Consider the following 144,179-nt stretch of genomic DNA (forward strand, 5'->3'; position numbering starts at 1 on the left):
TAAGAGATTAATGCTGCCTGAAGAAATTTATAGAGTTGGAGTTGTCTGTCTGAAATTATGCCCTTTGTATGCTTTTTCTCCTCTAACTTGGCTTCTCTGAGGGATTTGTGAGGGCAACGGCTGGTATTTTTAATTCTGTGGACATTTACGAAGGACAAATTTAAATAGCACTTAAAAAAGTTTAAGAGACTGTCATGGGACAGACTTACCACCACAGCGCCTCCTACTGGGCATTCTGGGAATTAGCTGCCACTCAACAGTGCACCCACTTCAGGTGGTGTCTCACCACCATCATTTTTGCACTGGACCCGTGTTGCTCCGTGGACCACGGCATCTTCTTGTGCACACAGCCCTTCAGATGTGCCCTCCTCCATTATCTTCTCTCTTCCAGGGGACCAGCGGTCCTTAGTCCTGCCATTTGTCTCAGTGGCCAACTACAGTCCAAGGTCCAGCCACTCTCCTCAGGGGAAAACTGCATCTGGATACCCGCTACTCTCCTCCGTGGCAAGTGGAGTGAGGCAGGGTGGGGAGGGGAGAACCAGGCTCTCCCACTACCCTGGGTCCTTATGCAGGGACCCTACAGCCAGCAGCTACCTACTGCCCCTGCTCCAAACTCCTGCCAATTTTTCCTTGGCCACTTCCCCATAGGCCTGGCATCCTCTCAGCAGTCATGGTCAGCCAGAAGCTCTCTTTCTCACATCACTGCCTCCTGCTCAGCAATGCTCTGTCTACGGCACTTCCTTCTCTCTTGCCTCCCAAGGTGAGGCTCCTCTGTTAGCTGTGTAGGGGCAAACATCCCACAGGCACATATTTTTTTTAAAAGGGGATTTTTCTACAAATAGGGCTCACAAATTTGTTGCAAAGTTTATTCCCCCCCCCCCCAATATTAAATGCCATCATCACTTCCGGGGAAGCAATTATCTGGTGCTTTTTTGTGTCATCTATTAGGGAACAATGGTCATTTCCATGATTCAGTTGACTGTAGCCTGCAGTGAAACCGCTAATTTGGATTCGTTACCTGACAGTGACGATTCTAAACACAGCTGCTTCAAATTTCAAAGGAACCTTACAGCCGTGGCCTCAGCAAACCAAGTCAGAGGCGGGGGCTAGGCGACAGAACAGCAGCCACATGCTTTTTAGAGGCAGGACCAAGAGTGGGAAGATGGGTGAAGAAGGTGCTAATCTCCGGTGCAGGGGGCTGCCGTGGTCAAGGCATGAAGAGGCTGGAAATTGCTCTTCTTTGCCACTCCAGAGTTTAGTTGGTGGGGCAGAAATCTTCCCTGTGTCAGAACTGTGTGGGATGTCTCACAGCAGGGCTCGGCTCCTCCTGGCTAGTGCTCGGTGTCAGAGGGACACTGCAGCTAGGTCTGCTAGAGGCAGTGGGGGAAGAAAGTAACCTGCCTACCAAGCTGTTTGTGAGCTGAGTGCTCCGACCAAGGGCTGGTTCTCCGCACCGGCCTGGGAGAGGGAAACGCCTGCATCCTGTTGGGGGGGAGGCTATGAAGGAGCAGAGGGGCTAGAAAGGGGTGAAAATGCAAAGCAAGGAAAGGACAACAGGATGGGGAACAAGTTAAGGGCCAATGGGTAGGGAGCAGAGGTGACCCATAACCAGGTAGCACCTGCCCACACTCACCAGCACTGCACTGAGTAGTGAGCAGCCAGGGACAGCTGGAAATGGGATGGGAAGGAGGGATAGGGCCCACTTGGCTGACAGCCAGCACGATGTGGAGGCGTCACTGATAGACCAGCATGGAGCAAACATACTCTCATGTTGCAGCTTTCCCCCACCACCAGCTTTCCATATCCACCGCCACTGTCGGCCTGTACCCTCCCCTACACTCACTGCTGGTGGATGGGCTGCTGGTGGGTGGGGAGACAGTACGGATGTGGGGAGAGATAAAATATGTGATAATTTGCCCATTTTTAAGAAAAAGTCGAGATACCAGCCGGAGGGCTTAAACATGGAACCATACCCTTCAATACAGGACATCCGCTCACCCTAGACATTTTCTGGGAAGTTTGCTGGAAAATGGCCACGGGAAATGGGAGTGTTCAATGAGTGTGATGCTCTTGTTTCTTAAAGAGGTTCCCAATTTTCATTTTTATCTCATGGAATCACTCGAGTGGCTCGAGGTCCACATTTGATTTCACCATCTCAGTGGAGAAAGGGCAGGTGTTTGCAGATGGGCAGAGTTATCCGAAGCAGCCTCCCCCATCATATGAACTACCTACATCTGCATGGCTCTGTGAGGAGCAGTGACAGGCAGGGCACCTGGAGAAAGGGGGCAAGAGACTCACACACTGGTGGCTTGAAGCAGAGGGAGGGGGCATGCCATGGGACAGAAAAGGCTGATCTGGCAAAGAAAGAGGGACCCAGCTAGAATTCCAGTGCCACCCACATCCCTTTTACATGTTCCCCATCCCTGTGATGTTCTCTCTGTGAATAGAAAGAGGACACTACATTAAGAGGCAGGTGCTCTTAGCTGGGGATCAGAAAGGAAGATGATGGAAGTGTGACTTTTCTGGGATGCATCAAGGGTTTCTACTGACACAAATTTCCAGCTCAACTAGACTCCCTTCATACCTTGGAAGATGTGCTATCACGACAGAAAACTAAGGAAATTCCTGCAGGAATGGAAATTATTAAAGAGGCAAAAAGTCTGCAAAAAAAGTCATTTTCTTATAGGAAAACTCCTTCAAGAGAATGGGGTATTCACATGTATGATTCTGTTTTCGGAGAACACACAGTGGGGGGAGTGGAGATACTACGAAACATAGAAAGAAGAACTGAAAGGCTGAACCGCGGAGGTGCATTGTGGAATTCTTGCAACCACATCCTGGGAGACATAGTCTAGCCAAGAAAGGTGTCCTGGGGAGGAGAATGGTGGCATGATGTACCTGCACTACAAGCCCTCTGAGCTGTTGTGGTGACCACGGTTCAAAGTCACACTAAAATGGAATGCCGTCTCGCTTTTAATTCAACACTTTATCTGAAAAATGTCAGGATGTGAACAACTGTCAAAATATTGGCATTTCCCCCCAGACAGAAATTCTGGGGTGTTTGACTTGCTTTTCCTCCTCTCATCTTTGCTCATTCTTAGGCTGTGTCCAGACTCAGGGGTTTTTTCGGGAAAAGTAGCCTTTTTCCGAAAAAACTTCACCTGCGTCTAGACTGCAGCCGCGTTCTTTCGAAATTAAATCGAAAGAACGCGGCTTTTCTTTCGACGGCGGTAAACCTCATTTCACGAGGAAGAACGCCTTCTTTCGAAAGTGCTTCTTTCGAAAGAAGGCGTTCTTGAATGTAAATAGGGCTTCTTTGAAAGAGAGCATCCAGACTCACTGGGTGCTTTCTTTCAAAAAAGCGGCTTGCTCTTTCGAAAGTTCTGCGTGCAGTCTAGATGCTCTCTTTCGAAAGAGGCTCTTTTGAAAGTATCTTTCGAAAGAGCCTCTTTCGAAAGAGGCTTGCAGTCTAGACATAGCCTTAGAGACTTGTACATTCTGGTTCCTACACATCCCAGCCAAGGCCCAACCTTCTCTTCCTACTTCCTTGGGTAGTCCCTGCCTGTGGCCGCGACTGACATGTAGACATGCCCAAGTTAGTTTTATTTTAGCGAGTTCAGATCACAGAACAGTGAAGCTAGAAAAGCATGAACTTGTGGGGAATGTGCAAGTCCACCCCGAACAGCAGGTAATTATTTGGGTGGCTAGTCCATTCTGAACCCTGTTCTGCCACAGCAGTCCTGTTCCAGTTCCGGAGCGAACTAGATTAAAGGTAGCTCAAGTATATCACACCCCTTCATGACAGTGTAGACAGACATAGCAAGCGGGCACCTCTACTCCCATGGGGGCTGTCTCGACCATCCCCTGACAGCCTGAAAAATTGGGCTTTGTATGGCTGAGTAACAACCCCTGTTGGATAAATCACACAGAAAGAGAAACCAATCCAGTCCTTGCACTGAATGGTGTATCATGCCTTGCCTATTTTCCAATCTCACCATAATATAGGACTGTATTACCAAGTCACATAGTTCCATGGAAGCGGGGGGGAGGAGGGGGGATAAGCAAGAGACACGGTACCACCCCATTTTGTAAACTGGAATGACTTCAGCTAATGCTCCATAAAAACTGGCTTAATATACCGTTATTACAAAACTTCACATTTTTGACAGGTTAAGTGCTATTAAATCACTTTGCTCTGAAGGCACTAAAAGGTCACAAGATGAATTTGTTCAGGCCCTCTTAGCCTAGTCCTCAGAGCAGGGCTCCACTTAGAAAAGATGGGAAGAAAAAAGAGAAAACTGAACTGGAAATTATGGCCCTCTAAATGTCTACAGGATGTGAAGCTGTGAGGAATGTCAGCGCCATGTCAAAAGCAGGTAGATGGGCTTTTATCAGCTTGCAGGGTTTTCTTTCTTTCTTTCTTTCTTTCTTTCTTTCTTTCTTTCTTTCTTTCTTTCTTTCTTTCTTTCTTTCTTTCTTTCTTTCTTTCTTTCTTTCTTTCTTTCTTTCTTTCTTTCTTTCTTTCTTTCTTTCTTTCTTTCTTTCTTTCTTCATAGACTTTGATCCAAAATGTTGCATTGTGCCTGTAGGAAGAATTTTCTGGTTGAAAGGATCAGCATCCCTAACCTTACCAACTGCTTAGAACAGGTACTTGAGTTGCATGCGATAATTCCTTTTCACAAAGCAGTGGACATATTTCTTTGAAGAAAGCAGCTGCTGTGGAAACTGTAAAACCACCACTTACATAGGAGATTTCATGTGCATTTTAGGGCAGAATGTGTCTCATATACTGTAGTGTTTTATTTCTGTGCCATTGTTCAAAATAGAGAGTGACTCCACCCACTTCACTAATTTTACTCTGGACTATCAACAGTGGTGTAAATGAAATCAAAAATGAATTCCCTGTCTTGGTCCCAATGAAACCAATAACATGACATCAGTGGGAGAAGGAGTGAGCCTTATTAGTGCTAAGCACCATCAATGTTTGTTTAGCCTATTTAAGGGTCTTATTTCTACCGAGAGGGCAAAGACATTCAGTACCCAGGACCACCCTGTCCTTAACTCAGCCCACTGGTTTCTAAAAGTTGCAGACACTGTGCTGGTCTATCCAGAAGTTTTACAGCAGCAGGTGACCTTTACCTTTAATAGAACACGAGCCACATTACTTAAGCACAACTGACTGAATAAAGAATGAAGCAGTGATCTTAGCTTTTTGATTACTTTGCATTTCTGGATTTGTGTCAGACCTTTAACCCCATTTTAATGCTGTTTTTTCCCTGTTTATTATGTTCTGCTTCTTTTATTTTCTATTGTGTGCATGCATGTAAGTGGCTGGGGTTTTATCAAGGCTAGTTTGCAGCTGCTCGCTGAAGAATCATGTATCCCAGCAGCTTAACTTAAGCATGTGAGCAGAGAATAAATGAATTCTCATGTGCTTAAAGTGTGGTGCATGCTTAAATGTAGACACCCTTTTAAGAACTTTATTTAATTATACCTTATTGTGTTTTCTTAATCTGTTAGGCTGTGTCTACACAGCACCCTTACCCTGGAATAAGCTAAACAATTTGCACCAATTGTGTAGCTTATTTCAATGTGATTTTGAAATAATATATTTCAATAAGTCCCTTAGGCCTTGTGGAAAGAGTGTTACAGGGACACCAGAATAGCATGCCCATTATTTTTAAATATATTTTGAAATAATGGGTGCGTTTAAAGACATGGAATTGCTATTTGGGGATACTTCCAGTATCCTGAAATAGCCCCGCTGTCTAGATGTAGCCTGGAACACCAGGAGTTCAGATTCCATGTCCCATTGCTATTTGTTCTGCTTTCCTGAAGTCTCCCAGTGCCCTTGTATTTTCAACTACATACAGTCCTCATTTTTGATCCTGCTCTGTTGTGTGGTGATGATGTGCGCTGTTAAACCTATTACATTCACTTCAGATGCACCCATTCCTAGCTAGTCTATAAGTCAGTTGTAACGAGTCAAGAGATCTGATCAAATTTTTCTGTAATAAATTTTCTTGCTCCAAAACATAGCTCTGTCACAAATAAAAGGGTTTTTTTCAACCAGGGAAAAAAATGATTCCAACATCAATTTTTGGGTTCCCCATGAAATTTTGAAACAAAAACATGCTTCCAACTGACATTTTGAAGCAAACAACATCAAACCTGTGGCCAGGTTTTTTTGTTTCTAAAACCAAGCCAATATTTTAAAGGAAAATAATGAATGAAAATTAAAAACAAAGTTCCATATCTACTTAAAAGTTTATTTAAGAAGGTATTGTTGGGGGAGGAGAAGAGTGTGGTGGATTTATATTATGATGGGAAGAAGCAATTAGAAAGGACCTTCAAGATGCAAGCAAAGTACACTGCTTAAACAAGGCCATATGGTTTAGTTCCCCCACTGAAATATCGTATTTTTTAAAAAAGACTGAAATATCCATTTGTGTGAATTAACCCTTTACAAAAAAGGCTTAGGAGCCATGTACAAAGTCATCAAAATCCCACCTCAAAAACATCTGCATGAGTTTAGCAGCTTTCTTTCAAACCCAACAGGAGGAGATCTAAACCCTACCACAGTGTTATGTTAGTGATTAAGTATGACCCGGATCTGGCCAGCTTGACGTTCATGTATGGCCTGCAGGGGTGGCCCGTGCGTATAGGCCGACTTGGCTGTCACCTTGGGTGCTGCCTTCAACAGGGCACCCAATGATGATGTCACGCCATTGAGGGCCGTGCAGGCGGGGGCGCTGATTGCGCATTCTGCCTGGGGTGCCAGCTGCCGGCAGCCCGCCTCATGCCACCCCCGGTGGCCTGCATAACAACCATATTGTGCAGAACCTCAAGTTTCATTAAGCAAACACATCCATTTTAACAAAATACATTTCTAATCCTCGCGATCATGAAGGCAACATTCAAAATGCAAACTGTGGCGAGCACAAGCTTTGCCTTCCTGAATCTCTAGACAGCCTGAAGGACTGACTCTGAGAGCTATGAACTCCCCTGTTCACTCAGGGGGGCGACAAGTAAACTGATATTTGCAAGTCAACATTAACTATTTCATTACTGATCATTTTAGTGGATGACCTGGAGGCAGAGGTGAGACTGGGAGATTGCTAAGGAGGAACTCTACAAAAGGAAGAAAGAAGGAGAGATACAAAAACAAGGAAGAGGCAGCGAAACTGAAAAATGGTGTAGGGAAAAAAGCAGTAGCCTACCAAGAGGAACATTTTTCCACTGATTGATACAGAATATGAGAAAAATATAACAAACAACAGTTATTCAAATTTAGTAACAATGGACAGGTCAGATTTTAAACTTAATCTCTACTGTGGATAGAGCAGAGTATGGTGTCCACAATTTAGACTCCAAACCACACACCATTCTTGAAAGTGAAATACACTCCTCTTCTCCCAATGAGTTTGACATACTTCTCCTGTCTTGTTCTCATATGCTAGGATAGTTATCAGGGGACAATTTCACCTTCCATTTCTAAAGAGACTGGTCTAGTTTAATTACCTGGCTATAGTGAAAAATGCAGACAAACTACAAACTATAAAGATTACAGAGTGTTTCTGGTCTTTTATTTTACTCACAGAAAAAGGGAAAAAATAGATGAAGTTAGGGTCAAATTTATCCCTGGAGTGATGCAACTGCAATTAAAACACACAAAAGAAGCATCAGTCATGGGTGTCCTATAATAAAGTACTCACAGCGGGTAGAGAAAATAAATGCAATCAATAGGGCTTAAACTACTAAGTGTTGCATCTGATCTCTATACTGAGTGCTAAAGAGGATAAAAAGCAGGACAAAGAAACCTGTTTTTAATTTAAAGTTATTTATCTCTTGACAGTGTCCCTTTAAATGTCTGTGCATTTATTCTGATTAGCCCTAACTCCATTTGTATAATTACTGATGCAGAAATTTTGCATGTTGACAAATATGCAGAAGGTGCTTTAATCTGCCTTAAAAATAAAGATTTTAGCAAGTAAAATGAATCTTCTTTAAACATTTTTGCTCTTTGAATGATTTTAACTTTGTAAAAATGGACAGAAGTTCACTGATTCCCAGAGCGTGGGATTTTCTCATTAGCACTGTGAATATTTAACATAGGTTGTTTGAGCACAGACCTCTTATCCAGGTAAATGTTAGTCAATATAAAAGCTTTTGGAAAGATTACTCACAAAGCCTGAGCTTTAGTTGCCCTTAGAACAGATCTATGAAATGCCCCAGGAAAAATGATAGCCCTTGAGGGAAATGAATGACATTCTATGTGTGATGATTACTCTCTTGAACCTGCCCAGACATTGAAACTGTGGCTTCCAGACAACTGGAATGGGGTGTGGCATTGACACCACTGAAGCTTTAGCTAACTGACTTAAGGTCTTGTCTTCACTACATGGTGGATCAACGCTGCAGTAATCAAAGCACTGTCAGTCGATTTATCATGTCTGCTTAGACACAATAAATTGATCCTCCGAGCACTCTGCTGTCGACTTGGATACACTACCCAGGACGAGATGACTAGCCAGAGTCAAAAGGAGAGCAGCCCTTGCTCATCTTACTGCCCAGACTAACACCACGGTAAGTATATCAGTTTCAGCTACTCTATTTGTAGTTGAAGTTGCGCAGAAGTTAGATCAATGAGGGGAGGGGATGTCAGTGTAGATGAGGCCTCAATTCCACAGGAAAATTCTGTATGTTATGTCTACACTGCACACTAGGATCTAGTTGTCATTTGAACCCAAATCTTCCTTGTGTCCACCTGCCTGACTCAGATCAGCATGCACTCAGGACCTGGGTCCGAGGATTCTGCTGGCATGAGTCAGATTCCAAGTCCCACGTTCATTTCATAGAACACTAGAACTGGAAGGGACCTCGAGAGATCAAGCCTAGTCCCCTGCCCTCATGGCAGGACCCAGTACCATCTAGACCTGATAGATGTCTGTCCAACCTGCTCTTAAATATCTCCAGAGATGGAGATTCCACAACCTCCCTTGGCAATTTATTCCCATACCACCCTGGGTATGTCTACACTACCACCCTAGTTTGAACTAGGGTGGCTAATGTAGGCATCCGAAATTGCAAATGAAGCCCGGGATTTAAATATCCTGGGCTTCATTTGCATCTTGCCAGGCGCCGCCATTTTTAAATCCCCGTTAGTGCAGACTCCGTGCCCGTGGCTACATGCGGCATGGAGTAGGTAGTTCGGATTAGGCTCTCTAATCCGAACTACCGGTACACCTCGTTTCACGAGGAGTAACGGTAGTTCGTATTAGAGAGCCTAATCCGAACTACCTACTCCGTGCCGCGTGTAGGGCACGGAGTCCGCACTAACGGGGATTTAAAAATGGCGGCGCCCAGCAAATTGCAAATGAAGCCCGGGATATTTAAATCCCGGGCTTCATTTGCAACTTCGGATGCCTACATTAACCACTCTAGTTCGAACTAGGGTGGTAGTGTAGACATACCCCCTGACAGTTAGGAAGTTTTTCCTAATGTCCAACCTAACCCTTCCTTGCTGCCCTATTGCCTCCTCTCCTATCATCAGAGGACAAGGAGAACGAATTTTCTCCCTCCTCTTTGTAACACCCTTTTAGTTTCTTGGAAACTGCTATCAATCATCTCCTTTCTAAACTAATCAAGCTCAGTTCTTTCAGTCTTCCCACATAGTTCATGTTTTCTAGACATTTCATAATTTTTGTTGCTCTTTTCTGGATCTTCTCTAATTTCTCCATGTCTTTCCTTAAATGCAGTGCCCAGAACGGGACACAATACTCCAGCTGAGGCCTAATGAGCACAGAGTAGAGCTGAAGAATGAACTCTCATGTCTTGCTCACAACCCACCTGTTAATGCATCCCAGAATCAGGTTTGCTGTTTTTGCAACAGTGTCAGACTGTTGACTCATATTTAGCTTGTGGTCCTAGATAATTTTCTGCAGTATTCCTCTCTAGGTAATCACTTCCCATTCTGTATGTGTGAAACTGGTTGTTCCTTCCTAAGTGAAGTTCTTTGCATTCGTAATTATTAAACTTTAGTCCAAACTGTTATTTTACAGTATGGAAGCAGGTCAGGCTATGGACTCAGGTCAGTAAGGATACATTTACACTGCCATAAAAAACCTGTGCCATGAATCCCAGAGCCTGGGTCAAATGACTTGGGCTAACACCCCTCCCCCCCTCAGACTCCATCCCCTAGGCACTGTTCCCTGCTGAGCCCCTTTGGCCTCCTTTGCTGAAACTCTCACAGTCAGGGTCTCTGGCCATGGTGCTCATTGCATCCTTAGGGCTTACAAACTTCCTGTCCGTGCTGTAGCTGGAGGGACAGGAGGCGGCTGGGTTATCAGGGTGGCCAGCAGCAGCCTGTAGGTGTTAGCTGCTTTTCCACATTGTGTGGCCAAGAGGGAACAAGCTGCTTCCAGCTGAGTGGGGGAGAAAAAGAGAGGAGCTCTGCAAAGACACTGGCCACGCCATCCCCTCCTCCTCCTGGCTGCTGGAAGTAGCTCCTGTCCCTTCCCTCCCACACAGTTCTGAAAGACTGTGGCTGGCCTCATTCGGGTGTGAACGGCACAAATTGGGGAAGGGGAGGTGTGATCCTGCATGCCACCCCTCAGATTTTGCCTCAGGAAAGCACCAGTTCTGGGAAGACACAGGTCTGTCCCATGGGCCCAGCCAGGCAGGAAGAGAACATACAGGGTGTGTGTGTGTGTGTGTGTGTGTGTGTGTGTGTGTGTGTGTGTGTGCATGCATGTGCGTGTGTGCGCACACATCATATGTGAGGGAGTAGTGGAGTGTGTGTCACCCCTCCCTGTGTGTACCTAAAGCCTTAAAAATAAGATAAATAAAAAGAATCCAACTATGCAGTGTTTCTTTTTAATGGGAGCTACATCAATCTGATGTTTATTTGAATGTCAGATAGATAGATACATAGACAGATAGATAGCAATGTAACCCTTCTGCAAGGTAGAGCTGGCAGCAGCCAGGCACTAGCTCTCTTCTTTTAAGTGTAGGTGTGTGTGAGTCAGGGGAACCAGTCAAACTAGTCTAAGCAGGGGAAGCCATATAGTCTCCAGACCAGAATAATCTTCCCTCATCCCTTACCTGCATCTGTAAAGTTGAGCCCCTGTATTTGCAAGATTCTTCCTACTAACTGAGCCCTTACATTTGGAACAATGTAGCACAGTCCTAGTTTTCTGTATTTCCACAAAACCACACACATTAATGGCCATATTTTAGCTCTCCCAGGGTATGTCTACACTAGAAAGTTAGTTCGAACTAACGGACGTTAGTTCGAACTAACTTTCCTATGCGCTACACTAGCGCTCCGCTAGTTCGAATTTGAATCGAACTAGCGGAGCGCTTAGTTCGAACTAGGTAAACCTCATTTTACGAGGACTAACGCCTAGTTCGAACTAGCTAGTTCGAACTAAGGGCTGTGTAGCCCTTTAGTTCGAACTAGTGGGAGGCTAGCCCTCCCCAGGTTTCCCTGGTGGCCACTCTGGCCAACACCAGGGAAACTCTATGCCCCCCTCCCGGCCCCGGACCCCTTAAAGGGGCACGGGCTGGCTACGGTGCCCGTGCCAGGTGCAAGCCTGCCAGCACCCAGCTAGCAGACCCTGCACCTGGCACGGCACAGAGCCACCCACCCGATGCCCCCCAGCCCACCCCCTCTTGCCGGGACCAGGCTGGCGGCTCCCAGGAGCTTGCCCTGGACCGCAAGAGGCGGGCACCTTCCTGGGCTAGTGCGGACATCGTGGACCTCGTCCACGATCTCCGCACTAGGCACAGGAAAGTGGCCGTCTAGGGCAGGAGAGCTGCCAGCCTGGCCACCCAGGACCAGGTGTGCATGAAAATCAAGGGGGTCCACTGAGACCCCCGACACTGAGCCCTGAGCTTACAATGGCCGTCCTGGGTCAGACCAAAGGTCCATCTAGCCCAGTAGCCTGTCTGCCAACAGCGGCCAACCCTAGGGACCCTGGAGGGGATGGACCGAAGACAATGACCAAGCCATTTGTCTCGTGCCATCCCTCTCCAGCCTTCCACAAACTTTGGGCAGGGATACCACTCCTACCCTCTGGCTAATAGGACTCCATGGACCCAACCTCCATCACTTTATCTCACTTCCCTTTCAACTCTGTTCTAGTTCTAGCCTTCACCGCCTCCTGCAGCAAGGAGTTCCACAGGTTAACTATTTGCTTTGTCAAGAACAACAACTTTCTCTTACTAGTTTCAAGCCTGCTACCCATTCCTTTCCTTTGGTGTCCTCTAGTCCTTCTTTATGGGAACTCAGGAAGAACTTTTCTGAATGCACCCTCTCCACCCAACCCCTGCTTTTAGAGACCTCTATCCTGTCCCCCCTCCGTCTCCTCTTTTCTAAGCTGAACAGTCCCAGTCTCTGTAGCCTCTCTTCATCTGGGACCTGTTCCCAACCCCTGATCATGTTAGTTGCCCTCCCCTCTCCCAGCCTTTCTCTTCCCCTCTCCCACCTCCTTTTCCCAGTCTCCCCCAGTTTTGTTCAATAAAGACAGAGTCAATGTTGGAAGAAACGTTATCTTTATTTTGTACATCAATAAGAAGGGGGGCTAGGGAAGGGCAAGTGGAAGGAGGTGAGGGAGGAATGGGGTACGAGCCCCCGATGGGGAGGACTGGGCTGGCTCTGCGGGCTTCTGGGGGTGGAAGCTCTCCTGCAGCCCCCCAATTACTCCCTCTCCCCAGATGGCAGCCTGCGGCAAGTGCAGCCGGGCTGATGGCCGAGTGGTGTGATGTGCCCAGTGTGGGCACTCAGGGCACTCCAAGCCAGAACTTCTTTGCAAGCGGGGCACCCCTTAGAACTGTGTGTCCGGGGTGGGGGTCGGGACCCTTTAAGCGCAGCCCTCGGCTAGCCTGAGACAGCATCTCCATGCTCTAAGTCCTCCTTTTATGCCCTGCCGGCACTGCTTCCGGCCATCATTAAGCCCTGTTCAGAGTCCACTCAATGTGGACTTACTAGTTCGAACTAGCAAAACGCTAGTTCGAACTAGTTTTTAGTTCTAGATGCGTTAGTTCGAACTAGCTTAGTTCGAATTAACTAATTCGAACTAAGTTAGTTCGAACTAGCACTGTAGTGTAGACGTACCCCCATCATTTAATACACACATTGCTGTTATTGGGTCACAAAGTAAGTTGATTACAATGATCAAAATGTCGTTCCATCTGCTGAATATCTAACACATCCAAGCAAAGCAGGAGACAATAGACACCCAGGGTTTACATAGACACCCAGGGTTTCTCTCTCATTCCAATAGAAGCATTCCTTTAGATCCTGCAATTAGAAAGAAGGAAGGAAGGAAGGAAGGAAGGAAGGAAGGAAGGAAGGAAGGAAGGAAGGAAGGAAGGAAGGAAAAAAAACCCTAGGAAATAGGATAGATAATAAAAAAGGAAATATCATCATTCCACTAAATAATCCATGGTTTTCCTAGATTTCAAAAATGATTAGAATTGAAAAAGATTCAGCTGTTTGTCGGCAGATCGGGGCAGTCTGGACGCGATGCGCCGACAAAGAAGCCTTTCTTCATCGGCACAGGTAAGCTGATCGGCAGATCGGGGCAGCCATTTAAATTTAAATTTTAATCGCGGCTTCATTTCCCTCTTCCGATCTGGCTAATCTACATGCCTCCGTCGAAGGAGGCATGTAGTCTAGACACACCCTCAGAGACCAGCAACAAGAATGATTGAAGGTATGGAACTGTTTTCAGATAAGCAATGATTAAAAGGCCTGGGAGTGTTCAGTTTGGGAAAGAGATGACAACAGGGATGAGGTCTATAAATCATGAATGGTGTGGAGAATGTGAACCAGGAAGTGATATCCATCCCTTCACGTAAAACAAGGCCTAGCAATTACCCAGCAAAATTAACAGACAACAGGATTAAAAGAAGTGTAAGAAGTGCTTCTTCGTACAATGAGCAATCAATCTTTGGAACTCAATGCCAAAGGATATTGTGAAAGCCAAAAGTCTAATGGGTAAATTAGAATGAGAAAAGTTCATGGGATATAGCTCCATCAGTGGCTACTAGCCAGAACAGTCAGGCATGGAACCCTGTGGTATGGATGTTGCTGAAATTCTGACTGATGGAAACAGAGGCCGGGTGATAATTCTTGTATAAATAACGACCAATCCCAGATGCTTAAAAATGTGGTAGGTCCAAAACCCAATAGGGTGATATGCCTGGAAAGAGTCAGATTTAGTCCTTAGCCTTTCACAGAAGACCTCACATCTCTGTTTCCTCTCCTGTCTATTTATATTATAAACTTTTCAAGCCTGGAACCATCTCTTAGCGCATCTGCCACTATATGTTGTCCCTATCATAAAACAAATTAATTAACATAATAATGAGGTGAAAAATAAATGTGTATCCTTAATGATGTGCAAACAAAACTGTGATGCATTTTTATATGTTTTGTTTGTAGGTTTTGTTGTCGTCCTCTGAGGAGAAATAGATATGAAGAAACCTCTTTCTCAGCTCTCCTGCAAAATCCCGAGAGCTAGTGAAGATAATGGGAACTGAGGGAGTTTAACATCTGACATCCAGATTTTTTCCGGCTCTTTTTTCCCTGGTTTCCTGATCTTTTGAGTGTGTCTGAATATACTGTGGCTGTTGATGGAATGTTTGTGTTTTATGATACATCCATCCAATGCCAAAATAACTGGAGGGTTGAAACTATTACATAATTATGCCTATGCTAAAACAAACCAAAATAAACTATCTATTCAAATATGCTGCTTGTGTACTGGGGGGGGGGGGAGGGAGGGGGGTCAGCAATACTGGTTTGGTAGTGGAAGTATTTGAAAAATAAACTATTTGAAAGAGCTAATTTCTTACCAAGACTACGTCCTGGACAGTTTATTTCCCCCTGCCATCTTCATATCAGGTCTGGCTGTGTTTGAAATGGGTCTATTGTTGCCTGTGCTATCTTTTTTGCGCGCGTGCACGCACACACACACACACACACACACTTCTCCTGAGAAAAGACTTCAACTTCATGGCAAAATGCTGTCGGAGAAAGAAGCTTCTTTTCTACAACTGTTTTTGGACTCCTGCCAAAATTCACCTTCACTGCCTTTTACTCTTGACACATCTTCCCTGTGGAGTGAGGGATTTTTTTTTTTAACAAGTGGCAGGTTTTCAGTTGTGCACCTCCATAGCCAGTCTGGGAGTCTAAGTTTCAGAGAGCAGTGACTCCATATTCATGTCAATATTAAATAAGCACGGCATTTAAAGGTAACTGTGGGCAACTTTTCTTTTGATGGTATCCTGGGATTTTTTTGAGAAAGGTTTTCATAGAAGACATCAAATAGTTATGAGGAACGTGGCTGTGCTTTTTATAACACAAGAAAGGTTAAGAGGAGAAATCTTTATAGACATTCTAAGAAGTTCCAGGGGAACAGAAGACTCTGTGGAGTCAGAAGATGGATTTCACCTTCAAGAGTTGGATTCAAGTTCACCAGAGAATCTCAAAGTAACGAGTATTTTGATCTCAGCTCAGTTCTTTGGGGCTTTGTGCATCTATGTATGTGTTGGTTGGTTTCTCCGAATGAGCTATATTTTGCATCTAATCTAAGGAGGTTAGATCCCCACAGATTAGAACTCAAATGGCACAGAAAGTGCTGAAGCTTGCCATGGAGATAAAGGGGATATGTAGGTCTCCAGGTTTGAGCCTGTTCAAAGTTCATGAAAGAACTCACCTGTTTCAAAAGAATCTGAATGTCATGAACTAACGGTATTTGAATTGGGTTTGGGGAAGCTTCTTTATTCGGGGTGTTTAGTGGAACCTTTCCTTCAGTCCACAGAGAAGCATCCACCAAGAATGGATAGCTATTTGGAGACATGATAGAGTTTTGATGTGAAAAATGGAAGAAGGGGCGAGGAAGGACTCTTTAGAGTATGTGTGTCAGGGAGTAGGTAGATAGTGAAGAGAGAAAGAATCAGAAAGACAAGAACAACGAGGAGTCCTGTGGCACCTTAGAGACTAAAAATAAATATACATGGCCAAATCAGACAGTCTCTACTCCAAAGGATAAATGGACACAAATCAGACGTCTGGAAGGGTAACACATAAACCTAGGGGCTATGTCTAGACTGGCATGATTTTCCGGAAATGCTTTTAACGGAAACGTTTTCAATTAAAAGCATTTTTGGAAAAGCGCGTCTAGATTGGGAGGATGCATTTCCGCAAAAGGACTTTTTGCGGAAAAGCGTCCGTGGCCAATCTAGATGCGCTTTTCCTCAAAAAAGCCCCGATCACCATTTTTGGGATTGGGGCTTTTTTGCGGAAAACAAATATCTGCTGTCTACACTGGCCCTTTTGTGCAAAAGTTTTTCGGAAAAAGACTTTTGCCCAAACCGGAGTAGCATAGTATTTCCGCAAAAGCACTGACAATCTTACATGAGATTGTCAGTGCTTTTGCGGAAATTCAAGCGGCCAGTGTAGACAGCTGGCAAGTTTTTCTGGAAAAGCGACTGCTTTTCCGGAAAAAGTGGCCAGTCTAGACATAGCCATAGGGAAACACTTTAACCTCCCTGGACATTGAGTTATGTATTTGAAAGTATCCATCCTTTTACAAAAGAAATAAAAAAAAACAGTTACAAAGGGAAACAACTGAACTGGAATTCATTTGCAAATTCAACACTCTCAGCATAGGATAGAATAAGGGTCTCAACTGGTTAACGCATTACAAAGGCAATTTCCCCTTTCTAGTTGTTCACATCTCCACACCAAATGCTGTGAATCAACCTCTTCCACCTGACTTGATTAGCTTCATTAACACAAGCAACTTCTTCTTTATACATTCTTCTGCTTCTGTCACTTCCACTCAGGGGCGGCCCATGGATGCAGGCAACCTTGGCAATTGCTTAGGGCACCAGGTTCAATGGGGCGCCCGATGTTGACATCACACCATTGAGAGTTATGGAGGCAGGGACGCCGATCACACATTCCACCTAGGGCACCAGCTGCCAGCAGCTCACCTCGAGCCGCTCCTGCTTCCACTCCACTTCATCTGATGAAGTGGGTTTTACCCATGAAAGCTTACGCCCTACTAAATCTGTTAGGGTATGTCTACACTACCCCCCTAGTTCGAACTAGGGGGGTAATGTATGCATACCGAACTTGCTAATGAAGCCCGGGATTTGAATTTCCCGGGCTTCATTAGCATAAAGCCGGCGCCGCCATTTTTAAAAGCCGGCTAGTGCGAACCCCGTGCCGCGCGGCTACACGCGGCACGGACTAGATAGCCGCGCGGCACGGGGTTCGCACTAGCCGGCTTTTAAAAATGGCGGCGCCGGCTTTATGCTAATGAAGCCCGGGAAATTCAAATCCCGGGCTTCATTAGCAAGTTCGGTATGCATACATTACCCCCCTAGTTCGAACTAGGGGGGTAGTGTAGACATAGAATCATAGAATAATAGGACTGGAAGGGACCTCGAGAGGTCATCGAGTCCAGCCCCCCGCCCTCAAGGCAGGACCAAGCTCCATACCCTAAGTCTCTATAGTGCCACAAGACTCCTCATCGGTTTTGCAGGTACAGACTAACACATGGCCGATCTATGCCATGTGCGTTGTTCTTCTCCCTCTATGAGAAGCACAATGATCTATGGAGGAGATTGGAGCAAAGGGTGTTGAATCAACTAAGGAAACTTGTAGAAGGGGATCCATCTTTAATGGGAGTGAGATGGAATCCTAGAAGACAAATGCTTTGAAACAGGCAGAGAAGGAGCTATGAAGATCAGGCCTGCGAGCAAATACAAAAGAAATTATAGGGACAATATGTGAACAGCATGTGTCAAGAGATCCTGGAGATAAGACATGTAGAGATACAGAACATGCATGAGCACACCCTGGAAGCAGAGTGACAACAGGAAAGCCTTAGGAAGTAAGACAAGAGGTAGGGGAAGTAATGTACCAGTAAAGCTAGCTGTCACCAGCTCTGTATTCCCTCCCACCTCAAAGGGAAGACTGTGCAGTATGAAGCGAGGTCATTAAAAACCCTCCTTCCCGGCCAGGGAGATTGCCTTGCATTGAATCAATCATATCTTTGAAATGACAATCTTATGTGCTTGAAAAACCTCAGCCTGAGCAGGGAACTATCGCACCTGCAGTGAGGATTCTATTGAATCACACTGATTTCTTGTTTAAAGCCACCTAACCCTTTTCAGGACTCTAAAATGGAGAGGGACTCTAAAATGAGCTCCTGATCTTCCGAGCCTTCCCTGCTCATTAGTTCTCCCCTCTGCTACGCCTCCCCACTCTTGTGGTTTTTACTCCTGTTCAGGTTTTTCAGATCTGCAAAAATTCCAGGGGAAGAGAGAGAAGAATGGGAAACAACTTGCAACAGGCCCAAAGTTATGATTTGGCCAATCAAAAAAACTTTAACTGATGCTCTAAAAGCAAAACAGCCTGGCCTGACATTCAATGACCAAGGCAGCACAAACAAGCGAGACTGCAAGACCACAGTGGCAGAAATGCATTCAAAGAGAATAAAAGGGATGTCTCATGTATGCTACTCTACCAATCATACACATCGCTCTGAGTGATTTATAAGTGTTTCTGGTGCGATAATGAGTGTGTGAATGGGCAGACTCTCCTATTTAGTCACCAGTCTCTGAGTTTACAGCTCAGGGGAACCGTGGAGACAAATGGAAGGCACTTGATGCCTGGCTGTGGTTTTGGGAAAACAACATTTATTCCTATTGACAGAACAATCTTCAGCCAACAGATTATGAATATCAGGTGCAACCAATGATGAAAATGCCACCTTTTCAGAAGCAGAGTTTTGTCTGGAAGCGTATTGGCAGGAAAAGATATTAAAAGAAGGATGGTCTTGAGATTCCGACACTGGCCTTCAAACTCAAGAAATACATATTCAGTTTCCTGTGATGCCAAAAACTTCATTGGGCCAGTCTCTTTCTCTCTACAGGTTGAACCTCTCTGGTCTGGCACCCTCAAGACCCGGTCAGTGCCGAACCACAGAATTTGCCAAACCATGGGAGGTCAATCTTGTTTAACAGTATTACCAACACTTCCACTGGTTACTGGGCTCTTAGAAGACATTTAGGGGTAAATCAGAGCTAAATATCAGCACAGAACACTGAGAGCCAAGACGGGTGGCTGTAAACAAACTTTATGGGGCCACGGAAAATTTGGCCATGGCCATGAGAAGTGGACATCAGGCTAAACTAAAATCGTGCTGGACCATGAATGTTACCAGACCAGAGATTGTCGGATTAGGGAGGTTCAACATGTAATATATTGGGATAAGTAAAGGTTAAATAACGACTTGGGTAACCATTACCATGGTTATAGGGGAGTATGGCATAGACAAGCACTATTCCTTTTACTCAGTAACGTTTTGTTACCCTTCCCCTCCCTTTCTGCTCATGAAGGATGAATAAGATGTGGCTATCTAATGAATACCCTGAGTTTAAAATAGTATTATCTCCCCTTTCCCTTCTTCCCAGCTACATAAATGAGCTTGAGACCATGTCTCAACCCACCGACCTCCTACCCCGCACCACCACAGCCAGTAAGTTGCTAGTTAAGGGAATTTGTGACTACAATTGCAGCAAAAAATGTATGCTTAAGGTAAAAGGGCCTATGTGATATGCATAATGTTATAAACTGTAAACAGGGCTGGGTATAATTATATTCATTATATGGCTATTACTATTCATTATATGGGCTTTCATACTACTAAAAAAGGGCTTGGGGGGAGTTGTAGCAGATGTGTATTTACATGTTAACTTAGAAAAAGAGTGTAATGTAGTTAATTTGGAGCTCACTTGAATGGTTGGCATTGAGGGGAACGAATATGCAATAGAAAGCCTTTCTACTAAATCTACCCCTAGGTCCTCCTGCTCTTCTTTCTCTCTAATATAGTACTTTAGTTTGATGTCTTCAAAATGGAGATGATGCTACTTCCTTTCTCCTACCTTTTGCCTACCTTGTGTATTTCCATGGTAAACTCTTTGAAGCGGGATCGGTCTCTTAAGCTTTTTCTGTGCTAGAAAGTTATACCTCTTTCAGGCTCTCCCCCATTGAATGGACACAGTTAGCCCTGGTCAACACTAGGGAGTTTTTTGAAATATCCCCCCCTATTTCAAATTAAGAAGTGGAGCATCCACACTACCAAGACCATTATTTCGAAATAATGGGCTGGTTATTTCAAAGTCGTACTCCTCGGGGAATAATGCTTATTTCAAAGTAGTTATTTTGAAGTAGCACTACTGTGGATGTTCCACTGCTGCTATTTCAAAATAATTATTCCCCAGAGTAATTCGAAGTCATTACTGCCCAGTGCTTCCTGGGGCTCTAAGTTGAGGTAACACGTCCACATTAACGGAGCCTGCCGTTTTGAGGCTCACCCATAGTGGGAATATGCTATTTTGATTTTGTTATTTCGGGGGTTATTATTTCAAATTTAGTTATTTGAAATAATTTACTGGTGTAGACATGCCCTTAAACTGATATAATCACATTTATCCTGTTATAGCTTATACTCAAACACGAAGAGGAATAAACTATACCACGATAACTGTGTCTGAACTAGGGATTGTACAAGTACTATAACATTGGTAAAAAGAAATGACTCCCTACCCAACATAGGATCATAAGAAAATCTGTGTGTAGACCAGGCCATATTAGTTGTCTGTACAGAGCCTTGATTTCCATTGGGGCTGCTAAGTACTACCATAATATCTATATATTTTAGAGTGTGTCTGTCTGTATTTATTCAAGAACTTTTCCTAAACAATAAGAGGTAGGGCCACCACATTTCATATGCTTTCTCTTGCCCTAGCTTAAAGTAAGTGCAGGGTTTGGTTGTACCAGGACAATGGGAAGTGTCAGGAATGGAACAGTTTTCCAGAATTTGAAAAGGGAGGGGCAGAGAGAGGAGGTGCTGAGAGTGGCCACTGGAGACAGTGAGTCCACAGGGGAAAGCTGTACTGCAGAGGAATCACTGGGGACAACCATACCAGCAAGAAAACTGGTCAGCTGAGGTCAGGTCTCTGCAACTGAGCTGGTAAGTTGCCCCCTATCCCAAAACAGGGCCAGGGGAAAGCCCTATGCCCCCTACAAAAACCTCCAGCTCCAGCCTCCTGCCCCCCCCCCCCAGCCTGGGATCCCCCAGCCCCACCCAGGCGGCTGCCCCAAGAGAGGCTGGGGCATGGAACAGTGGACTGGTCCCGGACAAACTGCAGACAATGGAGGGAGAGGCTGCACCCAGCCCCCGGAGCCTGCCCCCCTCTGCAGAGACCCTGCATGCTACAGAGGAGGGGCCACTGTAGGCCGGGCACAGCCCCTGGAGCCTCTCCCCCATGCAGAGACCCTGCAGGCCAGGCCACGGGAGGGGGACACTTCAGGCTGGGGACAGCTCCCAGAGTCTGACTTCTCTGGCCGGGACCCTGGAGTCCCAGGAGCCTGCACACCCCAGAGACCCCGCAGGCGACAGGGGAGGGAGTGTTGCAATCTGGGGGCAGCCTTTGGAGCCTCCGCCCCCCAGATAGCTTACAGGTTGTGAGGTGGGATCCTGCAGGCTGGGGATAATATCTGGAGCCTGTCCCCCTCAGAAACCCTGCAGGCCGCAAGGGGGATGCTGCAGGCCGGGACAGCCCATGGAGCCAACTCATCCTTGGAGAATCTTGGCTGTGGAGAAGGGGGGGGGGGGCTCTGTAGGCAGGGGGCAGCTCACAGATCTGCCAGCCCCCCCCCTCAAGCCTACAGGCCTTGGGGGTCACCACAGGTTAGGGTCAGCCCCTTGAGCCTGTTTCTTTCACAGAGAGCCTGCAGGCTGTGGTGGTGGGGGGGGGGAGGGGGAGTACACACCTGGGGCAGCCTCTGGAGCCTGGCTTCTCCCAGACAGCCTGCAGGCCCTGATCCCCCCCTTCCCTGCCCCTGCACGGACTCCTATACTCCCATCCCTTGCCCTGAGGCCCCTCCAGCCACCTGCCCTAAGCCCCATCTTTTCAATAAAGCATGTACATTTTCCTTTTGATTTCCCCCCCAAAAAACCACCCCATCCCACATCACTACGGTTAAGGACTCCCGCAACATCAGGTTCATCTGCTAGTCAGTAATAATAGTGTGGGATGTCTTCTTGTACCTCTTGATAGAGACTGTTGTGCCCCACACATTCATTTTATGTTTGGCACAAGCCACTTTGTGAAAGGTTTTGACAAATTCTGGCGCCGTGTGCTGTGAATTCTGAAGAGTGAGCTACGAAAGGAAGTGACAGCGAAGAATCACGATGCCGCAAATAGTTACATTATGGAAATGGCAGGTGCTGACATTGACATGAGATTGTTGGCTACAGAAAAGATTAGATGGAAGAACGTAAGGAAAGAAGAAAAAAAAAATCCAGCCCTGAAATACCAGGAGTAAATGTTGACACTATAATGTATACGCTGGCAAAACACTGTTATCCCTGGCAGTGTTGAGTCAGCCCATACTCTGTCTGACCATTCAATAAACCATGGAAACTTTCTAGAGTTAATACTACACAGCAAGCACAACTGTTCTAGCCAATTAAGTTGCACATTGTATTTCAGACTCTCTCAGGCTGCAAGATACAGATGCCAACTTTGACAAAGAGGCTTTGCTGCCGAAAGGAAGCATTTCTCAGCAAGGTAACAGTAAAGAAGCCTCTGCTTTCTCTGAGGCAGAGCCCTAAAGTGGATTGCAAAAGTAATAACAGAGGGAACAGGATATTTTCTATCTTTATAGTACCGAGTCACTACGACTCACAACAGCGTCTTTATCGTTAACAGAACAAGTCACAGAATTAGCAGAATTAGCCCAGAAGGAGAGCGTGGGGGGATATGGCTTAGGGTAGGTCTGTGCTTCAGTCAATCCCGGGCTTGTAGGGCTCAGGCTATGGGGCTGTTTAATTACAGTGTAGGTGTTTGGTCTCAGACGGTACACTAGGCTCTGGGACTGTCGCCACTGATAGGGTCTCGGATCGTGAATGTCCACCCTGCAGTTAAACAGACCCTTAGCCTGTGTCCTGTAAAGCTAATTGCTATGTAGGCACATCCTTAGGCATAGCTGGGATAGGGCTGTTGGGCTGGGGAAAGGAGACATGACCCAGACTTTCCTGAACCTCAGCCATCCACATCCATCTAAGCTCCCTCTAGTGCTGCTCTAATTCATGCTGGTGGACTGACCCAGCATGCTGCTGGCCGGTACTGGTAGATATAAAGGTAGCTTAAGGCTGATTTTATAGCCCCATCTTGAGTAGTGGACTTAAAATGTGAGTTAGGACCAGATATTGACAAGAATATTCATGTTTATGTACCAGTATGCTCTTTCAATATCCATGGGATAGGGAGGTACTCTACAGTGCCTCCTTCAGGGCCACCTATGGTACTGCAGCCACATCTTGTTCTGTAAACTTTGACCGACTGCTTGGGTAACCTTAGCTCCTTACGGACTTGTGTGAACACAGTGTGTGGTCACCACACATTAAATACAATAAACAAATAAAAAATAATGATTGTCACTCGTTGAGTTCTCGTCAGCTCAGAAGCAGGCTCTACCCCAAAAGCTGTTTCTTCTGTAATTGTTGCTCTGGTGATACATTTCAAGAACATGCTGAAAGAACAGCATTGCTCTTTTTTGGCACTTTTTTTTTGTAACACACAGGATAACTGTTGCTTCGATGGTGTATTATTGCAATACTTTATCAAAACAATGGCTGCCAGGAACTTAGGTCCCACAATGGATGTTATATATTTCTTTTAAATGAGAACAATAGCACATAGTTTATAGGACTCTATCTGTGATGCTTATATAACCAACATTACTGCAATATCTGAGCATCTCATAATCTTACCAAGTATTTATTCTTACAGCAATCCTATGGAGATATCTCCATTTAACTGATGAGGAGCGGAGGCATAGAGCAACTAATGACACCCAAGAAAATAAAAAAGAAAGTTTCTGGTAGAGCGGGAAATTCAATTCCAGAGTTTGAGATTCCAGACTAGCAAGCAAGCCACTGGGCCATCTTTTTGCGGAAGCAATGAACAGGGTGCATAATGAGTATTGTAAATTGGGTTAGGATCTATCTATCTATCTATCTATCTATCTATCTATCTATCTATCTATCTATCTATCTATCTATCTATCTATCTATCTATCTATCTATCTATCTATCTATCCAGATCGATACAGGAAAGCGGTGGAAGGCAGGTATATAAGCAGGTTCCTTTAACCTTGGTAACTGAACAGGGGTTGCTCCAGCATAATTAGCAAAGATGGAACCTATCAAAGGCCTGCCAGAACCTGTTAAGAGCCTCCCCTGCAGCCAGATAGGGGAATGCAATAGGACAGCAATGGGCAACCAAGAATAGTGAGTGGCCCTCCTTCGTCTCAGTGGTCTGCATGACCAGTGGTGGTCAACCTGCGGCCTGTGGCCCACTGTGGCCCCCGTCTGCCCACCACCATGCGCCTCTCTCACACTGGGGTACGGGAGCCCCATACTTCCTATGCTTCCCCTTCCCTCCCAGCACTTCCGAGTGCCACGAATCCGCGGATTTGTGCTCCATGTCTGCTCCTCCCCTTCCATCCTTGAGCTTGCACAGCCATGAACAGCTGCAATAGGAGATGTAGGAGGAAGATGAGCTACTGGAGAGCTGGGCAATGCAGATGCTGACCAGCATCAGCAGATAAACCACGTAGGTACAGAGGTGAAAGGCCCCAGAGGGAAGAGACCCCATAGGAGAGAAGAGACTTAACTGGGTATCTAGCCTGACACCATCATGCCTGAACGGTCGACCAGTGATAAGAGGCTCCATCCTCCTTCCCCCATCAAGGAGGCTGGGAGAAACCATGCTCAAGCAAGGTGTGGACAGCAAGACCAAGGACATGAGGGACTTGTGAAAGACAGAGGACTACTATGGCCCACTGCTAAATGGAAGCGCAGGACTCAATGAGGTGGAGATGGTGCTCCATGATACCATTTATAGCCTTCAAACGTATGAATTTATGAAAAAAAATGGAGAAAATTCTGTGTAACTATTATTGGCCATCCCCTCTCTGATCATGTGCTCCTTTCAATTCTGCATTCTATTTTGTTGGATGTTTATTCCGGAGGAATTCCGCACTTGTCTCTCTCCCCATCTGGCTCTCTTATCAAAGTGGGTGCCAGAGTGTCTGCTTCCTAGTGGTGTTAGGAAACTTAATGTGGAGTGTCATTGTTAACTATCAGAAGCAGAGTCAGGCTAACATGGAGCACTTTTGAAATTCCCACTCATAATCAATTAATATTTGGTAAGCACATTAAGATTCTTGAGGAACCAGGATCGGCTCTAATCATCAGAAATTTACAAAACTTTAAAAATCATTTTTCCTATGGAGTTTTGCCAAAAAAAGAAAAGGAGTTTTTAATTTTGTGATTGATAACCTAATGTTATATTTCATGAAACTGACTGAAATTTTTAAAGTGACTGTAACGTTGAATCACAGATTTCTCTCTCTCTCTCTCTTTTCCCATTACAATTTTGGAAAGTGAAAAGCAGTTTTTTCTACTGAGATGTAACATACTGATGATGTATGTGCTGTTTGGGGTTGTCGTTTGATATAAGCTTCTTTAACTAACCACAGCCAGGTAAAAATGAATCGATAGAGCTTTCACAGCATACGTTTAACATCTTAAGAGCTAGCTAAAGTTTAGTAAGATATTATTAGAGCTGTCAAATGGAAAATATTGAGCCAAATCCACAGCTGATGTAAATTTGTATAGCTTGCAGCAGTGAGCCCTTAAGTCTTATAACTGTGTAAGGGTGTGTCTAGACTACAGGGTTTTGTCGACAAAAGTGGACTATCGCATAACGTCGACAGAACTCAGCAGTTTTGTTGACGCTGGTAAACCTCATTTTACGAGGAATAACACCTTCTGTCGACAGAGTTCTGTCGACAGAAAGCGTTATTGTATCTAAACTGTCCTTTGTGTCTACACTGCCATGTCGACAAAGCAGCTTGCTTTGTCGAGAGAAGTGAACGTAGTGTAGACGCTCTTTGTCGACAGAAGCTTTGTCGACAGTATCTGTCGACAAATCTTCTGTCAACAAAAGCCTGTAGTCTAGACGTATCCTATGTAACTTTCATCAGAGTAAATCCCAAACTGATGCAGATGGAGCACCACCACACAGGCAGGGCTCTGGCTAGATCTATAGGATGTTACCCCTGGAAGTTTAGTCTATGTCCCTCAATGGCAATCTCAGCACACAGACATCATTCCGAAATAACTTTGCTGTGTAGATGCACCCCGAGTGTGTAGCCACATTCCTTGGTAAACATGCGTGTTGCCTAACAATATGTCCATAACAAGAAAGCCTCCAAATCCAAACCAGTGATCATGGAGTTGGTTGGTGGGTTCATCCACACATATCATCATTGCTGATCTTGTCTTGCCATTTAATATGAAGCAGGTGATGAAGGATGACAGGAATTGAAAATGTCAGTATGGCGCACTTCAGCCTTTCACTGCCACTCAACAGAATTGGTAATTATAGGCCTATAAGGCTGGTAAATGATATGCCATGATGCCAAAGTGTTAAATGACATTTTTTTAAAGGTCCTATGAATGAGCAATTCAGAGCCTTCATTTTTAAATGCCTACTTTTACTGGCTACAGGATCTCTCACATGGCACCTAGTACCAGCCTGGTGTTCTACTAGCTGATGGAGTTAGAATTCTATATTTTGTTGCCACTTTTGACAGCCCAAAAATGTTTCTGAATGATTTTTTCTTCTCTTTCAGAATACACCTCCAAAAACCATGGATAGAAGCAGAACTGAATCTAACTGTTACTAGCAATCCGCCAGAATAAGAATGACTCAAGAAACTCAAAAAAACTTTAAAAACCATGATCCTGGCAACCCATCTGGACAGTATGAGCTTTTTCACATCACTCCCTGTGCATTAACAGTTCCAACTATGACTTTCACAGTTTCAAGAAGATTTGTGTGAAAAGCTGTTCTCAAGAGACTCTGTCTGATATCCTGACCAGTGTAATTCTGGGAAAACTTCAGGTGTGCTTCCAAAGATGAGCTTGCTTTTCCAAACCGAGTCTGTGGAATGTTGGAGCTTGGCCTGTTGCTAGTTACACTTTGCATGCGCCCAGAATGTCATGGATGTCTCAATATTTAGAAAAAATGATTGAGGACAACGCATATGGCCATTCAGTATGCAGCCAAGTCCATGGTTAAAGGATGCAGTTAAAACTTGGTGAAAAGTCTCAGAAGGGTAGTTGTATTCATCGTTAGCTGCAAAAATAATGAGGAGACCTGTGTCCCCTTAGAGATTAATAGATTTATTAGAGCACATACCCCTGATTCTGTAACTTGCACCCCATCTGATGAAGTTGGTTTTCCCGCTAAGACCCTAATAAGTCTGTTAGCCTGGAAGGTGCCACAGGACTCCTTGTTGTTTTCTTAGTAAAAACTTGGTGAAACGTCCTTGCTTTAGACCAAACAGCTGAAACCGCCAAAGCAAACTCAGAGAGACAAAAACAAAGGGCACATCAACATAATGTACATATTGTGAGGATTCTTGAAGGTCAGTGCATGATCTTTTTACTTCTTAGTGACATATAATGCCAATATTTGTCAGCCCTTGATGAAGACCAAAGCTCAGTTGGAAAAAAAATGCATTGCATGACATTTGTTCTCAGATCTCTACCATTGAGCAGTCTTTGTTTCAGGCAATCTAATGAAGATTGTTTGTAACTATCAGGAAAATTAAAGAGGCATGATTTGGAGAAATGGGGGGTTCACATGGTGTTTATTTACAGTTAGTGATGAGTGAAACACACACAAAAATGTACACAGATTTTATTTTACATGAGCCTCAAAATAAGTGCCAATACTTATCCCAACTTTTTTAGTCTGCCCAATTGGCCTGGAGGCTGACTTTAAAAAGGTGAGAGTTTGATTGAATTAAATTTCATTTAATACTCAATGAGATGGGATATTCATAGAATTTATTTTTTTCTGTTTATCCAGCTCTGGATCCATGTCTACACTAGGAAACTATTTTGAAATTACTAAATTTGACTTTAGTACTCCTGATTTAACAAATTCTAACTAATGTGTCCTCACTATGGGGTAGCATCAAAATTAGTCCGAGGCAGGCTCTGTGAATGTGGATGCGCTACCTTGGACTTAGAGCTTCAAGAAGCACTTTGGAGAGCTGCAGGACGCCTCCCGGTGGCCAATAAGTTTAAAATAGTGGCATTCACACTTCTGTTATTTTGAAATCACTATTTTGGAATTAGCATTACCCCTCGTGAAAAGCAGGAGTACAGAGTTCGAATTCCACAGCCCATTATTTTGAAATAATTTACTCGGTAGTGTGGACGCTCTGCTTATCAATTCAAACTTGGGGTTATTTTGGAATCTGATCCTAGTGTGGACCAGGGCTGACTAAAGGTGTAGATCCCTGTTTAAACAATTTTATTTAGCTTTAAGAGTATCTTATTTCAGTTTCACTTAGTCCCCCTTCCCACTCGCTTTTAAAATGAGATTAAGCTCAGTTGAAATCACTCACTCACCCTTAAACCAAAATAAGAATGTCTACATAAAATTTGCATCTCTTTGACTATCAGTCCAGAAATACACCTTCAGTTAAACTAGGTGTATTCACAGTTTAGGAATTGCTCATTGATTGTACACTGCTTCCCAAAGACCCAGATTCTCCATTACTTTGCCATGTGTATAGCCACTCATGTCTATTCAAAATGGATGCAAAAACGCTGCCATTCTGATCACCATTTTGCAGGTGCAAATTAATATAGTAAGGGAAAGCCAGTGAACAATCAGGTCCAGTAATCTTAATAACTCTGTATATAAGGTGGCATAGTTGCTCTGAATTTATATTCTTCCTTTTTCATTTCTTGTTGACCTTGTCAGCTGAACTAATCATGACGAACAAATATCTCTCCTCCATCCAATAGACGTACAATTTCAGGTATTTGGAGCTATTAAAGGAAAACTGGAAAGTTTCCAGATGATTAAACAGAAAGCTTATGATTTGAGCCAGACTCTTAGATTACTACCAACTTTGACAGAGAGAGAAATCTTCAGCTCTTTTAACTGAAATCAAAGCAACCAAACTGGCAACTATTGTAAACAGAATTGATTTTGGATTGGATAGAGCAGTAATACTTATGTACAACTATGCACGGACGTCAGGTGAGTTGCCTTTTAGTTAAGACACATGCAGCTGGGGAAACATTTGCCGGCCTCAATAAGACACCAAGGCTAAATGATAAGTTAACTGCAAGAGCCACGAATGTACATCAAGCCAAAACTACCTTTCCAGGAGCCATAGCAAGCAGCTGAACTGTGGGAATGCTCCACTGCTGTTATTGCAACTTCCATAATACCAAAATCCACCTGCCCGGTTTGACCATGCGTATAATTAGTAGTGAAAACCGTTAAACGTTTTACATGCCACTTCCCTCCTAAATTTACTCACCTTGGGGTTGTAGGTGAGTGCAAATATGCAGTGTGTTTTGCTCACTTTCCATGTCCCTTTCTTAAATGTGTAAAATTTCACCACATGTTAACCAAACATCACAATTTGTTTTCCAAGATAATCTCTTCACTTTCCCTAAATACAGCCTGCCAAGATATCATAAAGTAACACTACTTATAGAGGTCCAAGATAAATAGGGGTCACTCCACTGGCACTCGTAGCTTTCTGCCCACTTACCCTTGTGTGGAATTCAAACTCCAATGATTATGGGAAGGGAAAGTGTTTTTTGGATTTATGGTTATGTCTGGTTTCAAATGGTAGTTCATAAAATGCCAAAGAAACAAACGGAAATTCAGAAAGAAAAAAAGACGCTACAATTTTGAGACATGTTCAGCATCTGGCAACTTCCAGGCCTGGTCTACACTAGTCCAGGCAGGTTGGCTAAGGTACGCAACTCCAGCTATGTAGAATACATGGCTGGAGTTGGCTTATCTTAAGATGAGCTTGGCAGCAACTACACTACAGGAGGCCAATGGGAGCCCAAGTTCGTGTTGGCTTCCCTTACTCCTCACAGAACGAGGAGTACTGGGCACCAGTGGGAGCGGCTTCTGACAGCATTTGATGTATGGGTGGGTCTACATTAGACCTTCTGATTGAACACAGGAAGATCGACCTCCAGAGTATTGATCCTCTCGCTAGCATAGACATGCCTCCACTGACTTCCTTGGGATTTCTTGGGTGCTGAACACCTTTCAAAATCAGGCCATTTAACCCTTGATCCTGCAAGGAGCAAAGCACCTTCTACTTCAATGGGAACAGCCAGTGCTCAGCACCATCAAGGATTGAGCCCTTAGCCCCTATTTCGGTGCTTAATATGGATTACAGAGCTTAAATTTAGGCACTGAAGCTTGAAAACATTGGCCATATGCATGTATATATGTGTATAGCCAAGATTTTCAAACCTGGGTATCATACGTGAGGTGCTTGACATGCTTTGAGGCATCGATGTAAAGGGAATGTCAAGTTTCAAAAGTGATAACTACACACAGCGCCCATTGACTTTATTCTCAGTGGCAAACTCCCTCCTTGCACCATCAGACCACTTTCTCTCTCTTTCTTTCTCTGTCCCCTGCTCTTGTAGTTTAATTAATATGGCAGGTCTTGAAACACAGAATTCTCCATCAAATGGTATGAATGCATAGTCACAAAAGAATATGGTTAAGACACACAGGCTACGTCTAGACTGGCACGATTTTCCGGAAATGCTTTTAACGGAAAAGCTTTCCGTTAAAAGCATTTTTGGAAAAGAGTGTCTAGATTGGCATGGAGACTTTTCCGCAAAAGCACTTGTTATGGAAAAGCGTCCATGGCCAATCTACAAAAAAGCCCAGATCGCCATTTTCGCGATCGGAGCTTTTTTTGTGCAAAACAAATCTCAGCTGTCTACACTGGCCCTTTTGTGCAAAAGTTCTGCGCAAAAGGGACTTTTGCCCGAATGAGAGCAGCATAGTATTTCCGCAAAAAGCATTGATTTCTTACAGTAGGAAGTCAGTGCTTTTGCGGAAATTCAAGCGGCCAGTGTAGACAGCTGGCAAGTTTTTCCAGAAAAGTGGCTGATTTTCCAGAAAAACTGGCTAGTCTAGACACAGCCACAAAGTAAAATGAATTACTGCCACTTCTGATGCAGGTGCATTTTCCCTTACTATCAGTTATTTAATAGTCAACCCTAAATTGTAGAATCATGGAACTGGAAGGGACCACAAGAGGTCATCAAGTCCAGTCCCCTGCCCTCACAGCAGGACCAAGCACAGTCTAGATCATCTCTGACAGGTGTCTCTGCCTAACCTGCTCGTAAATATCTCCAGTTAGGGAGATTCTGCAACCCCCGTAGGCAATTTATTCCAGTGTTTAACCATCCTGACAGTGAGGAAGTTTTTCCTAATGTTCAACCTAAATCTCCCTTGCTGCAATTTAAGCCCATTGCTTCTTGTTCTATCCTCAGAGGCCAAGGAGAACATTTTTCTCCCTCCTCCCTGTAACACCCTTGCAGATAAAGGAAAACTGCTACCATGTCCCCCCTCAGTCTTTTCTTTTCTGAACCAAACAAGCCCAGTTCTTTCAGTCTTCCTACATAGCTCATGTTTTCTAGGTGCCTTCAATAATTCTTGTTGCTCTTTTCTGGACCTTTTCCAATTTCTCCACATCTTTCTTGAAATGTGGTGCCCAGAACTGGACACAATACTCCATGTGGGGCCTAATCAGAACAGAGTAGAGCAGGAAAATGACTTTTCATGTTTTGCTCACAACACTCCTGTTAATGCATCCAGAATCATGTTTGCTTTTTTTTGCAACGTCACACTGTTGGCTCATATTTAGCTTGTTGTCCACTATGACCCCTAAATCCCTTTTAGCACTACTCCTTCCTAGAGAGTCACTTCCTATTCTGTATGTGTACAAGTGATTGTTCCTTCCTAAGTGGAGTACTTTGCATTTGTTCTTATTAAACTTCATCCAGTTTATCTCAGATCATTTCTATAGTTTGTCCATATAATTTTGAATTTTGACCCTATCCTCCAAAGCACCTGCAACCCCTCCCAGCTTGGTATCATCTGCAAACTGAATAATCATACTCTCTATGCTATCATCTAAATTATTGATGAAGATATTGAAGAAAGCCGGTCCCAAAACAGACCCCTGCAGAACCCCACTTGTTAAATGGTTCCAGCATAATTGTGAAGCATTAATAACTACTTTCTGAGAACGGTTATCCCACCAGTTATGACCCCACCAGAAACAACGTGGATGCATGCAATACCATGTCTGTATTAGTGTATTAGTGAATGCATCAATATATTTTATCACACCAAGTTCTGCTGGTTGTAGGAACAAGCTCTCAAGCTACACAGAGCTCTTCTTCAGATCTGGGGAAGACAACCAGAGTGTGTCAGCTAAATGCAACATTGTTAAGAGTAAGGGGTTCACTTAGGGTTGTACTTAGGGTTCACACATGTTGTAACAGACCACTTAAAACAAAGGGGGCAATTAACACCTCCAATGTTCAGGGTAAAAGAGGAGGGTTAATAGACAGCAGGGTATGTTGCCAATTGTTGTGAGGAGTCATAAAATCAGTTTCTCTACTCAGTCCATATTTTTGAATTTCTAGCAGAGTGATGGCCCTGGGCTTGTCTTTTGAAAGCGTTTTGTAGGCTTCTTTTGAGAATTGGGATGTTAGATATGGAGTGATCACTTTGTGGATAGGGTTCACCCATTGACGAGAAGGTGTTTTTGTCTTTATCATTTTTCCATGGGAGTTCACTCGAGAAGTCAATTTAGGGCACATCTAGACTTCATTTTTCTTTTGAAAAAAGATATGCAAATTTGGTGCAAATTTGAATAACTTCTTCTGATCGCTTTTTTGACAGGTTTTTTTTTCGAAAAAGCAAGCAGTTTAGAAACAGTTCTTTCAAAAAATGCCTTTTTAAAGGAACACTGTAAACCTCATTTTTTGAGGAAGAAGAGTTTTTTCAAAAAAGGGTTTTCTTTTTCAAAAGAACCACATCGAGACTGCTTGCTTTTTCGAAAAAAAAACTCTTTCGAAAAAGTGATTGGAAGAAGATATGCAAATTCGCACCAAATTTGCATATCTTCTTTCAAAAGAGAAACATAGTCTAGACATACCCTTATTGTCAGCTTTCACCCATATTGTTGGCATTTGATGCCCTTGAGGACAGCTCTTGTGGGGATAGTCATGTGTAGGACCCTTGGCTATAGAAGAGTGTTGAAGGGGTTGTTGATTATAGCTGTGGCGATACCACTGAAGGTTTTACACTTCTTCTGGCAGGCTTTGTCTCCTGAGTGGGGGCCGCTTGCTTCTCATGATGATCTTGGTGATGCTGAAGTGGGCAGAAGAGGGTATTTGGGAAACACTGCTTCCAGGATGTGATCCCTGTGAAGTGTGGGTTGTAACTGTATGACTGATAAAGTGGGATGGATGGTGGAGCTAATGTCAGTGGAGTTTAGTTCCCTGGGTTAATTTTGTTCCATCATGAGATATTATAATTTGCAGCATTTGAGGGGTCATGAGATCTCAGGTGTTTTATTATTTCCATTAATAATGACTCGCACATGTGCTAATGTGTAACTGCCAGGAGTCATGTGCGGTTGTATTGGTTGCCCCCTGTTTTATCCATCCCTCCACACCATTTTGCTTTCCACCCTTGAAGTCAAGCAGTATTCATCGCTTTCCGGATGCCACCCTAGTGTAATCACATTGATAGAAGGCAATGCAATCAAAGTGACAGCTGGATGATGATTTGCATCATCCCTGACTCATTACTGTGTGCAGCATTTGGCATGCCAATCAATGGAAAATGATGAGCAGTCCCTTGAAAAATGACAGTAATCCATTTTCCACCAATTGACAAGCGGTCTCTCTGACACACTAACAAGTTAGGTCCAAAGCCAGCTATTATTTGGCAAGTGTCTTGCTGTGCTGCCATCTTGCTAGCATGAGGGGCATTTATCAAAGTGGTCATATTTCTTTTCTGTCATAATCAACATAGTTTTTAATGTCTACTTTTGCCGTCAGCTAAATAACGTAAGTGGATAGTTCTCACTTGTCTACATATTGGATGGTGTTATATAATCCAACATACACTAACAGCCACTTCCCATTAATAATATCTTCAGTGTCTTAAGTGTTCCTGGAGTCTGCAGTATCATTTTGTTCATCTTTCAGTAAAAAGCCTTTGTATGAATTCTTGGTATTTGCTTGAGAAGTCATGTAAAACAGGTTTGTGTATCATCAGCATATCTTAATTCAAAACCTGTTAATCTCATTTAGCAAGCTGTCCCCACTCAGCAGAATCTGTGATTAAATGCTTTGTTGAACTGGAGCCTCAGAGTGCGATTTTCAAGTACAGGTTAAATCTCTCTAGTCCAGAACGCTCTGATCCAGAAACATCTCTGGTCTGGAATGATTTTAGTTAGCCGGATGTCCACTTTTCATGGGATGTGGCCAAGTTTCCTGTAGTCTCATAAAGTTTGTTTACACACACCAATCCTGGCTCTCTGTGTTCTGTGTTGCTATTTAGTTCTAATTTACTGCTAAAGGTACATCAACATTATTTTGAAATAACTAGTGTTATTTTGAAACAATTTAGTCTGTGGCTACACAGCAGACAGTTAATTTGAAATAACGTGGAAATACTGTCAAGCTGGAGGACTTCTTCCTCTGACTCCTGTAACTCTCATTGTAGAAGGAGTAAGGAAAGTTGGAGGAAGAGAGCTCTATTTCAAAATAAGTGCTGTGTAGATGCTTCCGATTTTGAAATAAGCTATTTCAAAATTAGCTACACAATTGACATAGCTCAATTTGTATAGCTTATTTCGAGTTTAGTCCTTCTGTGTAGCTGCACCTTCAGGTGCATCTACACAGCACAGTTATTTCAAAATAACGCCCATTATTCGAAAATAACAATGCGAACATCTACACAGCAATACCGTTATTTTGAACTAATTTTGAAATAATGGATGGCTTACTTTGAAATCTGTAAACTTCATTCCCCGAGGAATAACGCTTATTCTGAAATAGTTATTTTGGAATAGTAGAACTGTGGACGTTCCACTGCTGCTATTTTGAAAAAGCTCCTCCCCAGGGCCATTCAAAGTAGTTGCTCCCCAGAGCCTCCTGGGGCTCTGAATTGAGTAAATGAGTCCACATCAGGGAAGCCTCAACACTAATTTTGAGGCTTCTCTGTAGTGTAGACGTGCTATTTCAGAAGAAGCTATTTTGGATAAAAACTAACAGGAAGTGTTGGTAATGCTGCTTGACAATATTGAACTTCCACAGTCTGGAAAATTCTCTGGTTTGGAACTGGCCAGGCTAGAAAGGTTCAACCTGTACAACCAGTTTTTTTCCTAACTGTGATCCAACTAAAGTCAATGGCAAGATTCCCACTGAGTTTGTTGATAGCAGGGATGCTCCCTCACAGTGCCCAATCCAACTCCCTGAAGAGTCATTGATACTTTTTGCATGGAGTCAACCCTAATGCAAAAACTTTGCAACTTTTCATTATCAACTTCAGGTGTAATTCTGCTGTCTTCAGCTCTGAACATCGGTTTCATGTGAAACTTTACTGAAAATGGAAATTAATAGTTTTTCTTTTTGGGGAACCGAAGCTCCCTGAATTTGTAGCAACACTTTGTTCTACAGGTCATGCTAGAAATCATAGGATAGCCTATTTGGATCCCTGATTGATTTAGCCTAATCCATGTGGTTACAAGCATCAACTGTGCTACTTTGGGGATATATTCTTGTTAAGAAAGAATGGCTTGAGATAACCTCATAAATTGTATTTTCCTGAGTGCAGACATACTAAGAAATTGTGTAAGCTGTCACATTTGACTACTTTGTTTTGAAATATTTTTAAGAAAAGAGAGTTAATGGAAGACTCAATATAAATTGTAAATATAAAATTATTATTATAATAAAGGATTAGCTTGATTTTTATGACTTCAAGATTGTTTTCCCATTTATAATATCTTAACCTGATCACAACTTTCTGAGGTTTCCTGAGGGTATGTCTACACTTCACTATTATTTTGAGATAACTTGTGTTATTTCGAAATAACCATGGGAGCATCTACAAACCATTCCGTTATTTTGAAATAATTTCAAAATAATGGAAGGCTTATTCTGAAATCTGTAAACCTCATTCTATGAGGAATAATGCCTATTCCAAAATAGCTATTTCAAAATAAGGCGTGTGTAGACACTCCACTTCTGCTATTTTGAAATAGCCCCTCACCAGGACCATTCTAAGTTGTTCCTTCCCAGTGCCTCCTGGGGCTCTAAATTGAAATAGCATAACTATTATAAGGAAGCCTGCCTCGGACTAATTTTGAGGCTTCCCTGCAGTGTAGACATTTTTAAACAAGCCATTTCAGAATAACTATTCTATAATAGCGACAAGGAGTCCTGTGGCACCTTATAGACTAACAGATGTATTGGAGCATAAGCTTTTGTGGGCAAAGACCCACTTTGTCAAATGCATGTCGATGCTATTCCATATTAGCTTATTTCAAAATAAGCATTCAGTGTAGACATACCCTCTGATGCAATTTTCTAGGTCTGATCTCTATAAACATGATTCTTTTGAAAGTAAATACTTTCAGCCAATTTTGCAGAATAAGCAAGTGAAGGAAAGAAAACATAATTCCTCCAATTGTAGAACTTCATTGCCACTTTATTTTCCCACACAAATAACACAAAATTGTCTGAAGTTTGCATTTGAAACTTGGCATAAAATGAAATTATCCTCACAGAAAAAAGAGCAGTTGTAACTAAATTTGAAACAAAAAACTGGTGTAACATAATAAAGGACATTTGAAAATTAAGTATTTGAACAATACAAAATGACCCTAAAAGGCAGGTAATTTTCACTAACTCTGAAATGAATATGATTTGTATTATTATATTATAGTCAAGTGCATCCAGATTTGGGAACCTGTTTTGTAAGGTGCAATGCTTACACACGTCATGAGACAGTTGGAACCGCAAAGATTTAATGGTCTAAATATACTAGACAGACAATGGGAAGAAGGAAGTAATTATTATCCCCATTTTATCAATGGGAGATTTAGGCCTATAATATATGTCATTTACCAAAGGTCACACAGGAAGTCTGTGGCTGAGTCATAAACCAAAACTCGATATACCAAGTTCCAGCATCTCAATCACAGAACCATCTTGGGACATTTGTAATACCAGCCTTAATATAAAGCCCCAGCACAAAATTTGATCTTTCTAACAATTCAATCTCTTCCATTCTATTTAGATTTTTGTTTTCCACTCATCATCGTAGCGTGTGAATACGGACTCACCTCTGGGTTTACAAAGTAGACGTATCACACCCTCTTTGAACCATGATCAAAGTGTTTTAATCTCCACTACTAAAAGATCATTATTAAGGACAAAAATCAGGGCCAGTGTTTATTGGATGAATAGTAACATTCATTCAAGTTGTGTGTTTCCCCAGAATGTTGCACAGTTCTGAATTTCATGCAGCTGCAAAGCAGACATAACACTAATTTAGCATTGGACTGTCCGTTCTATCACTTCGCCATTACAAAGAACTTCTACGTTCAAATGGAAGATGGGAAGGAAAATGACACTGAAATTCTTTGCATTGTTCAATATGCAGCCAGAGATTTATCTTCTGCCTTCATATGTTTGGATACATTTGCCAGTGACTTTTTTTTGGTCAAGGTCTGAATTGCAAAGGCACCAACAGCAATGCAATGTTCAAGGGCAGAATCCACACAATTCTACCCTGTTTATTAGAAAGCTGGGAGTTTTATTATAAATGGTTTCATACGTTTTGTCTGAACATTTTTTATTGTCTTGTATGATCTCCCATTGCTTCCCCACTATAAAAGGGCATTGATGAGCTAAAATCCTCTTAATCCAACCCTTTAGAATTCTACCATTCTCTCGGTTATGTCTGATTTTATATAAAGGATAATAAATGGTGACAAATGAATTACAAGGCTGTAAATCAATTGAGTGGTTCAGCTGATATCCATCTCAGGGACATTGCTGAGCTGCTGTGTTAACAGAATGTGGATGGAAATGCCGAGTATTGTGCCTACTGAGAATTAAAATTTTGCACCATCAGCCTTGCTGAATTTTCATAGGATGTCCCACAACTGCAGATTTATTGGCAGTTAATGTCTGTGAATGATAATCTTTACAGGGAAAACTAGTTGTACAGTGATGGAGTGAACATTTATCCACATTCCCAGAGCCTTACTATACCTGACACTAGAGAAGGCCCCCCCATCCTCACGCACGCACGAATTCACCCCCCAGGAAAAGTGGAATTTAAAAATTCCAATAATATAAATAGAACCCAAACTTTACCATTGATAAAAAAGCTACCTCTGCAGGAATCTACACCTCTTCATGAATCATCACTTCTAGTTCTGAATTTAAATATGCCAGTGATTAAGCAGCTCACAGCAACAAGAAGGGAAGCCAATAAAAAAAAAAACCAATAACAAACTCCAGGGTTAAAGACGTCTCAACTATGTTCAGTAATCATGATCCAGGACTAAGCAGGGTATTCTAAGTTAACAAAATAAACCTCGGCAGCCAGACCATATGCATTAAGCTTTCTAGCTGCTGCAGCCCTTATCCAGTGTGGACCAGGCACTGACGATGTGTCTACACGGCAAAACAAGAGCCATAGTGAGTCTTGGAGCCCAGGTCCACTACCTTGGCCTTGTGCAAGAGCAGGGGTTTTCCAAATCAGGGTTGTGGTTTGCAAGCTGCAAGCTGGCGGCAAAATGCTTTGTTTACTCGCACTTCTGCAGTACGTACGATCGCAGCTCCAGTTGGCCACGGATCATTGTTCCCAGCCAATGGGAGCTGTGGGAAGCAATGCTGACCCGGACACCATGTCCCACCTCTCCCATTGGCCAGGAATCTGTGGCCTATAGGAGCTGTGACTTCCCATACCTGCAGAGGCACAGGTAAGCAAAGCATCTCATGGCCATCTAGAGGCTTGCCCTTATAATCTGCGACCCGGAGTTTGAAAACTCCTGTGCTAGAGCCATAGAAATAACAGTGTAGACGTTCAGGCTCAGACAGGAGCTAGGCTCTGAGAGCCATCCTCTTTTGCTGGGTTTCAAGAACTGCATAACTGTACCGCTATTTTTAGCCCTGCAAGCCCCAATTGGTTGACCCAGACTCTGAGATTTGCTGCTTGCGGTCTTTTATTTTCAGTGTAGAGATACCCAGAAGTACTGGTTGGCATATTCATCCCCATCCTTTCATATGTCTGGTTCCCTTTCGAGTTCAACCTTAACTCTGAATTATTTGGCTTTGCAACATTTCCTTTTGAATTAAAGACACTGTAAGTTTTAACAGTTTAACAATTTTTGCACAGAGCATTTGAAGTCATATTCTGCTTCTTGTTTGATGTTTGCCTCAGGAAAATACTTTATAGGCCCGCTTCTTGAGACGAGTTTTGGATCTCGTATACATTGAGGTATATCTACAAAAGTTAGAGTGACTCCAGATTTACACTAAGATACCTGACATCAGAATCCCAGATTTAGAATTGCCCATTCACCTCTGCAGAATCATGCCCATAAGTAAAATGTATTGTTAATGCAACTTTGCTTTGGACTCTGAATAAATTCCTATTACTTTTTTATTGTTATGAATTCTGTTCAGTCAAATCATCCATGCAGGCATTGGTGGGTTACAAGGAAAATTTTATTTACAAAAGAGGGATTAATTTGGTAAAGAAAGTGTGAGAAAAGCCCCTTAAAAAACAACAAAAAAAGAAAAAGAAAGTAATATTAAAGTTCTGGTTTACTTTTAAGACATTATTGGTAATACATGGGAATAAACATTTTTTGCCCTTATCTCATCTATCACACTCATGTTAATATGGTATCTACATGAAAACAGGTGTAGTGGCATGAAGCAAATTCTTGCTTTCTATGACTTTATTAAAGTCAAGAGTTCAACCACAGAGTCTTTGAGAGTGCCCCTAAAAATTATGCAGGCTAGGATTTGACCCAATATAGTTTTTATTTTTGGCAGAGTTTTGTGTACTGGCTGGGTCAGGAGCTGGGAATCAGGATTCCTGGTGCCACATCCAGTCTAGAATAAACGAGGGGCATTATTTTGGAAAGCTGAGCAAACTCAGATTTTATCCAATTCATCCAAAAGTGACACATACAAAATCTATGGCAAAGCTGGCAAGTGAACCTGGATTTCAATGCTCTTCACTTAAATAGGGCCTCAGCCTTTGTCTTGTGTATGTAGCTTGCAAGCTCTTCAGAACATGGACTGATACTTACTGTATGTTTGTACAGCACCTAGCACATTAAGGCCCACTATCAGTTGGAGATGTAGGTGCTACAGTAATACAAATAATACTAATAATGATACATTCAGCTATGATGTAAATATTTATTACAGTGACCTATAACTAGTCACAGTGAATGTTATATTAGGAACTAGGTGGGGGTGGATGTCAAAACATTATTTGGACATGATTATGAAATGAGAACAAGGGCTAGATTTATTTATTCCAGAATGTCTAATCAATGTAATTTGCACCAATTTCTAGCACCTCCCGAATGCCTAATCATTGCAAATGATGTTATTTTGCCACTTACACCTGCATTTTTAGGCACTTGATGTTGCAATTGCATCTTACAGTCAATCTTCTGGGGTTCGATTTAGCAGATCTAGTGAAGACACACTAATTTGAACTAAGAGGCTACGTCTCAACTGGCATGATTTTCTGGAAATGATTTTATTGGAAAAGTTTTCCGTTAAAAGCATTTTCGGAAAAGAGCGTCTAGATTGGCATGGACGCTTTTCTGCAAAAGCACTTTTTGTGGAAAAGCATCCATGGCCAATCTAGATGAGCTTTTGCGCAAAAAAGCCCCTATCGCCATTTTCACGATCAGGGCTTTTTTGAGGAAAACAAATCTCAGCTGTCTACACTGGCCCTTTTGCACAAAAGTTTTGCGCAAAAGGGACTTTTGCCCAAACGGGAGCAGCATAGTATTTCCGCAAAAAGCACTGATTTCTTACAGTAGGAAGTCAGTACTTTTGCAGAAATTCAAGCGGCCAGTGTAGACAGCTGGCAAGTTTTTCCGGAAAAGCGGCTGATTTTCCAGAAAAACTAGCCAGTCTAGACACAGCCAGAGGGTGCCCCTGTTGATGCGGGTAGTCCTGCTTCTACAAGGAGTAAGGAAAGTCGAAGGGAGAGTGAGCTGCCTTTCACCTCCCTCAGTGTGGATAGCCCCAAAATTTGAGTTAAGATACGTCGACTTCAGCTATGCAATTAACATAGTTGAAGTTGCATAGCTTAATTTGAATTTATCCTCTGGTGTGGACCAAGCCTGTGGTTCTCACATTCATAGATTCCATAGCCAAGAGGGGTTGTGGGTCCCCTAGAATTTTTTTCACTCTGTAACAGGGCCTGCCTTTCAGAGACACACCTCCATGCTCAGGCAAGGCCCTGTTATGCTCTACAGTCCTTTTTATCCCCTTTTCTTCCCAAATGTCCACGTCCCCATTATAGATTAGAGTCCATCCAGAGTCCAAGAGCAATCCCTCTGGAGCTGCCACTCGTCATCACCCGAGGTCGCTGGTTTGGTACTCTGAGGGCCCCTCGCTTCCCGGCTTCCCCCTTGTTGCAGTGGAACCTTCCGGGGATAAGCGACGAAGAGTCCTGTGGCACCTTATAGACTAACTGAAGTGTAGGAGCATAAGCTTTCGTGGGCAAAGACCCACTTCGTCAGATAGACATGCATCTGACGAAGTGGGTCTTTGCCCACGAAAGCTTATGCTCCTACACTTCAGTTAGTCTATAAGGTGCCACAGGACTCTTCGTCGCTTTTGCAGATTCAGACTAACACGGCTACCCCTCTGATACTTCCGGGGATAGTACAGCCCACTACACCAGCCAGCTCCCTCACCGTCCCCCACGTCTTCTTGGGGCTGGCTGGCCTCATTTTAAACTCCCCTGCTTCTGTGATGGCACCTTGTGCCACGTCACTCATGCGCCGTCAGCCGACCCTCCCCCAGAATCCTAAACCCACCGCCTCATGGCGCTGCTAGTGCAGAGGCACCGCAAATCTGGCACGGCCTGGTGCCTCCGAGACGGTGCGGCCCCCATCCATGGCCTGGAGTGGAGGGGGGCGTGTCCCTGCAGGCCACGGTAAGCAACCCCCTGTCACACACCTCCTCCCCTCCCCAGGGCCTTCCCCACCTCCCAGTACTCTTCCGCAGGCAGGCACCTCAAACAAAAGTCTGCGTAATTATGGGCTTTGCCCACTCTATGCAATACCTTGAACTTAAACAATGCTAAGAACAAATACCACCTCATAATCCGCGGGTTGGTCTCTTTCATCGATTGTAACCATCACAATGGCGCATGGTCCGTCACCAGCTGGAACGAGTTACCCAACAGAAAGAATTGAAGTGCCTCTACTGTCCATCGCATGGCCAAAGCTTCTTTTTTGATTCTTGCATACTGTTGTTCTCGCGGCAACAGTTTCCAGCTGATATACAGGATTGGGTGCTCTACTCCATCTTGTTCTTGGGATAATATAGCCCCAAAACCCACATCAGAGGCGTCCGTTTGAAGAATAAATGATTTTGAAAAATCAGGTTGTGTCGACACTGGCTCCTGGGTTAGCCAACGCTCCAACGTCTGGAAGGCCCATTCGCATCGCGTGTCCCATTTCACCTTTTGGGGCTGTCCTCCTCTCATGAGGTTGGTGAGGGATGCTGCGACCATGGCAAAATGTGGGATAAAACGTCTATAATATCTGACCAACCCCAAGAATTGCCTCACCTGCCTCTTTGTTGTGGGTAGGCTCTAAATCTCTGGTGGTAGGTTTCCGGTGTGACCCCCGTTTGGTCTAATATGGCCTCTTTATCCTGGTGGTAATGGAGGGCATCAAATGCCAATTAACTCCTATATTCCATTTGGGCCGGGCCTTTGAGATAGGGTGCGAGTAGGGTGGCCCAGTGGTCTTCTGACCAGCATGTGGCTGTGGCCACTCTTTCAAAGATGACCAGAAATGCCTCAGCGTTGTCCCCTGTGCCCATCTTGGTTAACCACAAGGGCAACGCCAAGGCTACCCCCTGTCCCGCTGCCTCCACGGGTTTCCCGCAGCTCCGGCCCCCGGGGTCAGGGCCCCCTGCTGTGCCCACCTTTCCTGCTGTCTCTGCTGGAGTTCTACAATCTTGCACAGCAGTTGTTGTTGTTGTTCTCTTTGCTGGTTTGACATCTGCTGTAACAATTGCATCTGTTGTTGTTGTCTGTGGCTCTCTGCCAGCCATTCCAGTAACTTATTCATTTCCACGAGGCTGGGGTCTCACCTCCTGTATCAGACAAAACAAACAAACAAAAAGGAACAACCCCACGGCCCTTCCGCTATCTTAGCTCTCTTCCCCCCCTTTTTTTTAAGCCTACCACCCACATTCTCCACCAGTGTAACAGGGCCTGCCTTTCGGAGACACACCTCCACGCTCAGGCAAGGCCCTGTTATGCTCTACAGACCTTTTTATCCCCTTTTCTTCCCAAGTGTCCACGTCCCCATTATAGATTAGAATCCGGCCAGAGTCCAAGAGCAATCCCCCTGGAGCTGCCACTTGTCATCACCTGAGGTTGCCAGTTTGTTACACTGAGTGCCCCTCGCTTCCCGGCTTCCCCCTTGCTGCAGTGGAAGCTGCCAGGGAGAGTGAAGCTCACCACGCCAGCCAGCTCCCTCATCGTCCCCGTCCCCCCCCTTTGGGGCTGGCTGGCCTCGTTTTAAACTCTCCCGCTTCTGTGATGGTGGCTTGTGCCACGTCACTTGTGCGCCATTGGCTGGCCCTCCCCCAGGGTCCTAAGCCAGTGCACAGGCACTGCAAATCCGGCGCGGCCCAGTGCCTCCGATCTGGTGCGGCCTCCACCCATGGCCTGGAGTGAAGTGGGGCGCGGCCCTGCAGGCTGCTGTAAGCGACCCCGTCACACACTCTCCTAGGCAGGTCACCAGTGGTGGCAAAACACAGGACCACTAGTTTGTGAGTAAGAGCCATACTATCAGGCTATCAGATCATTTTGTCACACAGCTCACCGTTCCTCAGTTTCCTTGTTGGTAAAAGTGATATCACCGTGCTTGCCTTGGTGGAGTTGCACGAAGCAATTAGTTTCTCCAGAGGGCTTTGAAGTTATCACGTGTGCATGGCTGTAAATGTGCAAATTATTATTAACGTAAAAAGACTTTTAATTTACCCTCAGATGAGATGATCTCTCTCGCACAGATTCAATTACATCCTGATGGATAGGACACCTTTTCTCATCCCTATCTCCTGCTCCTCATTGCACCGTATCAACATCGACTCTCATTCTTTACTGTGGAGCTTTAAAAATAAGCTGGGGAGTCATAAAATCTCTCTCTTCCCAGATTCAATAGGCAGCCTAATAGAAAACAATTATCTGGAACAATAAAAAGATCCACTAACACTGGGACATTAATATTTGTATCAAAAGACTGAACTTCATAATTGTAATGGCCTGTGCAAGTGAGCACGCCAGAGTATTTGCCGTCTCCATTTTACATTCACAATCTGCCATCAGTCAAAGATCTGAAAGTCTTTCCACGCAAACTTCCTTGCAAGTAGAGACCACAGCAAAGAAGAGGTGTGGTTGACTAATGACCCTCCAATGCACCTTACTTGCCACCGCACATTCTTAACACAACAAAAGGAAACTGTCTGATAAAAATATCTCCTCATTTCATAATGTAAAATACAAGCAATTTTATCAGCATTAACACTGATTGGCTTCCATTAGCCTCTTGCCTTCTAATAAAATTTATGATACCTTTCAGGAGCACAATTTTATAGAAAGTGAAGTGATTACACCCTGCTTAGATATCTCTACAGCATCTCTTCCAACAATAATGCAGTAATTTTATGCATGGAATAGCACAATTGGCATAAATAGTTATAATACTGAGTGCTGTCTAAGGAACCTGGCTGCTGGAAAATTAGAAAGAGCTTCACACTTTTGAAACAGGTAATTAGGATTTCTCTCCATGCTCATAGGAGGCAGACTTGAGGTTCATTTGATATGTCATTAAAATATATGTGTTAAAAATAAACGTTGAATTTAAAGCTGCAAACGGTCTGAAAATTAAAGGCACCACGCTGCGACAGAGGGAGGGTGGAGGCAGGATTTCACTCTGAATGTAGATACAGCTCAACACAATGGGCCTTTAAAGTCCCAATTTTTGCTCTGTTCGAAGTTTTAGCACTTTCTGACAGTCTGATACAGCAACAACTGCAGATGGCCGTGGCAGCGGGATGGTGCTTTATAACCTCAAACTAGTGACTTATTTTAATGACAGAGAAGATACTCCCAGATCAGTTTTGCCACGGTACCTCTTTCCTGACTTCTAATGCTGCCATAATGTGAGTGCTTTATCCTGGTCTACACCATCCACTTGACTTTCCACGCCTGTTGTTCTCTCACACAGCTCTACCAATGCACCACACTTCCAGTCTGGTATAATCCAGCGTTAGCCAACCCGTTAAGCAAAGACCTTATGGGTTGTGCAGTGACTTGCACTGGTAAGGAGTGTAATGCCAAAACTAAACTCATTTGTACCTGCTACCTCAGTCAGAGGTGAACTCCAGTTCCCTAAAAGCTAGCGTATTAAATCGCTGTGCCACCACATTTCATATTCCATCCAAGTTGTTTCTTTAAGGATTTAAGATATGGTGAACACAGCCATAAAACCCACACTTCTTCAGCTGTCTTCATAATCCATGGGCATGGTGTGAATTTTATACTCTTTATGTGCTCACTAAACGAAAATCACTCCTTTTGTGCAGGCTGTTTTATGGGCAGGCGTTAGCAAGGCACTCAATAAGAAGTGAACCAGAGACAGGAGGAATACCTGTTTGGGTTTGTGATAGCACAAATCACAAAGCCAGACTTCAGTAACAACAAGGCATTTTTTAAGACTCTTCTAGGAGTTGCACCTTGGGCACATTTTCTAAAGATGTGGGAAAAGCAGAAGAAGAAAGCAATAATTAAACTAATCTTCTAGTGGCACGGTGTATCTATTGCCTTCATGATATGACTCCAATCGAGGAAACAATATAGCCTATGTCTGAGTTTGATCATATGTTTAGATACACAGCTGATCAACAATTTTTGACCAAAAAAAAAGTACATGATGGAATATGGTAGGTTTTTTGTCAAAATCACTGGTGGCTTTTTTGTTTTGAAGTTCAATATTTTCCCCAGTTTTTCAGCCGATGAAAAAGAAACATTTAATTTTGAATCAACATTTTGAAACTGAATTTTTCACTCCACTATTTGGCTATTTTGAACTCTCTCTTATCGCCAACGGTAAATGCTGGCCACTTTGAAGTTGCTTGCAGTTTTCCCATGGATTTCAGTGGAGGCAAGATTTAAACCCTGAATATAGATACAGCTCAACACTTTTACAATCATGTTAACTTGGGCTAACTAGCTGAGTTGTAACCTAGCAGGACTGGAGAATGATCTCTCTTTCAAGATACGTTACCTCCAGCTCCATCCCCATAGATAAAACCAACAACTAAGTCTGTTACCTCTGTAAACCCATTATTATTCAGCCCTGCAAAAACAAGCCAATTTCTCAAATCTCAGAGCTCTACTTTTGTGGAGTTGCAAGGTGCATTTCAACCGACGGATGGAGAAGAAATATTACTTAGGTCTGCACAAATCTCTACTGTGGACAAGGCTGGCTTTTCTTGCAGGAAAACTTTTTAGGCAAAGAAAAGAAAATAATCAAAACAATCACATTCTTTGTATTGAACAAAGAGAAACTATCTTCTAAGAAAACTCCCAGCAGTGGGGAAGAGAAATAAACCATTATTATTTTATTATCAAGATTCAAATTCTTAAGTTAGAAGAATTAAATACACTTGGGACAAACTTTACTACAGATTGAACCTCTGAAATCAGTCACTCTGTGGTCCAGCAAAATCAAATATTGCTGGACCAGAGATCCTGGCTTGGATGGGGGGATAGGCAGGGTCAGAAGTGAAGCCAGCCAGGTGTGGTAGCCAGGAGCACCCACGAGACTGGTGCGTGGCATGGTGGGAACTCAGTCTTAGCCGGTTGGCTACAGAGGCACTGGCAGGGCAGAGAGCATAGCTCCAGCAGGTGGGCAGGAACACACTCTGAGTGGCACGGTGGGGAGCACAGCTCTGTCAGAGCTGTTTGCAGTGGGGCTGGCATGTTGGGGGGCATAGTGCTGCGGGGCTCGCACAGCAAAGAGCACAGCCCCGTGGACAGGGATGGGAGCAGAAACCAGTGGACAGGGCTGGTACCCCAGAAGGACGGATGGCCAGAAGGGCAACCTAGATCTCCCCTGGTCCAACACACTCCCTGGGGTTGGGACTGCTCAGGTCCCAGTGGTGCCAGACCAGGGAGATCCAACCTGCAGTATGATTGAAATCAACAGAAAATCTGCTTCAGTCTCCATTAAGGGGATGCGTCCCTTCCCTAGCAGAAGTAGTTAAGGTATTTGGGCAACATGCTCCTGGATAAGTATAAGCTGAAAGCTAATCAATACCCTTGTTAAGCCACCAAGAAGCAATTGGCTTGTCAAAACTGGAGTGAAATCTCTTAAAAATATTTGAGTGCAAATACCTTCTCCTCTCAACGGATTGCACTTGCTTGGTGCATACGATGTTTTCAGATCACTGCTGCAATTATCAAGTCATCCAGAGAGACTGCTAGGAAATGCCAGGGGAACAAGTCCTGAATTCCTCACGTGAACATAGCCAAAATGTCTTTTTAAAAAAGGTAAAAGGGAGTAGAATAAAAAAAATTGGGGGTTTCTATCATGCTGCACAAAGCAGCAATGAGGAGCACAAATGCTTCCTCTTTTAGGCCAACTTGTACTCATCAATCAATCAATTTTGAAGTTATGTCTTTTCCTTTTGCTCCTTCTATTTGTATCCTTGACTGTCCCTCCTGACAACTCCTGTCCTTTCCCAAGTACATTTACAGTAAAGCATCAGAAAATAGGGCTTCTTGTGCAAAAGTTATTCCTCTCCCCATGAGGAATAAGCCCTCTTGTGCAAGAACTCTTGTGCAAGATGGCAGTGTGGATGGGCAACAGGGGGTTTTGGCGCAAGTAACATCTATGGCTAAAATGGCCATCAGAGCTTTCTTGCACAAGAGAGCGTCTACACTGCCATAGATGCTCTTATGCAAAAGCAAATCTCTTGCGCAAAAGCACAAGAACTCTTGCGCAAAACAGTTCTTGCGCAAGAAGCCTGCAGTGTAGACGTAGCCCTAGAGCCTTAACTGGATTATTGCTATCTCTGGTCTCAGTCAGATGTTCATATCTGGATATACCCAGTGTGGGACAGGGTAGGGGCCAAGTGTGAAATCCAGATTCATTTTGAGTGCACCTTGTGTCTTTCTCTGTGACAAAGTGTCGCACGGCCCTCAACTTCTCTGTCTTCTGCAGAAGAGTGCTAATTTAGTGTATGTCTGAATCAATGCTCTTGTTTTCCTTCAACTCCCCTTGTTATTTGCCAGCCATTCCATACATAAATTAAACATGCATGCTGGGTGTCCTAAAGTGCTTTGCAAAATAATGTCTGAGATTCCAGTCTGTGTGAGGTACACAGAACAGCTATTAAAATGCGCTCCGCAATAGAGCCCTGGAAATGAAAAAGGAACTAGAACAGGTTGCTGGCCATCTGAATTTAACTTGCTGAGTTATTTCCCTAGATAGAGTCTTCAGTCACAGGCTGGCAGATGCCTCAAGCACTGCCAGAAAAGTCACACCACTTTATTAGCATAACTAATGCTGCTGAAGAGGATCTGCTGAGATGGAAATCATTCAGCTTCGTATGAAATTTCAACAGGGTGTCACTCCAGCAACACAGCCCACAGCACTTCAGAAAACAGCTACCTGCAGTGGCCGTCCTCTCCGATCCAACAAGGGCGGTAAAGTGAACCTCCCGATTGCTCTCTCCCTCCTCACGGTCGCGGTTCATCACACTTTAAGGCAAACAGACAGAATGCAAAATGACTGAATTTACTTCCCAGGCCAAAAGCAAGCAAAAGCCACAGGCCTTGGCTAAGAAAACGGAATGATAAACTGCTCGGAAGTGTCAGGAGGAGCAGAACCAGAAAGATGGCCCCACTCTTAGGCTGTATCTAGACTACAAAGATAAATCGGAAAAATATGCTGCAAATTGCATATTTTTTTCTGATTTATGTCCGAAAGAGGCTTTTCTAAAATTTTCCATCTACATGGGGCCAAATTTTGGAAAAAAATCTTTTTCAGAACATCCCTTCTTCATAAAATGAGGTTTACAGGGATGCCAAAAAAATCCATCTGCTTTTCCGACTTTTTTTTTGGAAAAGTGGATGCATTCCTTAGATGTGGCAGAGCTTTTCTGGGATACCAGAGGGGTTCCGGGAAAGCTCCGTAGTCTAGACATAGCCACAAGGTGTTCTGCTAGATCACCCATAGCCATGCAGGGGGACAGAACTGCTAAAAGCTTGGGCTTGTCACCTGCACATGTTTTTTTCTGCAACAGAGTCAGCGCAGTGGCATTAACTGTATTAGAGGGGAGCATAGGAACTTGCCATACAGCATCAGACCGATAGGTCATCCAGACTGATAAATTGTCTTCAACAGCACCCAGTGCTGGACATTGCAGAGAAAAAGTTTAGAACTCCCAGAATAATCCTAATTGTGACAGATTGGCATGTTCCTGACCCCAACTACTGATCAGCTTAAGTCCTGAAGCATGAGGATGAGCAGCACTTGTAATTGTTATCCCAGCTAGTCCAATTCAATGATGTAGATATTGGGATAGAGAGTACGCTTATTAAGTTTGCAGATGATACCAAACTGGGTGGGGTTGCGACTTCTTTGGAGGATAGGGACATAATTCAAAATGACCTTAGCAAGTTAGAGAAATGGTCAGAGGTAAACAGGATGAGGTTTAATAAAGAGAAATGCAAAGTGCTCCACTTAGGAAGGAACAATCAGTTCCATACATACAAGATGGGAAGCGACTGTCTAGGAAGGAGCATGGCGGAAAGGGATCTAGGGGTCATAGTGGACCACAAGTTGAATATGAGTCAACAGTGTGATGCTGTTGCAAAAAAAGCAAATATGATTCTAGGTTGTATCAACAGGTGTGTTGTAAGCAAAACTCGTGAAGTCATTCTGCCGCTCTACTCTGCACTAGTTAGGCCTCAGCTGGAGTACTGTGTCCAGTTCTGGGCGCCACATTTCAAGAAAGATGTGGAGAAATTGGAAAGGGTACAGAGAAGAGCGACAAGAATGATTAAAGGTTTAGAGAACATGACCTATGAAGCCAGGCTTCATGAACTGGGCTTGTTTAGTTTGGAAAAAAGAAGATTAAGGGGGGACATGATAGCGGTTTTCAAATATCTAAAAGGGTGTCACAAGGAGGAAGGCGAAAATTTGTTCCTCTTGGTTTCTGAGGACAGGACAAGGAGTAATGGGCTTAAAGTGCAGCAGGGGAGGTTTAGATTCGACATTAGGAAAAAATTCCTAACTGTCAGGGTGGTCAAATATTGGAATAAATTGCCAAGGGAGGTGGTGGAATCTCCCTCTCTGGAGATATTTAAGAACAGGTTAGATAGACATCTGTCAGGGATGGTGTAGACGGAGCTTGATCCTGCCTTGAGGGCGGGGGGCTGGACTCGATGACCTCTCGAGGTCCCTTCCAGTCCTATTATTCTATGATTCTATGAATTGCAGATGCTCTTCTGAAACATGCTAAGACTCCCTTATTCGATCTGCAGATGCTTTATGCTGATGCCTTGGGCAGACAATGTTTGCATTTCCAAGGGAGCATTGTACACAGTAAGCAGGAGAGAGGAAGAGAGAAAGAGAGGGAGCGAGAGAGAGAAAGAAATCAATGGATGCAGTCTGGGTTTTTAAGAAGTCATAGCTTCAAAGTTTCACTTACAATAACAAGCACACTCATTTTCCTGCTGGATAACAAGGCAGTGGTTGAAACGGACAAGCAAGCACTCAGAAAATCCCAGACTGTAATGAGGTCTGTAAGGGGTTCTCAATTAAGCGATAATACATGGTTTACATTGGGCTATTTGCTGCGAGGTTGTAGCATGTTTCATTTCCAGAGTGACAACAATTCCATTCACTTGATCAGACAGCAACCCTAATCCTGTACTGGAAAATAGGGCATTTGTTTTCATGGTCTTAGTCCCTTGTCACCTACCTGCTTCCACTTTTACTGCTCTTCATGGAGGGCCTGCTGTTTTTGTTTTGTTTTTGTTTTAAATCTACATGAAGGTGTTAAGGATTCTTTATATCTTCACTCTTCACAAAAGCGACTGCCTTTATTCTTCATTGACCATCCTTCAAGATCCACCAAAAAACACACCAGTATCTATATTTAATTTGTGGAACCCATTACCACAGAATCATAGAACTAGAAGAAACCTTGAGAGATCATCAAGTCCAGTCCCCTGCACTCCTGGCAGGACCAAGCACCATCTAAATCATCCCTGACAGGTATTTGTCTAACCTGCTCTTAAAAATCTCCAATCACGGAGATTCCACAACCTCCCTAGGCAATTTATTCGAGGACTTAACCACCGTGACAGTTAAGATTTTTTTCCCTAATGTCCAACCTAAACCTCCATTGCTGCAATTTAAGCCCATTGCTTCTTGTCTGATCATTAGAGGTGAAGGGGAATAATTGTAACAATGTTTAGGTGCTTGAAAGCTCTTATTATGTCCCCTCTCAGGCTTCTCTTTTACAGACTAAACAAACCCAATTTTGTTTAGTCTGGAAATGAGGCACTCCGAATTTGACACGATGCTCCACTTGAGACCTAATCAGTGTGGAGTAGAGCAGAATTACTTCACGTCTTGCTTACAGTATTCCTGTTAATACATCCCAGAAAGATGTTTGCTTTTTTAGCAACAGTGTCACACTGTTGGATCATGACCCTTAGATTCCTTTCCGTGGTACTCCTTCATAGGTAGACATTTCCCATTTTGTATATGTTCATGGATTGTTCCTTCCTAACTCATCCAGTTTTTCCAACTCTAATATATCTTTTTTTTTTCTAATTGGGTGATCAATATTTAGGTAGGATTCAAAGTGTGGATATATCCATAACTTTATATATGACATATATATCTTCTTATCTCTTTCCAAACATTTTTAGCTTTTTTAACTGCCACTGCACATTGTACAGATGTTTTTGGAGAACGATCCACAGTGACTCCAAGTTCTCTTTCTTAGATTCCATCATTTTGTATGTAGAGTTGGAATTATGTTTTCCACTGTGAATTAATTTGCATTCATCAATATTGAATTTACCTGCCATTTTGTTGCCCAGACATCCAGTTTTCTGGCATCCCTTTGTAACTCTTTGCAGTCAACTTAGGACTTAATTATCTTTAAAAAAATTAGATCATTTACAAATGTGTCTCCTCAATGTTTACCCCTTTTTCTAGATCATTTACAAATAGTACTGACCCCAGTACAGATCCCTGGAAGAGCCCAATATTTACCTCTGTCCACTGTGTTAATCCTACCCTTTGTTTCCTGTCTTTTAACCAGTTACTGATCCAAGAGAGGACTTTGCTTTTTATCCCATGACTACTTACTTTGGTTAAGAGCCTTTGGAGAGGGACCTTGTCAAAGACTTTTCTGAAAATCCAAATACACTATATTCACTGGAACATCCTTGTTCAGATGTTTATTGAGCTACCTCAAAGAATTCTAATAGATTGGTGAAGCATGATTTTTCTTTATAAAAGCCATGTTGAGACTTCCCCAACAAATAATGTGCATTTATCTGTCTGATAATGCAGCTCTTTTTTATAGTTTGTTTCAACCAGTTTGCTTGGTACTTATGTTAGGGTTACTGGTCTGTAATTGCTGTGGTCATCTGTGGAGCCTTTTTGAAATAGTGGTGTTATGTTCGCCACCCTCCAGTTAGCTGATATACAACCAGATTTAGGGAATAGGTTACATATTGCAAGTAGTAATACAGGAAACCCCCGACAAGTGACCACCCAAGTTCCAGCCCCTTGCACTTACAACCATTTTTGTAAGTGAGGAAGGGGCTGAAAATCCCCAACTTACATCCTTGGCCCGCATTCACAATGGCGCCTATTGCAAATGAAGGTTCAAGTTATGACGCCCCCCGACTTGTGATGCTTCCCCAGGAACCAATCGCGTCGCTAGTTGGGGTCGCCAGTAGTTTGCAATTTCACACCTGAGTTCTTTCAGAACTCTTGGGTGAACATCATCTGGTCCTGGAAACTTAGTATTTATTGTTTCACCAGGACCCAATGGCATTTGCTCAAGAGTTTCTCAGACCCCAGCTTTTAAAAAATAGCCACTTCCCTTGGCTCCCACGTTAGTGATAGCTGCTAGTGCTCAGCACTCCAAATGTGACATCCCTCAAGTACACAGATAAAGCAGGACATCAAAACTGTGATTTTGTTTTCAATTTTGGCCGTTATGTTTATTAAAATATTTCAACAACAACAACAACAATGAAAAACATTGAGAACAGAGCAGCCCAAGTTCTTGAATTATGAATTATTATAGCCACAAAGGGCAAAAAGCAACTTTACAACATTTCCTGTCATAATAATAGCTGACACCAATAAATTATTCATACCACACAAAGTATAACAAGCAAGGGAAACATGAGAAAATGACTTGGGGATAAAAGGAAAAGAAAGCAACACTATGAAAAAAAAATGAAAAACCAAAAAAAAAAAAAAAAGACAAGATAGGAAAATCTCATCATATACGCAGGATCACAACTATCTTTGAGGTTTTCCCGGGACACTCAGGTACCTCTACACTGCAACGCTATTTTGGGATATCAGAGTATTCCTAAATAGTTAACCTGCATCTTCACAGGATGCCTGTTATTCCAGGCTCACTATTATGGTGCCCCTGTAAACCTCATTCTATGAGGGATGTTTCGGAATAGCACTTTATTTTGAAATATACCCTGTGTAGACAGCACCAAATGACGAAATAAACTATTTTGAAATGGCATCGAAATGAGATACACAATTTGCGTAGCTCAAATGGCACATCTTATTTCAAGTTACAATGCTGTGTAGACAGCGCCAGAAGCTGAAATAAGCTATTTCGACTTAAGCTGCACAACTGACGTACCTCAAGTTGTGTAACTTATTTCGACTTTCGCCCTACTGTGTAGACATGCCCAAAGAGCCATGAAGGTTAAGGCCAGAAGGGACCAGGGCAGAGCATATAGTTTGCATATCACACGACATCAATAACACCGATAAACTAAACTCACAGCAATCCAAACCACACCTCAGTATAACAGCACACACGAAGTGTTTCTTACATGCCTTAGATAGAAAAGAGAATGGCCTGAGATGCACCAGTGTCTGAGACCACACACTGGCAGGAAAAAGTCTTAAATAAGATAAATACTGAATACTGCTTACAGATGTGATCACTTCATCTCAAAAACCATATAGTGGCATTGGAAAAAGTTCAGAAAAGGGCAACAAAAATGATTAGAGGTTGAAATTAATCCCCTAGGAAGAGAAATTAAAAAGACTTGGACTTTTCAGCTTAGAAAAGAGGAAACTAAGGGGGGATATGATAGAGGTCTATAAAATCAGGACTGGTATGGAAAAAGTGAATAAGGAAACGTTATTTAATATTCTCACAATAAAAGAACTAGGGGTCACCCAATTAAATTAATAGGCAGCAGGTTTAAAATAAACAAAAGGAAGTTTATCTTCACTCAGAGCACAGTCAACCTGTGGAACTCCTTGCCAGAGGATGTTATGAAGACTAGGACTTTAGCAGGGCTCAAAAAAGAGCTAGATAGATTTGTGGGGGTTAGATCCATCAATGGCTATTAGCCAGGATGGGTAGGAACAGTGTTCCCAGCCTCTGTTTGTCTGGAAATGTATTAGAGGAGAGGGATCACGTGATGATTAACTGTTGTTTGCCCCCTCTAGCGCATCTGGTATTGGCCACTGTTGGCAGACAGGATACTGGACTTGATGGACCTTTGGTTTGACCCAGTATGGCTGTTCTTATATTCTTATGATAATCTTGGCAAGTGACCTGCACTCACATGTGACAAAGGAAGGTAAAAACTCCCAAGGTCACAGCCTATCTGACTTGGGGAACCCTTCTTTCTCAACTCTGGCATACCCCACTCAGGGTGTGTCTAGACTACATGCCTCCTTCGACGGAGGCATGTAGATTAGCCAGATCGGAAGAGGGAAATGAAGCCGCGATTAAAATAATCGCGGCTTCATTTAAATTTAAATGGCTGCCCCGATCTGCCGATCAGCTGTTTGTCGGCAGATCGGGGCAGTCTGGACGCGATGCACCGACAAAGAAGCCTTTCTTCATCGGCACAGGTAAACCTGGTTTCACGAGGCTTACCTGTGCCGATGAAGAAAGGCTTCTTTGTCGGCACGTCGCGTCCAGACTGCCCCGATCTGCCGACAAACAGCTGATCGGCAGATCGGGGCAGCCATTTAAATTTAAATGAAGCCGCGATTATTTTAATCGCGGCTTCATTTCCCTCTTCCGATCTGGCTAATCTACATGCCTCCGTCGAAGGAGGCATGTAGTCTAGACACACCCTCAGTGTCCCATCTCCAGCTCTGGCCACCCTTATAGTTGAAGAGGTATCAAGCAGAGTGCCCAGGGGTTGGTCATGGGGTTGGTTTTGTTCAACATTATCAGGACTGTTCCCCACTGTGTCACACTGAGTGCAGAAGGTGGGGGCCTGCAAGAGAGCTTGAAAACCTTGCCTCTACAAGCACTGGTTACCAAAAAACTTCCCCCCAGAATCAGAATGCATAGATTTTGGGGAATTGCCGCCACCATCAAGTGATTTTTATCCCTAAAACCAGGGGTGAACACTTGAACCCACTCCCAGGGGTCCCCAAGCTCTTTTGCCCCAAAAGAGCTTGATAAAGAAAAGAGACTAACAAGCTGCAGTCTCTGGAAGCTGACCCCTCAGTCAGAGGCATGCAGATACACACAGACGGACCTTCCGGGACACAAGAATCAAATCCTCACCTTAAAAAAGGTGATTTTTATTACAAAACAAAAGATAATCTTGAGAAAGCGTACTTGGTTGCTAGATGTTACAGAGAAACATAGAATGAGGTTTACAGAGGTCAGAATAAGCCATCCATTATTTTGAAATAATGGAATCTCTGTGTAGACACTTGGGCTACGTCTACACTGGCCCCTTTTCCGGAAGGGGCATGTAAATTTCACTAGTCGTCGTAGGATTTAAATATCCCCCGCGGCATTTAAATAAAAATGTCCGCCGCTTTTTTCCGGCTTTTAAAAAAGCCGGAAAAGAGCGTCTAGACTGGCCCCGATCCTCCGGAAAAAGTGCCCTTTTCCGGAGGCTCTTATTCCTACTTCAAAGTTATCTGGCAGGGTGAGGGGGTTGAGGCCCAGCAACTAGTCAGTAATTAAGAGCCGCCAGACACCAGGATAATTAGGAGAGCACAGGGAGGGGCACTGCAAATCAGAGAGGCCTTGGAAAACAGCTTTATAAGATGGCAGCAAATGATATGAGACTTACGTATATTGCTCTTAACAAGGTGCACCTGCATTACAGTGTGCTTTCCAACTCTGAATTCCACCCCCCTTCAACACAAGCAATAAAGAGACTGTTGTTCAGAAATCATGCATTTTGATTTAGGGAACATGGAAAAAAATTGTGGGGAGAGGGAGGAGGGTGGTGATCACAGGTGTGAGAAGGACAGCCTTTTGCTATGGGATGCATCCCAAGGGGTTGAATGTGACTGTTTCCTCCCCGTCCTGTCCCGTCCCCACGCACACATTCTAGGCCCCTGGAAGAGGAGGCTATAGAACTCAGTGAAGAGGGGATATGGGTCCAGAAAGACTCGAGGGGATGCCTGTGGCTGTTGTGGAAGGCTACTGTGAAGGCCATTACACCAGGACCATCAAGACCCTCTCCTGGTTCTTCACTTCCAGCTGCCTGCATACTCTCCTTTCCTCATGCTCCAGTCTTATAAGAATGTCCATACTGGGTCAGACCAATGGCCCATCCAGCCCAGTATCCTGTCTGCAGATCGTGGCCAATACCAGATTCCCCAGAGGGAGGGGACACAGCAGATAATCCTCATGTGATCCCTCCCCTGTCACCCACCCCCAGAGAAACAGAGGCTAGGGACACCCTTCCTACCCATCATGACTAATAGCCATTGATGGACCTAACCTCCATGAATCTATCTAGCTCTTTTTTGAACCCCGTTAAAGTTCTAGCCTTCACCACATCCTCTGGCAAGGAGTTCCACCGGTTGACTGTGCGCTGAGTGAAGAAAAACTTCCTTTTGTTTATTTTAAACCTGCTGCCTATTAATTTAATTGGGTGACCCCTAGTTCTTTTATTGTGGGAATAAGTAAATAACTTTTCCTTATTCACTTTTTCCATACCAGTCCTGATTTTATAGACCTCAATCATATCCCCCCTTAATCTCCTCTTTTCTAAGCTGAAAAGTCCAAGTCTTTTTAATCTCTCTTTATATGGTACCTGTTCCAAACCCCTAATCATTTTTGTCACCCAAAAATGGGCAGCAGTATATTCCTCCACTCTCTTAATTGCTCCCACTCCAAGTGGGCAGCTTGCATTTGCTCTCTGAATATGTCATCCCTAGTATATTTTCCCCTTCAGATTTGTGCTTGCTGGACAGCTGCTGGAGCTGGTGGAGTGTGCAGTATGTTTGCTGTTGCTCCCTCTGTAATGAAAGTGAAGGGCAGACATTACGGGAGATACATTGTTGAGCGTAAAACCTAATCTCTTAGCATAAAAGGAAGGTCTGTCTAAAGACAATAGGGACGTGTTATGTACAAGGCCACAATCATGCTTTTAAGCGGCCACTATGCAGCTGGTATACAACATATATCTTATGGGAGCAGCTAGAGTCGGTTTGGTGGCAGGCATGGTAAGGGACAAGCTTGAGCCTGTGGGATGAGGTGAAGGGGGCCAGTTGTGGCAAGGCAGGACAAGACAGGACAGGACAGGACAGGGTCTCACGTGTTGACCACGTGTTCAGCACGCCACATTTGCTGGGAGAGTACAGGCAGTCCCCGAGTTACACGGATCCGACTTATGTCAGATCCGCAGTTACGAACGGGGATTTTCTCGCCCCGGAGGACTGGAGCGGCGGGACGCCTGGTCCCGCTGCCCGCCTCCTCCGGGGCAAGAAAAGCTGCTCCCCATCTCCCTGGTCTGCTGGGGGAGCCAGCAGACCAGGAAGACGGGAAGCAAAGCAGCGAAGGACCCGGGCCGGACCCGCAGCGCTGATCTGGAAGCGCCACGGGTCCGGCCCGGGTCTTCTGCCGCTTTGCTCAGCATCTCCCTGGTCTGCAGACCAGGGAGACGCTGAGCAAAGCGGCGGAGGACCCGGGGCTGGACCCGCGGCACTTCCAGCTGATCTGGAAGCGTCGCGAGTCCGGCCCCGGGTCCTCTGCTGCTTTGCTCTGCGTCTCCCTGGTCTGCTGGGGGGAGGAGGGATGCAGCTAGTGCCCCCCACCTCCCCCAGCAGACCAGGGAGACATGGAGCAAAGCCCGGGGCCTGTGGTAGAGCAGGTGGGGTGCTGCCGGTTGGTCCCGCAGCACCGCTCCTTGGCGCTACTGGACCAACCCGGCAGCACCCCAGCTGCTCTACCCCAGGAGTCCTGATTCAGCCGCTGCTGATCAGTTTCAGCAGCGGCTGAATCAGGACGCCTGGGGCAGAGCAGCTGGGGTGCTGCTGGGTTGGTCCAGTAGCGCCGAGGAGCGGCCGTGCTACTGGACCAACCCAGCAGCACCCGAGCTGCTCTGTCCCAGGTGTCCCCGAGTCAGCCGCTGCTGAAACTGACCAGCGGCTGACTACAGGAAGCCTGAGGTAGAGTTGCCCTGCCCCGGGCTTCCTGGAATCAGCTGCTGATCAGTTTCAGCAGCAGCTGACTTGGGGACGCCTGGGGTTCTTAAGTTGAATCGGTATGTAAGTCGGAACCGGTGTCCAGATTCAGCCGCTGTTGAAATTGATCAGTTTCAGCAGCGGCTGAATCTGGATGCCAGTTCCGACTTACATACAGATTCAACTTAAGAACAAACCTACAGTCCCTATCTTGTACGTAACCCGGGGACTGCCTATACAACTGTCCCTTCCCACAGGAGCATGCAGGTGGTAGGAAGGAGGGACTCAGGGCACTGGCTTTAGCAGCAGGACAGGGTTCAAGCCATGCTTTGCTGTGGATGAGCAAATGGAGGCATCACATAAAAGCTTCCCCTGCTTCATCCAGGCTGCCACGTGCAGTATCAGTGCTCTCAAATCACACAGAGTGACAGGGAGCAGATACTGCCTGAATGTGGCCAGACACCAGGACCTTACGCTGCACTGCTTTATGCTGCAATGATGCCAGACCACTTCCTGCTGGCTTAACTTGGAAAGGTGTCCTACCATGGAGGATGGACTAAGGCAGGCCTTCCCAGAAACCTTGTGAGAAGGGTGAAAGACTACCTCCATCGAATCTTTATAGAGATGTGCAGGGAGGAATCCCGCTCCGTCTCCAGACTCATTAACAAAATATTCACAGTGCCCAAAGTTAGCAGCATGTGTTTCTGAGGTGGTGCACATCCACACATTCTTTGGTGCACATAACAAAATTCATTCCATACATGAATGAAATCATGAGAGGGAACATTACTTTTCTCTGCAACAGTAAAAAGACATCTATCTGGCACAGTAAAACAGGGAAGCAAGGCATGGGCTATCTGCCTTGCCAAGCTGCTGTGCATCTGCTGCCTCCCTCTCAGACACCAATCAGCAGAGCTGAGCAAGCATGGACAAGCAAGCATGGTACTGGCTGGCCCAGGTTACTTCTCTGGAGCAAGGGGAAAGCAGGAAATGATGCAGCGCTGCATTTTGGTTTCTGCTCTGGGGAAATGAAAATATGTGCTGCTTACCCATAAGCCAGGTGGTGCTAAAGGCTGAGTGGGAGAGGCTATCCTGAACCCCTCCCCTTTTGCCTGAGACTCCACCCCTTCTGGGAGCCCAGAGCCAGACCCCTGCACCTGGCTCGGGGCCTGACAAAGTCTGCCAGCCGAGCCTGTGTTAACTCAACTATCTGGCTGTCAGTGGAGAGCCCTGCTAGCACCGTGATACAATACATCTGCTTTACTGGAGTGTGGCGTATCTGTGAGAGTTTCCGGACATCTGGCATTAATAGCGACGGATTCTCTATAACCCACTGACATGGCATGGCCTCCCTCACCCTTTCTCCTCTGCCCATTTCCGCCAGCCTCAATACCCATTAGTCTGCCGTCAGCCTTCTGCCAGGCATATCCCCAGGCCTGGGGCCCTTCAGTATTCAGATCTCTCTCTCTCTCTCCGGCCAAAGTTCTCTTTAACAGCCGCTTCTGCCTTGGAAGCTGCAAGGAGCAGTCTATAATGTTGATTTGTGCCTCTTTAAACATACCAGGATCAACGTGTTTCCTAATGTTTACTAAGGACATTATATCTGCACCTCAGTGAAATGATTATGTATCTCTCTGCCAATACTGAGCACGGTATTGATTACTTTAGCACAGGGAGCTCTAATAACCTTACAGAGGGCCTGACCTAGAGCTCATCAAAGCCTCGAGAAACATTGCTATTGACTTGACTAGGTTTCAATCAGGCCCATAATACTCTTCTGAAGCAAACAGTGTTGCTTACGAGGTATCCAGGGTGACTGCCTCTCCCGCCCTCTCTTTTCCCTTCCCCCATCATTTCTGAAAGCACACCTTGATTTTTATGGAGGGAGTATTTTCGAGGCTATCTCACTCACTTGAAGAGGGGGTGGAAGATTGGGACTATAGTCTCATTGCTTGGGGGTAAAGTGTGACACTAGTCACCATGGGGTCTTTTAGGGAAAGTATGAAAGTCGTTTAGGAAAGCACCACACAGACCTGGTAGTCAGCTATTACCATGTTCTGTGTCCTAGTGATGCCTTATAAAAATACCATAAGGGGATCATCATAAAGACATGAATGGCTAGGCCATTTTATGACCATTAATATCTGCAGCTGGGCAAGAGGAGGCAATGAGGCTGGCACTGAGCAACAAGTTCTAGGCCATTGGATGATTGTGAAATTGAAGGAGAGATTTTTTTTCCCCCCCTATTTCTCAATGTGTTACACTGCAGGATTCGTCATGTCTTTTATAAAGAGTAGTTGCCTTCCTTTTGAGGCACTAGATACATGGGATAGCAGTTAGAAGGTACCAGCAAATGACTGGTAAATTATGCCAGGTGCAAATCAGAGGGCAAGGGTAAAGATTCCTCTTCCACTAGTAAAGCAGTCCAGTGCACAAGTGAACAAATTACCAGGCAGTATCATTTGGGTCTGACAATTGGGAGCACTGAGATCTGTGGGTTGCACAAGGATCTCCCTAAGTAATATTTGTTTTTATTGATTAATGCTAATTAGAGTTTCTGGATTGTGAGATCTATGCAATAAACTATTCTCTCCATAGAATAAGTTTAGGACAGGGAACTAGCCCTGAACATAACATGAGAACGGCCATACTGGGTCAGACCAAAGGTCCACCTAGCCCAGTATCCTGTCTGCCAACAATGACCAACACCAGGTGCACCAGAGAGAATGAACAGAACAGATCATCCTCCCTTGATCCCCTGCCTGTCACTCACTTCCACCATCTGACACACACACAGAGGCTGTGTCTACACTGGAAAGTTATTCCAGAAAATCAGCTGCTTTTCCAGAAAAACTTGCCAGCTGTCTACATTGGCCACTTGAATTTCCGGAAAAGCACTGACGATCTCATGTAAAATCATCGGTGCTTTTCCAGAAAAACTATGCTGCTCCCATTCGGGCAAAAGTCTTTTCCCGGAAAACTGTTCTGGAAAAGGGCCAGTGTAAACAGCATAGCACTGTTTTCCGCAAAAAAGCCCCGATCGCGAAAATGATGATTGGGGCTTTTTTGCGGAAAACCACGTCTAGATTGGCCATGGACGCTTTTCCGCAAAAAGTGCTTTTCCGGAAAAGCATCCTGCCAATCTAGACGTACTTTTCCGAAAATGCTTTTAACGGAAAAGTTTTGCATTAAAAGCATTTCCGGAAAATCATGCCAGTGTAGATGTAGCCAGAGGCTAAAGATACCCTCCCTGCCCATTCTGGCTAATAGCCATTAATCGACCAATCCTCCAGGAACTTATCTAGCTGTTTTGTGAGCTCTGCCCTCTGCTGCATTAACTAACCACCGCCTCTGTAAAACTGTGAGGCAAGGTCGCTAGTGAAGTCACTGGCTCTTCCCTCTTCATGGTGTAAAAGCGCTGCTGGAGGTTTGGTGTATTTTGTAGGTGGTTTCAAGGCTTTGTCTTTCCAGTTGAGGGAGTTGTTCATTGTTCCTGCATGTTCAGTAGTTCCCCTCCCTACAGACTACAAGTGGGCAAATTAACACCATTGACGATATCGGTGTGGAGATTTACTGGTCTATTGCCAGCTAGCCAGAATCTACTGACTCATATCATTCAGAGCACTAACCGGCCAGCAGATGGTAAAGGCTTGTGGTCACTGCCAAACTAACATTGAATGAGTGCAGCAGAATTAGACTTTGTCACATTATCACTTCTCTGTGCCACCTCTAGGCAAGAATAGCTGAAATGTTAGCACAATGTAGTCCCAGCAGCAAAGGCTCACTATATAATGATGGATGTCCCATTTTGTATGTGGTTTCATTGCCGTGTTGAAAATGTCTATTGGGCAAAACAGGGATGCAAGACACTTTGGTTAGAATTCTGACTGCCACTGACTCATTTCTGTGACCTTGGTCAAGACCCTTAACTTGAGAGCGTCGTGTTGCCCACCTATACACTGGAGGCAACAACAGTTACAAAACTGTGCCACAAAAAGGAGCGATGGAGGAGCAAAGATTATTTATTACAGTTATTATTATAATACCAAATTGAAACATTCCATGAAAGATAAGTACATAATTGATAGCAATGACCTTCACCATAAGCCACAAGCCTGTTTCAAGCTGAGAAACTGATCTATAGTTATTGATGACATGCTATTGAATTATTTACCATCGCTCGAATGGGGGAAATGATATTTGCTGTACAAAGCCATAGCAACGAAGCTACAATTGGAAGTTCTTAGAAGAAAAGTGCTGAGTTTCATTCAAAGTGAGGACGATGAGGCAATATATATTGTGCATAACTGGAGGTGGGGGGGCAGCCAATTAGGCAAATTATTAGGCCCAGCAATTACAACGAAAATGAGAAAGAGAGAGGAGAAAATAGGTACATTAGCAAAACCCTTACAACAGATGGCAAAGTGTCGTCAGATTCTCTAGCGGTAGAAAAAAATAAACTTTCAAGGAATATTTTATATCAGTGTACCACCTAGAATATATTCACTCTGAGGATTCAGAGAGCTATCTAGGAGACATTCAACTAAATTATTTAACAGAGGATGTCAGGAAAGAATTAGAGAAGGAAATTTCCCTGTTGAAAAGTTAAAGCAACAATCCACTCTGTATCCACTGATAAATCTTTGGGTCCAGATGGTAGCCCAATAGAAATTTTAGCAAACATTTGGAAAGATAATAAGCCCTGTAACAGTAGATAATTACTCAATTCTATATGGCTCAGTGCCCCCTTCATCTACATTTGTTTCTATAGCAGTTCTTTTGCCAAAACAGAAAAGAAAGAACAGGCCTTTTACCTCCTCCCCCACCCCATCCAAATTTGCAACATCCTTTCTTTTTGCTCAATGCAGATGTCAAAACAACAAAACAAAAAACCCACAAAACCAATCACTTCTATCTTGCAATTCATGGATTGATCTTGATGACACTAGAAACGATAAAGCTGAGTTCCACACAATTAAAGTGGCCTATTACAGCAGTTTTTTGTTTTAATGTGGAACTAAACAAATGATTCAAAGATATGATTGAAAATCAGGCTTTTGACTCAGAGAGACTATGTGAATAAATACAATCTAGATAACAACGGCTTAAATATTCGGTGGCGTAATTGATTGCAGTTTACAATAGGAAAGTACAGTAACTATGTTTGGGGCCATTATAATAAACTTCTCCACTTTTCATAATGGGTAGTAGGGGAATTAGGTCCGGAGCCGCATATCTTTCTTCCGATGCTGCTGGAATTTGAAGCTATTGTCATAGACTCTCAGCTAGTGTAAGCAAAGCTTCACTGTAGCCAATGAATCTATGCCAGTTTATGTCCACCGACAGCAGGGTCCATGGTCTGCAAAAAACCAGAAGTGGAATATACCTGAAATGGACTGGATACATGTATACAACCAGATAAATAAATATTGTGAGCCAGAGCCAGGGTGAGTGCCAAAGGGCATAGCTGCAGTAAAGTCCATGGTGCATTGCAGTAGTGGAAACTCTGTTTCTTTCTGGCTATGGACAGGAAGGATTGGACCTGTGACCTTAGGGGCAAAAGCTATTTGCTTCTTCCTCATGAGCTAAAAGCCAACTGGTTCCTCCAGTCAGTGGTCTCAGTGCCTGTAGTTTACATATGTATAATTTGTCAAGATGCTGATGTGTCCAAGAGCGTCATTGCATGAATGCTATCAAGGGAAGTGTGCGTGAGGAAGGTGGGTTTGGTTTGGATTATTTTCCTCTTCAGATACCCATCTGAAAAAGAAATGATAATAGACTTTATCAGACAGGTAAATGGATAAGAAGTATATTAAATTTCCAGTGTCTCAGAAGAAGTAAGCCAGATATTAGAGTTTTAGAATCAGATTCTCAGTTGGTGTAAATTGGCGTTGCTTCATTAAAATCCATGGAGCTCTACCCTGTGGGCTTGTCTAGACTATATCCCTCTTTCAAAAGAGGGATGTAAAGTAGATCAAAATTGCAAATAAAGCTGGGATTTGAATTTCCTGTGCGTCATTTCCATAATGGCGGCCGTGCGTTCTTTCGAAAAAGGGGCTTTTTGAAAGTGAAACCACCGCCTAGACGCGGTTCTTTCGAAACCACCCCCCCCCCCTTTTTCGAAAGATCCTGTACTCCTTGGGGTTTTTTTTCAAAAGAACTGTGTCTAGATGGTGGTTTCACTTTCAAAATGCCCTTTTACGAAAGAACGCGTGGATGCCATTATGCAAATGAAACACGGGAAATTCATATTCTGGCTTCATTTGCAATTTTGATCTGTCTAATTTACATCCCTCTTTCAAAAGAGGGATGTAGTCTAGACATGCCCACTAGTACATCAGCTGAGGACTTAACATTACATAATTCCCTCCATTGTTCAGACGCAAGAAGTTCACTGGTCCAATTCTTAGAGGAGATTGTATGGAGAAGTTGTTAAGAGAGATGATTAAAACAAATCCATTTAGGGGGTGGTGGTGAAAACAGAGGACTCAGTCTTGCCTGGGAAGGGATGGCAGAAAAAATAATACCACGGGAGATGAACTGGGAGAAATTAGAATGAAAAAGCTCTGATTCACTAAGGTGTCTCCTGGGTTTAGTCTCTTCTCACAAAGAAGCAATAATGGAGCAATTAAAACACCTATGTTAGGAAGATTGGATAGCGCAGGAAATGTAATTGTTGAGAGTATTTAATTTTCTGGCTGCTCAAACCCATCCTAGGTAAGTGTGGTGGCCAAAAATTGTGGTTGTTCCGTGCATACAAGCTAGGTCTCCAAATCAGTATCTGCTACCTTTGATGGCAGTATCAGAAGATAGGGCATGGAGACCAAGCTATAATCTTGCACACAGAGGTGACCCAAGGTCAGAAAGGTGTCAGTGTACCTTCTTTGGAAGATGGGCAGAGGACTTCAGTCTCCAAAACTGTCTATTTTTGCTCCTTCAGAAGCAAAACCCTTCAAAATCACAAAACAAAAACAGCAAAGCAAGTCAGACAATTAGAAAGCAACAAAATTTTACCTCAGCTCTCCACTTTCAGGCTACATCTAGACTACAAATAAAAGTTGAAAAAAGATACACAAATTGCGAATTGGCATATCTTTTTCCATTTTTCCTTATAAAGAGGCTTTTCCAAAATTTGGCACGTCTACATGGCACCAAATGTTGGAAAAACCTGCTCTTTTGAGCCATCTCTTTTCCTCATAAAATGAGGTTTACGGGGATGGTGAAAGAATGCATTTGCTTTTCCAATTTTTTTTTTCTTTTTTGTAAAAGCAGATGCGTTCCTTGGACACAGCATTGCTTTTCCGGAATAGCAGTCTCAAATGAATTTATACTGGATAACTGTAATGTCTGGGGATTCTCCACCTATTTCCTTACGAGCCCTCCAACTATGTCTGTAACCATTCCTTCAAATAGATGATGATATGTTTATTGCACTTTAGGTAGGAAGATTTTTACCTGGGGAGTGAAGGGGGCCAAAATGGGTTGTTGCAGTAATTCCGGACCTGTGGAGACTATGGGTGTCTCTACACTACGAGTTTTGTCGACAAAAGTGGACTTTTGTCGACAAAACTATACCTGCATCTACACTACCAAAGAGTTCTGTCGACATAACGTTGACAGAACTCAGCAGTTTTGTCGACGCTGGTAAACCTCATTTTACAAGGCATAACGCCTTCTGTCGACAGAGTTCTGTCAACAGAAGGTGTTATTGCATGTAGGATTGTGTCTAGACTAGAGGGTTTTGTCGACAAAGCAGCTTGCTTTGTCGACAGAACTGAATGTAGTCTAGACGCTCTTTGTCGACAGAAGCTTTGTCGACAGTATCTGTCGACAAAGCTTCTGTCGACAAAAGCCTGTAGTCTAGACATACCCTATCTTGGACAAGTTCACTCCCTTTCTGTGTCTGCTTTCCACCCACATAGGTGCAAACTTGGTACAAATGTTCATAGCAAGCAAATGTCAAAGTAAATTTCAGTTTTCACACCAAAAGTGCTTGCATCTAGTGCAGTCAACGAACAGAGTAAATGTCACTGAATGAGAGAGCTGGATTTAAGAATATCGAATAAAGATATTGTTTCCATACATTTGGTTAGTGAATAAATGCCTTAGATTGGGATAATTATTTTTTTGTCAAGGTCCAAATGTTTTGGTCAAGATATAGTTAAGGTCCAGATTCCAGAGAATGGAAAAATAACAACAATAAAGATAAGAGTACGTATATAAAATGATATTGTGGTCTGTTCAAAAGCATCTGGCAGCCTGCATTAGGCTCATGGTATGCTTACTGACTACCCGGCCTGCAAATGGATGTGCCTGGGCAAAGCATTCATATGATCTAGGGCTATATAAGGTGACTGAATTGTGCACTATGAATCATTTATTTGGTTGAAGTGATGCTTTATAGAGCCATTCAGGAAGCACATCTTGGAAGACAAGGGTGGCAGAACCTTTGCAAAAGTGGGCACACAGGGGTCTCCATACCTGGAAGCCCTGTCCCTCCTCTTCCTCACAGTTCCCACAGCCCTGCCCTCTGAGCCCTCTCTTCTGTCCCACAAGATCCCACCCCACAACTTCCCTCAAACTGTGGGGATCTGATGCAGACTCTCTACCTCTATGTGCCCAGGGTGGGGAGCCTGGCAGGGGGACAAAGGCTCTGGGTAGCTTTTGAGCCCTTCCACAAAATGGACAAGTGGAGGAGGGTCTGTATGGCTCCTACAACTGACCAGGCTCCTCAGCCAGGCTCCATCAGCTGTGGGCCTAGTTTGAGGGTCCGGCTTTAGAGGAAAGAGGAGGGGCATGGGAAGGGTGAAAGTAGATGGGCAATGGCCTTCTGGCTGGCATTGCTGTTTGAAGATAACTACTGCACGTGCTCGCTAGTTCTGGTAAGGGTCATTCATGAAGCTGAAGAGTTCCATGGAACTTTTAAATGATCTTTGGCTCTCTACATACAAGACCAAACTCAGAGTCAGTATAAATGAGTGCAATACTGAGGCCAGAGCTGGAGTTAAACCATACATTTGTCAGAAAGTGATGATGGTTCATCGAGCACAGTGTTTCTTAAACTATGTTCTACGGCACACCGGTGTGCCACAAGGCAGTAGGAGGTGTGCCACGGAGAATAACAGAGTTCAAAATGGCTGCCCTTAAAGGGGCAGATGACATTTTTTTTGCTCAATAATTTCCTTCCTGACACTCCCCCTGCCCCCCCCCCCCCCAAATCCTTGGTGTTCCTCACAAAAAAAATTGTTTGGTGTTCCTTGATCTTGAAGGGTATGTCTACACTAGCCCCCTAGTTTGAACTAGGGTGGCTAATGTAGGCATTTGAACTTGCAAATGAAGCCCAGGATTTAAATATCCTGGGCTTCATTTACATGTTCCTGGCTGGGCACCATTTTTAAATCCCCTTAGTTCGAACTGATTGCCCGCGGCTATACGTGGCAGTCAGAAGTTAATCCGAACTAAGTCCTTAGTTTGAATTAACTGTTACTCCTCCTGCAATGAGGTGTAACAGTTAATCTGAGCTAAAGATTTATTTCGGATTAACTTCTGACTGCCGCGTGTAGCCGCGGGCAGTCAGTTCGAACTAAGGCAATTTAAAAATGTCGCCCTCTTGGGAACATGCAAATGAAGCCCGGGGATATTTAAATCCCGGGCTTCTTTTGCAAGTTCGAATGCCTACATTAGCCACCCTAGTTCGAACTAGGGGGCTAATGTAGACATACCCAAAGAGTTTAAGAAACACTGATCTAGCAAGTGGCTTTCTTCTCTCTGAGTCAGTGCCTCAGGATGGTGTTAGATGGTGGTGTACCACGGGAGTTGCAATCACTCATTTTAGACAAACCTGTGGTCCTGGTTACTCATGTTGTGACTTCTCTCGCTCTCTTTCTCTCTTTTCATGTCTCAGGGTGCTCCATCTTCATGATTCGGCTCTCTGACCAGGACACTGTATAGTCCTCCCTTTCCAAGGTCACACAGTCCCCCCAGTACAGCTGACTGGTTGGCATCGCCCACAATCCCATGACACTTCCCACTGGCTCATTAGGGAACCCTGGCCCACCCTCTCAATTGCGTTCCAACCCAGGGATCCTATAATGAGCTGTGAAGTTTTGATCAGTCCTGCTCCATGGTGCTGTTTCTCTGGGTGTCTTCTGACTCAGCCCTCTCCTGTTTTCTTTCCCCACAGTTCTCTGCAGTTGACCCTTCTTTTAGGGCTAAGATTCCAAGCCTGCTTCTTTTTTTCCCCTCCTACATTTCTGCTCCCAAAAAGTAACTCTACATTCTTTCTCTGCAGCCTTCTTCTCTTTCCAGCTTCCTGATTTTATACTAAATAACCTGCTCCTGCCTAGCTGTGCTTCATATTAATTTACTCCTGAATCTCCCTCTCAGTGTACCTGACACCATGACTGGTTTCTCAGGGTTATGTTAAATCCTTCAGGGCCTGTGGGGGTGTACACTCAATCACAGTGAATGGAAGATAGGGGATTTTATAGTAAGGGATATAAATCAGAAGCTTCCATCAGAAGAAAGTTGATAAGGGAATCAAAAGGACAGTAGGAAACCTCCATGGGCAGGAGAGTTAAGCACAATAAGGAGGTTTATATATATAGGGTCCATTCCTAGATGGAATTTGTGGAATAATTATGATGCAGAAGAGGCAGAATGTTCAACAAATATTTCTGTTCTGTATTTGGGGGAAAAACAGATGAGGTGGCTTTATCATGATGATGTGATGGTTGTGATGGTGACAATACTCTTTTAGTGTTTTAGGAGGCTGTTAAATAGAAATTACTGAATTTAGACCCTTTCAAATCAGCAGGTCTGGGTAGCTTGTGTCCAAGAGATTTAAAAGAGATGTCAAGGAGCTTACTGGGCCATTTATGTTGATTTTCAATAAGTCTTGAAACACTGGGGAAGGTCCAGAAGACTGGAAGAAAGCTAATGATGTGCCGATACTTTAAAAGAGTAAATGGGATGACCTGGGTAATTATAGGCTTGTCAGCCTGACATTGATCCTGGTCAAGATAATGGAGCTGCTGGTATGGGAGTCGATTAATAAAGAACTAAAAAGGGTGATATAATGATTGCCAGTCAACACAGAAAATAGATCTTCTATAGGTGTTGCTTTATATATTAAGAATATATACACTTGACTGTGGTGGAGATGGACAGAGGAAACAGACTTGTTGAAGTCTCTGGGTTAGGTTAAAATGTGTAAAAAACAAGGGTGATATCATGCTAGGGGTCTACTGCACACCACCTACCCACACAGAAGAGGTGGATGAGGTTTTTTTAAAACAACTAAAAAAATAATCCAAAGTACAGGATTTGGTGGTGATGGGGACTTCAACTATCCAAATATAAGTTGGGAAACTAACACACCAGAGTACAGATTATTCAACAGTTCTTGGACTGCATTGGAAACAATTTTTTATTTCAGAAAGTTGAGAGAGCTACTAGCAGGGAAGCTGTTCTTGATTTGATTTTAACAAATAGGGAGGAACTGGTTGAAAATTTGAAAGTAGAAGGCAGCATGGATGAAAGTAATCATGAAATCATAGAGTTCATGATTCTAAAGAATGATAGAAGGGAAAACAGCAAAAAACAGACAATGGATTTCAAGAAAGCTGATTTTAGTAAACTCAGAGAGCTGGTAGGTAATGTCCCATGGGAAGCAAGATTAAGAGGAAAAACAACTGAAGAGGGTTGGTATTTTTTCAAAGGGACATTATTAAGGGCCCAAAAGCAAACTATTCCACTGTGTAGGAAAGATAGAAAGTATGGTAAGAGACCACTTTGACTTAGCCAGGAAATCTTGCATGATCTAAAAATAAAAAGGAGTCATCTAAAAAGTGGAAACTGGGTCAAATTACAAAGGATGAATATAAGCAAACAGTACGGCTACGTCTACACTGGCCCCTTTTCCGGAAGGGGCATGTAAATTTCAGCAGTCGTCGTAGGGAAATCCGCGGGGGATTTAAATATCCCCCGCGGCATTTAAATAAAAATGTCCGCCGCTTTTTTCCGGCTTTTAAAAAAGCCGGAAAAGAGCGTCTAGACTGGCCCCGATCCTCCGGAAAAAGTGCCCTTTTCCGGAGGCTCTTATTCCTACTTCAAATAGGATTTCCCTACGACGACTGCTGAAATTTACATGCCCCTTCCGGAAAAGGGGCCAGTGTAGACGTAGCCTACAGGTATGCAGGGGCAAGATTAGAAAGGCAAAGGCACAAAACAAGCTCAATTTAGCTAGAGCCATAAAGGATAAGAAGAAGACATTCTACAAATATATTAGAAGCAGGAGGAAAACCAGGGATATGGTAGGCCCATTGCTCAGTGAAGAGGGAAAAATAAAAACAGGAAACTTGGAAATGCCAGAGGTGCTTAACAACTTCTCTGTTTCCGTATTTGTCAAGAGATTGATGGTGACGGGATGCCTAACAGTGAATTTTAGTGGAAAAGGGGTAGGTTTAGAATTTTTTTTTTTTTAAAGTTAAAAATTACTTAGAAAAGTTAAATGTCTACCACTCACCAGGGACTGATTAAATTCATCCTTGAATACTCAAGGAGCTGATAGAGGAGGTATCTGAGCCTTTAGCCATCATCTTTTAAAAGTCATGGAAGTTGGGAGAGATTCCAGAAGACTGGAAAAGGACAAATATAGTGTCCATCTATAAAAAGGGAAATAAGAACAACCCAGGAAACTACAGACCAGTCAGTTTAATTTCTGTGCCAGGGAAGATAATGGAGCAAGAAATTAAGGAATTCATCTGCAAAAAACTGGAAGATAATAAGGTGATAGGAAACAGCCAGCATGGATTTGTAAAGAACAAATCATGTCAAACCAATCTCATAGCTTTCTTTGGTAGGATAACAAGTGTTGTGGATGAGGGAGAAGAGATGGATAGGGTATACCTAGACTTTAGTAAAACATTTGATATAGTCTCACATGACCTTCTTATCAATAAACTAGGTAAATACAACCTAGATGGGGCTACTGTAAAGTTAGTGCATAACTGGCTGGAAAACCATTTTTAGAGTAGTTATTAATGGTTCACAATCATGCTGGAAGGGTATAATAAGTGGGGTTCCACAGGGGTCTGTTTTGGGACCAGTTCTGTTCAGTATCTTCATCAATGATTTAGATGATGGCATATTAAGTTTACAGATGATACCTAGCTGGGAGGGCTTGCAATTGTTTTGGAGTATAGCGTCATAATTCAAAACGATCTGGCTAAACTAGAAAATGGTCTGAGGTAAACAGGATGAAGTTTAATAAGGACAAATGCAAAGTACTCCACTTAGGAAGGAACAATCAGTTTCACACATGCAGAATGAGAAGTGACTGTCTAGGAAGGAGTACTGCTCAAAGGGATCTAGAGCTCATAGACCATAGTTAAATATGATTCAACAGTGTAACACTGTTGCAAAAAAAGCAAACATGATTCTGAGATGCATTAACTGGAGTGTTGTGAGCAAGACACGAGAAGAAATTCTTCTGCTGTACTTTGCACTGATTACTCAGTTGGGGTATTGTGTCCAGTTCTGGGCACCACAATTCAAGAAAGATGTGGAAAAATTGGAGAAGGTCCAGAGCAGAGCAACAAAAATCATTAAAGGTGCCTAGAAAACATGACCTATGAAGGAAGATTGAAAGAATTGGGCTTATTTAGTTTAGAAAAGAGAAGACCGAGAGGGGAGATGATAGCAGTTTTCAAGTATCTAAAGGGTGTTACAAAGAAGGAGAAAAATTGTTCTCCTTGGCCTCTGAGCATAGGACAAGAAGCAATGCGCTTAAATTGCAGGAAAGGAGGTTTAGGTTGGACATTTGGAAAAACTTCCTACCTGTTAGGGTGGTTAAACACTGGAATAAATTGCCTACGAAGATTGTGGAAACTCCGTCACTGGAGATATTTAAGAGTAGGTTGGATAGACAACTATCAGGGATGATCTAAATGGTACTTGGTCCTGCCGTGAGGGCAGGGGACTGGACTTGATGACCTCTCAAGGTCCCTTCCAGTTCTGGCATTCTATGATTCTATGATTTTATCAAATTAATATGATTTTTTTAATGAGATTACAAGTTTGGATGACAAAGATAGCAGTGTTGATGTTATATATTTAGAGTTCTGTAAAGCATGAGACTTGGAACATATTGTGTTTGGTTAAAATTAGAACAATATAGCATTAACATGACAAATTAAATAGATTAAAAGCTTGGTAACTGATAGGTCTAAACATGTAAAGGTCAATGGGGAATCATCATCAAGTGGGTGTTTTTCTGGAGGGCTCCCACAGGTTCCATTCTTCATCCTATGCTGTTTAAAATTTTTAGCAATTAATGAAAGAAAATGGCAGAAACTATATATTCATCACTGAGCAAGTTTGAAGTTGACACAAAAGTTGGGGGAGCAGTAAATAATGAAGAGGTCAGGTGATCTAGGTTCTTTGTTGAAGTAGGTGCAAGTGTCAGTATGTAGGCGTTTTAATATGGCTAAATATAAAGGGATAGATGTAGGTTAAACATACATGATGGACTCTGAAAGCCATGAAAAAAGTTTTGTGGATCATAATGTACAAATAGCTGAATATGAGTTGCAACTATGACATCATGGCCAAAAGGGGTTATGCGATCCTGGGGATGCATAATCTTCAATGAGGAATCCCAAGAAGGAATAGAGAGATTATCTCCCCTCTGTATTTGGCACTCATGCAATCAGTTCTGCAATATGGGGTCCAGTTATCGTGTCTACAGTACAAGAAGGATGTTGATAAATTGGGGAGGGTTCATAGAAGAGCTGCAGGTATGAGTTAAGTTTTAGAAAAGATCACTTAGGCCAAGTCTAGACAGGCAGGAAGATTGATGCTGTGGCGGTCATTCTTCCGGTGTTCGATTTAGCGGATCTAGTAAAGACCTGCTAAATTGAACACTGAGGGTATCCCCATTAGCATGGGTACTACTCAATGTTGTGAATAGTAGGGCAAGTCTATGGGAGCTTTTCCCCCTCTACCTCCCTGTGACGGGGCGGCCCCACCCCGCACTATAAATGAACCTGCGGGCAAGGCCCAGCTGGCTGAGAGGGTACAGCTGGCAAAGAGTGCCCAACCCCCATGGCCTTGTTAGGCATGCTCACTGGTGAGCCAAACTATAAAAGGCCCTGAGCCAGCTCACTTGGGGCTGATAGCCGAAGGGGAAGGACTGAAAAAGCCAGCTCCTGACCCAAAGGACTCCACGCAGTCGGAACCAATGCCACAGCCTCAGCCACCGCGCCAACCCCAGCCCCAGAGATCATGGAGAGGTCCGACCGCAGGGGAACGGTGGGGAGGTAGGAAGCAGCCCAGGGCAGGGAGTAATACTGCCCCGAGAGCTCAGAAGGCTGTATTTATCCAAGAAGGGTAACTCTCAAAGACTGGACCGGAAGGCTGTATTTACCCCAAGAGGGGGAACTTCCAAAGACTGTGCCAGAAGGCTGTATTTACCCCGGGGGTGGGGGAGACTTTAAAAGGTGAGGCCTGGATGAGGGTGGTCCCGAGCAAGGGGTAGCACCCCCTGACACTACTGCTGTGGGAATGGTGCTGAAGTTCGTCTTAAAGTACCTCGACTCCAATTATTTTGTTTATGTAACTGGAATTATGTACCTTAAGTCGACCGTCCCCCATAGTATAGACCTGGTTTTAGCATATCCAACTTAAGGAGATCAACCCATTTGCTGTGTCTACACTGGCAAGTTTTTCTGCAACATCATCTGCTTTTGCGGAAAAACTTGCCAGCTGTCTTCACTGGCTGCTTGAATTTCTGCAAGAACACTGACGATCTCATGGAAGATTGTCAGTGTTCTTGCGGAAATACTATGCTGCTCCCGTTCGGGCAAAAGCCCTCTTGTGCAAATCATTTGTGCAAGAGGGCCAGTGTAGACAGCACAGTAGTTTGGCGCAAAAAAGCCCCGATGGGTAAAATGGCGATCGGGCTTTTTTTGCGCAAAGGCGCATCTAGATTGGAACGGACGCTTTTCCGCAAAAAGTGCTTTTGCGGAAAAGCGTCAGTGCCAATCTAGATGCTGTTTTCCGAAAATGCTTTTAACGGAAAACTTTTCTGTTAAAAGCATTTCCGGAAAATCATGCCAGTGTAAACGTAGCCATTTAGTTTAGCAGGAAGGAAAAGTGTGTGGGGGGACTTGAGGACAGTGTGTAAGCACCTACATGGGGACAAATATAGAACAATGGGCTGTTCAGTCTTGCAGAGAAAGATATAGCATAGTCCAAGGATTAGAAGTTGAAACTAGAGAAATTCAGAATGGAAATAACGCATCATTTTTTCCCCACTGAGGTTAATTCATCATTGAAACAAAAAACCATTAGTTGTAGCAGTTTCTCCACCACTGGCAATTTTTTAAAAAACTCTCAACACGAGGTGCTTTTCTAAAAGATATTCTTTGAGATATTTTGGAGACGTTCTGCAACCTGTGTGTTATGAAGGAGGTCAGACTAGATGATCACAATGGTTCCTTCTAGCCTTGGAATCTCTGAAGCTTATGGCACTTGTGGCAAGAGTTGATGGTTTTTGGCCTAAAGTCTTGACCAAATTCCACGTCAAGGAATATTATTCTGTCTTGATCATAAAGGATATGTCTATACTGCAACGGAACACGCCCCACCAGCCTGTGTCAGCAGACTTGGGTTTGGGCTCTGAGGAGCCCTGGCCCCAGCCTCAGCCCAGACTTCTACAGTATAATATCACAGCTCTGCAGCCTCATTCAAAGGCTTGTTACGGTAACGTCAACATAGCCTAAATGCTTCCCATTACCATAGAATCAATCTGCCTACCTACTTTCTTCTACAGTTGTACATGGGTATTACAATCACCACTCTTACGACACTGGAAGAGGAGGGGAGTGTACCATCCCATTACAACACTGAATATTGGGTGTATGTCCACACCGCCCTGACACTTCGTGCTGATAAATGACAGGGCACCAGGTGACTCTATTCACTACATCAAGGCTATTTTCATGACTGTCCATCTTTTATGTCTAAGGTACAATAATAGCTCCCATCCGTGGAAATAGAAAGTTAGTGTTATTTCCACATGGCCATACTGCTCATTTATCCCAAGGTGCTTTCTTTTCATAACTGCAGAAATAGTTTAGCATATATGCCACATAATTTGGCCTTAGGAGAAGCAGGACATTATTGTTGAGGCAAAATGATGACAGTCTCTGCTAAGCCCAAGGCTACATCTCAAAGGCAACTGTCACTGGAAAAGTAATAGATACTGTTGGGAGACTGCAAATCCGCACTCAGTTACAGGAAGTGTTTCTCACCTAGAGCAACAATAAGAATGTCCAGAAATGTGGCACTTTAGTTCCCTAGCCCTGGCTTTTAATTCACAGATTTCATCCAGTTCTTTTCTAAACCTTGGTTGCTTTTTATTGGTAACATTGTTTTTGTAACTGCTTAAGCAACATTTATTCAGACAATTTACTCGATGCCTAGGATTCCAAGAAGGCCTGGGAAATATTTTTGGAGGCAACTTACCCAGAACTTGAACTTGAATCTGATCTTTTTGGAAAAATGAAAAAAAAAGTGTTGTTAAATTAGTCATTAGTTCTCCCACACCATTTGGCATTTGTGTTCCCTTTCTGTGAACTGAATAAGAAGCAAAAGATCAAGAGAGTGTCTCATATTTCCATGCTAGCTTGGCAGATCCAGGAGTCCAGGACTTTAGCCCTTTGAGATTCACTCACCACTAAGGCTAAGCTTGCTATAACATCTGTGCTGCTATCGCAGCTGCAGTGCAAAAAGCTCAAAGTCACCGGGTAGACTAATTAGCAATATCCAATCTGCAAGAGATTGATTGGTCCAACCCCTTGCTATCTAGCATTTTCCAGTCTTGGATGCCGTGGAAAAATCATACAATCTAATGCAGCTAGTTGTACAATCCCAGTAAATACAATAGGGGAAATATCTTCCCAACTCCAGATGGAGAACAGTTTATTCCTTGAAGCATGAGAATTCTAATTTCATCGTAGTCCAGGTATATGCAGAGGGTATTACTCACAAAAGGTATATTCTAGAGCCAATGGGCCAGATTGAGTCCAGCTGCTTCATGGGTTCATGAACTGCTCCATCCCACCATGTTCCTCTGCACAGCAGCCTGGCACAATACTGCACGCTCCAATTTTCATGTTGTTGGAGCGTCCCAATTCCAGCGGGGACCATAAATGTCAAAATGCCATGATGTAAGCTGTTCCTGTGTTCACTTCAAACCTGATTCCATAGATGTGAGATATTTTGCTAGAAGCATCAAAACATTATGGCAATTCTCAGAGGCAGACCCAGACTCACTAGTTCACTCATCATTAGTTTACTTTCCCAGACACCAAAACATTACAAGACAGAATTTGTATGACAAGGGTAAGAATGATGCGGATCCCAAGCCTATACTGCATGCACCTACCCCGTTGCTTTATTACATCACTCCTGATTCTGTACCTTGTCTAGGCTTTAACATGTCTACTTCATGGATATAAAATGTTTTCCATGACAATAGATAATCAGGGTTGTTGTCTTGAGATTACGGAAGGACTCTGCATGTTTTCATCAATTTCCCTCACCATTTTGCAGTTATTTTTGAGTTGATCATGTTTTTAGTTTCACTTATTACACTATCATTACTGCATTCAAATCTTTTGTGTCTATTTAGCACTTGCCTCCTTTCATGGGTGAGAAGAAGGATGCTCCTTGACTGCTTGATTAACCTTCATTAGGTGAATGTCTTCTCATCTACACAGGAAAACCACTGAGAGTCAGTGATGGAGGCTTTTCATCATGCTTTAAGTCCACTCGCGCCATCACAAAAGGTTAGAAACAATTGCACAAGGTGCTACAGAGGGACTCATAATGGAAGCAAACTGTCAACATGACATTAACATTGAACAAGACAATAATTTGGCCTGATCAGAAAATGTGAGCGATGCCACTCTCTTGGAACAATTAAACAGCATTCCATTATTATGAACATTAGGAATATGAATGTGTAACAAATCAATGGGAATGTTACACAGAGAGGGGTGATGTCTGGGCTGGGGAAATGGACATACGTTGCTTCACTTAATAGGACTGATCATCCAGATGATAAGGGCAAGGGAGAACAGATTCCCTTTTATCTGCATCGTAGCAAGAAGTCTCGTGCTTTGGAATATGTAATCACAGAAATCACAAAATACTAGAACTGAAAGGGACTTCGAGAGGTCATCAAGTCCAGTCTCCTGCCCTTCCTGACAGGTGTCTGTCTAACCTACTCTTAAATATCTCCAGTGATGGAGATTCCACAACCTCCCTAGGCAATTTATTTTAGCACTTAACTACCTTGACAGCTAGGAAGTTTTTCCTAATGCCCAATGTAAATGTCCCTTGCTTCTTTTAAACCCATTGCTTCTTGTGCTATTACCAGATGTTAGGGAGAATACATTTTCTCCCCCCTTTTTGGAACACCCTTTTAGGTACTTAAAAGCTGCTCTCATGTCCCCTTTCAGTCTTCTCTTTTCTAAACAAAACCAAACCAATTATTTATGTTTTCCTACATAGCTCACCTTTTCTAGGTTTTTAATAATTTTTGCTGCTCTTTTCTGGACCTTCTCTAATTTCTCTACATCTTTCCTGAAATGCGGTGCCCAGAACTGGACACAATACTCTAGCTGAGGCTTAATCAGTGCAAAGTAGAGCAGAAGAATAACTTTTCATGCCTTGCTCACAACACTCCTGTTAATGCATCCCAGAAACATGTTTGCTTTTTTTGCAACAGTGTCACACTGTTGTCTCAAATTTAGCTTGTGGTCCTCTACGACCCTAGGTGCCTTTCTGCAATACTCCTTCCTAGACAGTCACTTCCCATTCTGTATGTATTTACAATCACAGTCGACCGAAATAAAAGCCACCTCTCATATCTTCTAGTCATCCAGTAACTCTCATAACTGGCATATGTTATGGCTCAGTGACCCGGCTTCATTCAGAAGTAAATCAGTACTAAAACAGTCAGAATGATAGATAGCAGCTTATCAATATTTGAAAAGAAAGGCTTAGAGATGTCCCATTATCTGAATAATTAATGCTGCACTTGGGTTTTGTAATTCCTTAATAAAACTGACTGATTGATTTGCTTAATTAATTCCTACTTTGACAGGAAAGCTTATTGCTTTCTTTGGAGATGGGGTTGGGCAAAAAAATGAAAATTATTCAAAACGGGGAAGAAAGATTTAAAATTTTCATAAACTTTTCCCACCTCTCCCTCCTCAGAGAGTAGTGGAGACATGTTCAACAGTTAATTCTATTTGATAGATCCTCAGAGCACACCACCTCTTGTTAACAACAAAAAGAATTTCACAAAGGACACACAAAAAAAGTGTTCCCCTTATTCATTTCACTTCTGTGTGTGTTCCACTGCAACCAAACAAATATTATGATAAACCATAAAGTGTCCTCCGACCTCACCACTAGTAAACTTGCCTGAGCCTTAAATATCTTTGAATAAATCAATCTGAATGAAATGTTTAAAGCCCACTTCAGTTTAACAGCAATAATTACTTTGAAAGTCAGCCGCTGCCTCTGCTTCCTCCAGTTGTAGGGTCCTTGGGGAAAACTCTTTTAGAGATGGCGTGAAATAAAGAGACCATCAGCTTTTTTTTCAGTGTTACTTCACTGGTTGGTTTTTGACACTTAACTAAAAGAAGAAGGAGCTAGAGAAGAGAGCAGCGATCTTGTATGAACATCCAATACTCTCTCCACAATGCACACACATTTAATTATGGTTAAAGTCCACTACAGCTGAGAAGTTGCACAAGTACAGTCACTAGATAAAACAAAAACATATTTTAAGAGATGAAAAAAACCATGCCCTGGTAAAGATCAAGGTTAAAATGCTTTTAACTGGACTCTAGGGTTGTCAGATGTCCAGTATTTGTGGCCTCTGTCCGGTAAAAAAAAAGCAGAAAATCTTACATGTCCAGTATTTTCTGTTTTTCTTGGCCAGAAGGCCGCTTGGAACATTCTGGTGGGGCGGGGGAAGTAGGGAGTGTGGGGATTTAAAGGCGAAGTGACTGTTTTTTGTTTGTGCGTTGTTTTTTTTTTTTGCTCAACAACTTGGTCCCTACCCCACCCCCTTTTTTCCCCGCCATGTTTGGTATTTTTTGTGAATGTATCTGGCAACCCTACTAAACAGAGATGAACCCCTTTATGAATTAATACTTACACAGTGCCCTAAGATGGGCTCTGTCTTCATGGCCAAGCTACAGTGCTGAGATCCAGATTCAAATTCCCAAATCTTACGGGCTTATAGCAGCGGTGGGCAATCAGCAGCCCATGGACCACATATGGCCCAGTGGGGTTCTGTATGTGGCCTGCAAAATATTTTGTTTGCCATTGCTGATGCGTTGGGTTGTTAGATTCTACCCGTTTCTATCCACTTAGCTTTTTTCCTACCACTCTTGTGGAAATGGCACATTCGTAAAGTAAAGGCCGCAAAACCATTGTAACCAAGACCGTCTGGTTAAATATAAAGAAAGGATTCAGCCACCAAGTCTGATCCAGGCTTCGACAGAATGAATGTGTATGGATTTGGGTTTAGGGTTAGACCCATAGCTATTTCTAAAATGTTTTTAATTCTAGCCACCCAAGTGAGACCAAACCAAAAACCTGGTTTGATGACAACAGAGATAATTAATCCTTCCACAACTTATTACTTGTATAATTCCATGGGCCTCAGAGGAGATACACCAATCCTGCATTCAGCAAGTGTGTTGCCTGTGTAAAAGGGTATGGACTGTTGGTTCAGAGCTTTACAGGAGAGATTTGTTTTCCTTTGGGATTATGAGAAAATAGAAAGGAACCCTAATGTAATAAGAAAGAGGAGAGAACAATCACTACCCAGTTAACAAAACAAACAAAAAGTCCTTATGAAAAAACAAAAGGGAGGCACTTATATCACAGCAAAGAAAGGAGGGGAAAAGACTTAGAAGATGCAAAACTAAAGTGGTCGGAGCAACAGCAACTATGCTAGTATGAGTGGAATAAAATGACCTACTTCTGCAATATAAATCTCATCCTAGTAATCATCTAAAAGTTGGCATTGCAGTACCACATAGAGGTGCCAACCAAGATGAAAAGCTATTCAATTTACATACATATGGTAAGAGACAGTCAGGGTACATCTACACTACACACTTTATTCGAAAGAAGATTTTTCAAAATAATCTTTTGAAAATGCTTCTTTCAAAAGAGATCATCTAGCCAGCCACCACTTTTTTCGAAAAAGTGATCCACTTTTTCAAAAGAGAGAACCTAGGCAATCTGGGTGCTCTCTTTTGAAAAAGCCCTGTTTTCGGTCAAGAATGCCTTTTTTTAAAAGAGCTCTTTTGAAAAAAGTAATTCTTCCTTGTAAAATGAGGTTTACCACTGTCAAAAAAACTGCCTCATTCTTTCAATTTAATTTCGAAAGAACATGGCTGCAGTCTATATGCAGGTGAAGTTTTTTTTAAAAAAGGTCACTTTTTTCGAAAAAAAAACAAAAAACTGTAGTCTAGACAGCCTCAGAACCCTAGAAAGACAGATAAAGCAAGACCTATTATCCATATTTTATAGATGTGGAATAGGGGCATAGAGAAATAAAGTAACTTGCCTTGAGGTTCCGACAATACATGGAATCAAACCCAAGTGTTGTGTGCATTAACTAAAGCTTCTTTCTTTCTGTCTTTCTTTCTTTCTGTCTTTCTTTCTTTCTGTCTTTCTTTCTTTCTTTCTTTCTTTCTTTCTTTCTTTCTTTCTTTCTTTCTTTCTTTCTTTCTTTCTTTCTTTCTTTCTTTCTTTCCATATCATTTGAAGAAGTGAGTTTTGCCCACCAAAGCTCATAGTACTGTACATTTATTTTTGTTAGTCTCTAATGGGATGTCTACACTAGAGGACAAAGTCGTTAATTGCGTAGTTGAAGTCGAAGCAGCTTAACTCAGCATTTGGCGCTGTCTACACTGCAGGAAGTCGAAGGAAGAATATTCTTCCTTCAACTTCTCTTCCTCCTTGTGAAAAAAGGGTTACCGGCATCGACCGGAGTGCTCCTCTCACTTCGAATTAGCTGTCTTCACTCAACCACTAATTCAAACCCTGGAAAATTGACGGCGCAACTTTGATCTTCCTTTCTAGTGCAGACATACCCTAAGGTGACATAGGACTGCTTGTTGTTTTTTGAATGTTGTTTTCAAGTTACAGACTAACACAGCTACTCCTCTGAGACTAGAAGCTTCAGTTTTTCTTCCCCAATCTTAAAATCTAAGAAGCAGGATCTTGTGCTTTTCTTTCATTGATGTTTTTGGGAGAACACTCCTTCCACTGCTGATTTGTCCCTGACACAAGTATTTCTTTCCTTAAGAATTTTAAGCCTGACTCTTATACAGGAATAAATAAGGAGTGACTTCACCGAAGGCAGTGCGGTATCACTTTTGTAAAAATGATATAAGAAAAATCAAGGCCCCAAAGTAATATTTCATGAGGAGACACCCTCAAATGCTTAGGAGCTTTGATAAACACTCAGTGTACATCTAGACTACCGCGTTTTGTCGACGGAAGTTTTGTCGACAGATACTGTCGACAAAACTTCCGTCGACAAAGAGCATCCAGACACATTGAGTTCTGTCGACAGAGCAAGCTGCTTTGTCGACAGAACTCCGTAGTCTGGACGCAACGTTACAGGCAATAACACCTTCTGTCGACAGAGTTCTGTCGACAGAAGGTGTTATGCCTCGTAAAATGAGGTTTACCAGCGTCGACAAAACTGCTGAGTTCTGTCGACGTTATGTCGACAGAACTCAGCGGTAGTGTAGACGCTGGTATAGTTTTGTCGACAAAAGTCCACTTTTGTCGACAAAACTAGGTAGTCTAGACACACCCTCAGGGTATGTCTACACTAGCTCGGTAGTTCGAGCGAGGTAGGCAAATGAGGGCAACCGGAGTTGCAAATGAAGCCTGGGATTTAAATATCCCGGGCTTCATTTGCATCTTCCTGGGTGCCGCCATTTTTTAATCCCCCTTAGTCTGAACTCCGTGCCCGCGGCTGCACACGGCATGGAGTAGGTAGTTCGAATTAGGATCTCTAATTCGAACTACCGGTACACCTCGAGGTGATCCTAATTCGAACTACCTACTCCGTGCCGGTTGCCCTCATTTGCCTACCTAGCAAGAACTACTGAGCTAGTGTAGACATACCCTCAGATGTTATAGACTCATGAACCTGTTTCATGGGAATAGTAACAGAGATGTAGCCGTATTAGTCTGGTCTAGCTGAATCAAAAGACAGGACTATGCAGCACTTTAAAGACTAACAAGATGGTTTATTAGATGATGAGCTTTCATGGGCCAGACCCACCTCCTCAGATCAAATAGTGGAAGAAAATTGTCACAACCATATATACCAAAGGATACAATTAAAAAAATGAACACATATGAAAAGGACAAATCAAATTTCAGAACAGAAGGGGGATACGGGGGGCGGAGGGGGAAGGTAAATGTCTGTGAGCTAATGATATTAGAGGTGATACTCTAGTTATCTTATCCATTACAAAGATAACTTCCCCAATTATCACCTCTAATATCATTAGCTCACAGACATTTACCTTCCCCCTCCGCCCCCCGTATCCCCCTTCTGTTCTGAAATTTGATTTGTCCTTTTCATATGTGTTCATTTTTTTAATTGTATCCTTTGGTATATATGGTTGTGTACTTTAAGCAGAGAGACAAGACCTTAGGCAGGGGTGTCCAAACTTTTTTCAAAGAGGACCAGATTTGAAGAAGTGAACATGCGTGAGGGCCGTCCCCGCACTCTCAGCCCCAAGGCGGAGGGCCCGCAGGGTCGGAGGCAGGCGGAGAGCGCAGGGCACGCCGGCCTCACGGCGGCCCGGGGGCAGGGCGAACCCGCAGCCGAGCGGGGGAGCGGGGCTGCGGATGTGCCCTACAGGGCAGGCTCTAGGACCGCGGAGGCCATGGGCAGCGGCGGCGCGGCCGGAAGTGGCGCTCTAGGCGCGCCAGTTCAAAAGAGCGCCGGGGAGCCAGGAGAGGGGGAGGAAGCGGGGGCCATATTATATCGGAACATGGGCCGCAATTGGCCCACGGGCCGGACTTTGGACATGCCTACCTTAGTGAGATCTTGTGTCAATGAGTTCCACAGCTGATCAGTTTATCATTCCACTAATGCTCTCAGAAATACTTATTCATCCTATTATCAACAGGATTTTTCATTTTCTGTAAACATTCTTGCATCAAAAATAAAATTTTATTCACAGACATCAATGAACCAATTACATTATTTTAGTCCAAAGGGTGATATTCACCCTATTGCAAAAGGCCACTACTTCATCGTATACCTTATTGTCTAGTCCTCTGCAGTAGAATGAATTTTATCCAAATATTTTGTCTTTGCATTTGCCCAGTCTTCAAATAACCTCTTATTTTAGCTGTTTGATACTTTTATAGTATTGTTTCCTTATTTTTTTCTTCACTGTTGGCAGGCGCAGCACTGGAGACTCATGTGACAGAAACCCTTTGTCACCAAATGTTATATTTGGAGCCAGCACAGAAGGAGTCAGTCATAGACAAAGAGCAAACTGAAAGACACCCAACTTTCTGCTGAGCTGGTAACTTTATTGCTTTGGCAACAAAACTGAAACCAACAGAAAAGTGAGGCTTTGCAATGGAAGGGGTTGGGGGAATTCTCTGACATTTAAAGAGACAGAACATTGGAAAGACCATAAACAAAATATTTAATTTCCTGATTACTCAGTTTCCTGTAATTGAAACTTTCAGGTAATCATTTTGAAAACCATTTAGAAAAAAAGTTAATTTTTCCAAAAAAAATCTTCTTTAAAAAGCAAAGCATCAACTCTGAAACCCAACAAAATGGAATCAACTTTCATTTTTTTTTCCTGAACTTAAAAAAACAACAACACCTTTCTGCCATGCTGTACTGCTTACATTAATAAAACTGTGAAGGGGGGGAAACAATTTTAAATTAACCAGTTAGGATGTTTATTTATAGCATGTGTTTTATAGTCCTTGGATAGTTACACTAGAATGGTTATTTCGTTCTTATCCTCATGAACCAACTGAGAGTGCCTGGTGAGTTCCCAACAACACCAGGGGAGTGTTTCATTTAAAAAGAAAAAAAACCTGTTTTCTAAAATACAGAAAATAATCACAGGAAAGAAATAATCGTTTTCATTTATATTAGTTGTGGTTTGTTTGTTAGAAATACCTCAGGTCCTTAACAAAGGCCATGCCTAGTCTGAAAAGTTAGATTAACACAGCCAGGTCACTCAGGGGTATGAAATATCTTTACCGCTATGGCTACGTCTATACTGCACCTCTCTGCCTCAAAAGCTTATGCAAATGAAGCGCGGAGTAGAATATTGCTGCATTTCATATACATAATTAATTAGGGGCCGTTTTTGCGCAAAACTCCCATCTTGAGTAGAGCTGTTCTTCCTCATTTGTTAGGAAGACTGGCTCTTTCACAAGAGGGGCTTTTTGCGCAAAAAGCAGACATCTACACAGCTCCTTTTTGCGCAAAAGCTTCTTGAGCAAAAACAGCCCCTAATTAATTATGCAAATGAAGCACGGCAATATTCTACTCTGCGTTTCATTTGCATAAACTTTGGCGGAAGAGAGGTGCAGAATAGACATAGCCTATATGATGTAGTTCAACCAACATAACTCCTGAAGTAGACAGCACTGAGTCAAGGGAAAAAATCCTCCATTGATGGAGCAATCCCCTCTCATAGATGTGGATTAACTACAATGAGAGGATAGCCACACCTATTGGTACAGTGAGTTTCTGCGCTCAAGCACTACAGCAGCAGAGATAACCTAAGTTTACAGCATATGTTTCCATATGTATGATGAATAAATTTTATTATGTGCACCAAGATGTGTGTAGATGTGCACCACCAATAGCAACACACACTGCCAGCTGCTTATTCAGCTGGGTGATCTTTGAATCTCTCCTGGGTCACCGCACAAGCACTCAGCTTACAGGGAACACTGGCAGATACTACACCAAATGCAACCGGAATTCATGTTTCTGGCCTCATCCTTCCTCTCCCTGCATGTTTGGGGTGAGATTTTGAAAAGTGCTTTGCACACACTCTGGGAACCCCATTTTCAAAAAAATAAAAGTTTGAAGTGGAATCCACTTGAAAAGTTGGCTTTTGCATTTGCCAATTGCACTTACTTGTTATCTTAAATCTTGTGTTGAGCAATGGGAAATAGGTTAATTTTCATGCAATCCCACTTCTCCACTGCACATCGTCGTGCTAATAGTGGAGTTTGTTTGCAGGAGTGGAGAGGTGAATAGTTTCTCAGACTCTCAAAGTACCAAAGTCCTTATTATTCTTTTCAGCGATGGGGAAAAAAATCCTTGAAAACTTATAAATAATGAAAATATATAGATTTTTTTTTCTTTTTCAATAATTGTTTCCTTGGGGAAATAATGATGCAGCTCACTGATGCTTGAGATTTTATGTGTACCAAGGATGAAACTAATGTTGGCTTAATTGTTTCTGGCATATAAACGTGAACTGAAAAATGCAAGATCACAGCAGCCACAGGAAAACTGATCCTAGATGAATGAAATCAGGGCCCATAAGTGCTAAGCAAGGGAAGAATCTTGCACTTTTAGAAAATAACCATGGACAGTGACTTGCGGAGTGGCAGTGTATATGCCGCTGAATGAACTGAACTTTACATTTGCTGCCTTGCATGTATCCATAGTAAGCCGACAGAATGCATGGCATTGAACATACCATGGTGCCTTTCATCAGGTTCAGCATGCTCTCTCTAACCTCTGAAGGCTGCACTTGTGCTAGCTGGCAGTTAAGGCTGCCTCCCTTCTTATAAACTATGATGTACTGGGAAGGTGGCGAATATGCTACACTCTCACTCCCTGGCTACGTCTACACTGGCACCCTTTTCCGGAAATGCTTAAAACGTAATAAGTATTTCCGGAAAAAGCGCGTCTACATTGGCAGGATGCTTTTCCGGAAAAGCACTTTTTCCGGAAAAGCGTCCGTGGCCAATATAGACGCTCTTTTCCGCAAAAAAAGCCCTGATCGTCATTTTCGCAATCGGAGCTTTTTTGTGGAAAAGACTACTGTGCTGTCTACACTGGCCCTTTTTCGGGACAGTTTTTCCAGAAAAGGACTTTTGCCCGAACAGGAGCAGCATAGTTTTTCTGGAAAAACACTGACAATTTTACAGTAGATCATCGGTGCTTTTCTGAAAATTCAAGGGGCCAGTGGAGACAGCTGGCAAGTTATTCCAGAAAAGCGGCTGCTTTTCTGGAATAAGTGGCCCAGTGTAGACACAGCCCCCTTCTTAAATATACTTACTAACTTGTAAAAGGCTTAGCAAACTGCAACAAAAACTTTCCTGTCACCTCCAGCTCTCTTTAAATTGACATTCCTAAAAGACCCTGGGAAATAGAAGACAGAAAACACCTGTGTGGAATTTTTTCTCTTTGCTCTATTTTCTAGTGCTTTGTCCTATCTAGTTTTCAGTGTCCCAAGGAACAAAGTTTCCACTACTACCCTTGGAAGAATATTCCATAGTCTGATTAATTTGTAGTGCCAACGTCAAGAGGATGAGTCTAGAGAGAAATATAAGAAGAAAAGGATAGTCATACAGGGTGGGATCAATGGTCCATCTAGTTTTAGCACAGGAGCTTATCTTCTAACAATGGCTGGTGCTAGATGCTGAAAAGGGAAGGAACAGAATAGGGCAATGATCAAATGAACCATCCCCTGTCATCCAGGCCCAGGATCAGGTAATTCGGGGTTTAAGGACATCTTGAGCATCGGTTTGCACCTCTGAACATCTTAGCTAATAGTCACTGAGGGACCTGTCTTCCATGAATTTATCTAAATAATTTTTTTAAAACCCAGTTATAGTTTTCACCTTCACAATTTCACATGGCAAGGAGTTCCACAGGTTGACTGTCATATGAAGAAATACTTCTGTTTGTTTGTTTAAAATCTGCTGCTTATTAACTCCATTGAGTGAACCTTGCTTCTTGTGTTATGTAAAGGGGTAAATAACACTTCCTTAGTCACTTTCCCCATGTCAGTCATGATTTAATAGATCTCTAGCGTATCTCCTCTTTTCTAAGTAGTCTTTTTTTATGCCTCCGCATATGAAATTTGTTCCATGCATTTAATCCTTTTTCTTGCCCTTCTCTGTAACTTTTCTATTTCTAATATAGGTTGTTGTTTTTTTTTTTTTTTTAAAGATGAGATGACCAGAGCTGCATGCAGAATTCAAGTATGGCTGTATAATTGATTTACATAGTAGAAATATATTTTCGGAGGGTATATTTTTCCGCTATTTTTGGCTGCTGGTGAACAATGAGTGGATGTTTTCTGCAAAATATCCACGATACTTCCAAAATCTCTTTTTTGAACGTTAACAGCTAATTCAGACCCATCATTTTCTATGTACAGTTGGGATTATATTTTTCAGAGTGCACTACTTAGCATTTATCATCATTGAATTTCAGCTGCCATTTTGTTGCCTTGTCACCTAGCTTTGTGAGGAATATCAAGAAAGTTCTGAATTCTCCATTCGGACGATTTTTGTTAGACATTTTTCAAGAGTCTCGAATCACATTGGCTATAGGAATGGGTGAAAGGCTAAAAGTGGGAAGCCCAAAATTCCAAAAGGAACTCACAGGATACAATTTTCTAACCTGTCTTGTAGGCTTAGAAAGTTCAGATGGCTTGAAAAGGCTCTGGAAAAGCACGTGAACGGGCAAGGTTATCTGAACCAAACGTTTTGAAGTTTATCCATGGCGAACAAACTATTGATCCATATCCCATTTCAAAGCGCAATCTTGCTGGGCATTGACTGGAAATTAATAAAGTTTCTGAAACCGCTAATTGCTCTCTGGCAACACTTAACATTTTCAGAATTGGTGTCTATTGAAATGCAAAGCACTGAGGCCAAATCCCACAGCCTTCATAACCATCATTTAAAAATTAATTGCACAGACCAAATCTTCTCCCTGCTTGAGTATCTGCCAGTTCAGAGTTCTTTAAATTCTTGTATTGATAAATCATTCCAGTCCCCTTCTATGATACATTCCCCAGGAAATGCAGACAGCGGAGATGAATTAACTCTTTTCTGGGAAATAAAAGTTCCCCAGTCTCCATGCATATGCTTGGGCGCAAATCATGGAAATTAGAGCAATCAAAGACCGATGGAGCATGATGTTCCTCCCTCGGCCAGTGCAGGATGGTTCCAACCTGTGGCCTTTAAAACAAATTTCAAGGCAATAATGGGTTTGCCCGATTATCGGTGTGAATTAGAGCAGTGTCAGGGCTGTTCTAACGTGGGCTCCACTCCCTATGCCCCCTGGTGGCCCTGGAAAATAGAAAATAGGTGTAAAGCAGTGAGCTCTTGCCATCTCTAGCTTGTCCCCTCCTTACCAACCAAACCCTGAGGTGACCCTTACACAGTTCATAGACTCATACAACATTAGAACTGGAAGGGAACTCAAGACTAGTCCTCCGTCCTCACAGCAGGACTGAAGAGGAAGGAGGGCCAGAGCTTGTCTAGTATTTAAACCTGGGATCGCTTGCACCGTAAGCAAGAATCATAGCCCAGCGCAACAAGCCAGTTGAGTCAACATGGAGCCCCGACTCCAGCTCTCCACTGCATGATGCTACCACCTGCAGTGGGGAGTGCTCAGTGGTTTTATTTAACCCCTTCATCCTGTTAGAGTCAAATAAATGGGGCTTCATACAACTGAGAGTTGAACCCACTCCCTCTTGTATTAACCTGGCTGTGGGGTGAGCTTCCCGTACAAATTAGCTGTCATACGTCTGGGGAAACTTCATGCTGTGCTTGTGAGAAACGTGTTTTATTGCTACTCCATATCTGGTTATTTCCCATTTAATGCTTTCTCCCCGTAACTGACAAGCATCCGAGCAGTCAAGGAGTGAAGGAAACGTCATGTAAAATTACGTGATGCTACTGCAGTGCTGGGAAAAAAAACAAAAAATCCCCAGAGCGCTTCAGAGAAAAAGCAGAAAGCCCCATGGGGGACCCTGAGTCTAGGCTTGTGTAGTGTGCACATACTGATTGTTTTCCTCTACATTATTGAATGAGCATCTCTAGCAAATCCTAGAATGCTTATTCACGTTCCAGGACATGGCATGGTTCATGTGTCAGTGTGTAAAGAAATTTGAAGCATGACCCATGCCATGTCCTAGAACGGGAATAGGCATTCTAGGACAGTTCTTGTTGACTTTAAAGTGTGTGTGTGTGTGTGTGTGTGTGTGTGTGTGTGTGTGTGTGTGTGTGTGTGTAAAAATGTACCCAAGAAAAAAGTAGGGCCTTCATTAAATCTATATCTTTGTATGTCTATCTTGCAGTAAATAATTCTTTTAAGGAAATCTCTCATGTGGTGTGTTCAGGAGCAGCCTGAGGCCGGCTGCAGCAGCTGGTGCCCCACGTGGAAGGCACGATCGGCGCTCCCATATGCACGGCTGTCAATGGCCGTGACGTAATCATCGGGCGCCCCGGGCCAGCGGCACCCTAGCCGACTGCCGATTCTGCCTATACTCATGGGCCGCCCTGGGTGCATAGCTAGGAGCATTGGGTCAGATGGTTGGGTGGCATCCCCACTTTCAGGCTCTAATGTATATCCCAGTCTTAACTGTCCCTCAGCAATAACAACACTGAATTTCCCCTCCCTGCCACGGGGACAGGAAAACAAAGAGAATCTCCTAGACACCACCAATTTACAGAGCAAAACCCTCAAGTGTCAATCAGCTGCTGCTAGGGACATGGGAAGTCTCGGGTCTGGGACTGGGGTAGCTGGCTATAGAGGCGAGTGTTTTGCGATTTCTTTCAATCGCTTTTCAGTTACAGTGTAAAGATCTGAGGCTGAATTCAGCCCTTCGAGAGGCTGGTGAGGGTGGGGAAGGGACTTTCTGCCACCTTTTCATCTTCCACCATCTATTCCTGTGGCCACTCAGTTGCTAGCTTAGCCACTCACATAATGTAGGGCTTCTTTAAATTGCACCAACTACTAACAGATCCAAATACCAGGCGAGGTCACTGGACTTCAGGAGAGTTCCTGTCATGTCTCACCCTTGGCCAGTCCTACTGCTGGGGCCAGGCATTTGTGGGGAACCAGGAAAGAGTTCCCATGAAGTTGTTCAAGAGAGTTTTAAGGTTGCATCTCCAAATGGGTTCAAAACAGCTTTATCAGAGACTCTGCCCTGAATCTATAGAGCTCAATCTTGCAGTCCTTATTAATGTGACAGGTCCTTATTCTTCTGACTATTCCCACAGATAATTGATGGAGTGAGTAAGGATTTCAAGAGAGGGTCTCCATTTTGTTAATGGCAAATGTTAGAACCTGATGAGCTACATTCTAGGGTACCCTAGGAGTTAGCCGAGCCATTAGCAATTATTCTCAAAAAGTCCTGGAAGGAAGACAGGAGAGATTCCTGAGGCCTGGAAACATTTAAAAAGAGCCAATCACTAAAAAGAGGAATAAGGACAACCCATGAAATTACAGATGTCTTAGCTTAATGTCAGTACCCGGAAAGATAATGGAGCAAATAATTAAGCAATTTGCAAACACCTACAAGATAATAAGGTGCTATGTAAGAGCCCACATGGATTTGTCAAGAACTAATTGTGTCAAACCAACCTAACAGCTTTCTTTTGCAAGGTCACAAGCCTTGTTGGGGATAAAGGTCAGGAAACAGTTGACATGGAAAACCTTGACATCAGAAATGCTTAGGGAACTGTCTCACATGACCTTCTCCTAAAGAAACCAAAGAAATGCAACCTACATGAAGCTACTATAAGGCATGTGTATAACTGGTTAGAAAACTACTTCCAAAGAGTAGTTATCAGTGGTTCAGAGTCAAGCTGGAAGGCATATCGAGTGAAGTCCAGGAGGGGTTGATCCTGAGTCTGTTTAGAAAAGAGAAGACTGAGGGGGAATATGATAGAGGTCTATAAAATCATGAGTGGTGTGGAAAGGGCCGATAAAGAAAAGTTATTTATTAGTTCCCTAAATAGAAGAACTAGAGGACACCAAATGAAATTAATGGGTAGCAGGTTTAAAACTAATAAAAGAAAGTTCTTCTTCACACAGCATGTAGTCAACCTGTGGAACTCCTTGCCAGAGGAGGCTGTGAAAGCTAGGACTATAATAGAGTTTAAAGAAAAGCTAGATAATTTCATGGAGGTTAGGTCCATAAAAGGCTATGAGCCAGGGGATAAAATGGTGTCCTTGGCCTCTGTTTGTCAGAGGCTGGAGAGAGATGGCAGGAGACAAATCGCTTGATCATTGTCTTCGGTCCACCCTCTTTGGGGCACCTGGTGCTGGCCACTGTCAGCAGACAGGATACTGGGCTAGATGGACCTTTGGTCTGACCCAGTACGGCCGTTCTTATGTTCTTATGTCTGGTTCTGTTCCATCGCTTCATCAGTAATTTCGACAATGGCCTAGAGAGTACACTTACTAAGTTTGCAGACCGCACCCAGCAGGAAGGGGTTGCAAGTGCTTTGGAGGACAGGATTAAAAACCGGAATGCTTTAGACAAAATGAAGAAATGGTCTGAAATAAATAGGATGAAACTCAGCAAAGGGCAAATGCAAAGTACTCTACTGAAGAAAGAGCAGTCAGTTTCACTCATACAAAGCAAGAAATCACTTATAGGATGGAGTACTATGGAAAGCGATTTGGGGGCTAGTGGAACACAAGCTAACTGTGAGTCAACAATGTGACTCTATTGCAAAAAAAACCCCAAACATCATTCTGGGAGGGATTAGCAGGAGTGTTGTGAGCAAGACATAAGAAGTAATTCTTTTGCTTTACTCTGCACTGATTAGGCCTCAACTGAAATATTGTGTTCAGGTCTGGGGGTCACATTTCGGGAAAGCTGTGGGCAAATTGGTGCAAGTCCAGAGGGAGCAACACAAATATTTAAAGGTCTAAAAAATATGACCTATGAGAAAAGATGAGGAGAATTTGGTTTGCTTAGTCAGAGGAAGAGAAGACTGAGGGGGTATAATAACAATCTTCAAGTATATAGATGGCTATTACAAGAAGGAGGGAGGAAAAAATAGTTCTTCTTAAGCTCTAAAGATAGGAAAAGAAGCAATGGGGTTAAATAGCAACAAAGGTGATTTAGGTTGGACATTAGGAAAAACTTCCTGTCAGGGCGGTTAAGCACTGGAATAAATTGCCTAGGAAGCAGGGCCGGCCTGAGCCCTTTTGGCGTCCTGGGCCTAGGAGCGCAGCACTGCCCCCGGGCGCAGGGCACATGCATGGGCCCCAGAGTGCACGGGCCTGCCCCCCGGGTGCACAGCGCATGTGCTGCCCAGCCCTGCCTGGCCGTGCAGGGCCCTGCAGCCGTGGGGGGAAGGGTGCTGCTGGCCAGAGCTGAGGGAGCCGGTTACGTGGTTCCTGATGGCAGCTGTAAGGGACGCCGCGCACCCCTTATAGCTGCCATCAGGGCCCCCCATCGGACGGCGCCCTGGGCAGCTGCCCGGCTCACCCATGCTCCGTCCGGCCTTGCTAGGGAGGTTAGGTAATTTGCAACACTGGAGGTTTTTAACAGCAGAACAGTATCAAGAATACTTACTCCTCTTTCATTTTAGGGGACTGTACTAGAAAATCTCATAGGGTACGTCTGCACAGCAGGGTAAAAGTTGAATTAAGCTACGCCACTTCAGCTATGTCAATTGCATAGCTGAAGTCAAAATAGCTTAATTCGGCTTTTGTCTCTGTCTACATAGCAGAAAGTTAAAGGAAGAACATTCTTCCTTAGACTTCCCTTACTCCTTGTAAAATGAGGGTTACAGGAGTCGGAGTAAGAAGTCCTCCAGCTTGACAGTATTTCAACATTATTTTGAAATAACTGCCTGCCATATAGATGCAGACTGAGGGTATGTCTACACTACCCCGCTAGTTCGAACTAGCGGGGTAATGTATGCATACCGAACTTGCTAATGAAGCCCGGGATTTGAATTTCCCGGGCTTCATTAGCATAAAGCCGGCTCCGCCATTTTTAAAAGCCGGCTAGTGCGAGCCCCGTGCCGCGCGGCTACACGCGGCACGGGCTAGATAGTTCGAACTATGTAGCCATTCCGATCTATCTGTACACCTCGTTCCACGAGGCGTACAGATAGTTTAGAATAACTACGTAGTTCGAACTATCTAGCCCGTGCCGCGTGTAGCCGCGCGGCACGGGGCTCGCACTAGCCGGCTTTTAAAAATGGCGGAGCCGGCTTTATGCTAATGAAGCCCGGGAAATTCAAATCTCGGGCTTCATTAGCAAGTTCGGTATGCATACATTACCCCGCTAGTTCGAACTAGCGGGGTAGTGTAGACATACCCTAAGTTATTTCGAAATAACGCTAGTTATTTCCAAATAATGTTGCTGTGTAGACGTACCTTTACAGTCCTACCATTCTATGATTATTTTTTCTCTAGCTTTGCAGGTAATTTCTGAATTCTTATTGTTATTCCTGCTCCTTTTCCTTACCAGATCTTTCTTTCTTTCTTTCTTTCTTTCTTTCTTTCTTTCTTTCTTTCTTTCTTTCTTTCTTTCTTTCTTTCTTTCTTTCTTTCTTATATGAGCAGGTGGGAAAGGGACAAAGAAAATAGTTTTGGAACAAGCTAAATCTGTAATATATATTTTAAAAAATAAAAATAAAATTGGCATGTATGCAGTATAGTGAATATTTTATTATTTTCTCTTTACAACGTTGTTAAAAATACATAACCTCTTGATATATGTACATTTCCTTGAGGAAGGTGCTCTGAAGCTCCGAGGCAGGATAAGTAGCATGTGATGTGGCAGCTGTAAGGTAACAACATGTTCTCTCATAAAAAGCAGAGTAAATGGGCACATAAATTCCATATAAACTGTCAGTGTGTCAGCTATGCTAACACTGGGTAAGCTACTGCCCTAGAGCTTCACTAACTTATGCACCTTCGTTTTTCAAACAATACCCACTCTGAATTCACACAGCTCCTGTGCCATTGATGCTCAGACCAGCCAGGTCCCAGTTGGCTCAGCACCCATTGTCATGGAAGATGCTAAGCAGTTTTTCGCAAGGGGGTATACTTACCAATATCTGAAAGCCTGTATGCAGCTGGGAGCCCAGCCACGCTCCTCTTCAGTCTAGCTCAGCATTTTATCTAAGAGATCACCATCCTCCTAGACTGTTTTGCTTTACTTCTCTGTTCTAACTTAGGCCCACACTATACAGTCTCCTGTCTCTTTTCCGCCTACCTTCGTCTAATCACCACTTCTGTTGAGGTGCTATTACACTGAGTTGTGTGCAAGGCAAACTCTTCACCATCAAACCAGAGTGATGCAGTGGTGCATCACACGGGGGCTACGTCTACATTGGCAAGATTTTGCACAAATACTTTTAACGCAAGAGTTTTTGCGTTAAAGTATTGCGCAAGACAGCGTCTACACTAGCATGCGCTTTTGCGCAAGAGATGTGCTTTTGCACAAAAGCATCCGTGCCAGTGTAGATGCTGTCTTGTGCAAGAAAGCTCCGATGGCCCTTTTAGCCATCGGGCTTTCTTGCGCAAGAAATTCACGTTGCCTGTCTACACTGGTCTCTTGCGCAAGAACAGTTGCACAAGAGGGCTTTTTCCTGAGCTTCTTCCTTGAGCAAGAAGCACTGATTTCTCACATTAGAACGTCAGTGTTCTTGCGCAAGAACTCCCCACCAGTGTAGACAGGCAGCATGTTTTTGCGCAAAAGCATGTGCTTTTGCGCAAAAGCGTGCAATGTAGACACGGCCTGAGAGAGCTGATGGGCACCCTGCAGATTTCAGTGAGTAACCCACCTGCAGGAGTCCCAGCACAAGAAGCTTGGAACTAAGTGGAGTTCCACGTGGGTCTGTTTTGGGACTGGTTCTGTTCAATATCTTCATTAATAATTTAGATATTGGCATAGAGAGGATGCTTATTAAGTTTGCAGACGATATCAAGCTGGGAGGAGCTGCAAGTGCTTTGGAGGATAGGCTCACAATTCAAAATGATCTGGAAAAACTGGAGAAATGGTCTGAAGTAAATAGGATGAAGGTTAATAAGGACAAATGCAAAGTGCTCCACTTAGGAAGGAACAATCAGTTTCACACATACAGAATGGGAAGCGACTGTCTAGGAAGGAGTACTGCAGAAAGGGATCCAAGGGTCACAGTGGACCAAAAGCTAAATATGAGTCAGCAGTGTGATGCTGTTGCAAAAAAAGCAAACATGATTCTGGGATGCAATAACAGGTGTGTTGTGAGCAAGACACGAGAAGTCATTCTCCGTCTCTACTCTGCTCTGGGTAGGCCTCAGTTGGAGTATTGTGTCCAGTTCTGGGCACCATATTTGAAGAAAGATGTGGAGAAATTGGAGAAGGTCCAAAGAAGAGCAACAAGAATGATTAAAGGTCCAGAGAACACGACCTATGATATAAGGCTGAAGGAACTGGGCTTATTTAGTTTAGAAAAGAGAAGACTGAGAGGGGACATGATGGCGTTTTTCAAGTATCTAAAAGGGTCACAGGGAGGTGGTGGGGGAATTGTTCTCCTTAGCCTCTGATGATTGGACAAGCAATGGGCTTAATTTGCAGCAATGGAGGTTTAGGATGGACATTAGGAAAAACTTCCTACCTGTCAGGGTGGTTAAACACTGGAATGAATTGCCTAGGAAGGTTGTGGAATGTCCATCACTGAGGGTACGTCTAAACTACAGCGCTAATTCGAACTAACTTAGTCCGAATTAGTTAATTCGAACTAAGCTAATTCAAACTAACACATCCAGACTAAAAGACTAGTTCGAATTAGCATTTTGCTAATTCGAACTAGCATGTCCACATTAAGTGGACCCTTAACCGGGGTTAAGGATGGCCGGAAGCAGTGCCGGCAGGGCATCAGATGAGGACTTAGAGCGTGGAGATGCTGCCTCAGGCTAGCCGAGGGCTGTGCTTAAAGGGACCCGACCTCCATCCCGGACAGACAGTTCTCAGGGTTCCCCGCTTGCAAAGCAGTCCTGGCTTGGATTGCCCGGAGTACCCACACTGGGCACGTCACACCACTCGGCCATCAGACCGGCTGCACTTGCCGCAGGCTGCCATCTGGGGAGAGGGGGCAATTGGGGGGCTGCAGGAGAGCTTCCACCCCCAGAAGCCCACAGAGCCAGCCCAGTCCATCCCATCGGGGGCTCGTACCCCATTCCTCCCTCACCTCCTTCCACTTACCCTTCCGTAGCCCCCCTTCCTGATGTACAAAATAAAGAAAACGTGTGGTCAAAAATAGAATCTCTCTTTATTGAATAAAACTGGGGGAGACTGGGAAAAGGAGGTGGGAGAGGGGAAGAGAGAGGGTGGGAGAGGAGAGAGCAACTAAAATGATCAGAGGTTTCCACAGCGAAAAGCCTTCTGTGCCTGTGCTCTATAATGGTGCCAGGAAGAACCTTGCGGAGCCAGGGAGAGGAGTGACGCCTAAAGGGAGGATTGAACCAAAGAAGGATGGGAGAGTTTGTTCCCTGGAGTCCGGAAATGTTTGCCTTCAGAAGAGTGGTTTTAAAGAGAGAGAACAATTCGGTTTCTTAGTAAAATCATCATTGCACGCACTCAGAAAGCATGATAAATGATGTATAGCGTTGTCACTAGTATTTGCAATACTACGAGTAACTCATAAGCAAAAGTTATCGGGCAATAAATCCACCAGTGTTCCTTATACAGACTTCCTCATTTGGATTCACTCCTCAGAGATTTTGAGGCTCCAACACAACCCTTCAGCACTCATACGCAAACGTATTCCTCTCAGGTCTTCTGTCAGAGAAGCTTTCTCAGGCTGCATGGCATGGCCATATGTATCTTGTGTCACCTAACTATACCTATGTCTACACTGCCGCTGAGTTCTGTTGACATAACGATGACAGAACTCAGCAGTTTTGTCGATGGCTGTTTACCTCATTCTACAAGGAATAATGCCTTTTGTCGACAGACCTCAGTTGACAGAAGGCGTTATTGCATCTATACTGTCCTTTGCGTCTACACTGTCATGTCGATAAAGCGACTGGCTTTGTCGACAGAACTGGATGTAGTCTAGATGCTCTTTGTCGACAGAGGCTTTGTTGACAGTATCTGTCGGCAAAACTTCTGTCAAGAAAAACCCGTAGTCTAGACGTACACCTAGGCTACGTCTACACTGGCAGGATTTTCTGAAAATGCTTTTAATGGAAAACTTTTCCGTTAAAAGCATTTTCGGAAAAATTGTGTCTAGATTGGCAGGATGCTTTTCCGCAAAAGAACTTTTTGCAGAAAAGCGTCCGTGGCCAATCTCGACGCGGTTTTCTGCAAAAAAGCCCCGATCGCCATTTTTGTGATCGGGGCCTTTTTGTGGAAAACAGTACTATGCTGTCTACACTGGCTCTTTTCCACAAAAGTCTTTCGGAAAAAGACTTTTGCCCGAACGGGAGCAGCATAGTATTTCTGGAAAAGCACTGATGATTTTACATGAGATCGTCAGTGCTTTTCTGGAAATTCAAGTGGCCAATGTAGACAGCTGGCAAGTTTTTCCACAAAATCAAATGATTTTGTGGAAAAACTTGCCAGTCTAGACACAGCCCTAGAGTCTTCAGCTATTGCGAGTCAGTTCTTTCCCTAATCCTTTCAGATGCTGGATTTCTTCACCTAGCAGTATTCCAGCCCTGGATCAGTAGCTGAGTGGTCTTCTGTGGATCAAATAAAAACTGGTATTCAAAGTGTTAGAGATATTGGAACTGAGCCCTCACTCTGTGCACGGGTACGTCTACACTGCAAGTGTTTTTCGAAAGATGCTTTTTCGGAAGAGATCTTCCAAAAGAAGTCTTCCGAAAGACAGCGTCCGCACTTCAAAAGCTCATTGAAAAAGCAATCTGCTTTTCTGAAAGAGAGCGTCCACACTCATTGGACGATCTCTTGCCTGTAAGCTGTGATTACTATGGGCAGAGTGGCCACCAGGGCTTCTGTGCTTTTTCATGGAGTCCTCTTCTTTTGAAAAAACTCCCTCTTCTGCATCCACATGCCTTTTTCCAAAAGAGCTCTTTTGGAAAAGGTGTTCTTCTTCGTAGAATGAGGTTTACCAATGTTGGAAACCCCCCCTGCGTTCTTTTGATTTTCTTTCGAAAGACCGTGATTGCAGTTTGGATGTAGGTAAAGTTTTTTCGGTAAAATGGCCATGTTTCTGAAAAAAACGCTGTAGTCTAGATGCATCCTACATGTCTTGGTGCTTGTCAGTCAGCTGCTGATCTCACAAGGCTGCCTAGTTCCTGCAGTAAAATCTTTTCCCCTCCTTGAACTCTTTGTCTCCACCCTCAAAATGGGGAACAGCTACGGGACTTGGAAAACAAAAGTGAAATATGGAAGTGCAGAGCTGCAGGATGAGCCTCTAGGATACCCAGGTTTGGCCATGCTTCATATGGTTTGGGTTTTCACTGTGAGCTTGAGCAAGCAATTGCTAGGATGAGAAGAGGGCAGACCAGCCAAGAGAGATTTCTTTATATGCCAGCTACTTTCAGCTCACTTCCAGGTTAAGAAAAGACAGGGCACTAGACATACATCCCCTCATTCTGCCCCAACAGCCCCATCCCTGTATCATGGTTCCATTCCTCACAATGGCAGGGTGTTTTCCTTCCCTCCCAGAAAGTCAAAGACCCCAGATCCTTTTCTCCTCCCACTTGAACACAAGAACGGCCATACTGGGTCAGACCAAAGGTCCATCTAGCCCAGTGTCCTGTTTGATGACAATGGCCAATGCCAGGTGCCTCAGAGAGAATGAAAAGAACAGGTCATCATCACATGATCCCACTCCTGTCACCTACTCCCAGCTTTTGACAGAGGCTAGGGACACGGTCCCCACTCATCTTGGCTAATAACCATTGATGGATCTAACCCCCATGAATTTATATTTTTTGAATCCTGTTAAAGTTCTGACTTTCACAATATCTTCTGGCAAGGAGTTCCACAGATTGACTTGGGACGAACAGTGGGGACTCCCCTCAGGAGAGACAAGGTACTCCTCCAGAAAGGCAGGGGGTGGGAGCGAGGAACACTAGTTCTTACTATGGCAACTGGGATGAGTGTGGTGGATCTTCCCTTATTGTAATGGTGAAATGGGGGTGGGTTCTCTCAGAGGAGTGTGTCTTGGAGTTAACACCCCATTGTGAGACAGGGGGAAGTTCTCTCTTTGCGCAATCATTTCAGGCCGCTATCACTGCAGCACACATACTTATTTAGAATTTCAAACATTTCTTTGCCACCGCAGGGGGTGGGAACTAAATTTTTGTTTGTTTTTAAATGAAAGCTTAGATTCTGAATCTAGGAGCTGGGGCAAAAGGTTACCATCCCTTAATGTGGCCACATCCTTAGTATATAGTGTTACAAGGGGTGGGAGGATTGTGGCCCCATGGTTTGGCAATGAGGGAGACATTTGAGTACTGCTCCCAAGCAGTACCGTGTGCCCAGCTAGATATTTTGCCACTAGCTGCTTAGCAATTCCCATGAGAAATGTGAAGCTAAAGATGTGGATTCTGGTATGGATGTGTCCCGATTAGCATGGTGGGCCAAGGAGAAGGGAGGCAATGGTTTCCTGAAGCATAAAGCCCTCTACACAGAGTGTCGATAGAGAGGAGGGGGAATTTTTATCACAAAGGTGAGCTATTGCAACAGCTGAAGTTAGAGAGACTGCTCTTTGTGAAACTGGTCACAAAGGGAATGATGTGTCCGCACCAGGAAGACTGAGTGACCTTTTCAAAGTGTTAGGTATTGTCTGTTTGGATTGAATTAAGTGTGTGTGTGCGCATGCGCGTGCGCGTTAACTTGCTAAGTCTGTGCTAATATGTAGTGTTGTGGCTGCATCACAAGTTCTATATGCTGCAGCACATGCAGCTTTGTGAGTAACACCTCATACGCCAGACCTTGGTAAGATGGGATGCGTCTACACAAAAGCGTTTTCCGGAAAAACACTACTTACGTCCACACTGCTATTGCATTCTTTCAACAAAAAGTTGAAAGAACGGAGGAGTTTTTCCAACAGCGGTAAACCTCATTCTATGAGGAAGAAGTCTTTTTCCGAAAAAGCTTTTTCAAAATAAGGCATGTGGGGACGCAAAAGAGAGAGTTCTTTTGCAAGAAGAGGCCTCCAGGAAATAACTCAGGTGCCCTGGTGGCCACTCCATCCAGATTAAGCACAACTTAAATGCAAGATGGCGTCCAATCATGTGGACGCTATCTTTCAAAAAACCACATTGCTTTTTCAATGTGCTTTTGCTGTGTGGACGCTCTCTTTCAAAATAAGCTTTTCCAGAAGATCTCTTCCAAAAAAGCTTCTTCCGAAAGAAGCTTGCAGAGTAGATGTAGCCATGAACCAGGGCTGCTATAGGGATTACCTACTGCTCTAGAGGGCCTCTCTCACCAGCCAAGAGCCAGGATAACTCAATGGGCTAATCCTCCCCTTCTGTTACCGTTTCTGAACATGCCAACGGGTAGAAAATGAAAGGGTGTGCATTGGTAACAGAATGACGGGGGTCTCCACCTGAGTTTTCATGAGATGAAAAGAAGGTTATTGGGCGGCTATTCGTGCATCGCACACCAACTCCAGTTCTGCACATCAGGTCCTGGCCTGTGGAGAAGTGCTAGAAGCCGTGACAGTGCTATTGTTACTGGCAAATCAATGGCAGGCCAGAGCTTCAAGCAGAAAGCCAGGAGGAAAGGCAACAACCTTTCAGGGAGATTTGGCCTCTCTACCCAAACAGAACGGAGCCAGAACGAAAGCAGCTGTCTGAGGCAAGAGCAGTTATTCTGTGGAGTCATGGACTCTCCAGGTGAAGCCTCTACTCTTATAAAGTACCTACTTTTTCCAGGATAAGATCAGGACTAAATAGACACATAGCAAATGTTGTTGAGAGTGGTACTGGTGTTTCTGTGTGCAGTGGCACAGGGCCACTCAGAAAGGCTAGGACATGAGAAACACAGCCCTCCAAAGTAATTGTTGTGGCCACAGTGTCTATCGTGGGTGTGGGACAGTGGCCAGAGACTGGCTAGCAAATCGATGGACTCCCATAGGTAGGAGAAAGTGTCACTCCATAACCAAGTGGAGAGGGATTTTTCTAGCAGCCTCAGTTTCATTGGAAGGAAGGTTGTTGCTCCAAAAATCAAGAGGGGGAAATTAGCTGAAGGGTCACCTGGATGACCCTCGGTCAGTTGTCTCCTGGGACCACTGGTACAGGCAGGCTGCAAAGAAGTGGTTGCAGGTGCCTCACTCTCCCTTTAGGGGCAGGATAGAAGACACAGGGAAAACACCCTGGGTAGGAGAGACCAAAAATGTCTTAGAACCACCAGCACAATCTGGGCTAACGCAGCAGCTATGGGAAGTCAGATTCATCTCTGTTGCAGGACCAAGGACTTCTGATTCTGAGCTCCTGTCATGAGATAGCTTCAGAGCACACATATAGCTTGGATGGTGGTGTAGGGGCAGTTGTGCTGCTCGAACTCTGCCTTGGGTTATTGACCATTAATAAGTATAATTAGGCATTGGGAACGGAGTACCTTTCCCCACTTAAGCTCAATGCGTATGTGAAACTCCTGTTCGGGGGTTGTTTAATGATGTGTTCTCCTTTGGCATTGTCTCAGGTCTTGCCCCCATTCGGATACAGACATTGTTCTATTGTGAAGTGTCACATCTGGCCCTATGGATTAATTCCTGCCTCTCCCCAAAAGGGGATTTGTGCTTATTGGAAGGTATGTGATTTAAGACTTGGCAACCACTTGGCCAACCGTGAGGTGGCCATGTTCTGATAGCCGCTTCTACAGCAGTAGGGAGTGATCTGGCTTGCTGATGATGGCACAGCTTTTCAGTTCCTGAATGATGGAAAGATCACAAGAAGAGCCAGTTATTGTGTTATTTCATTCTGTGGCTTTAGGCCTAAAAGATTGAATTAGTTTTATTGGCCAAAGACATTCTAGTGCTGGACAAAGAATCTAAGAATTGTATCTCCACAACCTTTCTCAGTGAACTTGGGTTAGAGAGAACCATGATAAAACATACACCAAAGAAGACCCTGTGTTTGTGACCTCCCAATGAGATACAACTAGTGTTGAGCTGGATAAACTAGATAGAATCCGTTCAGTTTTATTGGTGCAGAAAATTGCTTTATCTCTGCCATTAGACAAAGCCAGGCTGGAAGAGGTTTTTTCCTCTTGATGAGGCTATTAGGGTAGAGAAAAAGGGATCTTTTTTGGGCTCTAGCTCATCCATGAGACAAGACATTGCAAATTCTCTAGGCTGCAGATGATCAGTTGGGGTGCGTCTAAACAGCAGCATTATTTTGGAATATTGGCCATTATTCTGAAATAGCAATGCGAGAGTCTGCACAGCAATTCCGTGATTTTGAAATAACGGGTGGCTTATTTCAACTTCTGTAAACCACATTCCACGAGGAATAAGGCCTATTCCGAAACAGCTATTTCGGAATAGCAATACTGTGGATACTCCACTGCTGTAATTCCTCCCTAGTGCCTCCCGGGGCTCTAAATCAAGGTAGCACATCAACATTAGGGAAGCCTGCCTCAGACTAATTTTGAAGCTTCCCTGCAATGTAGATGTGCTATTTCGAAATAAGCTATTTTGGAGTATTTCTTCAGGACTAGCTTATTTTGAAATAATCATGCAGTGTACACGTACCTTAGGTGTGCTGTTCTTCATCCTGTGAATTTAATCTGTTATAGGTCAACTCTACATCTCAGTGTCAACAAGGAGACACCATATTATTGGCTCAGGACAAGTGATTATGATAATTCTCTAACAGCTGAACAATGAGAGAGCGCACCAACTATATAGCATTCTCTTCAAGATAGCTCTCAAGTGCCACTGATCTCTTCTTGTGGTGTCCGTTGAAGGTCTTCTATTCGAGGATCATCCAGGCCCAAACTTTCATGGTCTAAAGTAGCATAACTGCTTTCCTTAAAATGAAATGCCACTCAGATGAGATTGCACTACTTTGTTTCCCTTAGTGATACCTTTCGGGAAACTTGAATACCCTCGTAATGAGCCAACCCCATATTTTCAGAGCATCAGGATAGTCATTCTTTTCAAAGCAACTTCAAGGTAGATGGTGGATGAGACTTTTGCATCTTTCCTTGTGTGCAGTATCATCTGATGGGATTATAATAGACTTTCAGGAATTATGGAAACTACATATGGGGTTTTTACACATTTTCCCCCATTTTCTGGCTGGCTCTACTTATTATATTTTACAAAGAGCCTTTGGTGTGATTGGAGATCTAAACGGTGACTTTTGTGGAGCGAGGATCTCATCCATGATTCCTACTCTGCTAATCTTCCATTCTAAGGTCTTGATTCTGCACTGAGCATTGGCCATCCAGGAGGAACACATAAAATGAGTCTTTGCTCGAGGCCATGTTTCTCGAAACTGCTGAGGGTCAGGATTTCAAGAGAGTCCAGCTTCAATTTTAGGTACTGAAATAACAGTCCGCTTTTCAAAAGTACATAGCACATTGCTCGCATACTGGGTGCTTAGCACTCTTGAGAATTTTTCCACAAGTTTTGTGTTGATCTATGAATTGAGCTCTTTTGACAAGCTGACCTACAGAATTTAGCTCCAGCTCTGTGGCGTTGAGTACAAGGGTGGTTTGTTTGTTTGTTTGTTGTTTTGTATTTCCTTTAAAAAAAAGGCACAATGAGGTAAATTTTCAGATTATATGTGAAACCTTTCGCCTCTAATTAGAAGCACCCCTCAAAATGGCACATAAAATGCAATTCCTACTTCAATATAAAATGTGCTACTGCTTGAGTCCTCGATAGTGGTATCTGCAATTGCTGTGTAACTAAAAACTAATAACCTCATTTTTAATTAGTTGGATACATGGTGCTAAGCACAAACCTTACCATTCCCCCTCCCCCTCCTGCAATCTGTATAATTAACTCCTGATTTCTCCTAGCAGGTTTTAAAAATGCTTTTTTATTTTGCTTTTAAAGATGATTCTCCACTAAATTGCATCCAATAAAAAGCCAAAAATGTCTAAAGGTGATTTTAAACACAGTGTGAGCAATGCTGGTTTTATTTAGCCATTCATTCTGTTGTGTCGCCATAAGAATTCTTTAGGTTCATTTTTTACACAAGTGGAAAAGGCGTATATTTAAAAGGAGTCTATGGTATTTCTCTATGAGGGCCCTAAAAATCATTAAACTCTGAGCTTAATATAAAAAAAAGAGACCACAAATATTACCCATTGGTTCAGCTGGTGTCAAAATAGTGTTGAGTGATTATAACGGGAACACAATCAATTCTGCTATCTTGGCTTTCAGTTCCTTTAAAGCCATAACACATACTAAAGACTGATATAAAAGGACACCCTAGGAGTAAGTGTTCACTGCATCACAGTGGTGATACCAGAAAACTCTGAGAGAGTATAACCCTTCATCATAAATGTCAGAGAAGGAGTAATATACTGTGTGCATTTGAAGAAACTTTTAAGCCATCGGAAATCTGACCCCAAGCCTCCCGTAAAAGAATGGGTCACATCACTAACTGATACTGCTTCTTATAAGCAAGTAATATAGCCTACAGCCATATCACCTCAAGCTGTGATCCCATCCACTCGCATAAAGTAAGCAGAGCCTAGCTGGGTTGTTGCTGGGGTAGCAGACCTCGCAGGACAGCCCGGAAGCTCTGTGGAGGTGATGTTAATAATTCGGTAGGTGGCACTGTTCCTTTCAGCGAGTGTGGAGCTGATCAGTGTTAGGCTATGCTGTTTTACCTTTCAGGTGAGGTGCAGAGCCAAGGTCCTGTTTGTGTGTGTGTACTCACTGAAAATGCTGGGGCATGTTTGGTGATGGTCGGACCATTCATTCTAGGGCCCGGTCCAGATTTCACCTCAGGAATTACATTCTACCCACAGACTACAGACTAACATGGGTATCTCTCTGAGACATTTTACTCACAGACATCCCTCCCATACTTCCCCCTGAATATGTTGTTCTTTTTTACTCTCTTCTTAACATGGTAGAGATGAGTGGGGGAATACGATAGTATTTGTAACTACATAATAACCATATAGGCAGCCCACTTGTTCAGGTAATATTGAGCCTTTTAATAGGACTAGCACCAAAATCTGAATATCAGCTTCTTTGTTACCCTCATCCTCCTAATAGACCCCAAGACATGCTCCTGCCCCTTCCTTTTATCAGCACAGGATCCTCCCATATCTAGAGATGGTTTTTTTTGCAGATCTAGGGCTGTCTGAGTCAGTGAAAAATTAGGTTTTCCACTTAACAAAATCTTTCATGAAAACATATAAAAAATAAAAAGAACAAAAGAAAAAAAGGAAAAAGAAAGACACGCCCAAGCTAAAAATGTAAAAGCTTTGATTTGGAAAGGTAGATGTGGGGCATGATGGGATCTGTAGTTCATGTGCCCCATACTACCATTCTCCTTCATGGGTGGGGTTCCCTAGCTGGACCACATTTCCCATAATGTCCATAGCCAGGACTTTTTCCAGGATGTATTTTGATTTCACCTATTGCTGAGCCATCATATGCATCATGGGAGATAGAGTCCAGCTAGGGGGCTTAATCAACAGAAGAGACTTGGGACAAGAAGTGCCTGAACTTCCACATGAGAACAGGGTGGCATTTCCTAATAGACCCTCTGGGGTTGAAATGCAAAGCTTCAAGCCAAATATTTGGCCCTTTTTCCTGACAACATTTTTTCAGCTTTCAATCGTTCTCTTGAAAAATCAAAATGCTCAGTGAATTCCCCCATTTTCCAACCCACTTCCAACCCATTTGATCATCCAAATCAGGGGTTCCCAATCTTTTTCGGTCCCCATTCCCCCTTGGATATCAGTAAACTTCCCATACCTCTTATTCAATATGGCTACGTCTACATTGGCCCCTTTTCCGGAAGGGGCATGGTAATTTTTGAAATCGCAATAGGGAAATGCGCGGGGGATTTAAATATCCCCCGCGGCATTTAAATAAGAATGTCCGCCGCTTTTTTCCGGCTTTTAGAAAAGCCGGAAAAGAGCGTCTACACTGGCCCCGATCCTCCGGAAAAAGCGCCCTTTTCCGGAGGAGCTTATTCCTACTTTGAAGTAGGAATAAGATCCTCCGGAAAAGGGCGCTTTTTCCGGAGGATCGGGGCCAGTGTAGACGCTCTTTTCCGGCTTTTCTAAAAGCCGGAAAAAAGCGGCGGACATTCTTATTTAAATGCCGCGGGGGATATTTAAATCCCCCGCGCATTTCCCTATTGCGATTTCAAAAATTACCATGCCCCTTCCGGAAAAGGGGCCAATGTAGACGTAGCCTATGAGTATGTCTACACTTGCAGCCTAATTCGAACCTCATTGCAGGAGGAATAACAGGTAGTTTGGAATAAGGCTTTATTTCGAATGCCCGTTTCCCCAGTTAGTTTGGGCTTGTAAGTTTCAAAAATGGCAACCGGACGGGAACATGCAAATCAAGCCCGGGAAATTTAAATCCTGGGCTTGATCTGAAATTCCAAATGCCTACATTTGCAGCCTTAGTTTGAATTAGGATGCAAGTGTAGACATACCCTATGAAAGGAAATAAATTCTAGACTCTCCACAACTTTTTTCACTAACACTACTACTTTTGGAATATTTCAATTAGGACAATCTAGTTATTTACCAAATATTCCCTGTAACCCCTTGACAAGCTTCTCATACCCCCTGGGGGTGGGCGTACCCCAAGTTTGGAACCCCTGATCTATATCATAAGTCGGTAGTACTGCTTTGTTGTCCTGATGCTTTGTAAGGTTGGCCAGTGCACCAGCTTCAGGGTATCACTTTTCATGTGACTGTTGAACTGCAAAATATCTCCTGGGCAGGCATACTGATGAGGGAGCAGAAAGGACAGTTGCCCTGGGGCCCAGTGATGCAAAGGGACCCAGGGCTCCCAGCCGCTGCTGCTGCCGTGCCCTTTAAATTACCACTGGAGGGCTGTGCCGCATACTCGATGGGATTCTGGAGACTGTGGAGGGGAGGTGTGTTGCACACTGGGTGGCACAGAGGGCTGGCTGCCTCCTGGCCCCTCCTCTTTTGCCTGAGGCCCCGCCCCTTCTGGGAACAGGAAGCCACCACACACCTTGCTCCCCTGCTCTAGGGCATGGCTGATTTGCCACCTTGTCTTCCATTTTGATGTTCCGGTAATAGGCATCCCTCTGTCTAGGCCTTAGACACTTCAGCAAGAAGGGATGTTCCCCAGAGAACATAGGTGGGACAAGGACAAAGGGGCCCCTTCAGGTTACGCACTGCTCAAACACATTTTACACACTGAACAGAGAAAAGTAGGGCATGAAAATGGAAGCACAGAACTATAATGTGACTTCTCAAGGTCCCAACCAGAGAACCCTGGCTCCCAATCCACAGAACAGTTCAATGGATCAAGTTTTCTCCATAGCTCTTTTGCCCTGGTCTCATAAGAACATAAGAACGGCCGTACTGGGTCAGACCAAACGTATGCTAAAGGGTAAAGGTACGCCGATATATATCCCTACTGCTAATTTCTTATTGGAGCATGGAATTACTATCCATAGCGATTCTATTGAACATGTTGATTCATTTAATATTTTTATTTCATTTGATTCTATATTATCTTTCACATACAGTGCCACTCCGTCTCCCACCTGGCTTGCTCTACAGATTTTCCTCACCAGGTTTCAGTGATGCCTATTATGTCAATCTTCTCCTTTAACACGAGGTACTCTAGTTCACCCATCTTATTAGTCATACTCCTAGCATTTGTGTAGAAGCACTTTAAAAATTTGCCACTGTTCCTTTGTAGGTGTAAAGTATGTTTCTCCTCCACCTCACTCGCTACTGTGTTTTTCCGGTGAAGGCAGAGAATGTGTCCTATTCTTTTTACAATCGGAATAACTACACTAGGATCCATGAGAACAATAGTCTGTTACAGAAATGCAAGATTTTTATCAGTTAGATAACAAGATACCAAAGAAAAACAGAAGTGCATGTGGGAAAGCTTCGGCCTGACATTAGGAACTCAAGTCTATGCATCTGTTTGTATTCCTGCTTCACTTCTTGCTTCTCCCTGCCTTCCTTCGTTTTCTTCCTCGCCTTTCTCCTTTTTATTTGATGGGTTTAAAAGCCCGTTTGTCTTAATTTTTAATCTCCTTGTGTGTCTCTCTGCAATTAGCAGTTATAAATAGGAACAGAGTCCCAGGTTATGAAGTTTGTTTTTATTGACTAGTACAGGGGGTTAAATTCATTTTCTCCTTATCTGATTGTATTTACCAGAACTGTGGGAATTCATTACCCTGTAAAAATGGACCTTGATACTAGCTGGCATTCCTCAGAACATTTAAATAAAAATAGCAATGAAACCCCCACCAAGTGTTATTTATGGGAGTTAGATAAAAATGAAAACCGAGGCTTTAAGGGATAGTAGACAGGATCCATTTTTTTTCTCTTTGGGTTTTTTATGTGACAGAATGACACATTCTTCCCTCAGCCACTCAAGCTGAAGAATGACTGAAGAACCCAGGGAAGGTCAAACACATTTCCACCCATCTGATGCTCTTTTAAAACAGACTTAACCCTCCTTGTGTATTTCTGAGTCACATGGAAGCCAGCTCTGCAGCTCCAAATTAGAGGGACCTGGGGCAAGAACTTCCCTTCATGAAGCCTTTTGGGCTCAAAACCAACTTGGTGGTGGTGGAACGGTAAATTGCAAATTAGAAAGTGCTGCCACTCTGGTGGTTTTCCATCCGGATAGCACCTTTGTTTCATAAATGACTCCAAAGTGCTTGCTAAACCTTAAGGGTACGTCTACACTGCATCCCTAGTTCGAACTAGGGATGCAAATGGAGACAATCGAAGTAGTTAATGAAGCAGGGATTTAAATATCCCGCGCTCCATTAACATGATCTCGCCGGCGCGCTAGTTCGAATCACAGCTGATTCGAACCAGGAAGTGCGCACCAGAACGCGTTAGTTCGGACTAAAGCCCTTAGTCCGAACTAATGTTACTCCTCATTTTTTGAGGAGTAACATTAGTTCGGACTAAGGGCTTTAGTCCGAACTAACGCGTCCCGGCACGCACTTCCTGGTTCGAATCAGCTGTGATTCGAACTAGCGCGCCGGCGAGATCATGTTAATGGAGCACGGGATATTTAAATCCCCGCTTCATTAACTACTTCGATTGTCTCCATTTGCATCCCTAGTTCGAACTAGGGATGCAGTGTAGACGTACCCTAAGATAGTTACAAAAAGAGAAACTAATATGGGCCTCCCACAGCAATCAGACCAGCAGCATTTGCACACTCTGGTCTGCACTACGGAGAATATTGACTCTCCAAAGATCGATCTTCTAGCCTTTGATTTAGCAGGTCTAGTGCAGAGCTGCAAATCGAACACTGAGGGCAGCCCCCACTGGCGTTGTGTACTCCTCCTTCTGGGAGTCTATGTCTAGACTGCAGGCTTATTTCGGAAGAAGCTTTTCCGGAAGAGATCTTCTGGAAAAACTTCTTTCAAAAGAGAACATCTACACAGCAAAAGCACAATGAAAAAGCGATCTGCTTTTCCAAAAGATAACGTCCACATTGATTGGATGCTATCACGCATTTCAGTTGTGGTTACTGTGGACAGAGTGGTCACCTGCTTTTTCGTGGAGGCCTCTTCTTTCGAAAGAACACTCTCTTCCACATCCACACATACCTTCCACATCCACAAAGGCTTCTTCTTCGTAAAATGGGGTTTACCGCAGTCGGAAAAACCCCTCTGTTCTTTCGACTTTCTGTTGAAAGAATACAATAGCAGTGTGGACTAAGTATTGTTTTTCCAGAAAAACTCTGCAGTGTAGACATACCTGGAGGAGTAAGGGAAGCTGTTAGGAGTGTATGCTTGAATCAGCTTCCTGCAGTGTAGATGCTATGGCAGCTTGGCTTAAGCTAAGCCGAATCTAGCTATGCATTTTATGTACCTGGATGGCATACCTTAAGCCCACCTGCATGGTCTAGTGTAGACCAGGCCTTTATGTCCTGCACTTTGTGTAGTAATTCATACCAGTGCAATGAAGAATCAGACCCACTGTATGGGAATGTGTGGTCACAGCAGATCAATTCAGGCCATAGGGTCTAGACAGGAAGAAGGGAAAATCAGACCACTAGTTCTAATTCGAACTAGCATGTCCACACAGAGTGGACCCTGAACAGAGGTTAAGGATGGCCGGAAGCAGTGCCGGCAGGGCATCAGATGAGGACTTAGAGCGTGGAGATGCTGTCTCAGGCTAGCCGAGGGCTGTGCTTAAAGGGACCCGACCCCCATCCCGGACAGACAGTTCTCAGGGTTCCCTGCTTGCAAAGCAGTCCTGGCTTGGAGTGCCCTGAGTGCCCACACGCGGAACATCACAGCACTCGGCCATCACCCCGGCTGCACTTGCCACAGGCTGCCATCCGGGGGGAGGGGGCAATCGGGGGGCTGCAGGAGAGCTTCCACCCCGAGAAGCCCTCAGAGCCAGCCCAGTCCTCCCCATCGGAGGCGCGTACCGTATTCTTCCCTCACCTCCTTCCACTTACCCTTCCCTAGCCCCCCTTCCTGATGTACAAAATAAAGAAAACGTGTGTTCAAAACCAGAATATTTCTTTATTGAACAAAACTGGGGAGACTGGGAAAAGGAGGTGGGAGAGGGGAAGAGAGAGGCTGGGAGAGGGGAGGGCAACTAAAATGATCAGGGGTTTGGAACAGGTCCCATATGAAGAGAGGCTAAAGAGACTGGGACTTTTCAGCTTAGAGAAGAGGAGACGGAGGGGGGATATGATAGAGGTCTATAAACGCAAGAGTGGTATGGAGAGGGTGCATAAAGAAAAGTTCTCCATTAGTTCCCATAATAGAAGGACTAGAGGACACCAAAGAAAAGGAATGGGTAGCAGACTTCAAACTAGTAACAGAAAGTTCTTCTTCACAAAGCAAAGAGTCAACCTGTGGAACTCCTTGCTGCAGGAGGCTGTGAAGGCTAGAACTAGAACAGAGTTTAAAGGGAAGTGAGATCAAGTCATGGAGGTTGGGTCCATGGAGTGGTATTAGCCAGGGGGTAGAAATGGTGTCCCTGCCCAAAGTTTGTGGAAGGCGGGAGATGGATGGCACGAGACAAATGGCTTGGTCACTGTCTTCGGTCCATCCCCTCCAGGATACCTAGGGTTGGCTGCTGTCGGCAGACAGGCTACTGGACTAGATGGACCTTTGGTCTGACCCAGTACGGCCATTGTAAGCTCAGGGCTCAGGGTCGGGGGTCTCAGTGGACCACCCTGATTTTCATGCAAACCTGCTCCTGGGTGGCCAGGCTGGCAGCTCTCCTGCCCTAGACGGCCACTTTCCTGTGCCTAGTGCGGAGTTCGTGGACGAGGTCCACGATGTCTGCACTAGACCAGGCGGGTGCCCGCCTCTTGCGGTTCTGGCTAGGCTCCCGAGAGCCGCCAGCCTGGTCCGGGGAAGAGGCGGACGGCTGGGGGGAATCGGATGGCTGGCTCATGGTGTGCCAGGTGCAGGGTCTGCTGGCTGGGTGCTGGCAGGCGTGCACCTGGCACAGGCGTAGCCAGCCCATGCCCCTTTAAGGGCTCCGGGGCTGGGAGGGGGGCATACGAGTTTCCCTGGTGGTACCCAGAGTGGCCACTAGGGAAACCTGGGGAGGGCTAGCCTCCCACTAGTTCAAATTAAGGGGCTACACACCCCTTAATTCGAACTAGGAAGTTCGAACTAGGCTTAGTCTTCGTGCAATGAGGTTTACCTAGTTTGAACTAAGCGCTTTGCTAGTTCGAATTAAGTTCGAACTAGCAGAGCTCTAGTGTAGCGCCTATGAAAGTTAATTCGAACTAACGTCCGTTAGTTCGAATTAACTTTGTAGTGTAGACATACCCTCTGTTGCATGGACCAAGGCTTAGGAAAGCCCAGTGGTTAAGTTACTAAGCTATAATTTAGGACTGTGTTCCGGTCCCCACTTTTCTACAGACTTCTCAGGTGGGATCATCCCATATGCTCTCTCTGCCTCAGTTTCCCACCGGTAAAGTGGAGAAAATAGCACTTCCCTGTCTCATGGGCTGTGGAGGGATAAATACAGGAAAGGCTGTGAGGCATTCAGATACACTGGTGGAGGGGAAGGGCGTCTGTGAAAATACCTAAGCCAGGAATATTTGTATTGAAGTAGCATAGTGAGGCCTCATTGTACAAACCCCGTGCCTATAAAAGGCAACCCCTACCCCAAGGGTCTAGAAATCTGAGCACATGGGAGACAAGGGGAGATACCCCACACACATTGGGAACCACAATGTAACACCAAGACCACTAAGATTAGCGTAGACAATTCTGATTATCACTTAGCCCTCACCCCTGTTTGCCACGAACATGCTACATTGTCTTCCAGACAAAGGCTATGTCTACACTACAGAGTTTTTGCGCAAAAACTCGTGGAGCGTCCACACCTCAAGTGTGTTTTTGTACAAAAAAATCGAAAGACCAGAGGGAGTTTTGCGCAATAGTTATTCCTCTTTCTACAAGGAATAATTCCTTTTTGCACAAGAGTTCTTGCGCGAAAAGGTGTGTGTGGTCGGGCACCAAGGGTTTTCGCTCAAAAACAGGAAACAGGAAAAAGCACAGGTGTCCTGTTGGCCATTCTGTGGATAGCTATCAGTGCTTTCTTTTGAGAGAGCTTCCATGCAATGTGAACGCTCTCTTGTGCAAAAGCACATCACTTTTCCGATGCGCTTTTGCAGTGTGGGTGCTCTCTTGCGCAAGAAGTTTTTGCGGAAGATCTCTTCCGCAAAAAGCTTCTTGCACAAAAAGCCTGTAGTTTAGATGTAGCCAAAAATAAAGGGGAAAATGCTATGACTGAACACAAATTTTGAAATCCAGGGATAAAGCTTTGCTTTGAAAAGAGCTGCAATCCACCTGAGCCAGATTAACTGAAGGAGCCCCCCAGCCCTGAGTTTTGTCATCTATGAGAGAAAGGTGTTTTTTCAACTCTCACACTGATGAGGCATTTAGAAGTTTTTTTTTATTTTCTAGACAAAGCTTTCCAAAAGTCCTTCTGTGTATAAAGCTAGCCAGGGGAAGGCAGAACCTTCCTCTCTCTCTCCTAAAGATGGAGCTGTTGCAAAAGGAGAAAACAGCCTGTTCCAACTTGCACACGTCCATAGCCCCAAAGTTCCGCATTGTGCAGCAAGTCTTTGCGGCGTCTCTGAAAACATCAGGGCTTTCTTCCTGTACGAAGAAATAAAAATCATTATTATTATAGCAGCTGTGTTATTGCAAAATTCTACCCAAACACAACGGCTGATATTAAGTGCCTAACCCCTCTTAATTGTCTATTTCATGGGCTTTAGATTTCTGGATTGCGAAAATAACCATCTGAAGACAAGGCTTGGATTCGTTTTGTTTTATTAGTATTATTATTCTATAACAATAATATCACTTTGCACTTATACAGCACCATTTTTCCAAGGATCCAGAGGAGAAGGGCTGGATTGTTGTCATTTGTTCCACCTTGGCACATGGAAGAAAAGGAGGGAATAATTTCCAGGTAGAAGAGGGTTGTGGAGGGGGACTTCTTTCCCCGGTGCTGCCTGGGATCCAGGGTGAGCAATAGGAAACTCCAGAACTCTGGAGCTGTATCTGAACTGTGTAGCCACCTGATCTTCTAGGTTGTTTTGCTTCTACAAACTCCTCCACTCACATCCATTGGAACAACTTGCCAAAGACTGTGGTGGATTTTCCATCACTGGAAAATTTCAAGGCAAGATTTGTTTCTAAAGGCTGAGTTCTAATTGAACCGTAGCTACGGGACATAAATCAGGGATCAAATCAGGCAAATCCTGTGGTGTATTGTGCAGGTCTCCTCTGGCCTTAAAATCAATGAACCCATGAATGTATGTATGAATTGTCTCATAGACCTTGTGCTGCTCATGCAGTGTGGACCCAGCAGGAGTTAACATTGCTCAAAGCAGCATTAACTTCCAACTGAATGTCTGTTCGGAAATGCACCTGGCTAGGAAAGGACAATGACATGGGGAGTAGCTGGTTTTCCTGCTTAGCCCTGAAAAACGAACAGAAGGGGGAAATCTCGGAGACATCAATGGGGAAGTTTTTATAGGCTGCTAGAGAGAGGGAAGGGCAATGGTGGAAGTTGTGTTTTTCCTCTCCCTTGCTCTCTGGAGACATTCTGCCTGAGTAATGAGCCATCCTTAGGGTTTATTTAATTGGTGCCCCTATGTCCTATGGCAGCTGGGAGGAGAGATTAATTTTTAGAGGTGTGATTTTATAATCTTCAGCAACACACTAATTAAATATTTTAAAGCAAATTTTAAATGAAGGTCTGTGACAGGACGTATTCTTCCTGCACTGAACAGGAGGGAGCTAACTCCATCTTGAAAGTGGAGGAGGCCACACCCCCTTCGCCCTACTGGGCATGCTCAGGCTGCACTGCTTTAAAAGAGAGCAGCTCTGCTCAGTTGGGGCTAGCAGCCGGAGGTGGCTGGCCAGCTCATTGCAAGCCCCAGTGACACCACCACACAGGCCAGAGGCCCGACGCATCTAGAGACCAGGCAGGATTCAGAAGCTGGTGGGAGTCACCATGTCCCACAGGAAGGAGGGGAGACAGAGATCCACCAGTGCACAGAGACATTGGAAGCAGGAAGCAGCCCAAGGATGGCGACGGCCTAAGGGTGAGTAAGCCGCCGTTGGCGAGTCAGAGTGTTGCGGCAGGAATTTCCTTGCTGACTCAGTGGCTAGAGCGAGCCATTAAAAGGGCCCGGGCCTGGGGTCCAGTGAAGAGGGAGGGCCTGGACAAAAATTTCCCCTATTTATTATCCCTTCAAACAGACATTGAGTTATATTAGGACTATGGACTTGTGCTGCCCTGCTAATAGGAGTGAGGTATAGACTTTGACCATCGAGTTGTATTGCTTGAACTGGGCTGCCCTGTCAATAAGGGGGAGATATAGATTGAGACCCTGGGGCTAGAGGAGAGGAGTAGACTTGGGCGTGAGAGACTGGAGGCACCTGCTGGGGGAGAAAAGGGGCGAATGCAGGCATGACAGGGGCGAGGCAGACACCGCCACCCTGCCCTGGACTAGGTCCTTACCTCAGCCGTGTGACAAGGTCCTGTCGACTAACACGGTAAATTCAGAAACTGACAGTCGAGACCTGGGGTTGGAAGATGCCTGTGAAATGGCTTCATTACCACCCGAATGGCTCTTTCACAGGTTCGATGTTCTGTTAATGGCTGTGACAGGCTTGTTCACCACTAAGTCCACTAGCTCTTCTCCAGAGGAAGCAGAGCCACAGAATGGGGACAAGAAGAGGTGGGTCGGTGGACATTGAGACCCAGAAGTACCCTAAATTTTCAGATGTCCTATTCAGCTGCGCATTATGCCTATGGGTAAGGTCAGGGTTAGGGTTAGTGAGGTATGTTCCACTCTTGAAAACAGTATGGGCATGTCTACACTTGCACCCTCTTTCGAGAGAGGGATGCAAATGAAGACATTTGAAATTTCAAATGAAGCCGGTATTTAAATATCCAGTGCTTTCTTTTTCGTTATGGCTTTATTTTGAAATAGCGCTATTTTGAAATAACAGACGCTGTTAAGACGCGGTTATTTTGATAGAAAACCCTTCTTTCGAAATAACCCTTATTCCTCATAGAATGAAGTTTACCAGTTATTTCAAGAGAAGGGTTTTTTCTTGAAATAACGGCATCTTAAGAGCATCTGTTATTTTAAAATAGCGCTATTTTGAAATAGTGCCATAATGTGAATATGCAAAGAAAGCAAGGGATATTTAAATCCCAGCTTCATTTGAAATTTCAAATGTCTTCATTTGCATCCCTCTCTCGAAAGAGGGTGCAAGTGTAGACATACCCTCTATTACCAGGGCCGGATGGAATAAGCTATTGAGAGTCTCCTTTTATACATGGGGAGACTGAGACACAAGGGCTTTGTCTAGACTGGCAAGTTTTCCGCAAAATCATCTGCTTTTGCGGAAAAACTTGCCAGCTGTCTACACTGGCTGCTTGAATTTCCGCAAAAGCACTGACGATCTCATGTAAGATTGTCAGTGATTTTGCGGAAATACTATGCTGCTCCCGTTTGGGCAAAAGTCTTTTTCCGAAAAACTTCTGCGCAAAAGGGCCAGTGTAGACAGCAGAGATTTGTTTTCCGCAAAAAAGGCCCGATCGCGAAAATGGAGATCGGGGCTTTTTTGTGCAAAAGCGCATCTAGATTGGCCACGGATGCTTTTCCGCAAAAAGTGATTTTGCGGAAAAGCGTCCTGCCAATCTAGACGTGCTTTTCCGAAAATGCTTTTAAAGGAAAACTTTTCCTTTAAAAGCATTTCCGGAAAACCATGCCAGTGTAGACATAGCCAAGGAGATTAAGTGGGAGTGTGGCTATGTGAGTGAATATACTCAGGAAGTCATTGGAGTTCATTGAATGAGTGTGTGAGAATCCTCAATTGAGCAATACGGTCTGCACAGTCTGGTTCCACATGACCAGGTTAAGGTCATGCAGCAAGTTAGTGGCAGGTCAGGAATAGAGTCCTGGAGTTCCCCCCTCCAACATCTAGATCACCCTTCTTTTGTTAATAGCTTGACCTACCCAACCTCATGCACAAAGAAAGCAGCTCTGTGTGTTGGCTCAAGCCTCTACTGAACAGAGAGCAAAACTGATCAGAGGGACCGACGGAGATAATGCAAACAACTGCTTTATTTTATTTTTTTTGAAAAGTGCCTATTTGTCTGCCATGTGGGTTTTCCCCTTGGTGCTGCTATTATTCCCGTTTTAAGTTTTGCTGTAGCCAGCGGGATAGAAGTAACATGGTGATGTTTTATGCCGCTGAGACAAAGAGGTATTGATCTCTTTTCGCCTCTGGAAAAGGTTTCTAATAATTTCCAGATATATCGTAGATTGTGGGGCTGCTATCTTTAATTAAAACATGACACAGGATGGAAAGCAATTATTTGGGGTGTTTTAAAGTGTAGATTCCCTTTTTTGGAGAAAGGGCCTCTGATATCAAATCAACTGTCCAGCAGGTTGTGAGCAGGGTAGGTGTGTGCAGATTTAGTGCCGTGTCTGTTATTCGTGACATTTAAAAATGGGGTTTGCACCTGATCTTTTAAAAGATGTGTGAGTGTGTGTGAACGAGGCACATGACCTCTGTGGCTAAGGATAGCTGGAGAGGGAAATCCTATATGCTTTTATACATGCAGTCATTAGTCCCGAGTCAAAAGGAAAAAAAAAACAGGGATATTCAAAAAGCAGCACCTCAGATCAAACCATTTTGCGGCCCTGCTCAAATAAATCAAAGCCATTTGTTCCAGGAACCAGTCCATAATTCCTCCTTGTTTCTTTAAATTGGCCTCACCCGCTTGTGTGGTGAAGGAAGGAGGTGAACACAGAGGGACATAGGTGGGTCAGTGTTTCACAGGTTTGTCTAGACTTACTGTACAACTACACTACAGAAGAAGGTCGAAGCTGCCGCTGTTGATCTTCCAGGATTCCAATTAACTGTCTAGGTAAGACAGCTAATTCAAGGTGAGAGGGGCAATCTAGCCGATGCCGGCAGTCCTGCTTCCACGAGGAGTAAGGGAAGTTGAAGGGAGAGTGTTCTTCCCTCGACTTCTTGCTGTGTAGACAGCGTCAAAAGCTGAATTAAGCTACTTCGACTTCAGCTACGTAATTAATGTAGCTGAACTTGTGTAGCTTAATTCGACTTTGTCCTGCAGTGTACCCTAAGGCTGTGTCTAGACTGCATCCCTTTTCCGTAAAAGGGATGCAAATCAGACACATCGCAATTGCAAATGAAGCGGGGATTTAAATCCCCCCCACTTCATTTGCATAAAAATGGATGCCGCTTTTTTCTGGCTCGGAGCTTTGCCGGAAAAAAGCGCCAGTCTAGAGGCCAGTCTATTTAAGAGGAATAAGGGATCTTTCGGAAAAGGCTTTATTTTCTGAAAGATCTGCGTCTAGATTGGTGCTCGGAGCTTTGCCGGAAAAAAGCGCCAGTCTAGAGGCCAGTCTATTTAAGAGGAATAAGGGATCTTTCGGAAAAGGCTTTATTTTCTGAAAGATCTGCGTCTAGATTGGTGCTTTTTTCTGGCAAAGCTCCGAGGTGGAAAAAAGCGGCAGCCATTTTATGCAAATGAAGCGGGGGGGGGGTTAAATCCACACTTCATTTGCAATTGCGATGTGTCTAATTTGCATCCCTTTTACAGATAAGGGATGCAGTCTAGACACAGCCTAAGTGTGCTGGATGCATTTCCCATGTGTTTCATCTTCCCAGGATTAACTTTACTATGTCCTGAATCCCATCACACACATGGTCTCTCGTAGGTCATCCTACAAATCATGCTGGATAGCCGAAGCTTTGTAGGCCTCCCACAAAGAAGGTGGAGGCCAAAGTTGTATTACAGCACACAAATTGGATTAGTCTTTTCTGAGCTGTCCACAGCACCGTTGCACTGCACAACTGGCCTCTCAGGACATGTAGTTAACTTCCACTCTCCAGTGGCTGACCTAACCAGATGCCACCTCCCCGTGTAAATTTCATGGGCACATGGATCTCAGTTATGGGATGCTTTAATCAAGGGTGACCAAGCTCTTCAGTCAAACTTCTTTCTGATTCATCTGTGCATTAGGTATCTGTCTGTGTAATAGAATTCCTGGTGATGAATGTTCCTGGTTACCTACTAGATGACTAGTGGATGACATTACACCACGGACTGCTAACAAGGCAGAATAAAACCTCGGCTTCTGAGAACGAGAAAGTTTCTCACCATGCTGGGAGCTCGCCAAACAACCAGTAGGGGTGGTGGTGTGGGGGAATAGTCCAGGGTTTCAAAGTAGTTGAGGGGAAGGCTAAAGACACTTACAGTGAGTTCGGAAATCCTTGGGGTGTCTACTTTATGAGCAAATGGATTTGTTTACAAGAGAGAAGCCTGAAATGATGTAGTTAGCTCCTCCGTTATGCCACCTTATTGCGTGTAACCTACTTGCATGCATCCCAACCTGCCAAGGGCCATGATATTTGTGACCCAGCCCCCAAATGAGGAGCACCACAAATATCCATACCACGATGTTTAAATGCGGTACACTCCCTTTTCTCCGTTTCAAGGACTCCTTCTATAACCTCAGCCGTGTGAGTCTTTATTTCTAACCTGCACCATTTTTTAACAGTTGAAATGACTTTGTGGGGAACACAGGCAGCATAGAGACTAGAATGATTGGCATCTCTCAAAATCCCTGAAATCTGTGCTTACCTTACAGACCCTGTCTCGCTTTCTAATCCCCTTCTGCTGTCTCTCCTGCTGTAACACTGGTCTCTCTCTGTCCCTCTGGGCAATCTTGCCTCTCACAGGGGAAGTTTCTCTACGGCTCCTGCCTTGTGAACTTTCTGTGCCTCATGAAACTTTCCATTTCACTTTAAAAACAGCAAGTAGCCTTGAGGCATCCTAGGGTATGTCTACACAACCCTCCTAGTTCGAACTAGGAGGGTAATGTAGGCATACCGCACTTGCAAATGAAGCCCGGGATTTGAATTTCCCGGGCTTCATTTGCATAAGCGGGGAGCCACCATTTTGAAAACCCCGCTGGTTCGAACCCCGTGCAGCGCGGCTACACGGGGCTCGAACTAGGTAGTTCGGACTAGGATTCCACGAGGTGTACTGGTAGTTCGGAATAGGAATCCTAGACCGAACTACCTAGTTCGAGCCCTGTGTAGCCGTGCTGCACGGGGTTCGAACCAGCGGGGTTTTAAAAATGGCGGCTCCCCGCTTATGCAAATGAAGCCTGGGAAATTCAAATCCCGGGCTTCATTTGCAAGTGCGGTATGCCTACATTACCCCGCTAGTTCGAACTAGCGGGGTAGTGTAGGCATACACTTAGAGACTAACAAAATATATAGTTTACTAGGTGATGAGTTTTCGTGGGGCAGACCCACTTCTCCAGATCATATTTTGAAAGTGAATTGGCATGACCATTATGTAACAGAGGGATTCAATGAAAAAAGAAAAAAATTACAAACTGACATAGAACAGAAGGTGAGGGTAACGGGAAGGGGGGGGGTGACAAGGAAGGAGGAAATTGCTTATTATAAGAGTCAATTAAGTGGCTAATCTGGGGTCACTATGAATATCAAAAGGTGGGGAGGCTGTCTTTGTAATGTGTAAATAAAATATATACAGTATCATGAGCTTTCATGGGCAAAACTCACTTCTATCAGTTAAGCTTGAGAGAAGTGGGTTTTGCCCACAACCGCTCATGATACTATTTATATTTTTGTTAGTCTCTAAGGTGCCACAGGGCTACTCATTGTTTTTAAAGTTACAGACTAACGTGGCTACCCCTCTGAGACTTTCATTTAATTTTAAATCTCATCTGAAACGCTCATGTCCCCACACTTGCTTGTACCTTTTTTAAAAACATCCTCTCTTTGCTCTGCATCTATAAGGCCTGGTTTACACTAGGGGATACGTTCGAATTAAGATATTTAACTCCAGCTACGTTAATTGTGTAGCTGAGGTTGAAGTATCTTCATTCGAATTTTGGCACCATCCACACCACAGGAAGTCAAAGGGAGCTCACTTTCCCTTCAACTTCCCTTACTCCTTGTAGAAGCAGGACTACCGGCATCCACAGGAGTGCCCCACTCAGTTCGAATTAGTGTGTCTTCACTAGAGATGCTAAATCAAATCCTGGAAGATCAACTGCGGCAGCTTCGCTCTTATCGATAGTGTAGATGTGCCTAAATGATTTAACTCTGTAGAGCCGGAAGGATGGATATACAAGAAAGATATGGTGCAAAATGAATGTGCCTCGTGTGGTATTCAAAAAATAGCTCCACTGCTATTCTTTGCAGTGTCCTCAAGGCTGCAGAGACCCAAGGAGTTCTTAAAAAGTCCTTGTTTGGTAGTGCCAGAGCTGGTCTTCACATTTTAAAGCATGTCTGAGGAACTGGTTTCTTTGTTACCACCAACACTGGGCACAGGCCTGCCTGATGGATTTGGGCAATCACTATCAAAATCTAATATCCGCTGAAAGCAGGATCATTCAGTCCCCTGCACCATCCAAAACTCCTGTGGCAGAAGCAGAAGTCTGCTGCTTTGTACCAAGGATGGTGCATAGTTTTCAGTCGTTTGGAAAAAAAAGGTTTGCAAGAAACAGATAAGCTTGCAAGTCTAGAGGCTGAAAGTCCCACATGCTGCTGAAGGGTCACCATGGTGATGAACTTTATCACTTTAGTGCTCTGCTGCTATTAACTACTTAATTATCACAGCCTCACTATAGGGGAGGAAATATTATTTCCTCTGCTTTACCAATTAAGCACTAGGACAGGAAGGTTAAATGACTTGATCAAGGCCATTGTGGAGTCAGTATCAGAGCAGAGGTTAGAATGTAGGAGTTCCTTTTTTCCAGTCCATAGCTCATTCACTAGATGATGCTGGGTTTTCATGATCTCAGGTTGCCCCTTCTTGTGGATTAGCTTTAAATGATGTAGGATTCTTCTGAGAAACTACTGTACTGGATGTCAGTACAAAATTCCCAGGATAGACAGAACCCAGGTCTTCCTCCAGTGAGGTTCTCCCTCTCTTGTTCTCATTTTCTCTTTCTTCCAGTAGTTTCCCAGCCATTTTATTCAACAGTATAATTAAATAAAACAAGCACAGATTACAATTCTTTTCCACTGCGATCTTTGAAAGGAATGCTAATTTAATATGCTTAGGTGAGGAGTCAAGTGAAGAGTGAACCTCCATAGGTTTATGGTTTAGATTCATTTTGGATAGACACAAAAAGATGTTCATTTGGAATCTACCTGACCTAACTAAGCGGCTTGAGTATGCAAAATTAGAAATTTTTGCAAACACCTCAAGGATGTTGTTCTCTTGTGAGAACTAATTCAGAAATGCAGGGAGGAGAATAGGGTAGTATTTCTACATCTCAGTGACCCATCAGTTTAAGACCGGACCGTGCTTTCAGTGCAAATTTGTATGGGGAAGGTATTAATTTTACCTGAACTTGCTCCACTGTCCCTATTCTTAAACCATAAGAAAGACACCAAGAAATCTTTCCACTAGCCCCTCAAAATCAGAAGCAACACATGGTTAAATAAATAAAACATGCACATGTCACAAATGGTAGGGTCTAGGCAATAGAAAGCACATAAACTACCAGTGTGGGTCTGAGATTTACACGTCCATCTTTCACAGATGCCCTATTGCTTAATTCATACCATTAAGGGAGGGAGAGGCAGCCTCTAACCATTAACACTCATCATTAAATCTACGTCTAGATTGCATTGCTTTTTTTGGATATGGGAGGTATCCTAAAAAAGCAACGCCGCGTCCAAGGAATGCGTCCGCTTTCTCGAAATTTTTTTTGAAAGAACGGAGGTGCTCTTTCACCATCCGTGTAAACGTTGTTCTATGAGGAATAAGGGATGGCTTGAAAGAGCACTTTTTCTGGCAATTTGGCGCCGTGTAGACATGCCAAATTTCGAAGGAGCCTCTTTCGAACGAATATCGAAAAAAGAGATGTAATTTGCATACCGCAAATTGTGTATCTTTTTTCAATTTAACAGTGCAATCTAGACATAGCCTAAATCATTACAGAAACTCTCTCGTTAAATAGACAGAAGGGGAGGGGTACGTCTACATAACAGGGCAAAACTCGAATTAAGCTACACAACTTCAGCTATGTCAATTGTGTAGCTTAAGTTGAAATAGCTTAATTCAGCTTTTTGGTGTTGTCTATACAGTAGCAAGTCAAAAGAAGAACACTTGTCCTTTGACTTCCCTTACTCCTTGTGAAATGAGGATTACAGAAGTCGGAGTAAGAAGTCCTCCTGCTCACCATTATTTCGAAATGATGGCTTGTATTGTAGATGCACTCTTCGTTATTTCAGAATGTCAGTTATTCTGCAATAACGCTGTTGTGTAGACGTACTGAGAGAGAGAGTGTGTAGTATTCAGAAATTTGGAACAGTTGTCATATTTGCTAAGCTGCTCATGGAATACAGTGCAACTACAGTAGACTTCCGATAATCCGGAACCTATGGGACCTAGGTGGTGCCGGATTATCAGATATGTCAGACTATCAGGAGGTACTATAAGGTGGTTATATATATATACTGTATACATTATATACTGTATATAAAGTGTTCTTAACCCTTTTTATTGTACATACGGTATACAGTATACTGTAATGTTTTAGTTTTTTAAAGCCTTTTTTACCCTTTTTGCTCAGTTCAGCTGCTGCCGCTGTTACCTTGTGACTCATTTTTTGCCGAAGCTCACTCACTAGGCTCTTACCATTTTGATGCCGGACTATCAGGAGTGCCGGACTATTGGATGCCGAACTATTGGAGTTTTACTGTACAGGCAGTCCCCGGGTTACGTACAAGATAGGGACTGTAGGTTTGTTCTTAAGTTGAATTTGTATGCAAGTTGGAACTGGTACATATTGTAGGGGAAACTCTAGCCAAACATTTCTCCAGAGCTCACACACCTCACTTCCCTCAGTCCTTTATTCTCAAGCTGAGGTGTCTGCTGAGAAAAGCCGCTCTGCGTCTCCCTGGTCTGCTGGGGGGAAGCAGCTAGTGCAGGGTTGCCTCACCCCGTTTGTAAGTAGGGATCCGATGTAAGTCGGATCCAGGTAACCCGGGGACTGCCTGTACTTGGAAAAAAAAAGTAATATTATCCAGCTACTGAATCAAGGGAAGCCATAAGATGACATGAAGACTAAAAAAACAAGAGGGCTTTCTTGTGTTGTTAGGAAAACAGAAAGCAAAGCACAGCTAAGGGACAAACATTTGTGCAATACAACAGTATATGGTGATCTATCGGCACCAGTGAAACTACTCCCTGGAAGTAACTAGAGTAAAAGAAAAGCAGCTTTTTAAAAGCTATTGGCTACAGCAGTTTATTCCCTTCTGTTAGAAGAGATTACAAGAATGGACCCACATACCTGACCTGTCACAGACCTGACTTTGTAGTGCTGAGGAAAACCAATGGGTAAAAAAAAAAGTGAATGGAACATATTGGAAGAACGAGGTCTCTGCTAATGAAGCAACTGAAGATTTAAATCCTGCATAAGGAGCCTGATCCAGAGGCCACCGTGGTCAATAATGTGACTCCCCCTGGCTCTGGCGGGCTTTGGAAGAGGCTCAGATTGCAGCAAAGCCTCTCTAGTTTTTCACTTTGCTAATCTCTAAAGGTATGTCTAGACTGCATCCCTCTGTTGGCATAGGGATGCAGATTAGGCAGGTTGACATTGCAAATGAGGCAGGGATTTAAATATCCTGTAAACCTCCTTGAAGGAGGCGTAAGGGATCTGTCAAAAAAGGCTTTCTTTCTTGACAGATCCGCCTCTAGACTGCCGCTTTTTGCTGACAAAGTGCTGAGTTGGCAAAACGCAGTGGCCATTTTTATGCAAATTAAGCATGGGATATTTAAATCCTGCCTCATTTGCAATGTTGACCTGCCTAATCTGCATTCCTCTGCCGACAAAGGGATGCAGTCTAGACATACCCTAAGCCTTGTCCTTCTCAGAAAGTACAGCCGGTCCATGAGTTGCAAATGGTCGACTTAGGACCGTTCACATTTACGACCGAAGCTGTCATAAATAGCGGACCCCGAGTTACAAACACGATCTGCGCTTACAAACAGCATGGTCGTGTGTAACTCTATGGGGTCTGACTTACGAACAAACCAAGTTACGACCAATTGCTTGGTCCATTACCGGTTCATAAGTCAGGGAGAGGCTGTACCTCTCACTCCCTCTTCAGGTCTCACTAATGAGTTATTAACACTGGGCTGAGGTACAGTCTCATATTAGAAAATAAGGAATTGCCAAGCTGACTCAAGAACAATAGAACTGCCATATTGGGTCAGACCAGTGGTCCATCTAGCCCAGTATCCTTTCTTCCAACAGTGGCCAATGCCAGGTGCTTCAGAGGAAATGAACAGAACCAGAAACCATGAAGTGATCCATCCCCTCAAACATCAATTTCTTTTCTTAAAAATGTGTTCTATGAATTTTTGTTGAGGAAGTTCTAAGGCCTGTGCTATTCAGGAGGGCAGACTAGATGACCTGATGGCTCCTTCTGGCCTTGGTATCTATGAAATCTGTGTTTGGTCTATCCCAACATCTTTTTTACAACCGTGGGCAGTCACCTCGGGAAGATTCAAGGAACATTTTAGCAGGCAGATGTAGGGAAGTCTCCTAACCCATATTATTAAAATCTTTTTTGCTTTTATCCCATAAGCCACACTACACATTTATTATACTGGTAGGCTGTGGCCGAGCATCCCAAGCTATCTGAAAGGAGGATTCCTTTGTTAAACTAAATAAAAACTGCAACTTCTTGGATCTTGCCATCTTGCTTTGCTCAGTTGCTAATCTGCCAGATGAGGTGGGTGAGTGAGCATGAGTGAGCATGGTCTGTTCGTTGGCCACAAGCCTCTGAGGGTAGATTTGGTAAAATAACGGCAGGAATTGTTGGGACTGTTCCCATGATAAGGATAAATCTATGCCTAGGTTGAGGAAGTATAAAAATTAAAATGTCAGGGGGAAATAACAACCATAATTGTAAGAAAAGTGAAGGGGAAAAGTGGTAAATTGGGCTCTCATATTATCTGTTGTGTCAAATGTTTTAGGAATGCCTAAGAAGCTTTTAAAATGAAAAAAATGGCAGTCTAATGACTCAAAAAAATAGAATGGCATAGAAAAAGGAATGAATTGCCTATGAAAGAATTCATAACAGATCTTACTGATGCAGCCTCAGATGTAATGTAATTGTAGTGTGAAAGTTGAAATGGAGTTGGGTAAGATTTAGAATCTTTTCTCAAGTAGTTTTGTAGAGAAGCCTTAAGAATGTCTGGCACATTTAAGGAACAGCTGAAATGGGTTAAGCCTATGTTACTGTGAAACAAACCAAGCGGTGATCATGTGCTCTGTCTACAACTTAAACCCCTCCAACGCATTATCAACAATTTACAACCTATCCTGGAAAATGACCCCTCACTCTCACAGGCCTTGGGAAACAGGTCAATCCTTGCATACAGACAACCCCCTAACACAAACAACCACGCAGCACCCCTCCATCATAATCACCCAGGAACCCAGCCCTGCAATCAGCCCCATGCCAACTCTGCCCACACAGCTACACCAGAAATTTCATCACTGGACCCAACCACTTCAGCCACTACATCAGTGGCTCATTTAACTGCACTTCCACTAATGTGATCTATGCCATCAAATGCCAGCAATGCCCCACTGCCAGATATATTGGCCAAACTGGACAGTCTCTATGGGAAAGAATTAATGGACACAAATCAGATATCCGAAAAGGCAAGTCACAGAAACCTGCTGGAGAACTCTTTAACCTGCCCGGGCCCTCATTAATGGATCTCAAAGTCACTGTGTTGTTTCAGGCCAATTCCACAAGCCAAATACACAAGGAAGGGTTGGAACATAACTTCATTTACAAGTTTGATTCATATCAGAGAGGAATGAATAAATATATGGGCTGGATCGCACACTACCTTTCACATCCTAATGACTTAACCAACCAACCAATGGGTACTTATAGAGGTGCAAATTGTTCTTATCAGCCTTTTTATCTTGAACAATCTAGTTCTCTACATTTTTTCTTTTTTTTTCCCTCCCTGCCTTCCTTGATTTATTCTTGTATCTGAACTTTTAATACTCCAGTCATCTGAAGAAGTGGGTTGTACCCACGAAAGCTCATCTACATGTTTTGTTAGTCTTTAAGGTGCTGCTAGACTATTCTTTGTATTTTTGAAGTTTTTCTGTGCTTTCTGTTAGCCAGTGCTCGGTTGGAGAATAGCACTGATGATGTTGTTAATTATTAACATTTGTATAATGGCAGGACTTTGTGGTCTCACCAGGGACCAGAGCCTTATGATCTGGGTATTGTACAAACCACTAACCATTTATGTAAGTGTAATCATTTTCTTACCAGCAGCATAGATTTTCCCTGGCATCTATCATCCCTGTGGTGAAGGAATTTACTTATTAGCAAAACCTGGACTGGGTGGAGACAGGGGAAAAGGGTTTGCGAGAAAAAGGTGGCTTGTATTCGCACTTCCTACTATACTGTATCCCTTTAGAGGCTAAATACTTGATCTACATTTTTTGTGGGCAATTAGTGTGTGAATCTTCCCAGGAGGAGCAGATGTTTTGGCAGGGTATTTCCAGCCAGTGAAATCGTTGTGATGCTGGCACGTCATCCGTACAGCAGCTCTGTTTGGAAATGGGTGTTCGAGTTGGAAATGAGCACGGGGTATCTTTCTGTTAAACCCTCCCTCTTTAAGGGTTCTATTGTAAGAAGGGGGAGAAAGAAGGATAGAGGCTGGAACAGTGTCGGGGAGTGAGAGATGATGAAACCTCTCCCCCACCTCCCAGTTGTCAGTTTCTCATACATCCCAGTGCGTATTGGGTACATTTCCAAGCTGCACTTGATGGAGAGAATAAATATTTCATTTAACCAGCTGCATTCCATTATGCAGCACATCCCGGTTCTTCTTGTAGGGTCCAGGCAGCCCTGCTTTTGACTAACATCATCGTCCCGAAGAGCTGCACAGAAGGCTGCTTCTCCCATTGCAGGATCCCAGTAACTCCCATGGGCACCAGTGGAAGCTACTGGAACCTTTCAGTTGGAAGATTTCTTCCCCGGGCATCAGTTTGGGTCTAGGACCCTATGACTTAAGCGACATGGGAAAATTTTCCAGCTGTACTGTAAGAGTGGGGACATTTTGCTGTGAGATTGTTCCGTTGTATATCTCCACTGAACGACACATTGTTTCTCTGGGAATCGGAGCATCTTCTGATTCATTCTTTGGCCCAGGCCTCCTTCCCAGACCATAAGTGTAAGATGAGCAAGAATTCAGACTTGTTTTGTTTTCAGGAGCTCTGAGTCCTTCGAGAAGGCCTGGCTCTTATCTTGATCAAGTCAGTTTCTATCAGGGTGATTGAAATCAGCAATTGATCTTTTCATCCATAGGTGTATTCCAATGGCAACTTTCTATAACCTGTAAACAAATTACCCAGTGGCACCTGCCCAATATGAGCAACATGAATCTAAAAGAGTAGGAGTTTGTGTTAATTTAAAAAATTGCCTTGAAAAGCTTTGGTAAAATCAGAGAGAGAATCTCTCTCACTACCTTATATAACTCCAACAGATAGAACCAAACCTGGGCCCTCTGGAACTCAGTGCACGAGCCTCTATAGTGTGAGCTAATAGGCAGTTGGTGGGCAGCTAAGGCTGTAGCACAAACTCATTCTTTCTCTCTGTAAGTGGTCTCCGTGCCACCACATGTGACAGTGAACCATGCCTAGTAGGTATGTGGGTGTAGTGAGCTGGGATGGCCGTTCACTGACTCCGAGGATGGAGAAACTCTCTCTGATCCCGGATGGACTGAGCTGGAACCTGTCCCTTTAAGTCCTCAGCAGCCTGGAGGAGGGACAGGAAGTATAAAAGCCAGGCCTAGAAGCTCAGTAGGGGGCTGGCTGTTGGATGGAGTGGAGGCCAAGGCTGAGGAGCTGGCTGAGGTGGATGACTATCTTGGGCCCGGAGGAAGAGATCCTTTTCTCCCTACCTCTAGACTGAGACCATACAGACCCTGGGGACCTGCCCCAACCAAGGGAACAGGTACAACCAGAGTGGGAATCGGGAAGTGGCCCAGGGGAAGCAATGGATGATTAGGCAGATCTGATCACCCTTTAAGCTGGGTCAGCAGGCTTCGGTGTGGATCCCCTGCTGATGCCAGTGGCTGCTAGGGTTGCCAGGTGTCTGGTATTCACCTGGACAGTCCATTATTTTCAGCTCCTGTCCAGTAAAAAAAATTCAGAGAATGCAAGACACCTGAGATCTCTGGTATTTTCTGCATTTTTTGCCTGGCCAGGAGGCAAAAATACTGGGCACCTGGCAATGCTACACACACTCAGGGCTTGGTCTTCCCCCTCTCCCCCAAGTCTCCCCTGGCTCCCAACACCCCCAGCCCCCTTGCTTACCTGGCTCCCCAAGGCTTCCAGCACAAAATGGCTGCCAGCCAAAAGACCTAGGGGAAGCAATGCTTTCCCCTGGGTCTTATTGGTCAACCGCTCCCCTGTTCCTATCCCTGCACTAACTCTTATGGGGGACATGCTGTTTTATTTTAATTTTGTTTTTGGCTTACTTAGAGTCCCTTCAACAGAAGTTTTTCCTGGTTTTTTTGGGGGGGCGGAAGGGGGAATGTTCAGTATTTTTGTTTCAACCATTTGGCAACCCTAGTGGCTGAAAGCCTGCCACTGCTAGGGCCCTGGGCTGGGATGTGGTAGAGTAGGGAGGGCCCACGTCCCCCCTGCCACTTGTGCATTTGGGTGGCAGTCTCCCCCCTCCCTACTTGTGCTGCAGAAACTGTTTACTTGCCTACCTCGCCCTGAACTAGGACTTGGGCTGCCATTAGAAACTGTTTGTTTGCCCGCCTCACGCTGAACCAGGGCCCAAGCTGCCATTTTGATTATGGGGGAATTTTGTTTGTTGGCCTGCCTTCTGGCCTCGGTCTTAAAGGGGCAATCAGACTAGGACGTACAGGCCTGAACACTGGGCAGGGATTCGAGATGGAACAAGAACTCTTACAGTGGGTTGTATCTGTGATTCATTACTGTAATCTCTCAGCACCTCGCAATTTAAATCAAACAGGGATGAAACTGACTGGAAGGCTGTGCTCATTCATAATATAACAGTTACGTGCCTATACACGGCACCATCCTCCCATCAACTTCGATGGGAGCTTGGCTCACTTATGGAACCTCTCTCCCCATGAGTTTGGCCCACCAAGAACACAGTAGAACCCAAAACTCTCTTCTTGGTCTGTGCATTGCTAATAGGGATACAACTTGCTTGTCTTTGTGAAGGGGAAAAAAAAGAGCAGCGGTGATACACAAGTAAGCAGACACATTGTGTAAGGGTGCATCTACACTGCGCCATTATTTTGGAATAATGGCCATTATTCTGGACAAACAAGGCAATCACTGTGTGGATGCTAGTATTATTTCAAAAGAAAATTGAAATAATGGAGGGCATTTTCCAGCATTGGTAAACCTCTTTCCATGAAGAATAATGCTTCTTTCGGAAGAGGATGTGTGTGGACACTTCACTGCTGCCATGTCGAAATAGCTCCTCATCAGGACCATTCTACCTTATTCCTCCCCAGTGCCTCCCGGGGCTCTAAATTGAGGTAGGGCATTCACATTAGGGGAGCTTTCTTTGGACTAGTGTGAAGGCTTCCCTGTAGTTTGGATGCTTTATTTTGAAATAAACTTTTCCGGAAGATATCTTCCAGAAAAGCTTACTTCAAAAGAAGCTTGTAGTGTAGACATACCTAAGAAAGGTGCCATTTTATAAGGCAAGGTTTTAGACTAATCATAAAACAGTCACCAACTTTAATGTCTCCAGAATAAAGACAGTAAAATGCCTACCATGTTTAACAGATGCAGAAGTGTACCGAGGTGATGAATGTATTTTGGACACAGAACTGTCATCTAGAGTCTTCTATGGTTTTATCTGCTTTGGTGCTATACACCTGTGGTGTGTTGATAAAGCATTTGCTCTGCCGTGTGGACAACTCTCAGATTTAATGCTGCTGCTCTTATATTAACTATCTCACCTCCTACACATCCATGCGCTCTCATGCACTAACTGTTTTCTAAATTTGCTAACATATAATTATAAAGCCAAGGAGGTATAAAGAGAACAAGGGAAGGAAATAGCTATCAACAGGGCTGGAAAATAGCCGTGGAGTTCTGGATGTTTAACACTAGAGACTCTTATATTGGTTATAGATTAATCCACCATGCATGGGGCATGAATCCAGAATTCCTGGGAGTTTTGTTAGGATACAGGATAAAGCAACTCTGTCCATGTATCCTAGTTTTACACCCTGTCCTGTAGGCAGCTGTTCCAGAATCACAATGTGCCCCCTTCCTGTACTGGTCACCTTGGAGCAAAATGAGCCACCTGAATGAATGAGCATGACCACGTTCTGCAAATGTATCTAATCATATGAACGTCATTAAGGCCCTGATCCGAGTTCCATTGACATCAAAGGCAATATTTTCACGTATTTCAATCAGCAATGATTTGGGCCCTAGGTCAGGGTGTCCAAAGGGGTCAATCATTTCATTGGTTACTTGCAGCAAAACAGGAGACAGAGACATTTAAATCCTGCGGTCGGTCCTGCTGTTTGCTCCCCTGAAATGTGAGGAAATCAATGCTTATTGCACACCTCAAGCTTTCACCTGAAAAGCCCACCTATTTCTGCTTCTGCAAACCCTGCTGAATAGCAACAATAAGAAGAAAAGATGAAGCATCTTTGTGCTAAGATATTACAACTAACATGTCGTGCACATGAGTCCGGCACTGTAGTCTGCACCAGCCTAGAAAACAACATTGTTCACTGACAAATGACTGTGCCGCACTCATGAGTTTATCTCAATGAAACAATAATACTGCTATAGATCATCGTTGTAAGGTGCAAAATATTGGCCACTGCCTTTGTGTAACATGATGTTTAATGACCAACAACCTAAATCGCTGTCAGTGCCATACATATACACACACAATCTGAAGGAGTCTATCATAAGAAAAGTTCACATTCTGTTAGAACATCTAGCTCCCAGACAGTTGCTGTTAAAATGCTCATGTTACATTTTGCCTGGGCATACTGCTGTATACGCAGTGTGTGTATTTATACACATGCACACAAATTGTCATCACACCAAGAGAGAGGTACAAGCTTAATTGGATAGTTTTTGACAATAGAACAGATTGTGTCTCCTCCTCAGCATGGCTAAAGATAACTCACTCTCCCCAGTAGGGTTGTACTATGGTGAATGTAGAGTTACCTCATGGATGCTGAATTAAATAAGGCAATTAAAAAAAATCCCTCTTAAGATACATTGCAATACGGGGTGGGAATAGACTCACCTTTCTGTAGAAAAACAGAATTCTTGTGTGTGTGTGTGTGTGTGTGTGTGTGTGTGTGTGTGTATTCCCAAATCCCAATGCCGAAGTTTCCATCTCAACTTAGTGAAGAGGCAAGAGATGGCAGTATTGACACATCTGTGGCATGCAGCTACTCCCTGACTGAACTGAAAGATTAGGATTCTTCTTCGCAATTAACATTTATAGTTTTCTTTTTGTTTCTTTCTCTTGACAATTTTTTTTTACTCCCCATCCCCAGCCTCATGTTCCCATCCCTCCCTAAAATATAAAAATCCTAAAAAAGTAAACAGGTGGGTTATACATCAGGAGGAATTTGCTGGTGTGTTAGACTCAAAAACAAATAAAAGCATGAGACGAGAAGAAATAAAGCAATGATAAATTACTCGTTACTAAATGGAATTGTTTCAATCAGAAGCTAAAAAAAAGAATGAACTTGCTGTTTTCCTTGATTCCAGCTTTTTTTTTGCAAAAAGATCAAAGAGATTTATGACCTGTGTCTCTTGGAGTCTGATGCCAGAAAAGAACATGTTCTCATTAATAGTCATTTTCTCGTCAAAACAGGGCTTTTATGCAGACAATGTGCAGAGCTTTTGTAAAGCTGATTGTGGACAAAATTTTCAATAAGTTTTGGTGCGATGAATGGCACATGGAGCACAAAAATAAGAGGGTAGCTCATATGATAACTTTTATGTATCACCAAGGCAAAAAACAGCTTTCTGAAAACTGAGAGCCAGCAGAGAAAATGTTAGGGTTGGGGAGACAATGCACAATGATCATTGGTTTGCCAGGAATTAACCTCAATTTTTTTCAAAGGGTCATTTGCATTGGCAGATGTGTGTTGAAGTTTGAATACTCCTTTTAAAAGTAGTAAAACCTCTGGTGTCTGGAAATCCTGAGAGGACAATGTTTTCTCATGAGATTTCCTGTACTTGCAAGTCTGAAATGAATCAATAGTAAGACCATTGAGGGACAAACTCCTGTGATAGAGTACTGCAAAATTAGGTACCATCCAGGAGGCTACAAAGACAAGGTACTAGATTGAATGGACTTTGTTTGCTCTGGGATAGCAGTTCATGCTATGGGAATAATCACTCTCAGTCTGTTCCAATATTGTTCTCTGGTCCCAGACAAAAAGGTGAAGTGTGTGGGGGAAAAATACCCTCAGATTTTTTTAAATTAATCATTTTTAAACTCCCCCTCCCTCACTAAAAATTAGTATTTTCTTTTGTTTGAGACAAAGATGAATGTTTCGGTCGATTCTTAATGAGCTGGCAGGTCTATTATGACTGAGTTGTTAATTGTTCGTATCTGTAACACTGGATCTGCTTAAGCCATTGCTGAATTTGGTCCAGAGTCTTCAAAATGCAAAGGACTTCATGAGAGGGTCTAGTAATTTTGTGCATTGTTAAAAACAATGAGGAGTCCTGTGGCACCTTAAAGACTTACAGATTTTGTTTGAGCATAACCTTTCTGGGGTAAAAACCATTTCATCAGCTGCATTGGATGTTTCTCCATTGTAAGTGTTTATAAAGTTATTTATTTAAATTAATTAATTAGACTGACACTGTGCAATCCTTACTGAAAATCCTTAAATACTGAACACTAGAGTGTCCAGTTACTTTTCTATGGGAGCTGTTGTGTTTATTTTTATAAGATACTGGAATAGGACAATGAAGTGAAATCTAGCCCACCAGGGGTTACACATGCACTATGCTCCTACAGTCCCAGGTTCAATTCTGCCTGTGAACAATCCGGGTCTGTTGGCGTTACACACCGTTGGTTTGGGATTTATTGGAGAACTCCACTGGAAATCCTGCAAGCCACAGCCTTGAGGGAAGGGGGAAGCCTGAGAGGAATGCAAGCACACAGTGAGTCCCAGAAGAGGCAGGTTGGGAATGACGGAGGATAAGGGAGGAAGAAACCCAGGGAGGAAACAAGGGGCTGAATAGACAGATTTTGCTTGCTTGCTTACTACAGGATTCCTAGGCTGAAACCAGGAGACGAGGCGAGGCAATGAGATTCCCAGTAGCTGTGGCTGTGTCCAGACTCAGGGGTTTTTTCGGGAAAAGTAGCCTTTTCCCGAAAAAACTTCACCTGCGTCTAGACTGCAGCCGCGTTCTTTCGAAATTAAATCGAAAGAACGCGGCTTTTCTTTCGACGGCGGTAAACCTCATTTCACGAGGAAGAACGCCTTCTTTCGAAAGTGCTTCTTTCGAAAGAAGGCGTTCTTGAATGTAAATAGGGCTTCTTCGAAAGAGAGCATCCAGACTCACTGGGTGCTTTCTTTCGAAAAAGCGGCTTGCTCTCTCGAAAGTTCCGCGTGCAGTCTAGACGCTCTCTTTCGAAAGAGGCTCGTTCGAAAGATACTTTTGAAAGAGCCTCTTTCGAAAGAAGCCTGCAGTCTAGACATAGCCTATTAGAGAAATAGAGGTTCAAAGACCCCGGAAATCAGGTGTGAAGGACTACTCAGTTGGGACTCCGGCAAAAGACTAGGCTTGAGGCCACAGGACAATTGTTAGTTCAGACTTTCAGTCACCCCTGAAAGGTTTTTTAAGTATGTCACTGGCATGACAAAAAACAGGGCTAGAGAGGCTTTTGGCGAGGGTGAAGATGGGGAGACCCTGCTATGTCATACCCAGTCAGAAGAGGCCATCCCATTGGTGAGTCCACTCTTCAATGGCCCTCTGCTTCAGTCCTGCCTATCAGAAGTGTGTCTTGCCACTTGGTTACTTGTAAATCCATCACTTAAAAATACCTGGGAGCAGAATCTCAGCTGCACCTCCGGAGAGGCACAGTAGAGAGACAGCTGCTGGGGAGGGGAATTAAAGGTAGCTTTCAGCCAGCTCAGTGCTACGCAGATTCTGGTGGCTGAAAAGGTTGATACAGCCCTTCATGTAAATTAGAGAAGTCAAGGTGTCCAGGAATTTGCGACAGCCCAGAATTCCAATAACATTCTGAGCTATCATCACATCACATCTGGGTCTTTTCCATCCCTGCCCTGTCATGTTCCCTTTGCTTGGGCCTCTGAGGGGCAAAGCATTATGGGTATACTATACTGCTACTGTACTAGGGGTCTTCTCCTTAGCAGCCAGTTGCTCCTTCTCAATACAGTGGCATAGTGAGGGGGGGTGGTGGAGGGCAGGTGCCACATGAGTGGGGTGCCAATTTAGCTGCCGGGCTACTTGTTCCCTGCAGACAAACTGCCGAGGCTGGGCCGGGCAGTGGGAGCGGTCACTTCAAAGACCTGCCTAGGAGCCCAGGACCCCTGACTCGGGAGCTGGTGCCACCCCCGCTGCACAGTTCAGTACAGTTTTGCCTTTGCCTCCCCTCCTTCTCCTCCCCGCGGGCTCATAACATCCTCGCTACACCAATTGTCTCTCCAGCTACTGCCACAAGAGTGTCTAGGACACAGAGGCTGTGTCTACACTGGCACCCTTTTCCGTAAAAGGGATGCTAATGAGACACTTGGGAATTGCAAATTTTTTGACCGCTTGAAAGTAGGAATAAGGAATCTTCCGGAAAAGGGCTTATTTTCCGCAAGATCCTGTCTAGACTGGCGCTTTTCTCCAGCAAAACCCTGAGCCAGAAAAAAGTGGCAGCCATGTTCATTCAAATGCCGCGGGGGATATTTAAATCCCCCGTGGAATTTGCAATTCCGAAGTGTCTCATTAGCATCCCTTTTATGGAAAAGGGTGCCAGTGTAGACACAGCCAGAATGTGCCCCTTAGTTCTCATTGGCTTGGGAATCTGGAAGTGGTGCCAGGAAGGAAGCATGTGTTCAGATGTGCTGTGTCTCAGAGTCCTTAGACTAACAGAAGAGGTTGGATATAGGCAGAGAGGAATGGACCTCTTAGTGGCCCATCTTAGCAAACCTGAGTGAATTTTTTGGCATAAATAGTTTATTTGGTGAAAAATGAAGTGGTAGAGGAACCAAAACTATTCCCAGAATGGGGTGATTTTTGACAAATAGTCTTGTCCAAAAAAAAAATTTTTTTTCTCCCCAGAGGAAAATAAATCAGTATTTTGAACACGTTGAAACACAATGAAACATTTCAACTTTCTGCTATGAAACAATGATTCCTTTTAAAATTGCTCATAAGAACATAAGAACGGCTGTACTGGGTCAGACCAAAGGTCCTTCTAGCCCAGTAGCCTGTCTGCCAACAGTGGCCAGCACCAGGTGCCCCAGAGAGGGTGGACCGAAGACACGATCAAGTGATTTGTCTTCTGCCATCTCTCTCCAGCCTCTAACAAACAGAGGCCAAGGACACCATTTTACCCCCTGGCTAATAGCCTTTTATGGACCTAACCTCCATGAAATTATCTAGCTTCTCTTTAAACTCTATTATAGTCCTAGCCTTCACAGTCTCCTCTGGCAAGGAGTTCCACAGGTTGACTACACGCTGTGTAAAGAAGAACTTTCTTTTATTAGTTTTAAACCTGCTACCCATTAATTTCATTTGGTGTCCTCTAGTTCTTCTATTTAGGGAACTAATAAATAACTTTTCTTTATCTGCCCTTTCCACACCACTCATGATTTTATAGACCTCTATCATATCCCCCCTCAGTCTCCTCTTTTCTAAACTGAAAAGTCCCAGTCGCTTTAACCTTTCCTCATATGGGACCCATTCCGAACCCCCTAATCATTTTAGTTGCCCTTTTCTGAACCCTTTCTAAGGCCAAAATATCTTTTTTGAGGGGAGGAGACCAAATCTGTACACAGTATTCAAGATGTGGGCGTACCATAGTTTTATACAGGGGCAGTAAAATATTCTGGGTCTTATTTTCTATCCCTTTCCTAATAATTCCTAACATCCTATTTGCCTTTTTGACCACCACTGCACACTGCATGGAAGTTTCAAGAGAACTGTCCACGATAACTCCAAGATCTCTTTCCTGATTTGTCGTAGCCAAATTTGCCCCCATCATACTGTATGTATAGTCGGGGTTATTTTTCCTGATGTGCATTACTTTACACTTATCCACATTAAATTTCATTTGCCATTTTGTTGCCCAATCACTCAGTTTGGTGAGATCTTCTTGGAGTCCCTCACTGTCTGCTTCTCTCTTGACTATCCTAAACAGTTTGGTATCAGCTGCAAACCTTACCACCTCACTGTTTATCCCTTTCTCCAGATCATTTATGAATAAGTTGAAAAGGATTGGTCCCAGGACTGACCCTTGGGGTACACCACTAGTTACCCCTCTCCAATCTAAAAATTTACCATTTATTCCTACCCTTTGTTTCCTGTCTTTTAACCAGTTCTCAATCCAAGAAAGGACCTTCCCTCTTATCCCATGGCCATGTAATTTACACAAGAGCCTTTGGTGAGGGACCTTGTCAAAGGCTTTCTGAAACTCTAAGTATACTATATCTACTGGATCCTCCTTATCCGCATTTTTGTTAACCCCTTCAAATAACTCTAATAGATTAGTAAGACAGGATTTCCCTTTACAGAAACCATGTTGACTTTTGTCCAACAAATTATGTTCTTCTACATGCTTCACAATTTTATTCTTCACTATTGTTTCTACTAATTTGTCCGGTACTGAAGTTAGACTTACCGGTCTGTAATTGCCAGGATCGCCTCTAGAGCCCTTTTTAATTATTGGTGTCACGTTGGCTACCTTCCAGTCATTAGGTTCGGATGCCGATTTAAAGGATAGGTTACAAACCACAGACAATAGTTCAGCAATTTCCCATTTGAGTTCTTTTAGAACCCTTGAATGAATGCCATCCGGTCCCGGAGATTTGTTAACATTAAGTTTTTCTATTTGTTCCAAAACCTCCTCTAATGACACTTCAATCCGGGACAGTTCCTCAGATTCATCACCCACAAAGGATGGTGCAGATTCGGGAATCTCCCCAACATCCTCAGCCGTGAAGAATGAAGCAAAGAAATCATTTAGTTTATCCGCAATGGCTTTATCATCCTTGATTGCTCCTTTTATAGCTCGATCATCAAGGGGACCCACAGGTTTTTTAGGAGGTTTCCTGCTTCTAATGTACTTAAACATTTTTTTTTTTGAGTTTTTGGCTAGCTGTTCCTCAATCTTTTTTTGCTTTTCTTATTGCATTTTTACACTTGATTTGACAGTGTTTGTTCCTTTCTATTTATCTCACTAGGATTGGACTTCCATTTCTTAAAAGATACCTTTTTGTCCCTCACTGCTTCTTTTACATGGTGGTTATGCCATGGTGACACTTTTTTAGGTCTCTTGCTATGTTTTTTAATTTGGGGTATACATTTAAGTTGGGCCTCTATTATGGTGTCTTTGAAAAGTTTCCATGCAGCTTTCAGGGATTTGGCTCTAGTCACTTTGCCTTTTAATTTCTGTTTAACTAACCTCCTCATTTTTGTGTAATTCCCCTTTTTGAAATTAAATGCCAGGGTGCTGGACTGCTGAGGTGTTCTTCCCACCACAGGAATGTTGAATGTTATTATATTATGGTCACTATTCCCAAGCGGTCCTGTAACAGTTATTTCCTGGACCTGATCCTGCACTCCACTCAGGACTAAGTCGAGAACTGCCTATCCCCTTGTGGGTTCCTGCACCAGCTGCTCCAAGAATCAGTCATTTAAGCCATTGAGAAATTTTATCTCTGGTTCTCTTCCTGAGGTGACATGTATCCAGTCAATATGGGGGTAATTAAAAAAACCCATTATTATAGAGTTCTCTATTTTGGTAGCCTCTCTAATCTCCCTCAGCATTTCAATGTCAGTATCGTTGTCCTGGTCAGGTGGTCGGTAATATATCCCTACTGCTAATTTCTTATTATTGGAGCATGGAATTACTATCCATAGTGATTTTATGGAACATGTTGATTCACTTAATTTTTTTATTTCATTTGATTCTACACTATCTTTCACATACAGTGCCACTCCGCCACCCACCCGGCCTGATCTATCCTTTTTATATATTTTATATCCCGGTATGATTGTGTCCCACAGATTTTCCTCATTCCACCAGGTTTCGGTGATGCCTATTATGTCAATCTCCTCATTTAATACGAGGTACTCTAGTTCACCCATCTTATTAGTCAGACTCCTAGTATTTGTGTACAAGCACTTTAAAAATTTACCACTGTTTATTTGTGTGCCCTTCCCTGATGCATTGGATTCATTTATATGCGGTTGTTTGTTTGCTCTGTCCCATGGCTTGCCCTCTCCCCTCCTCTCTTTCTGACTACAGCCTAGAGAATCTTTATCAATAGATTCTCCTCTAAGAGAAGTCTCCCTCCGATTTATGGGCATCTCCGCACCAATCGGCTTTCCCCCATCTCTTAGTTTAAAAACTGCTCTACGGTCTTTTTAATGTTTAGTGCCAGCAGTCTGGTTCCACCCTGGTTTAGGTGGAGCCCATCCTTCCTGTATAGGCTCCCCCTCTCCAAAAAGTGTCCGCAGTTCTTAATAAATCTAAACCCCTCTTCCCTACACCATCGTCTCATCTACGCATTGAGACTCTGAAGCTCTGCCTGCCTACTTGGCCCTGCACGTGGAACTGTAAGCATTTCCGAGAACGCCACCATAGAGGTCCTGGATTTCAGTCTCTTTCCTAGCAGCCTAAATTTGGCCTCCAGGACATCTCTCCTACCCTTCCCTATGTCATTGGTACCTACATGTACCACGACCACCGGCTCCTCCCAAGCACTACACATAAGTCTATCTAGATGCCTCGAGAGTTCCGCAACCTTCGCACCAGGCAGGCAAGTGACCATACAGTTCTCCCGGTCATCACAAGCCCAACTACCTATGTTTCTAATGATCGAATCACCCACTAACACCTGCCTCTTCCTAACTGGCATTCCCTCCCCCTCAGAGGTATCCTCAGTGCAAGAGGATACCGCAACATCCTCTGGGAGAAGGGTCCCAACTACAGGATGGTTTCCCTCTGCTCCCATTGAATGCTCTGTTCCCTTGAGACTTTCATCCTCCTTAAGAGCACTGGGGCTCTCAGACTTGAGGTGGGACAGTACTACAGCATCCAGGAAAGTCTCATCAACATAGCTCTTTACCTCCCTTAGCTCCTCCAGTTCAGCCACCCTGGCCTCCAAAGCCCGAACTCGGTCTCTGAGGGTCAGGAGCTCCTTGTAACGGGTGCACACATACGCCACCCGCCCACAGGGCAGGTAATCATACATGTTACACTCGACGCAATAAACAGGATAGCCCCCACTCTGCTGCTGGGCTTCTGTCTCCATTTTTCTACTGAATAAGTTTAAGTATAAACTGGGATTCTTTTTAAACCTCTGGAATATAGATTATTCTAAGGCTATGTCTAGACTGCAAGCCTCTTTCGAAAGAGCCTCTTTCGAAAGAGAGCGTCTAGACTGCACGTTGAACTTTCGAAAAAGCGGCTTGCTTTTTCGAAAGAAAGCATCCAGTGAGTCTGGATGCTCTCTTTCGAAGAAGCCCTATTTACATTGAAGAACGCCTTCTTTCGAAAGAGGAACTTTCGAAAGAAGGCGTTCTTCCTCGTGAAATGAGGTTTACCGCCATCGAAAGAAAAGCCGCGTTCTTTCGATTTAATTTCGAAAGAACGCGGCTGCAGTCTAGACGCAGGTGAGGTTTTTTCGAAAAAAGGCTACTTTTTTCGAAAAAACCCCTGAGTCTGGACACAGCCTAAGAGTTATGTTTTAAAGAAGGTCAGAAGTCACTGGTGCCCTCTAACCTCCCCCTCTAAACTCCCTCTCCAAACTCTCCTGTTAGCTGTTCCTGTTCACATGCTCTATGTATTCAAGTCAAATTGCAATATTTTGTTCACCTGAAATTTTGTTTCACCAAGAAAAACTGAAAAAAAATTGCTTTGGGTGGAGCCTCCATTATTTTTTAAACATTTTGTTGTTGTTTGATGTTGGTTGTTTTGCCCACCAAACAAAAACAACAAAATCAGAAAACCCTGACAGTTATTCACTCAGCTTGACTCGTTGCCTGGACAGATGAAGGCAGCGATATACAGTTGGATGCACGATGAGGCAGTAAGGAGCTAGCCTCAGGAATCCTTAATGAAAATTCCCAGAATGGGAGAAGAGGGGACATCCCACTGTACATTTGAATAAAGAACATTTGACAAGTATTAAAGTTAAATGCCTTCCTCCATGTGTTGCCAGGCATGTGTTGGGCCCACACATTTTAGCATCATGAAAGGCTTTTGGCAGATAAAAATTTGAAGGGCAATAACAGGTCAGCCCGAGACAGGCTCCTGATTTAAAAATTGTTCCAAATATGAGCGCATCACAATAACTCAAGTCTTTAACATTTTCCCTATCATCAAATGCGCCTCCTTTTTCCACTTTCTAATTCCACCACACTCCTCAACAGGCAAAAAGTGACACTAGTAAATAACAGCCTGTAACGGTGTTGAATAACAAGCAGAGATGGTTCTAGAGATGGAATAAACTGTTGGAACAATCAGACAAGCTGTGTGCCGTGTAAAGAACAAGGGCAAATTTCTGCATAAGCTGAGAAATGCCAATTGCCAGTGAGCATTTTTCAGTGCACTGCAGTAAAATCCTTCCTGTTTGGGATCTATGCACCGAGACACACCACTTGGTGCCTTGTCTGTGTCCATCACAAATGGGCTATTCTTATATCAGCTTGCTCTGATTTTAGAAAAGCTGCAATCACCCTCACATGGACTGTCTGCGAATAGCTTTAGTGAAACAGAGTTTACCCATCATTATCAAATTGCTCAGACTCCTTGTACCTGAGAAGTATAGAGGGAGATGTAACATCTGAACAACCGATCAGCTCCTGTTGTAGCATCTTAAATCAAATTTGTTATTGCCAAGGTGGAACCAAAAGACTAACTTCCTGCTCTTCACAAATTAGTTTAAATGCTGCTTTCAAATCACGGTGAATTCTTCCTATAATAGGCCGCTGCCCAGAATGAAGTATCCTGCACCTTGCTGAGTTCACATTATCCATTTCAAATATGAAAGTTGGATGATAAAGATTAGGGTCACATTTTGTATCTGCACATTATTAAAGAAACATGACAACCAGTGACACAAATTTCCATTGTATGTCCCAGAGCATAGGGCACTGGATTTACATACGGAAAACACGGACTCAAGTCCTTACTATAACCAAAGCAGAGTAGGAAGCTAAAACTGTCTCCCACATGCTTGGATGGGTCTTTAACCTCCAGACTATAGTAGGAGAAAGATCTTGATTTTTGTCTGAATTGGAACAATTTTTTTAGACTGCAAAAAATTTTAAGATCTGGAATTATTTTCTAGCCCTCCCTAGTCAACAGACGTTGTAAGTATCATATACCAACACTTCCACGGCTTATTAGGCTCTTAGAAGAAGGCATTAAGGGGTAAATTACAGCTCAATAATAGCACAGAACTCAGAGCCAAGACTAGTGGCTGTAAACAATCTTCATGGGACCCTGGGAAACTTGGCCACACCCAATGAAAAGTGGACATCCCGCTAACTAAAATCATGCCGGACCACAGATGTTGCTAGACCACAAGTGCTGGCCTAGAGAGGTTCAACCAGTATTGGGTAATGCTATTCATCCTTTTTGAACAGTTCATAAATGTACACTTCCACTCCCAGATACAGACATACAAACGTGTGTCCTCTTTCAAAGAAGAAATCAGGAAAGAGAAGGATGAATCTTATGGTGCTGCTATTCAGATATGCTAGGAAGGTAGATGGTGAATGTGTAACAACTTAGTGGCAGGGACAGAAGAAACCACAGATGATGAATAAATTTCATAAATGGAAAGGTTCCTTTCTCAAAATTGTGAACTTATGGGGGATTCAACCTCTATCCCCACACTTCGCCTAGTGTACACTCGGATGGATCAAACTCTTGTTTTATAGGGTATATTCGAACTAGGGAGGCTAATGTAGGCATTTGAAGTTGCAAATCAAGCCCAAGATTTAAATATCCCACACTTGATTTGCATGTTCCCGTCTGGTCGCCATTTTTAAATGCCACTAGTCCGGACTA

Source organism: Pelodiscus sinensis, chromosome 6, assembly GCF_049634645.1.
Source record: "Pelodiscus sinensis isolate JC-2024 chromosome 6, ASM4963464v1, whole genome shotgun sequence".
Lineage (NCBI taxonomy): Eukaryota > Metazoa > Chordata > Testudines > Trionychidae > Pelodiscus > Pelodiscus sinensis.